At 42.7% G+C, this 144,179-nt stretch overlaps 1 protein-coding gene across 1 annotated transcript; it reads left to right on the forward strand.

The window, feature by feature from the left end:
• The first annotated feature begins 23,164 nt into the window (after nt 1–23,164).
• LOC126266790 (polyglutamylase complex subunit TTLL1-like) lies at nt 23,165–119,711 on the forward strand. Its single transcript, XM_049971333.1, has 8 exons — nt 23,165–23,271; nt 33,713–33,778; nt 53,210–53,388; nt 61,017–61,200; nt 73,970–74,171; nt 90,147–90,377; nt 103,896–104,005; nt 119,594–119,711. Exons 1-8 carry the CDS (start codon nt 23,165–23,167, stop codon nt 119,709–119,711), a joined length of 1,197 nt encoding a protein of 398 aa, XP_049827290.1.
• The last annotated feature ends 24,468 nt before the right edge of the window (nt 119,712–144,179 follow it).

Consider the following 144,179-nt stretch of genomic DNA (forward strand, 5'->3'; position numbering starts at 1 on the left):
GCGCTGGTGGCGGAATGCAACGCCGTACCACAAGAACGCCTCGCCAAACTTCTGCCCAACGAGTGAAAACGTTTCAAAGCATGCCGTGCCGCCCATGGTGAGCACAGACCCTGTCATGAACCAAGTCCCTCCTTTTGTAGCATCCAGAGGACCATCATCAATCGCGATGGCATTAGTGTAATTATTGCTTTTGAATACAGGTGTGATTTGCGTTTCTCTCATTGCGTATTTCCTTCAATTGCTATCTGTACTACAGTGTAGCAGGTCTTTCTAAGTATGTTCCAAGTTTCACTGAGTAACGTGCCTTGGCAGTGCTATGTCCAGCGAAAGTTACTTCCGTCCTTGAGTTTTGCATAAACGTGTACACAAAGAAGAGTTATAGACCAACAAGTTTCCTCAATCCCAAAGAGAAGCTAAACAATGAGACTATACGATTCCATCAGAGGCAAGAATACCGGTCAGTCAAAATTTCCATAGCAGCAGTGGAAATTCGAGTGGGAAAATTGTCTCGGAGCGTTTCTTACCACAAGGAGCCTGCGGCGGATTGTGCAAAGATGTAAACAGCATCATAGCGGAAAAAGAAAAACTAGAAGGCGTACACCTGGTCCTGACAGACGCCTGAGACACGTGCAGTGAACTAGACATTCCGCAGCACACGATTTTGCGTGCAACGGTCCCAGCCTATTGTCTAGCTCGTAAACAAATACAACTACTGGCCACTAAAAATGCTACACGAAGGAGAAACGCAGATGATAAACGGGTATTCGTTGCGCAAATATATTATACTAGAACTGACATGTGATTACATTTTCACGCAGTTAGGGTGCATAGATCCTGAGAAATCAGTACCCAGAGCAACCACCTCTGGTCATAATAACGGCCTTGATACGCCTGGGCATTGAGTCAAATAGAGCTTGGATGGCGTGTACAGGTACAGCTGCCCATGCAGCTTCAACACGATACCACAGTTCATCAAGAGTAGTGCCTGGCGTATTGTGACGAGCCAGTTGCTCGGCCACCATTAACTAGACGTTTTTAATTGGTGAGATATCTGGAGAAAGTGCTGTCCAGGGCAGCAGTTGAACATTTTCTGTGTCCAGAAAGTCCCGTATAGGACCTGCAACATAAATTCGTGAATTATCCTGTTGAAATGTAGGGTTTCGCAGGGATCGAATGAAGGGTAGAGCCACGGGTCGCAACACATCTGAGATGTAACGTCCACTGTTCAAAGTGCCGTCAATGCGAACAAGAGGTGACCGAGACGTGTAACCAATGGCACGCCGGGTCATACGCCAGTATGGCGATGACGAATACACGCTTCCAATGTACGTTCACCGCGATGTCGCCAAACACGGATGCGACCATAATGATGCTGTAAATAGAACCTAGATTCGTTCGAAAAAATGACATTATGCCATTCGTGCACTCATGTTCGTCGTTGAGTACACCATTGCAGGCGCTCCTATCTGTGATGCAGTGTCAAGGGTAACCGCAGCCATGATCTCCGAGCTGATACTCCATGCTACTGCAAACGTCGTCGAAGTGTTCGTGCAGATGGTTGTTGTCTTGCAAACGTCCCCATCTGCTGACTAAGGGATACGTGGCTGCACGATCAGTTACAGCCATGCGTGTAAGATGCCTGTCATCTCGACTGCTAGTAATACGAGGGCGTTGGGATCCAGCATAGCGTTCGGTATTACCTTCCTGAACCCACCGATTCCATAATCTGCTAACAGTCACCGGATCTCGACCAACGCGAGCAGCAATGTCGCGATACGATAAACCGCAATCGCGATAGGTTACAATCCGACCTTCATCAAAGTCGGAAACGTGATGGTACGCATTTCTCCTCCTTACACGAGGCATCACAACAACGTTTCACCAGGCAACGCCGATCAACTGATTTTTGTGTATGAGAAATCGGTTGGAAACGTTTCTCATGTCAACACTTTGTAGGTGTCGCCACTGGTGCCAACCTTGTGTGAATGCTCTGAAAAGCTAATCATTTGCACATCACAGCATCTTCTTCATGTCGGTTAAGTTTCGCGTCTGTAGCACGTCATCTTCGTGGTGTAGCAATTTTAATGGCAAGTGGTGTATTTATCGTGATCAACAGAACTGCACCGAAGCGTTGTTGAGTGACAACGCTCAAGAGACCAGACTTGAAGGCATTCACTGCTTGCGGGAGATCGGTCACGTCCACGCAGAGCATGCGATTTCCACCTCTGACACATCGATAAATTAAACCAGCATGAAAACGAAAACGAGGAAAACACCCAGATATACAGTAATATCTGTGAACTTCTTCATCACAGCCCTTAAAAACTGTGATGAATGTCACCAACCTGGCCAGCCACCAAACTGTTTAGCAACAACATCAAGCCGACGGGTTCCGTTCAACATCAAGATGTAGCAACAAATGTGTCAGTATCTGGGAAGTAGGATGCAGCAGCCGTACAACGAGGCATTGCTCTGCACAGAAACTGCTACCCAGGAACACCTGCCACAACCAACCTCCGGCTTCACTTACCTCCAACAGAAAAAAGAATCATGAATATGGAAACCGAAAGACACGTCCTGAATAACTTATTTGTCATTTTATTTTATATGTTTTGTTCCCTCTTCCACTATTTTTTGTGCCATCACTGTCAAAAATATCTTTTGAATGAACAATGTAAGAAGCGTAAGACAACAGAAAATGTTACTAGAAGGGAAATCGTACACAAAATGTAAGCCCGTGCGGCAGAATATCTTGAGATACAGATCTCCCTTATTTGGCGATCCATCACAAAGATATCTGTCTCCAAAGAGGACGCTACCGCATGTAGCTACCAGCAGGTGCATTACACGCAAACTCAAGGCGTTGCCATTCATCTGAGAAACTTACTGAGAAATACAACGTTAACTACTAAGTAGAGATTGTGCACGCACTTCTACAGTTTCGTGAAACACTGACATCTATCGAGTAAACACCACTGTCCAAAGAAACTCCATCAACATAATAATCGTAATTTCAGCTCCCACCAAGTGATACAGTGTGTGGCTGGTAGGTAATCTGTCAAAACATCAGCGTATGTAAAGTTAAAACTTTTGGTAAGTCAATTATTTCCAAAATTATGGGGAAAACTTAGCTGATTGCATTCACTTAACTCTTTACAGCGCTCAGTACTTTAAGTTCCTTGCAATAGTGCCATTTCGAAAATTTTTCAGCTATCTCTGCATTGTTTCTGCTGTGAGCACTACAACGTATTGACTATAATAACTCTAGATCGATCTTCCACCAGTTTTTCTGGGACGTGAGCAAATACAAATCTTTAAGAGAAGAGAGTACGAGGTCTTATCTCTGTGATTTAAGCTTCGTAAGACTTCATTTCTTCTGCAACGTCGTGAGATAACGTAAACCTATAAGTAAAGCTGGGAACGGATATCGGACGGTGTATAATGCGCTAGAGACTGGAAATAGCTTCCAAGTCCATTATCAGCTGCTTCTACCGATATGGAGAAGTCGTGTTCCATGTAGGGAGTTGTTTCAGATGCCATAAAACGTTAGCATTATGGCCCTGATAGGAGCACAACCTACATCAACGTTAAAAGCTAATGAGTGGGGACAAGGAAAGTTATTACGTAATAATTCGTCGCTCGGTCGGACCTAAATCTCATCCTTTCTTGTTAATTAGTCTTTATAGGTAACGTGAATCTTAAGGCCAGCTTAACGAGAATTACAACAGCCAGACAAATGTCCTCCAGGAACTCTTGTAACACTACTTCTGATACCTTCATTGATCCCGTAATCGTTAAGTCTGGAATGAGAATTCATCATGCCACAATTCTCTGTATCATTTTAGTGATTCATCCTTTTCGGACTGGTAGTTACGACTCCAGCTACGCATTCCCTTGTTTGACGTTTCCTATAATTTAATCACCCCATTACTGCAAGGGCGACGTTCTGCATTCACTTCAGAATGAAACGATGTACATCATTTCTAAATGGAAACACCCTCGCCCATTGTGCGAGGTATTACGTGGGCATGGCTCACGGAGACCAAAATTAAGAAGGCTTGAAAACTGCTGTCTCTGATTAGTTCCATTAGATACGTACAACAGTGGAAATAAAACAAAGAAAAGACATGAGAGTATGACGCAAGTGAAATATATGGTCAATTGAGCGGACAACATGGAATTATTTTTATTCCGCATGCACCACGCTACTCATGTTCGCAGTGGCGAGTGAATATTGACTGCGTGATAAAAATTACGGAAAAATAATGAAACATATTGTGGGCAGCCAGTGAGTCAGATAATCGACGCGAAACACAGTTAATTCCTGAAAATTTGGCTCCATTAATGCTACCAAAATGTTACAGCAAAACACGTAATAACCGAAGACTTTAGTTAACGAAACTTCGTGACCACACGTGTCGTCGTCTCCCCTGTGAGAACAGCAGACAAATTTTTCAGTCCTCTAGTTCTATCGTTCTGACTGGAACAATGAGATTACTTTCCCTTGCATCGTGACCCAGCCAGCAATCGAAGCTGTATTAATTGAAACGATCCGGTTACCATAAATTGCATGGTGGAGCAACCTACTGAAAACAGCATATAATTCCTCCTCACAACACACTTTTACTTCCATTTAAAGCTGCTAACCGATTTCTGAGAATTAAATAAAGTAAAGCAGCAAGCAGCATATCGAAATCGAGACTGACCGAATGCCAGGACTTATTTCCCTGCTAACGCACACGTAATGTTGTCTAAAGTAACTGAAATTTTTTAATATCTAAGGCTTCTTGAGTTTGGGCCTCTGTTGCAGAATATATTAATAGAAAATTCCATAAATGTTTGTAGTGCACTACCTTTTACATCTCGCGTCAAACATTCAGGCATTAATTTTGCCATAATGACGAATGAAACGTAGGATTCTACAGACGGTACTAGCGGTCTGTTCACAGAGATACGGTTCCGAATCCTGCTCGAATAAGCACGTGACACTTTATTCGTGCATCGGCGGTGCAAGCAACACGCTAGATTCTGCGGAACTGCTACTACGACAAGCTATTACACTGTTTATCTTAGACAGTTTCATGAAACACAGGAGCAAATAGCGATAACTCCTACTACCACACAAACTCATGTTATATTTAAACTAATTTGCAATAACATTTCTTAACCGTACTTGTGGATGTGTGAACATTTATACTGATTTTAAAGTAAAACTAACTGTCAACGGCGAATATATTACTGGTTTTTGTATCAAGTTATATATTTTGTATGATTTTTAGACTCTAAAATGTTATGCTAAATACGTTGCAGATAGGTATGAAGGTCCCTATTTACATATTACAAAACAGGTAAAAGAAGTTACCAACTTTAAAATACACTCCTGGAAATGGAAAAAAGAACACATTGACACCGGTGTGTCAGACCCACCATACTTGCTCCGGACACTGCGAGAGGGCTGTACAAGCAATGATCACACGCACGGCACAGCGGACACACCAGGAACCGCGGTGTTGGCCGTCGAATGGCGCTAGCTGCGCAGCATTTGTGCACCTCCGCCGTCAGTGTCAGCCAGTTTGCCGTGGCATACGGAGCTCCATCGCAGTCTTTAACACTGGTAGCATACCGCGACAGCGTGGACGTGAACCGTATGTGCAGTTGACGGACTTTGAGCGAGGGCGTATAGTGGGCATGCGGGAGGCCGGGTGGACGTACCACCGAATTGCTCAACACGTGGGGCGTGAGGTCTCCACAGTACATCGATGTTGTCGCCAGTGGTCGGCGGAAGGTGCACGTGCCCGTCGACCTGAGACCGGACCGCAGCGACGCACGGATGCACGCCAACACCGTAGGATCCTACGCAGTGCCGTTGGGGACCGCACCGCCACTTCCCAGCAAATTAGGTACACTGTTGCTCCTGGGGTATCGGCGAGGACCATTCGCAACCGTCTCCATGAAGCTGGGCTACGGTCCCGCACACCGTTAGGCCGTCTTCCGCTCACGCCCCAACATCGTGCAGCCCGCCTCCAATGGTGTCGCGACAGGCGTGAATGGACGGACGAATGGAGACGTGTCGTCTTCAGCGATGAGAGTCGCTTCTACCTTGGTGCCAATGATGGTCGTATGCGTGTTTGGCGCCGTGCAGGTGAGCGCCACAATCAGGACTGCATACGACCGAGGCACACAGGGCCAACACCCGGCATCATGGTGTGGGGAGCGATCTACTACACTGGCCGTACACCTCTGGTGATCGTCGAGGGGACACTGAATTGTGCACGGTACATCCAAACCGTCATCGAACCCATCGTTCTACCATTCCTAGACCGGCAAGGGAACTTGCTGTTCCAACAGGACAATGCACGTCCGCATATATCCCGTGCCACCCAACGTGCTCTAGATGGTGTAAGTCAACTACCCTCGCCAGCAAGATCTCCGGATCTGTCCCCCATTGAGCATGTTTGGTACTGGATGAAGCGTCGTCTCACGCGGTCTGCACGTCCAGCACGAACGCTGGTCCAACTGAGGCGCCAGGTGGAAATGGCATGGCAAGCCGTTCCACAGGACTACATCCAGCATCTCTACGATCGTCTCCATGGGAGAATAGCAGCCTGCATTGCTGCGAAAGGTGGATATACACTGTACTAGTGCCGACATTGTGCATGCTCTGTTGCCTGTGTGTATGTGCCTGTGGTTCTGTCAGTGTGATCATGTGATGTATTTGACCCCAGGAATGTGTCAATAAAGTTTCACCTTCCTGGGACAATGAATTCACGGTGTTCTTATTTCAATTTCCAGGAGTGTATTCTATTAACATTCGACTCCGACAAGAAAAAATCTTAGTAATTAAATATCTAAAGCATGAAATAAATCATATTGAACTGATTGTAATTTCGATAACGAGAGTACATTAGAATGACATGATCCGTCGTGGAACCAGCGTCAACAGATATCTACAGATTACATACATCCTAGAGAAATTACAGTCCGTGATTAAGAGTTATTTATGCACTTAAGAGCCAAAGAAACTGGTAAATCTGCCTTATATCGTCTAGTGTTTCTCGCGGGACAATAATAAAAATATGTAGTGTGGGCGCGAAGGGCTTTTTAAATGATTGAGATTTGGATGTAACGTTGAATTGGAATTATTTTTGAGTTTATGCTATTAATAACTGGCTGATAATAAAGATTAATATGAGCAAATGTTTTGTTCACGTTAGTAACTGTAATATGTGCCAGTATAGAAATTTGAAAACTGAAAATATATTTCTGTATTTTGCCTCGGTTATTATTATTTTTTTTTTTACAAGCATGAGTTCTTTGTTATAATTTGCAACTGCCCACACACACGAGAGAATTGTTCTTACCTCCGTTAACATATAATTGAAGTCCGAGTGGTGGCTCTCGATCTCGGCGACTATCTGAAAATAAAAATCTTAAAAACTATGTTTTCTTCCGCTGTGTCAGGCGGCTGGGGAAAAAAATATTTGTTATATTATGAGCAGGCGGTATCTTCTCTTCCGCCAAATTCGTGAAATAAAATTGCCACGTAATGGCTTCTGTTGCTGCAGCGGCGGCTGCAACTATTGATCTGAAAATTACTTAGAATACTGATTAAAAAGAAGAAGGGGAAATAACACAGGATCACCTTCTACAAATAAAAGTGAACAATAACTTTAAACAATTATATTATTAAATTATTGTCACAAATGAGCTTACATTCATCAGCAATTAACAACATGTCCAACCTCAACCACATCAGCCAAGAGAGAGTGCAAAAGGATAGTAGAACAATTTAACTCCGTTCTTCTTCACATTAAACTTACGTTGATTGTCTTGTGCATAATTAGTAATCTTTGCACTCTAAAACTGAAAATAACATTTTATATAATAATACAAATGAGGAATTTTTTCCGCCTGTGAGGCTAGTATCGCATTCAGGACAATATTTCTCATCGAGATAAAATCTCTCGTCCATATTGATGGGTTTTAATATTTGCGTTCGAGTTTTTTTGAGTATTTTCACTTAGGACGGCACAGGCTTCCGTGAGCATGCAGAACTGCCGCAACACGGCGTGGCATGGACTAGACTAACGTCTGAAGAAGTGATGGAGGGAACTGACACCATGAATCCTGCAGGGCTGTCCATAAATCCGTAGGAGTAGGAGGGACTGGAGATCTCTTCTGAACAGCATGTTTGAAGGCACCCCAGATACACACAGTAATGTTCATGTCTGGGGAATTTGGTGGCCACAAGAGTGTTCCTGGATTTATTATGTGGCAATTATGGACGTGTGGGGTGTCGCATTGCCCTGAAGGAGTTGCCCAAGTCCGTCGGGATGTACAATGAACATAAATGGATGCAGATGATCAGACTGGATGCTTGCGTACGTGTCACGTGTCATAGTCGTATCTAGACGAATCGGGTGTCCGATATCACTCCAACTGCACACGCTCCACACCATTACAGAGCCTCTACCAGCTTGAACATTATTCTGCTGACATGCAGGCTCCATGGATTCGTGTGGTTGTGTCCACACCCATACACGTCCATCCACTCGATGCAATATGAAACGACCATGCAACATGTTTCCAGTTGGTGTTAACAGGTCCACGCGAGGCGTGAAGCGGTGTGTCGTGCAGTCATCAAGGGTACACCATGATGTTTCATTGAATCGTTCGCAGGTTGACACTTATTGATGGCACAGCATTGACATCTGCAGCAATTTGCGCAAGTGTTGCACTTCTGTCACGTTTTAATTCTCTTCAGTAGTCGTTGGTCCCGTTCTTGCAGGATCTTTTTCCGGCCGCAACTATGTCGAAAATTTTATATTTTACCGTTTTCCTGATATTCAGGGTACACTCGTCAAATGGTCCTACCGGAAAATCCCCACTTCATAGCTTCCTCGGAAACCTCGTGTCCAATCGCTCAGGCGCCGACTATTATACCATGTTCACACTCACTTAAATCATGGTAGCTTGCCATTTAGCAACAGTAACCGATCTAACAACTGCCCCAGACACTTTGTCTTATAAAGGGTGTTACAAAAAGTTACGGCCAAACTTTCAGGAAACATTCCTCACACACAAAGAAAGAAAATATGTTATGTGGTCATGTGTCCGGAAACGCTTAATTTCCATGTTAGAGCTCATTTTAGTTTCGTCAGTATGTACTATACTTATTCGAATCACCGCCAGTTGACCCAATTGAAGGAAGGTAATGTTGACTTCGCTGCTTGTGTTGACATGCGACTCATTGCTCTACAGTACTAGCATCAAGCACATCAGTACGTAGCATCAACAGGTTAGTGTTCATCACGAACGTGGTTTTGCAGTCAGTGCAATGTTTACAAATGCGGAGTTGGCAGATGCCCATTTGATGGATGGATTAGCACGGGGCAATAGCCGTGGCGCGGTACGATTGTATCGAGACAGATTTCCAGAACGAAGGTGTCCCGACAGGCGTCATAGGAAGCAAAGAACATTCCAGCCTATGACTCGCGTCCGGGGAAGACCTAGAACGACGAGGACACCTGCAATAGACGACGATATTCTTAGTGCAGTTGACGATAACCCTAATGTCAGCGCCAGAGAAGTTGCTGCTGTACAAGGTAACGTTGACCACGTCACTATATGGAGAGTGCTACGGGAGAACCAGTTGTTTCCGTACCATGTACAGCGTGTGCAGGCAGTATCAGCAGCTGATTGGCCTCCACGGATACATTTCTGCGAATGGTTCATCCAACAATGTGTGAATCCTCATTTCAGTGCAAATGTTCTCTTTACGGATGAGACTTCATTCCAACGTGATCAAATTGCAAATTTTCACAATAAACATGTGTAAGCTGACGAGAATCCGCACGCAATTGTGCACTCACGTCATAAACACAGATTTTATGTGAACGTTTGGGCAGGCGTTGTTGGTGATGTCTTGATTGGGCCCCCTGTTATTCCACCTACTCTCAATGGAGCACGTTATCATGATTTCATACGGGATAGTCTACCTGTGCTGCTAGAACATGTGCCTTTACATGTACGACACAACATGTGGTTCATGCACGATGGAGCTCCTGCACATTTCAGTCGAAGTGTTCGTACGCTTCTCAACAACTTATTCGGTGGCCGATGGATTGGTAGATGCGGACCAATTCCATGGCCTCCACGCTCTCCTGACCTCAACCCTCTTGACTTTCATTTATGGGGGCATTTGAAAGCTCTTGTCTACGCAACCCAGGTACCAAATGTAGAGACTCTTCGTGCTCGTAAAGTGGACGGCTGTGATACAATACGCTATTCTCCAAGGCTGCATCAGGGATTCCATTCGACGGAGGGTTGATGCATGTATCCTCTCTAACGGAGAACATTTTGAACATTTCCTGTAACAAAGTGTTTGAAGTCACGCTGGTACATTCTGTTGCTGTGTTTCCATTCCATGCTTAATGTGATTTGAAGAGAAGTAATAAAATGAACTCTAACATGGAAAGTAAGCGTTTCCGGACACATGTCCACATAACATGTTTTCTTTCTTTGTGTGTGAAGAATGTTTCCTGAAAGTTTGGCGGTACCTTTTTGTAACACCCTGTATAGGCGTTGCCGACCTCAGTGCCGTCTTCTACCTGTTTACATACCTCTGTATTTGAATACGCATGACTGTACAGTTTTTCTGGCGTTACAGTATGTTATAATAATCCTTATTACAAGAATAACGCGAAGACAAGTCGTGGAGAAATTACCAAAAGCAGTCTCTAAATTGCGGGCGAACGAAAGCTCGAATAGCGCCTTACTGTTCCCGCAGTGTGATGACATCAACTGCTCGAAATGTTCTAGTCGTTCTCAGGCACAGCACTGATGTAATGCAAGGAGAAATATGACTTATTTCTTCCAAAAGTAGTGAATCTTATCATGTCAGACATGAAACAGTGAGTCGCTTTTACTTTAACTGTGTGATTAAGACATAAATGACGCAGAAAGGGCATCTGGATAACGGGCTAGCAGCGGTTCTAACAATGGGATGCGGATGTTCGTTTACTAGCAACGTTCTGAAGTTGTAACATTATCCAGTTTGGCCGCTCAAATTTCAGGTATGTTCGTCCGTCACCATAACATTTTAATGTAGCTATTTTATCGAAGAGTATGAATTACATTGTGTACGTCAGTTTAAGCCCGCTCTGCCGTTATAGACATCGTCAATTTAGTAACGTATAGTCACTTGTAAGGATACGTGTGCGTTCAGTGCACGGTTAATAATTACCCTGCAGAAGTATCATCTCACGTTCGCTTTACTTTTATAGACTAAACATTTCCAGCGTCAATAACGTACACGCCATCGCATTCGTTCAATATAAGTAACGAGTTTTTCAAAGTGTGAAGAGGTTTCTCAGAGTGTGAATTGCCTATTTTGTGAAAACTATTTGTCATTATGCGTAAATTTATCTTAACTACTGTTTTGCTGCAGTTTTTTCACACCGCGCTGTATGTTTGAATCCCTATTTTGACTATGCTGCGGTCAGCTGGAAAATGGGATACTACCAATGACGTCATCGTTCACTCCTAGATATTAATGTCTTTATTTTCGAGCCATACATAATAAATCGGTTTTCTACTGCGACGAGGTGTCATCCTTGCAAACTGAAACAAATGAGAGTGCTTTTAAAACACAATGCCAGCCTTTGTGTGCGCTTTTTGTTGCTTATATTAACTAAAATCATTTGTTCGTTCCAATTCATTCAGTACTTATTTTGCTACTTAATGAGTTTGAGGTATTTTGGAACAATTGTTTTTCAGTCTGGGCAATTTTTACTTTTTGATTTTGGTTTCTAGATATGGATTTATCTGTTCCTATGAATATAGAAGATTTGAAGCAGTGTTGGTCAACTGCAGTACGGAACACAACTTTTACAGTTGCCGCTATTTTTCGCCTTCCCTAGCTCTAGTGTCTTACTTTTCAGTTGACCTATATAGGTCAAATGAAGTGTGGGATACAATTCTTACGTACATCGCTTTTTTTCGCCTTCGCGTAGTTCAACTGAGGTACACGATGCTAATGTTACGTACATCTTCTTTTTAGTCTTCGGTAGCATTCGTATCTTATTCTGCAGTTGACCCATACATGCCAGCTGAAACATGACATACAAATTTTACGTATGTCGGTCTTTTCGCCTTCGCCAGTTGGCTTTCATAGGTCAACTGAAGAATGAGATACTAGTGCAAGCGAAGGCGAAAAAATTCGACATAAATTTAATTTGTATCCCGTACTGCAGTTATAGGTAACATCAGCTGAAGTTCGTGATACCACTCATATATGTCAACTGAAATATTCCATGCTAACGTTACTTCTGTTCTTTTTCTTCTTTCCTTTTTCCACTTATGTCCCATTCTTCAGGTGAGCAATATACGTCTACTGAAAATAGGAAACTAGGACTCAAAGAAGATATTCACTTAAAATTATGTTCGAAATATGAATTTACGTGACATATGTCTACCGTCTGTTTCCTCTGCCATGTTTTTCCTTATTTTTCAACATTATTCTTTGCTGTTAAATCTGTGCAACGCATCGTCTCTGGTAACTTTTGTGGCCATTGGGCAAAGCCTACGCGTCGTATCCCATTCTTCAGCAACCCGCTATGATGGCGTTAAATGATATTCTTTCTAAGATATAATTTCTTGGTTAACATTACTTTGCGATCAAATGTGATTTTCGTCATGTTATAGTGATGTGTGACTTTCAGAAACCTGTTGATCTGAACAGATTAATACTTTTCTGTGATCGACTGTATGATATGAAGCACTTTTCTGACCGAAACAGTAGCCGACCGCGGTGGCTGAGCGGTTCTAGGCGCTTCTGTCCGGAACCGCGCTACTGTTACGGTCGCAGGTTCGAATCCTGCCTCGGGTATGGATAGGCGTGATGTCCTTACGTTAGTTAGGTTAAAATAGTTCTAAGTTCTAGGGGATTGATGGCCCCAGATGTTAAGTCCCATAATGCTCACAGCCATTTGCACCTAAACAGTATCTAATACATTACAACTAAATCGATATTACATTGACTTCATGCTACCGTCTTCAGTACGTTTGGGGGAATGAGTTCCGTGTGTGTATTTTGCAATAACCTTCCAAGTACTCTTTGTTGGTCTCTATCAGTAACAGTTCCTAGTAAAAGACGGTACTTTTCCATAATATTGCAGTAGACAATCGTGGCCTGTCTTCACATTTCACTGCTTTCGACAAATCTCGTTCTCAACGGAAAGAAATCTTCATACGTTAAGTAAGATTGGGAGTATACCAGAGTGCTGCAGCAACATTTATTTTCATATGACCTAATGGATAACGTCAGGTGTTGCATGAGAAGGAGTGCCGCGGGACCATTTATTTTCATATGACCTGGTGGATAAATTCAGGCGTTGCATGAGGATTTTCAAATATAATGCTGTAGAGTAGGAAGAAGTAACGAGTCATGAAAACTGCAGCGAAATGCAGAAAAAATTGAAGACAGTCAACCCGTGGAAAAAGGAATGGCAACTGACACTCGACATAAAAAAAAATCTAAGATGTTGCGTGTAAACAGGAAGGAATACCCATTATTGTATGATTACACGATTGCAGAACAATCACTGGGAGCAATCACATCCGTAAAATGTCTAGCAGTGTGTGTACGGAGTCGGAACGGTGACATACAATAATCGCAGGTAAAGAAGACGCAGGAAGGAGATTCACTGGAAGAATCTTCAGAAAGTGGAGTCCACCCTAAACGAAAGTAGCTTACAAAACCTTCGTTCGACCAATGCTTGAACATCGCTTTGCAGTTTGGCACCCGTGCCAGATATGGTAGGTAAAGGAAATAGAGAAGATCCAAAGAAGAGCAGTGCGTTTCGTTTTATGTTCATTTAACGAACGCGAAGATGCTCAGCCGATTCCAGTGGCAGACAGTGCAAGAGAGGGGTCCTGCATCGCAGTGTGCTAAAATTCCGAGAGGTTACGTTCCTGGAAGAGACAACCAGTATGTAGCTTCCTGTTACGTGTAAGACCGTTAGGGTAAAGTCACAGATATTCGAGCTCACACCGTGGCTTACCAGTGATCGTTCTTCTCGCAAATCATTCATGACTGGGACACGAAAAAGGCGAAGTGACAGGTGTACAAAAGGTAACCTTTGCCTCAAACAGCTGGATCGATTGGGGAGCGGACGATGCCCTTAGTTTCGTGGGCTTTCTATTGTCATGAATCCTGTGTGTGCCTGTATGTGTCTAGCGACAGGCAGGTAGCCGAGAGTATGGATGAAGTTGGTGTACCTGGTTTCAGTCAACGCGATTTATACCTTACGAAGTTTCATTCAATCCTTGCTTATACAAAAATGTAAAGTGTTATGTCTAAAGACATACGTATCTAACTTGTGGTACTTTCATGACCAATCCGCAGTTTAGCCAAAGTGTGATTGAGATTTTGCCTCACACAGATGATAGAATATGGAGGACCTGCATATCTGAAGTTCTTTTTTGTCATATGTGGACAAATTATTTAACTAACGTAAACTCTCCTTAAATACAAGGAAAAACATTAACTTAGTCTTATTTTGCTTTTGTGCATCATACAGCCCTGAATTGGCATATTTTCGTTATCATTAAGCACTTAATTCTCGTTCACCTTTCGCCGAACCGTGCAAAAGGAATGCGCACTAGACATGGCCAAGGGCAGTTTCCGGCATTATCTACTGTTTTCGTTGTTGTAGTACATTGTTTTTGTTGTTATATGACACGAGGTTTCGTTTTCTACAGCGTTTGTAATTATTGCAGGTTCTGTACCACATAGTAAAGCTATTTTGATGACACTTATAATTCTTCAGTTGCAGAGCTTTATGCTGAGTAAAATTCTGTATATTTTTGAAACTAGTTACATAAAGTGTGGACGGTCCCACACCTTGTCGGTCGTGCATCACCTTCTACCATAAAGCGAAACAGAGAGAATTCAGTCGTGGTTGAAATAAAGATGGATTTATTACTTCTTCGTTTACACCGTTTCGCCTGTATTGAAAGACATCTTCACACAGTCTAGGAAAATTACAAAACCCAAAAATTCTAAAGCCACAAACAACGTAAAATATTTTCAACTCCACACCATAAAAATTACAGCCCCTAAAATGTGTTTGGGAGTGCCGACATGGTAGCTAAAGTGTGTACTAGCTCCCATACCATGAAATACAAAAATTATCTCTTGAAAAAAGAGTCAAAAGCATTTAATTACACCCAGAAAATAATGGGAAAAGCGCATGTGTAACGCTAAAATACGGAACAATGCCAATGATCGCAATTTGTACCTAAATCAAGAACGACATCAGGCCGGATAGGCGATTATTAGGAATAGCCATAAAAGAGAAACAGGCAAAAGCCTACCTTGTGACGGTTTACAGTGAAGTGGTAACACACCTCAAGCCGAAAATGATAATGAAAGTGAACTCTCAATGGCAAAATAAATTGTGACATTTAAAAAAAATACAGGTTCTGTCAACAGCATAAAAAATCACCTGAAGAAGGATAAGAACACTGTTAAAATATGTAAACCATGACCTTGTACGTCAGGAGGAAGCAAACACAGACATTATTTGACTTAGCATATGGAGACGACGCGCCTTAAACACAAAACAGTGGTTGTTTACATCTGGTATACGAGCGCAACCTTACGTGCTATCAGACGAAAATTAAGACCTGCAGTGTTGTAGTACCGGAAAGTTCGACCGGTGGTGACGCTAGGATTTCTAACTATGGAAGGCTGTGTGTAAACAATCGGGAAGAACATACGGTGTCAGAACTAATGTACCGATAAATTCATAAATTCTTTTGACGATGCGCGTCACAGCACCAAAAAAAGCCTGAAATTTCGACAGTAACAGTTCCTTGAAAAGTGTCGGAGACTTGAATCAAATATGTTTCGAGATTTCGAATTCCTCAAGTAAATTTAATTTTCGCCCTTCGTTTTCTATGTGCAAGATTATATGATTTTCAAAACTAAGCGACTGATGGCCTGAGGGGTTAAGGTGCTTAGCGAAGGGGAAATATTTTTTAATTTTCTCTTTCTTCGTTAGCAACTTTTTGCTGAATCTACCAGTAAATGACATCGTCGGCTGGCCGATGTATTCGGCCGGATATTCTGGGAATCTAATTTTATGAACCACCAGTTTTGCGTTATACGTGCACATGGCCCATTCTTTCCTGGATGTAATTTTGTTCGTTTAACTCCTCATTTCACGAGGTGATTATTTACCCACAGTTCGGTACGTGTTAATTGTTATATTGGATACTATGGGAGCTAGTACACTCTTTAGCTACCATCCCCCCCCCCCCCCCCCCCCCCGACTCGCCCTAAAAGCAATTTATAACCTGTAACTTTGATGTCGTAGAGTTACATAATTTTTGCTTGGTTTGTTGCTTTAGAATTTTGGATTATGGCCATATATTTGTACCGGGTTTTGTAATTTTCCTATTTTGTCTGAAGGTGCTCTTTCGACACATGCAAAACGCATCGCTAATGAAAAACTAATACGTCCATCTTTATTGCAACCACGACAGAATTCTCTCTATAGCCTTACCGCGGTTGATGCATCAGTGCCACAGAGTTTGAGAATAGAGTGGAATGACTTTTTTTATGCAACGGAATGTCTTTTTACCGTGAAACATATCATATTTACAAATGAGCTGAGTTTTTTTTCATGTCTTGATGGTGTTTCGTGTCTAGAAAACTGAAATTTGTGGTGCCAATACATTCTATTTCCAAAAGTTTTTAACATGTAACATATTCTTGGTAATACTTCTTAATCTGATTTCACTTACTGATTATTCGTATTTAGTAGAGCAATAATGTAAAACGTTATACACAGTACTGAAAGGTTTCTCTCCACCAAAACACTTTTAAATTGGAATAGATTATTTTTCGTAGGTACGTGACCATATTGCACCCTACGATAGTTTTTCACGTTTGGAAAGACCTTAACTATCCAGAGCAATTTTTGTAATTTCAGAAAAAGGCCGCAGCACACGTAAAGTTAATGATGTAATTTCGAAATGGAATAAGAATCTATATTAAACTTCTGATGCAGGGCAGAACAGTGTCGCAAAGTACAACACTCTCCCCTAAGAATTAAATATTGATGGGTATTGATTACCTGGTCTCGACCACTGATCAGTCCGTCACTCCCGACTTAGGCCGCGCTGTGTTAGCCGAGCGGTCTGAGGCGCTGCTGTCGTGGACTGTACGGCTGGTCCCTGCGAAGGTTCCAGTCCTCCCTCGGGCATGGGTGTAGGCGTTTGTTCTTAGGATAATTTAGGTTAAGTAGTGCCTAAGCTTAGGGACTGGTGACCTCAGCAGTTAAGACCCATAAGATTTCACACACATTTAAACAGGTTTTGAACTCCTGACGTATCGTCTCTTTCACATAATATGTTACCTCTTTATCCCTGTACTTGACACCAGTTAACCTGAAAAATGACCTTATACTATGTTATAATCCTTTTTCGTACATATTAATACAAAGCGTGTTCCTGTTTTTTCTTGATCCGCCTTGTGTTATTAGCGCAGTACTTTTCTGAGTAACTTATTTTTCATTCATGTAATACCAAGCTGTCACCACATAGAAGTTTCATCGTCAAAGCTTCGTCAGCTCCTCTTAGTTGAATATGAAGAAAACTATTTGTTCGTTAAGATTACGAAGACTGAAACTTCTAATATCTCTAAAATAATGTGGTGACTGCACAATCTCATGTCTGAGAAACTTCACACGAAATCATGGCAGGTAAAATTCGTAATATATGTACGAGTATTTTAACAGGTGGCCAGAAGAATTACTGTAGGTATGACAGTAAGTGGATAGGCCCTTTTTGAGTACAAAATATAACACAAAGAAATATTTACAGATTTTTTTTTTCTTAAGCAAATTATTTGTTTGCAACTGATACCACTCACATTTATGTACTATTTTATTTGTTTCGTGCTGTTACCTCTCACGTAATTTATTAGTACCCTGCAATGGATTTTGTGCATTTTTTGCTGGTTATCAGGCTTTTTATTGCGGGCATATGAAAAGAAAAGTTAGTTGTAATACTAACATATTTCTTCATGCGTCCGACAAAGACTGCAATGTGCAGTTCCGCAGTTAAGGAACTGCCAGCCTTACATCAGAACCCAACAGCTATCACCATTAGCATTTAAAAGAAGCGACCGCGTCAAGATTCCATTACACTTAGTAAATAAATCATGAAACAGTTAGTTTTAGGACTAACTTTTGTTTTCATATGCGCGCAATAAAACGCCTGATAATGAAGAAAAAAATTCCAAAAATCCATTTCAGGGTATTAATAAATTATATGAGTGGTAACAGTACGAAAAAAATCTTTCTCCCATTTGACGTAGCTAATTTACAATAATTTGTTCGTTACCTTTTTCTATCCTTGACGTTGACCTCCTGAAATACTATGCTGGACTCCTTGAGCAACTGCGTTGTTACCGCTGTTTAATAGCATAAGATGTTCATTTCGATTAACAGAACCGAATACGGACACTAAACTTTGGCAAATCGAACTGGTCACATCAGAACGTCGCAACGTGGGTTGTCAACGTACAGTGAATATCAAAAGACCATTTTATTTGTCTCTTTCCACCACATAGTAACCATTGTCAAAATTCACCAACTGCGACATAGTCGCGTATACAAACAGTGATTCAATATTGTCAATTTTTTTTTATTCCAGTCTTTGATCACAATATCAGTTCTTTAGACGATGACCGGTTTCAGTCCTTGATGACCATCCTCAGATCTAGGACATGATGTAAAAACGATCTGAGTCTGGTCATCACAGACTGAAAGCGGTGATCGTCTGAAGAATTGATATTGTGATCAAAGACTGGAATAAAAAACATTTCATAGTCTAAATTATTTGTATACCATCTGTGTACTTCAGCGAAACTTCAAAGCAGGTCAGCGTTGCCCGGAATTTTCATATAGGCACCCGAGCAAGTGTTGCTGAAGTACTCACATAGTATATACATAATTTTGATAATGATTATACAGGCGCATCTTCCTTGGCAAGAGTTGCCGCATGAAAATAAAAGAACAGTTGCGTACAATATCTGTGCTCTTACCCGTGATAGCTAATTTTATAGTTTTCATTTACGAGTGTCATACGTCGGTAAGAATATGTAGGGATATAGATCAATAGTCTGGAATAGTACTTATCACCACAGATGTTAGTGGAATACAGGTCGATACTAAAATCTGTGTGAATACCATTCTCAAATGGAGACCTCACAGTCTCACAATCAAGCACATTATGAATGTGAGAAATTTCATATGTGGCTGACTGCCATAGCTGTACAAGAAGAACATACTTTCAATATTCATGTTGAAATGTTATCAAATCTACGAGAATTTTTTATGAACACTGAGTTAATTCTTTTTTCTCTTGACGTAGACGACGTTAGAGTGTTTTCGAAATGGCAGTTTGATTGCAGGGCTGTGGAATTTATTCTTACCTACCAGCAATTGTTTGTTTGTTGAACCGATCTCAAAACGTTTCTCTGCTATTTTTACAAAGTGACTGTTGAGGAGATTTGCTGTATGAAAATTCGCGGCAGATTAAAAACTATTGGCCGAACTAGGACACAAACCTGGAACCTGGCCTTCCACGGGAAATGTTATTTTTTCCGACTGAGCTATCTAGGCAGTATTCACTGCCTGCCACCGAGGCTTTATTTCAGGCACTTCCTTCTCCTACATTTCAAATTTGACTGAAACTCTCCTGAATACCTTGGTAGATTAGCAGTCCTGGAAGAAAGGATGGCGCAGAGAAATCATTTATCCACAGCCCATGGGAATGCTCCCAGAAAGAATCTTTCATCTGCATCGGAGCGCGTGCTGTTTTAAACATCTTTGGATGATTAAATGTGTGTGCTGCACTGGGAGACGCACGAGGAACCTCGCAATGCTCTTACCTACTGAGCTATCCTGGCTCTTCCGGCAACCTCAAATCACAGTTTCGCCTCTGTCAATACTTTCTCCCTGCCTTCCAGACTCCATGGCTGAAGCAGCACTTCTGGAAGGAAGGACAGTGCAAAAACATAGCTTCCTCACAGCATAGGACACTGATTTCGGAAACTTCTTTATTCGTATAAGAAGTGCCACAAAAAACAAATATTCAGCATAAAGAATATGAAATATACGTGGGAAAATTAATCAACTGAAAATATATAATGAAAGAAATTAAAATAAAGGCATATGAAACACTACAAAAAACTTAGATAGCGAATTTCAAATATCTACACCTTTATAGATAAAAATGAAACAGTCCAATTGTTTGAAATCGTTAATCTCAGAAAGTTTTTGTCCGATTGCTTTGAAAGTTTGACATAAAGTTGCATTCCAATAAAGTCGTCTTTTTAGGTACCTACTTCAGGTACATGGTGCTCAAAAAAGGGCTCAATACTTACATGTGTGATATTACGCATCGAGACAAGAAAAGTAAGACTAATGAACACCGTTCCGGAAAAGCATACTTTTCGATATAAACACGGGTTTATGCACTGAAGAGTCACAGAAACTGGTACATCTTTCCAATATCGTGTAAGACCCCCGCGAGCACGCGGGAGTGCTGAAACACGACGCGTCATGGACTCGACTAATGTCTGAAGTAGTGCTGAAGGGAACTCACACCATGAATCCTGCAGGGCTGTCCATAAATCCGTGCGAAGAGGAAGGGGTAGAGATCTCCTTTGAACAGCACGTTGCAAGGCATCCCAGATATGCTGAATAATGTTCATGTCTGGAGAGTTTGGTGGCCAGCGGAAGTGTTTAAACTCAGCAGAGCGTTCCTGGAGCCACTCTGTAAGAATTCTGGATGTGTGGGGTGTCGCATTTGCTGCTGGAATTACCCAAGTCCTTCGGAATGCACGATGGACATGAACGGTGGCTGGTGATCAGACAGGATGCTTACGTACGTGCCACCTGTCAGGTGTCCCATATCACTCCAGCTGCACACGCCCCACACCATTACAGAGCCAGCAGCAGTGTGAACAATCGCCTGCTGACATGTAGGGTCCATGGATCAATGAGGTTGGCTCTATACCCGTACACGTCCATCCGCTCCGTACAATTTGAAACGAGACTTGTCCGACCAGGCATCATCTTTCCAGTCATCAACAATAGACTGTCGGTGTTGGCGGGCCCAAGGGAGGCGTAAAGCTTTGTGTCGTGCGTCATCAAGGGTACACGAGTGGACCTTCGGCTCCGAAATCCCATATCGATGAAGTTTCGTTGAACAGTTCGCACGCAGACACTTGGTGATGGGCCAGCACTGAAATCTGCAGCAATTTGCGGAAGGGTTGCACTTGTGTCACGCTGAACGATTCTCTTCAGTCGTCGTTAGTCCTCTTCTTGCAGGATCTTTTTCTGGCCGCAGCAATATCTAACTCACAGTATTCTACCTACCATTAGTTGGTCTGTAATCAGCTATGTAGTTCGAATCGTTTTGTAGGGTACGTTAGTTTTTGTCGTGTTCGTGTGCTTTATTGTACAGTACTATTAAACATGGATACGAATCAAGGTGTTTTACCTTCGTCCATACGCGGACTTACTGATGTGTGTACTGTTATTGCACTGTTTGTACGTGGAAATGATATGGTACATTTAAATTTTCCATCTTCCACCACTAGTTAGCAATGAAAGCCTACTACTCGACATGTGAAATGGCGGATATGTTATTCGCTGTGGTTTAAGAAATGGACCTAGCCTGCGAACCCGTGCCCTCTATGCTGGAAAATATCCACAGCGCCGAGTGGCTTCTCAGCTGTTCGGAAGACTTTTCCAGCGGCTGAGGGACACAAGCACCCTTGTACCCCGTGAGGCTCCACACAGAACGCACGTGCGACGTGGTGGAACGTGTGCTACGTTCGGAGGATGAAACTCCTGGGGACCAGTGTGCGGCGAGCAACAGCAGCAGCAGAAGGCGTGTCGCACTCCCTTATGTGGGGGTACCTCATGAACAATTGCTGTACCCATATCATATTCAGCACGTTCAGGCTCTAAGGCCACATCATGGCAGACGGCGGGTCTGTCAATGGCTGTTGCAGAAGTGTGCCGCAAATCCACTGTTCACATTCGAGATTTTATTTACCAATGAGATAGGTGCTTTGAATTTCCTTAACCAGCATGTATGGGCAGATGTAAATCCCCAAGCAATTCAAGGAAGAGGGCATCAACACCGATTCTCAATCAACATATGGGCAGGTGTACTTGGCGATGGATTAATAGGGCCATAATTGCCACCACAAAGGTTAACTGGGGTGCAGTATCTGGACTCCCTCATTAATGTGTTACCTACCTTGTTGGAGACTGTGCCACAACAGCAACGATTATAAGTGTGATTCATGCATGATGGCGCACCAACACACTTACGTCACAATGTGCGTGAACATCTGACGCAAAAGTTGCAGTACAGGGGTTGTAGGGAGGGGGGGGGGGGGGGTCGGGGAGGAGGCAGCCGCATACCTCGGCCTGCTCATTCCCCAGACTTCAACCCCACCCCCCAAGGATTTTGGTTAGGGGAACACTTGCATCAACAGGTGTACGCCACGCCAATCAACGATGGGCGGACACGACAGGGTCGGGTCTTCAGTGCGTGCCAGCAGGTACAATAACAGTCGGGTGTACTTCCTTCGCCGGAGGGCAGACGGGAGTGTCTTCATGAATCGACGCCACGTTGAACACCTCATGTTCAATTCAAATGGCTCTAAGCTCCACGGGGGACTTAACATCTGAGGTCATCAGTCCCCTAGACTTAGAACTAGTTTACACCTAACTAACCTAAGGACATCACACACATCCATGCCCGAGACAGGATTCGAACCTGCGACCGCAGCAGCAGCGCGGTTCCGGACTGAAGAGCATAGAGCCGCTCGACCACAGCGACCGGCTAACACCTCCTGTAAAGGTGTACTTATCGCAGAATGTATGCATTTACGGACCCATGTTTGTAGTATCTATGTTACCTAGAAAATTGTATTTCCAGATTTTCGTGACTCCACCTTAATTATTTGTCGGTGCTGCGGCCTTTTTTTTCTATCAGAGTATATTCTTGTAAGGGTTTTGTACCTCTGTTCCTTCCACTAAAGCTTTGTTTTGCGTTCACAGGCAACATGAAAGTCCACTACTGCAATGACCTGGAAAAACTTGTGCTGGACGTCAACTTCCAGAAACGCGGCTGGAGAGCGGTTGAACCGGAAGATGACTGGAACTTTTACTGGTAAGATTTGCATCAAGTCCTGTTTGATTCACTTACGTCTGCCAGGCCACTTACTATTTCTAGCAAATTTTTTCTCTCTTTTTCACCTTGTTTTATTGGAAAGGAGCTACACATACACTGCGTCACAAAAAAAGTGAAGCACGTAGAACAGGAACAAATGAAATGAAACTTCATGTGTTGAAAGTCTGTGTCACTTTATATCAGGAATCCAGTCATATTTAGAAAGTGCTTAGCGGTATGAACCCACTTATCACACTTGCCATTATGGCGTTGCACGCTGTCCACCCGTCATCGCTTGCCAGGCTGCATCCACCGATTCGTTTGTGACGCCACTCTATCCTCTTCTGCAGCAACCTTGCTCAGAACTGCTGTAAGGCTTCATTGATATCCTGGATACACGTACTGAGACGATTTGACGTCCGAGCTGGCCCCACACAACTTCTACGGTGTACAGATCTGGGCAGTTTCTGGCCACGGAAGTGCTTCAGCATGGTACAAGGCCTCGCAGCGTCACAGTGTTGTCTTGGGCACCTTGCCACGGTTCCCACTGGTCACCTCGTTGTACGTTCGTGTCCTCCCTCGGGCATGGCTGTGTGTGTTGTCCTTAGAGTACGTTATTTTAAGTCAGATTAAGTATCGTGTAAGCCTAGGGACCGATGACCTGAGCAGTCTGGTCCAACAGGAACTTACGACCAATTTGCAAATTTACATAATACAACCAATCCATAGAGACATGTGCCATGTTTGAAGCAGTATTGTTTTCTTGGAAAATAGCACCAAGATGAGCAGTAGTGCATGAAGACAAAGGATGCCCGTGACATACCACCCAGCCATCACAGTTCCTTCAGTGACTATTACCCGTGTCCCGAAGTCATACCTGACAGGTCCCCACTCCAACACGACAGGAGTAACACCGCTGTTCGTCCCCAAAACACTGGAAGAATGGGACCTCTCACCAGGTCATCGCCGTAGTCGCTGACAATGGTTATTAGGCGTGGTGCACAAACGTGATTCTTCCCTGAGCACAGTGTGACGCCATTTATCAGCAGACCAGTTGTGCTGTCATGGCACAATGCCACACGCAGCAATTGGTGTTGTGATGTAAACTGTAGCCTGCCCATAGGACGGCGAGTCTCTAGTCTCTCTGCTGCGGGTCTCTGACCACCGGCGTGAGATCACCCAGAATGTTGCAGGCAGTCCATTACTTTTTCACCGATAGTAGGCACAGTTAGTAAGAGGTTAGGAAGAGCTTGGTGGACCGGTGCAGCGACCTTGCTTGGCGCAACAGTACAGCGATCTTCTCATGTGGTGATCAAATGTAGTGGACCGGAAACTCCGCAACGGCTATGTATACCCTGACATTCCTATACTGGCCAGCATCAGGCCAATGACGCGTAAAATAGTCCCACTTATGCCGATGTTGCCCGATTCGATTAGCTGGCAAAATAAAGACTCACACCGAGGCCCCTTTCAAACTCCGTCAGCTGCTGTCCCATACGAGTATGAAGCACCTCGATGTCCTTCAGTGTGACTGCTCTACGACTGACGCTTTAATCGTCTCTTATATACCTCACAACACTGACTATGCTGGCTGGTGGAGGTTCTACCTGTCGTAGGGAACTGCAAGTCTAATCATTTCGTACCTGCCGATGGTACGGACGAATATGCATTGACATCCAGTCATGTCTTCTCGGTGCTTCACTTTCTTGTCAGGCAGTGTATTTCTTATAGTTTTCTCTGTCTGCTGTGTAACAAACTGTTCGTGGTCCCGTGCTGGCTGTGGTGGCCGAGCGGTTCTAAGCGCTACAGTCTGGGACCGCGCGACCGCTATGATCGCAGGTTCGAATCCTGCCTCAAGCATGGATGTGTGTGATGTCCTTAGGTTAGTTAGGTTTAAGTAGTTCTAAGTTCTAGGGGACTGGTGACCTCAGATGTTAAGTCCCGTAGGGCTGAGAGCCATTTGATTTTTTTGATCGTGGTCATGCACCTTGCATCGGCCAGTGGGACAAAGAGGATACCAAATGGGAATATTTGGGAAGATATTACCAGTTCCAGCATTTGCCTTGCTGCCAAGGGTAACCTTGCAACGTCTATAGTTTATACCGTGATTAAGCTTTGCATCTGTCACGTTCTAATTTTATGCTTCCTCGTATATATGATGATATAGTTATGATAATAGTGTCATTTTTATACTGTAACTTCTGTGCAATCGTCTTGAAACCTTCCCGTCTAATATTGGATGAACGTTTGCTTGCTGACTGAACGCTGCGTCTCTTAAAATCTTTTAACTGCTGCTCTGTCAAGACTACCTGCTGATTATTACGACGAAACATAAAATGTGTTGTCGCCGTGGCCCTCAGTCGTTACCTGAAATTATTAAGACTGATTCTTACCTTTAATTATTTATACTGGATCGCCATCTGACTGCTACAGCAAACTGTGGAATGAATATACTTACTTCTCTTTAACATAATTATAAGCTGCTGGTGGAGTTTCATAATACTTTGTGACTGGAATTCTTTAAGTTGAAGTTAATTTAGATTTGATAAAAGCTGAAGCTCAGTTTAGACTTTTCTTTTAAGATAACAATAAATTCCGTAAAGCATTTACGTGAATGATTTTGGGATAGAAAATTCTTAATGCATTTAATCTGGTAGAAGTTAACTATATTCTGAGAACGATCTTGACAAACAATTACAAGGGGTATAGTTCTTTACAAAAATTCTTAAAAAGTAGCGTTGCGCTGCATACCTAATTTTCCATCAAAATTACATAACTATATTCTGAGAACGATCTTGACAAACAATTACAAGGGGCATAGTTCTTTACAAAAATTCTTAAAAACTAGCATTGCGCTACATATAGCGAGTGGCTGGCGAGCACACCGCTTCTTTCAAAGTGTTAATTCATACCTCGCTTACAGCGACCTCCTCTCATGTCTCGCTAGCTACGACTGCCTCGTCTCACATCTTACTCGCAACTGCTCGCTTCCAACGCTCAATGCTACAAAAGTGCGGTCTCGCCGCCAACAATGGTTTTTGGTGCAGACAATCCCTGCTACCATTACAGATGTATTACTGCGCGCTGTTTCCCGCTCTTTCTCAAAATGTATCTATGCGCGGTTTCCCGCTCTTTCTCAATAATACACAATGCAATTTAATTAACAAAACAATTTAAATAAGAAACAGTTCAGATAATTACATGCTAAAACAGTTTAAATACGCCTATTACATAATTACAGTCTACATTGCAACATTCTAAAATCCAAGGTGGCAATGCAACTCTTGTGAATGTAAGATGTAATGTTTATTTAAATGAAATCTCTAAATGTGTGATCGACTATGTCCTAGCATCTGTGATTGTAGCTTGGTAGCTGTTGCTTGTTCTCACGAAAACTTATTGATGATGTCCTAGCATCTGTGATTGTAGCTTGGTAGCTGTTGCTTGTTCTCATGAAAACTTACTGATGATTACCACTGTACTAATTTAATACATGAAATTCGTGTACTAAAACTAATTCTCCACAACCTATTATCTGTCTACGCGTAGTTACGGACACAAATTCGGAAACATGTAGAAAATGATCAATAATCACTCTTCCCTAAACATATCTAAGAATGGTTAATTAAGGCCATAAAATTATAACCCTGCCTGCAAAACGTAACATCCGCTTTCTCTGCTCTGCCATAGTGCCTGTAACAAGTCAGTAAACAGCATGTAGATCTCAAACAAATCCATTTTCAGCGCAATGCGCTGCTAAACATATACCTGCTGAATAAATCAAGCTAAGCGCAATGCATGCATAAAGTTTAAGAAACTCATCATGTGACTGAGTAATGTATGTTCTGAAAGGTCATACTCGGTAAGCCGTCAGCCATCAAGCTAAAATATATGTAAGTAAACAAAAAACCTATCTGAATCTAAAGATACATAGGAATGGAAATGAAGTAACATCCTTCGTGACAGAGCGTAGGCGAACCTCAGAAAACACACGGTTAAAGAACTTCAGTTACATTTGAGTGAAAACTTCTTGCCTCTTTTAGGCACTATCGTCAACAATCAGATGGACACAAGTACGATACAGAAAACTTTATCGATGCACTAAAAAGCTTTGACAATACGTTATCTCTACATTACGTACATTTAAAAATAACAAAAGTGATGTTACTATTTCCTAAATACATTCATGGTAATATTAAAATGTCTTCCGAAATAAAATTTTACTAACCACGAATTTCACACCCACGGAATAATTCACTAAATGAATCAGCTATCCTCAACATCGAGCAAGGATTGCTAAAGCCGAACAGCACATTGGACAGCAAAAAGTTTAATATAAAATGATCAATTATCCTTATATACACAGCGTTTTCAATAACTTTATGAAACACTAATGCCATAGAAATAGGTTTAAAGTTGTCTATATTGTCTATTTCTCCTTTTTTATAAAGCGGCTTTGCTACTGAGTGCTTTCATCGTTCAGGAAACTGACCATTCCTAAAGGAAAAATACAAATATGGCTAAATACAGGCCTAACATGTGCAGTGCAGTACTTTAATATTCTGCTAGGCACTTCATCATATCCATGAGAGTCCTCAGTCTTCAGTGGTTTAATTATTGACTCAATCTCCTCTTTGTCTGTATCACAAGGGAGTGTTTGAGATATCGATCTCGGAAAGGCATTTGCGAAGAGAGTTATATGATTCCCTGTAGAAAATAAAATTTTATTTAATTCACCAGCAACACTCAGAAAATGATTGTTAAATACTGTACATATATCTGATTTATCAGTAACAGAAACATATTTACTGCGAACTGACTTTACATCGTCAACCTTGTGCTGCTGACCAAACATTTCCTTCGCAAATGACCATATGGTTTTAAATTTCTCCTGTGAATTAGCTGTTCTATTTGCCTACCACACTGTTTGCCTTCCTAATAACAATTGAAGCACATTACAATAGTTTTTGTAATGGGCTACTGTAGCTTGAGTGTGACTACTTCTAACACTTTGATGTAATTCCCACTTTTTTCTACATGATATCCTTATCCCACTAGTCAGCCACCCGGGCCGCCTTTTACTGCTAGTACGCCGTTTAGTACATTCTAAAGGAAAGCAACTCCCAAAGGGCAGGAGAAATGTGTTAAGGACAGCATTATATTTGTCATCTATGTTATCGGTACTATAAACATCCTGCCACTCTTGTTCCTTGACGAGGTTTAAAAAGCTCTCTGTTGCTGTTGGATTAACTTTCCTACACACTTTGTAATTATATATTACATTAGTTTGAGTACAAAAGCCTTTTAGTGTTAAAATTTGTGCATCATGATCTGAAAGGCCATTCACCCCTTTACTAACATAATGCCCATCTAGTAATGAAGACTGAATAAAAATATTGTCTATGGCTGTGCTGCTGCCCCCTGCACTCTAGTTGGAAAAAGCACAGTTGAATCGGATCGTATGAATTTAGGAAACGTACCAACATTCTTTATCTTGCAACATCATATAGAAAATTTATATTGAATTTCACATCATTCAAATATCTGTTTCGTGCAGTGTCGTGATACTTCTATGGACTCAAATGGGATACTGTTTTTAAGTACATGGCCACTCTCCCATACCGTAAGGAACTTCTTGAAAAACAGCCAGCTAATCTGTATCCTGGTAAAGGAAGCCTCTGAATTGCTAAATTATTTAAATGGTGCCCCGATATACCAATAATATCAGTGTCAACATCTATTAGCAGTTCATTAACTTTATCTCTAATACCTCTTATATTCTAATGAAATATGTTAATTCCTTCTCTACTTTGAAACATGACGTCCTCTTAAAGTAAGCCCTTAGTTTGAGGGACTTCCTTAAAGCAGGTATACCTATCAGCTGACTCAAATCTAAAAAAGTTGCAGCTCTATCATTAACTACTACAGTAATTTTTCCATGAGTGACACCACCACCACCCACTACACGGTCACCTATCACCTTTGCCAGTCTACCCTTCCCATACCTATTGAGGTGCAGGCCATGTCTAGTGAAACCCGCCGGCCGTGGTGGCCGAGCGATTCTAGGCGCTACAGTCTGGAACCGTGCGACCGCTCAGAAGTTAAGTCCCATAGTGCTCAGAGCCATTTGAACCATTTGAACCTAGTGAAACCCGATCTACTGGGATACTCAGCTGGCACCATTGAAGTACGGCCCATGCCGTCTGGCACCAGTGCCTTCTCCAGCCCCATGTTAACGCCCCTAACAACCGCATTAACATGAGGTCGACCATGACGCTCAAGCAGTTGCACGAAATACACGTTAGTGCCACCAGTTCGAGTAGCTATCTGCCTAGTATCGTGTTGGGCGCCCTTTTGTCAGACATGAGGCAGAAATTGGACGTGGTATAGCCTCTATAGGTTAATGAAAGTCCTCAGCAGAAATACTGAGCCATGCTGCCTCTATAGTCGTCAATAATTGCGAAAGCGTTGCCAGCGGAGGAGTTTGTGCACGAAACGACCTCTCGATTAAGTGCCATAAATGTTCGATCGGTTTCACACCGGGCGATGTGGAGGGTCAATCTTTAGCTCAAACTGTCCAGATTTTTCTTCAAACCAATCACGAACAATTTTGGCCTGGTAACATGGCGTATTGTCATTCTTAAAAATACCATGGTTGTTTGGGGGCGTGAAGTACATCAGTGGCTGCCAATGCTCGCCAAGTGGCCGAAGATAATCATTTCCTCAGTGATCGATTCAGTTGGACCAGGGGATGCAGTCCGGTCTATGTAAACACAGCCCACATCAGTATGAAGGCACCAACAGTTTGCGGAGTGCCATATTGTCAACTGAGCTCTACGGCTTCGTGAGGTCTGCGCCACACACAAACCCTACCATCAGCTCTTATCACCTGAAATCCGGAGTCATCTGAGCAGGCCACGAATTTTCTTTCGTCTAGGGTCCAGCCGACACGGTTACGAGTCCAGGAGAGGCTTGCAGGTGATGTCGTGCTGGTAGCAAATGCACCAGCGTCGGTCATCCGCTGCCATAGCCCATGAACGCCCCATTCCGCCGCAGTGTCCTCATGGATATATTCTTCATTCGTCCCACACTGATTTCTTCAGTTATTTCACGCAATGACGCTTGGTTTTGGCGCTGAAAACTCTACACAAACGCCGCTCCTCTTGGTTGGTAAGTGAAGACTAACCAGCCACTGGGTGAAATTTGGTGTTCTTGGGCACACTCTTCACACTGTGCATTTCGGAACTTTGAATCGACTAACGACTACCGAAATTTAGTCCCATGCTTCTAGATTCAACTACCATCCCGTTTAAGGTCTGTTAATTCCCGTCGTGTGGCCATAATCACATCTGACATTTTTTCACATGAATCACCTGAGTACAAATAACAGCTCCGCCAGTGCACTGCCATTTTGTGCCTTGTGTGCGCGATACTTCCGCCATCTGCATATGCGCATATCACTATACCAAGAGATTTGTCACCTCAGTGTGTAGGCCGGCCGGAGTGGCCGTGGGGTTCTAGGCCCTACAGTCTGGAACCGAGCGACCGCTACGATCGCAGGTTCGAATCCTGCCTCGGGCATGGAAGTGTGTGATGTCCTTAGGTTAGTTAGGTTTAATTAGTTCTAATTTCTAGGCAACTGATGACCTCAGAAGTTAAGTCACATAGTGCTCAGAGTCATTTGAACCATCAGTGTGTAGTCACATGTGTAGTGTACCTTGCTGCTAAACGAAGACGCCTTTTGTTCAAGTTATTGTCTTTTGGTATTTTTGAGAGGCTACTTCTCACAGCTGTCTCCTAAAGAAGCTACAAGATACGTGGCAAAGAGAACAAAGGTAGCTAGTACGCGTTAATTTTTTGTACTTTTCATTGTCCTAATCGAGAAATAGAGCCGGTTCTTAGAGCTCAAGGGTATTAATGTGTTGTCGATCCTTTCAGCTAAATGTACCAGTAGTTTGGGAGTGGTGCAGACGAAATAGCTATGCGGCACGTAACCTGTTTTTACTGCTCTTCATCCTCTAGGCAGAGCGGACTGCTCGAACACAATCTGCTGGAGAGTCAGACGTTTCTCAGCCAAATGCCAGCAAGCTGTTAGTGGGGCAAAAGGGAGTTCAATTTGCAATATCTGGACGGGGTTTTCTTGTACTCACAATCAAGGGTATTTTATTTTAGAAAATAGAGAAGAAAGACAGATTGAACAACAGACAAATGGAAGATTACAAAATATTATTTACTTATTTCATTGTTTATACTTGTTTGACAAGTGAGGTAAGGTCGTCATCGGACCGGACGTTTTAAATTTTCAACCAACCGGATGATGGTAACATTTTATGGAAAATAAACAACAATTAGTGTAACATAGACACAGATGGTGAAAATGGCTTTGAGCACTATGGGACTTAACATCTTCGGTCGTCAGTCCCCTAGAACTTAGAACTACTTAAACCTAACCAACCTGAGGCCATCACAAACATCCATGCCCGAGGCAGGGTTCGAACCTGCGGCCGTAGCAGTCCCGTGGTTCCGGATTGCAGCGCCTAGAACTGCACGTCCACTGCGGCCGGCGTAACACAGATAGGAAAACTTTTAAAATAATATTAAAGAAGCTAATGGAGGAAATGATGGTTACTCGTGCCGAAATTTGTGGTTAGTAAGTTACGACAATAACGGTTAGCCATGTTCAAAGATTAAACATGTAGATACCGTTACTTGAAAAGATAAGACATTGATGTGGTTCGGAAAGTGTATTTCAGACAGATTGTTAGAGTCATGATATCGCTTACGCAAAAATTTCTTTGAGGTTTAGAGGAAGTAATGGTACATGCAAAGAGAGAGTTGTTTACGAGATCGTTTGATTGTTGCTGTTTATGCAGTACATTGAATTTTTGTACGCATGTGTTGCTTTGTATCACAAAGGAAAGCGTGGAAGAGGAATAGGACCAACAACATCGATTTAATAAATCTGTACATATCAGCCATTAGCCACCGAATTGTTGATACTTACCAGCAGTCGTTCTGTCCATGTAGCGAATGGAGCAGGAAACGAAGAAAATGATAATCAGTACAGAAAGTGCTCTCCGACACACGGTGTGAATTAGGTTGTGACGTTTACATAAAAATGCACATATTGAGGCAATTGAACTCCGCTCTCATGGTCGTAAATCTGCTCAGAAGGACACGATCATAAGTCTGAGTGTGTAGTCAATTAGAATGATGAGAACAACATGGAAGAGTGGTAGGAGGTTTCCCTACAGTATTTACCTTCATATGTTTTGCGAACGTTGAAGTTCGGTAAGACCATGTGACGAACTGGAGCTGTTGTCGTTGCTTTTCACCCGAACTTTAAGTTGGGTCAACGGTACACGGAATGGTAGTGCAGGGGTTTGACATACTGTCACATATTCCTACAGGGCGGATTCGTGCCAGGGACCGGTACGCCTTCCCTCTCGGGAAGCAGCGCGTTAGACCGCGCGGCTAGCCCGGCGGGCTTGTTTACCACGTACTCGGACGCATAATTCGGCTCTTCTTCACAGTAAATTACGCACTCTTTCAAATACACCTTCCTCCATTCTAAATGCGTAATATGCATTTGTCACACGCTCCTGTAATGTCTGCACATTGTGGGGGCATCAGGCGTACACCAGTGTCTTTGAATGTCTCCATATCCAGAAATCCAATGAGTTCAAATCCAATGAACGTCGAAATTATGCTAGGAGAATTTCTCGACCAATCCATCGCCTACGAAACCTTGCAGTGAGGTACTGTTGCAAGATCCATACAAAGTGTGAAGATCGTCCGTCGTGCACAAAACACAGTCGTTGTCTTTTCGAAGGTCAATTTGTGCAAGGGTGCTGGTAACTCATCGCACAAAATTCGGTGGTGCGTGACGCATGTTAATATCTTTGGTATCGTGTATGCTTCGAATGTCTTGTCATCGACGATTCCTGTCGACACTCTGAAGCTGACGAGATCCTGATGACTCACCTCCACTGCAACTGGAGGATCCGTATCTGCTCACATGTGGGCATTGTAATAATTTAGTTGTCATCACTTGTGAACCTTGCCTCATATTTATACAAAATACAGGCCAAACACTGCGAATCTTCAACTGGGCGGATCTCAAAAGGCACTGAATTTATGCCACATCATTATAGGAAGTTTCGTTGTAGCTTTGTGCAATACTATCTACTGTAAGAATATGAGACACTTTCTCTTAAACTCCTCCACATATGGAAACATGCTAGGTAAGAGTTTTAAATACAGATGTAAGATTCATTTAAACACAAAGAAAAACTACGAATTTGTAGCTTTTCTTATGTGTAACTGTTGTTGCAGTTTAATCCAAGGCATGAAATAACTAATATTGTCAGGATAAGGCAAAAAATTAGTAAGCATCATTTGTTAATATAAAATGAAACTAAACTGAAACTTTTATCTTTAGGGCCAGTACTCAGACGTGCCGCAGCATTTTCGGCGTTGAAAGCGGGATGCGGCTGAACGATTGGCAGTAAGTACACCTCTGTTTTCCACCTACATTCAGTTGCAACTTTTAAGATACAGACGTTCTGTTGCACACTGGTAATATTACATGTTGCGAAATCCGTCAGCATCCGTGGTATTACGTGATAGTAATGTTAGATACTGTGAAGCCCCTTGGCGTAGTAATTGCATTATGTAAGTGTCTAAGACTATAGCTACATTTCTCCCAGTCCGATCCATTCCCACGATCGCACAACGTCGGAAGAAGAACAAACACCCAAATTAAATTGTAAGTCCAGACACAAAAGAATTAAACACTTTAGCTGCCAGTGGGCAGTGATATACTTTAATGCTGCAAGTTAGACAGTTACAGCAGATCGGGAATCGAACCCAGGTCTCCTGCCACCTAGGCAGATGCGCTGACCACTACACCATCCGGACGCAGTGGTAGCTACAACCGAACCTCCTGTCACACGCAAATTCTCTACTTCCGCCACACACTACGGAGGCAGCACCCCTGCTCATTAGCCTCATTAATCGTGGCATTTCGGCGATTCCCGTAAGATTTAGAGCTTAGTGTGCATCTCCAGTGAAGAGATCATTGGGCAACATAGCCTTAGTTACAGAAAAAAATAGTACATCCTTATAGTGTTTTTCATGATTTATTGTTGTAACAGTGGATACTGAGTACATTAAATGATTTCGTTTGCAGATCACGAGCACAAGCGATTCTGAGGTACCGGGTGTCGACCCTTGGTGAATCACCCATATTAAGACGTCCTGTAGCCTCCACGGGCGGCAAGTGCAGGGGCGGCAATGCAGACGCTGTCGCCGGCATAGTCGATCATGCAGGTGGCGAACACTGTCCTGACACACGTTCTGCCACTACTGCTCGACCTGCTGACGTAGTTCTGTAAGCGCTGTTGTTTGACAAGTGGCATGAGCCACTTCTCGACATATCATATCCCACACCTGCTAGGCTGGAGAGAAGTACAGGGATCTAGTTGGCCGGGGAAGTTGCTACACATCTCGCAGAGCACGTCGAGTTTCACGGGGAGTGTGTGGGTGTGCATTATCGTGTTGCAACAACACATAACCTTCCTACTGCAAGAACTACAAAAGAACGGGGCTAACAACGTTCTGTGGATACCTTTTGGAGCCTCCTCCAGAAATATCAAATGTGAGCGAGAGTTGTTTCTTGTCGCATGCGATACCGTATGTCCTGGGGCGGGGGCCAGAGTGTCTACGAAACAGCGCTCACCAGGTCTGCGACGTACGCCCAAATGACCATCACATGCGTGCAGGCACAAACTGTTTTCGTCGCTGAAGATCACGACTCGCCATTCCATCTTCCAAGTGATCCTCTGACGACAAAAGTCGATCCGTGCGCGTCTAGGCCGTGGCCTGAGTGGAAGACCAGCTAGATGAGTGCGTGGCCGCAGACGTACTGCTGATGACCGGCTCAGAACAGTTCGTGTTGAGACGTGAGGGCTCGCAAGCCATGTTATCTGTGCTCCGGTATCTGTACGAGCTGATCTGCCAGTGCTGCCCTTACAACACAAAAATCCAGGTGGCAATCTGTTCTGCGTAAACGCCCAGAACCTCCTCTACGCTGTGAGAATGGTCACGTGACCGTAGATACCAGTATCGTTGCACTGCTGACGCAGCGCATCCAAATTGTGTGGCAGTTCTCCCAAAGGACCAGCCCGCCAATCGGAAGGCCAAACTCATTCACTTGGCTAGAGGAAGCACGATTCCATCTCCGTCGCATGGGTGCCTGCTTGCTTCACACGTTTGCTCCACACTGTGAGCATTTTCAGTTAAAAGGTAGACATGGATGACTCTCTGGTAGCTGTGACATTACGCTATGTTTGCGGACGACGTTGTGAAAACTATCAGCACAGTTACCATCCCCCGGGAGGCTAATGCCGTCTTCAGGTCAGAATCGACGACATATTTCCTGGTGCACCGATCTATTTTTATCAGGCAGTGTATATAGGTGGTGTCTGTTTTTTCGCACATTTCCGAAGAGGGAGACCTATCCAGCAAAGTCCAATGACGCCAGATGTGGGACTGACGAGTTGACGGACAAAACATGTTTGTTTCCAAACCGATATCGGACCGCGACGGCACATACATAGTTATCTGTTAACAGTTTTTTTTTAAATTAATAATACCAATAATACCGTGGGATTGTAATCTAGTTATCCCTTTAAAAATTTTTACTATAAGGTCTCCTCTGCAACGGAAGTGAGTTTCTTACTCTTGTCCTAATGGTAAATATTAAGGGAAGTAACAATTTATTATCATTTCTGGTAATATCTGAGATCTTTAAAAAGTCTTAATGAAAAAACTGGATGTTGTTGTACAGCGAATCACGCGAAACACTGGCCCACAGTAGTAGAAGGCGCATTGTCGCCCGCTAATTACCAACTATTGTTTCGAAGCTGTTGCGTCTACGTTTTGTGTTGTCAGTTGGAAAGCCGTTGCGAATTGTTTACGACCTATGAAGTAAATGTCTCAGTGATATATATCCCCTTCAAGTACGAATCGCAATAATGGAGCCGTACGTGTGTGTCAGTTCATTTAAGGAACTGCGGCACGTATTTGCAAAGAAGTTTCCTGGCGCTTCCATACCAGCGAAGAGCAATACACAGACTTTCGTGACAAAGTTGCGTACTGCAGGGTCAGTTCCAAACGGAAAGAAGAATCGAGCCCCGTCCGTTCATACACTTGTTGTGATCGCAGGTATTCGAGCATGAATGATCCAGAGTGCAAATTAGTCCAACATAATTTGTCGCAGTAAGTGAACTCCTGGCGGAGATCTTGACAACGAGTTTTACACCATATAGGCTACGTCAAACAATTTAGAGTGGAATGTTCGATCCCACTGCTCTATTTCATGCGTGATTAAGCTTGGATCCATCCGACAAGACATGTGAACCCTCAGAACACCAGATGTTGGTCAACAAACAATCCCTATAATGTTAATAAGGAACCTCTTCAGAGTAAAAAAAGAAAAGAAAATAGAGGTGTGATGTGTCGTGTCATCAAATCGGATTGTAGGCTACATATGTTTAGAAACAGCAGTAGCTGGCCGAAATGGCCGTGCGGTTCTAGGCACTACAGTCTGGAGCCGAGCGACCGCTACGGTCGCAGGTTAGAATCCTGCCTCGGGCATAGATGTGTGTGATGTCCTTAGGTTAGTTAGGTTTAATCAGTTCTAAGTTCTAGGCAACTGATGACCTGAGAAGTTAAGTCGCGTAGTGCTCAGAACCATTTGAACCATTTTGAAACAACAGTAAACATTGCTGCGTATATGCGAATCTTTGAGTAATTTGCGCACAGCTGACCCGCATTGCACGTATGTATGCTACCTTTCAACAGAGTGCGGCAACCTGTCACACTTCACGCGAGTAAATATTACGGATTCATGAAAGATTGAGAGAAGATGGGACTGTCAGCAAACGACTGTGGCTACCGTATTCGTCGGACGTAACCACTTGTGACTTTTATATGTGCAGTAGTCTAAAGGGAAAAGTGTACGGAAATAACCTAGTAACGTTAGAAGACTAAAAGGACAATATTCGTAATGAGATTTTGAGAGCTGATGCGATGGAGCTGCTCAGAGTGCATATATCAGAGAGAACGCAAGAGTGCATCGAAGCACAAGGAGGTCATTTTCAGCGCCTGATGTAATATAATGTAAAAGTCAAAATGAATTCAGTGTATTGCATTAGGTCATCTGCTCCTTCTTTCTTATCTAGTTACTACAAGTTTATTTTATCTGTTCGTCGCGGACAATAATATGCGAATAATTGCCGGTCAGTGTGTAATAGGGGCCGTTTTTCCGTATACCACCGACTTTATCCAGAATGCATCACAACGTACAGTAAACACTGACACATAGCAGTATGGCATAACAGAATCAAAACCGTTGCAGTAAACGTGGATCTGTTAACAACATGTTTGCGAGATAACTGCGGATATGCTGTAATGAGCTGTCACTAACTTCAGTACGAAATATTGTCCTAATTACTGTAAACCTATTTCAAATGTAAACTTTTACATTAAGTCCACATCAGGTCGGGTTCAAATTTTACCCGTGGCCTACCTTACTTGGCGTCCATCTCTAATGACTGCGCTCTTGACGGGACGTCAAACTCCTAATTTTCGTTCCTTACCTTACGTAACATTGGGGAATGTAGTACATGTACGGTAGGGCATAACCACATTCTATGCTGATATAAGACATCTAATGCACCAGCATGGTGCAAGACGAATATGTTCAACAAAGCTTGTACAGACTGGCGCAGACTGCTGCCTATTACAGCGTACCATGGGTTGATAGTTTCTTGTTGTATTTGTGCTATAGCACATAACTGAAACTTAATACAGAAAGTTTTCAAAGTTGTTTCCTACTGCACCAATGAGTGCACAGAGTCCTGAACTGAATTCCGTGATGACATTCTGAATAACGTTATTTCGGACTGCATGAATCTCTCTGGAAATTGCAATAACACCATCCAGTAGTGTTGTAGATGCAACACTGAAGCCTCTCTCCTTCACATAACCTCGTCAGAAATTAGAACACGAATTGAGATGTGGACTATAAGGAAGCAATTCCACACCATACACAGTGAATGCCAAGGTGTCCAGGGCAGCGATCTGATCTTTGAACGTCTTATGACAGAAATCACAGGACGGTGTGGACAAGCTCCATACTGCACGAACCAATGCTTCCAGAGCCTTCACCCGCGTCATGTAGCCAGCATCTGTCTATACCCGTCTGTATTTGTCTGCTGTGACAGGTCCGTCAATAACCATGAACCCAGTAATGCACTGTGCACTCATTGCGCACCAAACAGAGACCTTTATTTGGTGAGGTGGAACAGCAGGTTGAACGTATGGATTCTCATTAGCCTAGTGGCATCATTTCTGTTTGTTGACGTGCCTCATCACTAAACCAGATCTGATCCGTGTCGACTGTTCCATTTTCAAATGCCTCAGTCATATCGTTTACAACAGAAATGTCACTGTTCCACATTCCTGTACTTCAGCAGGAAGCACCATTAAATGTTTTGAAGGAGAGGGTTAAATTTCTCTGTAATTATCCTCAGGGGAGATCTTCGTGACATCCTGAGTTGCTGTGTTGCAAGTCTTCTTGAAGTAGTGGGCTCCTCACTAAGTGAAGTTCGCACTCGCTCCAGATTCTCCAGGATTTTCACTGAGGTGCGTCGTCTTGACTGGCCCTTCCTGGAACCTTGTAGGGATCCAGTAACTTCAAAACATTTCCTCATTCTGCTAGAAAACTGGGAAAACATTTGGCAAAATCTGCATTACACGATGCTCAAATTTTATCATTACAATTAATCTCCAGTTTTGTGCTGTAATCACACTGGCAAGTGGTCCTTCCGGATGATACTATTCTTGGACCAAAGTGCTGTTGAACCCGCACCTCACTGTAACGATACGTCCAGAATTTGTGTTAAATATCTTTACGACCAACAACCGTTGTTCCCTTGTTTCTAAACGTGAATTGAGGCAATGCTACAATACGGAGTTTGTTCAAAAAATCCCCGAACATTCGTAATTTTGATCGAAATGCGGTTGTCATCACTGCACACGCCTGTGTTCAATGTGCAATTGCCGGAATTTCGTTGTTGTATGACTGTTAGTTACCGATCACTGCTGAAACGAGTAGAACGTTACGTCACACAATTTGCGAAATTCGAGATGGTAGAGTTAGAGGAGTAACGCATCTGCATTAACTTTTGCGTGAAACTCAAGAAAGCCTTTACAAAGACACATCAAATGATGCAGGAAGCCTCTGCTGTTGAGTGCGTAGTTTGTACTTGTTACGAATGGCTCATATCGTTGAAAATGGCTGTCCGGGACTTAATAACCCTCCTTTAGGACGCTCTACAAATGGTTCAAATGGCTCTAAGCACTATGGGACTTAACATCTGAAGTCATCAGTCCCCTAGACTTAGAACTACTTAAACCTAACTAACCTAATCACATCACACACATCCATGACCGAGGCAGGCTTCGTATATGCGACTGTAGCAGCAGCGCGATTCCGGACTGAAACACCTTGAACCGTTCGGCCACCGCGGCCGGCTGTCCATTCATCTAGAATTCGTGAAGAGTATTTGGATCGTGCAAATGAGAGACCCGGGTCCTGCATACTTTTTTTTTAATTTCCAAATTGAATACGCTGTTGAAAGGACGGAAATTTTCAACGATACACGGGATGTACAAAAAATTCGCAGTCGGCAGTTCGGGCGATTCAGCAAGAGGCATACCAACGGTAGTTCAGGAAGTAGAAATTCCGTTAGGGGTGGTGTATCAGTTGTGGAGGAGAGTGTTTCAAGGGAGACAATGCATAATAAATAAAAGGTACCTTTTGTGGGCAAAGTTACGAACGTTTTTGCACAGATCTCGTACAATAATATCAAAAGGGAATTTGTTACGATATACGATTAAACTACAGTAGACAAACACTTCCTAAGACGTGCTTTGCGCCAACCTGTACTTTGCCCTCCAAGGTCGCCTGACCTCTTACTTCACTTATTTTGCTATGTGGGTTCATCTCAAAAGTGAAGTGTGCACACACTCTCTTTGATATGGCTGTAGAACCGCAGTAGCAGTGACTTGTAGAGTGCTTTCTGCATCTACGAAACGCTCCGGGTGCGGTTTGAAGATTTGCTAATCCACCGCAGAGACGCGTGCCATATTGCCTACAAATGTGAGGACGGCACTTGGATCACGTTATGTGACGGGCACGAGTGCACAGTAAGCTGTGTCCAGTAACGAGCTGTAGTTGAGTTGTACTTCTTGTTTGGTAACCCCTAGGTGAAATTTGTCCCCAATTAGATGCCGGTTTAATCGAAAGCTTGATATGTCAAGGGCATATGGACTAACTAAGACAATTTTCACAGTATCTGCTTGAGCCAACACGTTCTGAATTACGTCGCAGAGGACTCCAATACTCGAACTATTTTGCTTCTACGAGTACCGTCGTATACTCTCACCAGTGTGAGTCTTCGCCACTGATTATTTTTCACTCTGTATACAAATTTTGCACTTGGAGGCTTTGGCACACGTCTCAGCTTGGCGCCCGATGCCTCACACCAGTTCTGCCTACATTAATTTGCACTTCTGAGTTTCCCAAATTAGATATTTGTACGTTTATTGCCATCAAAGAGACATACCACAACCAGCAAAACAAAATAAAAATTAATATTTTTAAACAAAAGAGGGTTAAGATACACGTACGATACCAGAACATACATTTTAAGCGGAGTACATGACAGGAAATAAAATAATTCCGCATATGTTATTTATATTATGGTTAGGAACCAGTACTCACTTTGTGTGATGCGGTACAGGTCACTATGCCCAAACCACAGTCGCATTTGCAGTACTTTCTTCTTGGAGTTCCTTTGCAGTTTTCTGCAGTGTAGCGCCTTCTTTTTTCTGATGGCACCACCATATTTCTCATAACATCTATTGTCACTGAGCGCTCTTCCTTGATATCGGCAGGTCGAGCAGCACTTCTAGGAATTTTTGCGATGGAAGTTAAGAAATATTTAACAGTGTCGCGCCGAAACTGCAGCTGTCACTAATTCGTACCCTCCTTTCTGTAGAGAAATCACGTGTTATGTAGAGACTCATTCAGTAGTCTCTTGTTCCAAGAGTACCTATGTTTCCGCCCCCTTTTTTTTCATCACCAACTTCATCCGACTGCATATTAGCTTCAAGAGGCTCAATAAATGTATCTGTTGCATCTTCTTCTTCCTCCTCCTCAAGAACAGCTAGGATTTCATGCATAGACAGGCTTCTGAGAAAGGAAAAAATCATTATCCTGACTGTTCTTCCTTGTGCGACATATATGTAGCGCACAGTTAAAACTGAATAAGGAGCCGTAACAATGAATTCTATTTTGTGGATAACCTCCATCACAAAATGAAGCACCTTTAACATTATTATCAAGTAAAAGTTTAAAAATTGTGTTATATAGTGCAACAGAAAATAATATTTACTTCTCGTTGCAAGACATAATCTTATTCAGGAAAAGTCTTCAGTAATTGAACCACCAGACACTGACCTCTTTTTGCTTCCTACTGTCAGGATCCTAAATATCAATAACGGAGCGTCCTTAGCTGAGACACATACAACTACAGGCATTCCAAATGTGATGCGTTGTTGCCAACAAGAGAAGACAATGCCACATTGTTACGTGATGGACACCTTATGCTGGAAAGCAGTGGGTTAAAATATGTGGCAAACCATTTCTATAGTTACATGGTGATAGTCCTTGCACTTATCTGAGTAACACCGTAAAGGCTGGCATGTTCATGAAATATCCCTCAGATCTGTCTCGATTACTCTGTGGCACCTCTGCCTCCTTTCTTAGCTTCTTATTAAGGAGAACGCTCGTCTACAGCTGAAACTAGCATAAATACTACCACGAGGCAAATAATATCTACACATCGGACCAGTAGTAATACGGATCCAATTTAGACACTCACGACAGGTGACACAGTCATTCTACATCAGATCGGATCGGATCGGATATGGTCCAATGTAGGTGTTGCATAACGGTTGCCTGAACTCAGCTAAAGTAATGGCGTTAATTTAACTAATAACTCCTTGTTTCCATTCTTTGCGATATGTGTCTGTATTATAAGAATGCCTTTCAGACAAAATATCATTTGTGTTCAATGTGTACAAACTACTGGTGATACATCAACGATCTTGCGATTAAGAAATCGAAGTATCCAAACATATTAATTAAATACAGTAGATTTTCCGGTTGCTGTATAACTTAATTGTAAGGTTTAATAGTAATAAGTTATATGTTCCGGGAAAAAAATCTGTTTCTCTGTCTGGAGGATCGTCTGCACTGAGTTATCCGTGCCAAAAATTTCGCACACTTGAAATAATTCATATTAACTGCCAAATGACTCCGTCAGAAAAACTGCCCATCAGCACAATGATATAAAACATAAAATTCCGTGCGAACAGGCCTTGGAAGGCATAACGGTACCGACCGGCCGCCGTATTATCCTCAGGCCACAGGCGTCACTGGATCCGTATATGGAGGGGCATGTGCTCATCGCATCACTCTCCCGGCCGTGTGACAGTTAACGAGACATGAGCCGCTACTTCTCAATCAAGTAGGACCTCAGAGTTTGCCTCACAAGGGCTGAGTCCATCTCGCTGGCCAACAGCGCTCGGCAGACCGGATGGCCACCCATCCAAGTGCTAGCCCAGCCGGGCAGCGCTTAACTTCGGTCATCTGACGGAAACCGCTGTGGCAAAGCCGTTGGCAAAATTGTAATTATATGTGTACTAAATGTGGTTCAAATCATTCTAGTGGTCTAGATAAGCTTTTACATGTGCCTTTGCCGGTGTAAGCACAAGTTCAAAAATGGCTCTGTGCACTATGGGACTTAACATCTGAGGTCATCAGTCCCCTAGACTTCGAACTACTTAAACCTAACTAAGCTAAGGACATCACACACATCCATGCGTGAGGCAGGATTCGAACCTGAGACGCGCTGCTCCAGACTGAAGCGCCTAGAACCGCTCGGCCACTGCGGCCGCCGTAAGCACATGTCAAATACCGTATATTTCACATACAGTCAACAAGTTTCACACGTATTTGTGCACATCTTTCACAAGTACATAATCTGGTGTGCTGATCTGTGTGTGTGTGTGTGTGTGTGTATGTGTGTGTGTGTGTGTGTGTGTATTTCTATTCCTTCTAATATATACGTAGTGGCTCCGTTTTTTGCTAGATGCAAAATTTTCAAGTTGTTTTCAATGTTTCTAACTGAATGGCTTTCTTCAGCAATATGGGCTGCAAGTGCAGATTTGTTCAAGCTGTCAAGCCTTAAAGCATTAATGTGTTCTTTGTATCTAGCTTCAAAACTTCTACCTGTCTGTCCAATGTAGAATTTTGGGGCATGTATCGCAATTGAGTTTGTATGTTCCTGATTTACCGTAGGAACCCTTGGAGTTATTTACCTAATGGATTATTTTTTGCTGTAATTTATTATTTGTATCAGTTGTGAATAAGTAGTTGCCAATATTTAATTTCCAACCCTCGTATAAAAGCTTTTTACACGGTATTGTTTCTTCAGTGTCGTGGGCTGCTGTACTCATTCGATCGGATCATTTGCTTTACGCAAATGCATAGGTTTACAAATAAATGACATTGACAGGTGCCTTTGTTGTGTTCTTCAGTCCGAAGAATGGTTTGACCCAGCTCTCCACGCTGTGCAGACCTCTTTATCTCTGCATAACTGCCTCAAGCTACAACCCCCATGAACCATGGGCCTTGCCGTTGGTGGGGAGGCTTGCGTGCCTCGGCGATACAGATAGCCGTACCGTAGGTGTAACCACAACGGAGGGGTATCTGTTAAGAGGCCAGAAAAGCGTGTGGTTCCTGAAGAGGGGAGCAGCCATTTCAGTAGTTTCAAGGGCAACAGTCTGGATGATTGACTGATCTGGCCTTGTAACAATAATCAAAACGGTCTTGCTGTGCTTGTACTGCGAACGGCTGAAAGCAAGGGGACACTACGGCCGTAATTTTTCCCGAGGGCATGCACCTTTACTGTATGATTAAATAATGATGGCGTCCTCTTGGGTAAAATATTCCTGAGGTAAAATAGTCCCCCATTGGGATTTCCGGGCGGGGAATACTCAAGAGAATGTCGTTATCAGGAGAAAGAAAACTGGCGTACGACGGATCGGAACGTGGAATGTCAGATCACTTAATGGGGCAGGTAGGCTAGAAAATTTAAAAAGGGAAATGGGTAGGTTAAAGTTAGATATAATGGGAATTAGCGAAAAACGATGGCAGCAGGAACTGGACTTCTGGTCAGGTGACTACAGAGTTATAAACACAAAATCAAATAGGGGTAATGCAGGAGTAGGTTTAATAATGAATAGGAAAATAGGAATGCGGGTAAGCTACTACAAACAGTATAGTGAACGCATTATTGTGACCAAGCTAGATACGAAGCCCACACCTACTACAGTAGTACAAGTTTATATGCCAACTGACTCTGCAAATGACGAAGAAATTGAAGAAATGTATGATGAAACAAAAGAAATTATTCAGATAGTGAAGGGTGACGAAAATTTAATAGTCATGGGTGACTGGAATTCGGTAGTAGGAAAAGGGAGAGGAGGAAACGTAGTTGGTGAATATGGATTGGGGCTAAGAAGTGAAAGAGGAAGCTGCCTGGTAGCATTTTGCACAGAGCAAAACTTAATCATAGCTAACACTTGGTTTAAGAATACTGAAAGAAGGTTGTATACATGGAAGAACCCTGGAGATAAGAAAAGGTATCAGATAGATTATATAATGGTAAGACAGAGATTTAGGAACCAGGTTTTAAATTGTAAGACTTTTCCAGGGGCAGATGTGGACTCTGACCACAATCTATTGGTTATAACCTGTAGATTAAAACTGAAGAAACTGCAAAAAGTTGGGAATTTAAGGAGATGAGAGGTGGATAACCTGAAAGAACCAGAGGTTGTATAGAGTTTCAGGGAGAGCATAAGCGAACAAATGACAGGAATGGGGGAACGAAATACAGTAGAAGAAGAATTGGTTGCTTTGAGGGATGAAGTAGTGAAGGCAGCAGAGCATCAAGTAGGTAAAAAGACGAGGGCTAGCAGAAATCCTTGGGTAACAGAAGAAATATTGAATTTAATTGATGAAAGCAGAAAATATAAAAATGCAGTAAATGAAGCAGGAAATAAGGAATACAAATGTCTGAAAAATGAGATCGACAGGAAGTGCAAAAGTGCAAAAGTGGCTAAGAGGACAAATGTAAGGGTGTGGAGGCTTATCTCAAGAGAGGTACGATAGATACTGCCTACATGAAAATTAAAGACACCTTTGGAGATAAGAGAACCACTTGTATGAATATTAAGAGCTCAGATGGAAACCCAGTTCTAAGCAAAGAAGGGAAAGGAGAAAGGTGGAAGGAGTATATAGAGGATTTATACAAGGACGATGTACTTGAGGACAATATTGTGGAAATGGAAGAGGATGTAGATGAAGATGAAAAGGGAGATACGATACTGCGTGAAGAGTTTGACAGAGCACTGAAAGACCTGAGTCGAAACAAGGCCCCCGGAGTAGACAACATTCTATTGGAACTACTGACGGCCATGGGAGAGCCAGTCCTGACAAAACTCTACCATCTGGTAAGCAAGATGTATGAAACAGGCGAAATACCCTCAGACTTCAAGAAGAATGTAATAATTCCAAGCCCAAAGAAAGCAGGAGTTGACAGATGTGAAAATTACCGAACAATCAGTTTAATAAGCGACAGCTGCAAAATACTAACACGAATTCTTTACAAACGGATGGAAAAACTAGTAGAAGCCGACCTCGGGGAAGATCAGTTTGGATTCCGTAGAAATACTGGTGGGCGTGAGGCAATACTGACCCTACGACTTATCTTAGAAGAAAGAATAAGGAAAGGCAAACCTACGTTTAAAGCATTTGTAGACTTAGAGAAAGCTTTTGACAATGTTGACTGGAATACCCTCTTTCAAATTCTGAAGGTGGCAGGGGTAAAATACAGGGAGCGAAAGGCTATTTACAGTTTGTACAGAAACCAGATGGCAGTTATAAGAGTCGAGGGAGATCAAAGGAAGCAGTGGTTGGGAAGGGAGTAAAACAGGGTTGTAGCCTCTCCCCGGTGTTATTCAATCTGTATATTGAGCAAGCAGTAAAGGAAACAAAAGAAAAATTCGGAGTAGGTATTAAAATCTATGGAGAAGAAATAAAATATTGAGATTCGCCGATGACATTGTCGTTCTGTTAGAGACAGCAAAGGACTTGGAAGAGCAGTTGAACGGAATGGACAGTGTCTTGAAAGGAGGATATAAGATGAACATCAACAAAAGCAAAACGAGGATAATGGAATGAAGTCGGATTAAGTCGGGTGATGCTGAGGGAATTAGATTAGGAAATGAGACACTTAAAGTAGTAAAGGAGCTATTTGGGGAGCTAAATAACTGATGATGGTCGAAGTTGAGAGGATATAAAATGTAGACTGATAATGCCAAGGAAAGCATTTCTGAAGAAGAGAAATTTGTTAACATCGAGTATAGATTAAGTGTCAGGAAGTCGTTACTGAATGTGTTTGTATGGAGTGTAGCCATGTATGGAAGTGAAACATGGACGAAATATAGTTTGGACAAGAAGAGAATAGAAGCTTTCGAAATGTGGTGCTACAGAAGAATGTTGAAGATTAGATGGGTAGATCACATAACTAATGAGGAGGTATTGAATAGAATTGGGGAGAAGAGGAGCTTGTGGCACAAATTGACTAGAAGAAGCGATCGCTTGGTAGGACATGTTCAGAGGCATCAATGGATCACCAATTTAGTATTGGAGGGCGGCGTGGAGGGTAAAAATCGTAGAGGGAGAACAAGAGATGAATACACTAAACAGATTCAGAAGGATGTGGGTTGCAGTAAGTACTGGGAGATGAAGAATCTTGCACAGGATAGGGTAGCATGGAGAGCTGCATCAAACCAGTCTCTGGACTGAAGACCACAACAACAACCATCGCAATTGAGTTTGTATGTTCCTGATTTACCGTAGGAACCCTTGCAGGTATTTGCCTAATGAATAATTTTTTGTTGTAATTTATTATTTGTATCGGTTGTGAATAAATAGTTGCCACTATTTAAGTTCCATCCCTCGTATAAAAGCTTTTTACACAGTATTGTTTCTTCAGTGTCGTGGGCTGATGTACTCATTCGATCGGAACATTTGCTTTACACAAATGCATAGGTTTACAAATAAATGACATTGACAGGAGCCGTTGTTGTGTTCTTCAGTCCGAAGAATGGTTTAACCCAGCTCTCCACGCTGTGCAGACCTCTTTATCTCTGCATGACTGCCTCAAGCTACATCCATTTGAACCTGCTTACAGTACTGAAGCCTTCATCTCATTCTACAATTCTAACCCTCCTTTCCCTCCTCCTACACTACCTTTCATTACCAGAATGTGACAGATCCTTTGTGCTACATAATGTGTTCTATCAACCTATCGCGATGGCTTCTTTTAGTCAGTTTGTGGCATAAATTTCTGCTTTCCTCGATTTGGAATTATAACTCCTGAATTGTTATTCTGTATACCGATCTAATTTTCAGTATTCTTCTGTAGCACCCCCCTCTGTGAATCTTTTATAATCTTCTTTTCAGAACTGCTGATCGCCCACGTTTCACTTCCATACAAAGCTACACCCCTTGAGAAAACCCTTCCTAACACCGGAATTAATACCAGATGTTAACAAATTCATCTTTTCCAGAAATACATTGTTCCTATAGCCAGTTTGCAGTCTGTATCCCCCATACGTCGGCCACCATTAGGTAATTTTCTGTACAAATAACATACCTAACCTCCTACTTTCAGTGTAGTGTTCCTTCACCTACTGGTCTCGGTGTTGACTATATATAATTAGACAACATTCCACTAGCCTTGTTTTACCTTTGTTGTACTTCCTTATCTATCTCTGTTCTGGATACTATCCAATCCATCTGACTGCTCTTCCAATTTCTTAGCGATGTTTGACAGTTACAATGTAATTGGCAAACCTCAAAGTTCTTATTTCTTCTCTCTGGACTTCACTTCCCTTTCACAACTCTCCTTTACTTCCCTCTGTGGTTGCTCTATGTACAGTTCGAATTACATAACGGATAGGCTCCATTCTTGTCTCCCTCGCTTCTGGATTACAGCTTCCCTTTCATGTCCTGCGACAGTAGTAATTAGGGCCTCGGATCCAGGCTGGGCGCTATCTCTGGCACTGCCTTCCAACCAGAATTGTGAATCATCTCCTACGCTTATTTTTCGGGCTTTGGTCCGACACCGAAATTAACCTCTCCTTGTGACCACTATGACTGGGTGATGGCCAAACAGGCCGACCAGGGCGCTCCGAACTGTATCGCTATACTTACTACGTGGGTTAATTGACCTTTAATCCACCCTTTCGTTGGAAGGAACTCCTTCAGATGCGGTCATCTCCGCCAGCCTGACCAGACTCCCCTCCATGATGGTACACGGTTTTCATCATGTGTAAAATGTTATAAACGTGGATGAATGTACGTGTGTGTGTGTTTTGCACATCTCCTCCTAAAGCACTGGATTGATTTCAAACAAATTTAGCACACATACCCCTTACTGTCAGGCCACAATCGATGTGCGGGTAAGAACCGCCTACCTATCATATTTAAAGAGATATGACGTGATAGACAATGGAATATGTGAAAACCTGCCGCATCATACATGATATTTTAAAGTATTACATCTGTGCTACTAACTGCATTCGCAATAACTTTCTCAGGAAGTATAGACGTAAACCGCCAAATGCACTAAGAAAAGTATTCCATGGTATCAAACGTAATTCAGGAGATATATCATAAACACTCAAATACGTGAAGAAAACCACAAAATGCCTGAAGTTTTAATACATTTATGCTTTACTACGAAGACACGACTACAGTCAATCCAAATTAAAGAAATATCTGACACTTTGTAGTACTTTTGACAGCTTTCAACAGCGAAGCGCGAAAGGCTAGGGGTGAAAACAGCAGCCATCTAAAGAACTATGAACGGACGTTGCCATATAGACCTTTACAAAATCAGTTTGTAGACACGTGAAACACCTGCACCCAGCGAACGGAAACTGACTGGGACCAGTTCCTTAATTGAAATACAGTACTTGTTCGTTTGTACGTGATGCATAGTTCTTTGTACGACTGTTTCGTAATCTCGAAGGTGTTTTCATGAATATACGGAAATGAAATTTTCCGATACTTCGCTAGATACTCAATTCAGCTTTTGTTTTCGTTCCCAGTAGATGATAGGCAAAATGAATAAACGGGCAACGCCTCATTTGCTAGCTAGTTATACATATACGGTCCAGTCACATTAATGTGACCAATACTTATGATGGATGTCAGCATACAATAACCACTCACAGAAGACAGATGGCACCACTAGCACTGGAGGGTATATCAAGCGTGTTTGGCGGACACGGGAAACAGCGTAGTCGTTTTCGTAATGAGGAAACAGACATCCAAAAACGGTGTGAACATTGGCTATCATGCCAAGGGTGAAAACATTGCTGAAACGGCTAATGTTGTAAACTGTTCGGGTGCCGCCGTGGTAAAAGTATACTGCATGGCAAAATGGAGCTTTCCAAAACCAACGCCGAGGTGAGTGTGGTGCACCACAGGCCACATACGACACATGTGAACAATGCCCATCCAGATGTGTCCGTGCGAACAAATGTGCAAGTTTCAGCAACAGATCACTCAGGTGTATTAAGGGACCATCAACAGTGTCTCCTCCAACGTTCGTTCAGCGAACGTCACCGTGTACGGGTCTCTGCAACAGGCACCTGATTCGTGCATCCATGCTGGCTGCTGCTCGTCGGCGATGGAGGTTGGAATTTGCACGCCAGTACCGCAACTGTACATTCACTGAGGGGTGACAGGTGGCCCTTTCAGACGAATCACGTTTTCTGATCCATGTAAGAGACGACCGTTGGAAATGCAACAATCGTCGTAAGCGTCCAGGGTGGAGCAGGAAACGTTATTGTGTGGCGAATATGTTCGTGGCATTCACTGGGTGATCTCTTCATTCTGGACGGCACAAAGCATCATCGTCATTGAGCTTCCTTTTTGGGGAACGTGTCAACCCGTACATATAGTTTGTTCTATTCCTGAGCGCGATGGCATTTGCCGCCAGGACAGTGCTTTGTGTCACACGGCTCGGTGTGTGTGGTTGAAAGAGCACGAGGAAAGTCTACGGTACTGCACTGGCCACCGAGCTATCCGGATTTAACACCAATCGAGAATCTGTGGGACCACCTGGATGAGGCTGTTCACGCCATGGATGCTCAACGAGAAAACTAGCAGCTGTCCACGACACACGAGTCATCATGGCCCCACATGCCTGCCGGCACCGCTACCTTGCAGAACCTCATCGACTGCGTTTCCCTGCAGGTGTGGGGTGCAAAATGTAGTTTTTCAGACTTCCGACAAACGGTCACATTAATGTCACTGGACCATCTACACTACTGGCCATTAATATTACTACACCACGAAGATGACGTGCTACAGACGCGAAATTTAACCGACAGGAAGAAGATGCTGTGATATGCATATGATTAACTTTTCAGAGCATCCACACAAGGTTGGCGCCGGTGGCGACACCTACAACGTGCGGACGTGAGGAAAGTTTCCAACCGATTTCTCATACATAAACAGCAGCTGACCGACGTTGCCTGGTAAACGTTGTTCTGATGTCTCGTGTAAGGTGGAGAAATGCGTACTATCACGTTTCCGACTTTGATAAAGATCGCATTGTAGCCTATTGCGATTGCGGTTTGCCGTATTGCGACATTGCTGCTCCCGTTGGTCGATATCCAATCACTGCTAGCAGAATATGGAATCGGTGGATTCAGGGGGGTTATACGGAACGTCGTGCTGGATCCCAACGGCCTCGTATCATTACCAGTCGAGATGACAGGCATCTTATCCGCATGGCTGTAACGGATCGCGCAGCCACGTCTTGATCCCTGTGTCAATAGATGGGGACGTTTTCAAGACGAACCTGGGTGCACGAATGGCAAAACGTAATTTTTTTCCGATGAATCCATGTTATATTGGTCGCATCCGTGTTTGGCGACATTGGAAGCGTTTATTCGTCATCGCCACACTGGCGTATCACCTGGCCTGATGGTATGGGGTGCCATTGGTTACACGTCTCGGTCACCTCTTGTTCGCACTGACGGCACTTTGAACAGTGGACGTTACATCTCATATGTGATACGACCCGTGGCTCTACACTTCATTCGATCCCTGCGAAACCCTACATTTCGGCAGGATAATGGACGACCGCATGTTATAGGTCCTGTACGGGCCTTTCTGGATACAGAAAATGTTCGACTTCTGCCCTGGCCAGCACATTCTGCAGATCTCTCACCAACTGAAAACGTCGGATCAATGGTGGCCGAGCAACTGGCTCATCACAATACGCCAGTCACTACTCTTGATGAACGGTGGTGTCGTGTTGAAGCTGCATGGGTGGCTGTACCTGTACATAGCAGCCAAGCTCAGTTTGACTCAATGCCCAGGCGTATCAAGGCCGTTATTACGGCCAGCGGCGGTTGCTCTTGGTACTGATTTCTTAGGATCAATGCACCCAAAACTGCGTGAAAATGTAATCATATGTCAGTTCTAGTATAAATAATTTGTCCAATGAATACCCTTTTATCATCTGCATATCATCTTGGTGTAGCAATTTTAATAACCAGTAGTGTATTTACGCCTGTGATGCTGGGTAGTAAATGCGACAGTTGAAACTCCGTATCGTTGCGAACGAAATCATGTAAAGAGATATATAGTTAATAAGTGGACATCTGATGGTGGCAGCACGCTGGCGAAACTCGTCGTGCCAAAGCAGTTACTGCCATTAAACATGACTGACTAGGCAAAGTGTGTTGTTTATTATTTATGGCTGTTACGCACCTCAGAGACATCTATGAATAAATGTTAGGCTATTACGTATAGTCTAGCTTTCCAGACAACATTCCCGTAAAATTCTAGGAGTTTTTCTTTTACTGAATGAATCGTCATTAATTGACGAAAGTGGGGACGGGGGTAAGACACCATTAATTGACTGAAGTGGTCGCGGAGTATGGTGTGTGGGGAGCGCGGAGTCTTAGGACACGCTGTATCTGTATACAGGGTGTAACAAAAAGGTACGGCCAAACTTTCAGGAAACATTCCTCACACACAAATAAAGAAAAGATGTTACGTGGACATGCGTCCGGAAACGCTTAATTTCCTTGTTAGAGCTCAATTTAGCTTCGTCAGTATGTACTGTACTTGCTCGATTCACCGCCACCTCAAACCTCTTGACTTTCATTTAAAGGGGCATTTGAAAGCTCTTGTCTACGCAACCCTGGTACCAAATGTAGAGACTCTTCGTGCTCGTATTGTGGACGGCTGTGATACAATACGCCATTCTCTAGGGCTGCATCAGCGCATCAGGGATTCCATGCGACGGAGGGTGGATGTATGTATCCTCGCTAACGGAGGACATTTTGAACATTTCCTGTAACAAAGTGTTTGAAGTCACGCTGGTACGTTCTGTTGCTGTGTGTTTCCATTCCATGATTAACGTGATTTGAAGAGAAGTAATAAAATGAGCTCTAACATGGAACGTAAGCGTTTCTGGACACATGTCCACATAACATATTTTCTTTCTTTGTGTGTGAGGAATGTTTCCTGGAAGTTTGGCCGTACCTTTTTGTAACACCCTGTATGTACACTGAGACCACAGCAGAACCTACCACACCTTCAGTGCCAAGTTTCTTATTTTGTGGTTATGTACCCACTCAGGATGATCAATCACTTCCCGAACCACCCGGAGCTGACGCGGAAGGACCTTCTGGTGCGCAACATCAAGCGCTACTGCAAGGAACTCGAGCGCCAGCAGAACCCGCTGGGGGAGCGGTGCCCGCTCACGCGCCGCTACAAGCACCTAGACTTCGTGCCCGTCACCTTCGTCCTGCCCGCAGGTAAGCCGGCCTCCCTACACACTCCGGCCAGGCTCCTCTGTGTCTGTAAGAAACAAACGCGACAAAGCCGGCCGGTGTGGCTGAGCGGTTCTAGGCGCTTTAGTCTGCGGATGATGCTGTGGTATATCGAGAGGTTGTAACAATGGAAAATTGTACTGAAATGCAGAAGGATCTGCAGCCAATTGACGCATGGTTCAGGGAATGGCAATTTAATCTCAATGTAGACAAGTGTAATGTGCTGCGAATACATAGAAAGAAAGATCTCTTATCATTTAGCTACAATATAGCAGGTCAGCAACTAGAAGCAGTTAATTTCATAAATTATCTGGGAGTACGCATTAGGAGTGATTTAAAAAGGAATGGTAATATAAAGTTGATCGTCGGTAAAGCAGATGCCAGACTGAGTTTCATTGAAAGAATACTAAAGAAATGCAATCCGAAAACAAAGGAAGTAGGTTACAGTAAGCCAGTTCGCCCACTGCTTGAATACTGCTCAGAAGGGTGGGATGCGTAACAGGTAGGTTTGATAGAAGAGATAGAGAAGATCCAACGGAGGGCGGCGAGCTTCGATACAGGATCATTTAGTAATTATGAAAGCGTTTCGGAGATGATAGATAAATTCCAGTGGAAGACTCTGCAGGAGAGACGCTCAGTAGCTCGGTGCGGGCTTTTGTTAAAGTTTCAAGAACATACCTTCACCGAGGAGTCAAGCAATATATTGCTTCCTCATAGCTATATCTCACGAAGAGACCATGAGGATAAAATCAGAGAGATTAGAGCCCACACAGAGGCATACCGCCATCCTTCTTTCCACGAACAATACGAGACTGGAATAGAAGGGAGAACCGATAGAGGTACTCAAGGTACCCTCCGCCACACACCGTCAGGTGGCTTGCGGAGTATGGATGTAGATGTAGATATAGCTGTAGAACCGCGAGACCGCTACGGTCGCATGTTCGAATCCTACCTAGGGCATGGATGTGTGTGATGTCCTTAGGTTAGTCAGGTTTCAGTAGCTCTAAGTTCTAGGGGACTGATGACCTCAGGTGTTAAGTCCCATAGGGCTCAGAGTCATTTGAACCATTTGAACCAAAGGCGACAAGTGGGGCACATTGCAAAGAGTTCACACTTAACGTCGCAGCTGGAGCCAACACAGTTATTAATGCAGAAGCTCTGAATCCCTTTGAACGAAATTAATTTATTCCTGTTTACTCCTGGGAACTCCACCGACAGTTGCAGGACAGTGGTTAAGTCCGCTGTCATACAGAGCAGTCATTTTATTTACGTGGATCTTTCAGTAACTAAAGCAACACATTTTTCTAATGATTTTGTTCATGATTTAAATGCACTTTACTGTTCCCAGATTCTTTGTCCATAAAACTCGTTTTCAACGTAATCTCTATACATTTATATGGCCTTATGAGAGACTGTATGCCATCATGCTGGCGGTGTACTGACTCCATGTCGCTCATGTTCTCTTCCATAAGTGTAGTATTGTATGTTAACCGATGACCTAGAAACGACGCAGAGGCTCCGTCCACGCCGCAGACGCAGTGGTCCAAAACCCCACGACGACTACCGCAGTCCACCCCTCCGCTGCCCCACACCGAACCCAGGGCTACTGTGCGGTTCGGCCCCTGGTGGGCCCCCCAGGGAACGTCTCACACCAGACTAGTGTAACCCCTATGTTTGCGTGGTAGAGTACTGGTGGTGTACGCGTACGTGGAGAACTTGTTTGAGGAGCAATCGCCCGATATAGTGTAACTGAGGCGGAATAAGGGGAACCAGACCCCATTCGCCCATCCAGATTAAAACAGCCTAAAAACCATCCACAAACTGACCGATTCACCGGACCTCGACACAGATCCGCCGGCCGGATTCTTGCCGGGGACCAGGAGCTCCTTTCCGACCGGAAAGCCGTGCGTTAGACCGCACGGCCAACCGGGCGGGCCTTGCATAAGTAACTTCACGATCATTGCTTCAGTGCTTCCCGCCGTGGAGTTCATCCTCCAGTGGACCAAAGAGATGAGAGTTTGAAGGTGCGATATCAGTACAGTAGGGTGAATGAGGAAGAACGGTCCACTGGGCTTCTGTGATGTCTGAGAGCGCCGCTTTGTTTCCGCCTTTCGTAGTTGTGGAGAAGGAAAATTATGTTTTCATTTTTAAACTTTCCTTAATTTTCGTAAGTCTCACAGTAGACGGAGTTGGTCGTTTGGTTCAAATGGTTCAAATGGCTCTGAGCACTATGGGACTCAACATCTTAGGTCATAAGTCCCCTAGAACTTAAAACTACTTAAACCTAACTAACCTATGGACATCACACACACCCATGCCCGAGGCAGGATTCGAACCTGCGACCGTAGCAGCCCCGCGGTTCCGGACTGCAGCGCCAGAACCGCACGGCCACCGCGGCCGGCGGTCATTTGGTATCGAACGAAATACCACGTTTATAGAACCACAAAATTGTAGCTATGACCTTAGAAACTGACGGTACTGTTATGAATTTCTATTTTAAAGGAGATGTTTTGTACCGTCAATCCATAGATATCCATTTTTTAATTAAAAAAAAATCCAGGCTCAAAGTAGCTAGTTGCTGTTTCATCGACTGTCGCACTGTTTCACAATAAGCCGTCACCATCAGCCTTATGACGAGACGGTAATTCGGCACAGATGTTCCTTCTTTCATGTTTATGGTTTCCAGTTAGTCTTCAAGGAACCCATCAGGCACGAGTCTTTGAATACACTACCTCGTAGGCAATGAGTCAGCACTACCAACAGAGAGGTCAGGTTGAGCACAGAGTTGCCCGATTATTATTCGTCGATCACCCCGAATAAGTGTTTCCGCACGCTGTGACACTACAGGCATCACAGCAGTGTGCGACCGGCCTGCCCTTCCGAGTCTAGAGTTACTTATCATCTTCCTGTTGACAACAGATTCTTATCTCACCGATTCACGATTGTTTTATCCACATACCGGTGTCGTAAATATTCAGCAAACACCCCTTCATATTTGCAGTAGTCTGCTTATCCACCAAAAGAAATTCGTTAACTGGTGTTTGCTCTTTAGAAATATCTCATTTGTATGCGTGATTGTAAAAACGGGTTACAGCACATCCATCTACCGGGCGTTACTGTGAACATATGGGAAGACGCAGGAACGTCTAAGGAGGTCGCAAACAAAATCAATATTTTTTTAACCGTAACTGACAGAGAAAAAAGAAGTGTCACTGTACTTAATGAACGCCCTTCGTAGTACTCTAATTCGATGCATCTTTGCAGCAAATTCTCATAGGAAGTAGCAGAAGTTGATAATAGTCCTTTTCTCGATAGTTTGCCAAAATTCAGTTCCCTCTGGGCCATGCTGTTTTATTCTTTGGATGTTCCCTCAACACAAGTGCGGTTGTGTCATAAAGGACTCGCCCAGTTTCTTACGCCCGCCTCATCCGTATACAGACTTCACTTCACTTGTAATGTCCTCATCAGCAATGGGACGTTGAATTCTAATGTCCCTCTTATCTCTTGATATTTACAATCGAGCAGCACCTTACCACAGATGTCAGACTTGCGAATCAGTAACATTATTTCGTTTCGTAGAAAACAAAATTGTTATGCACATCGGATAACGTAAACGGGCAGTCTGTTACGTTTATTTCAGTCAATAATGTCATTAGGTTCACTCCTGTCTCATAGCATGCTGGCTCTTGCTTCTGCTCTGTGTTGATGCCTTGCCGAAGTGCTTGTCGTTATAAGGGGAATCCTGAGTGAGGAAGAAAGATGTTGTACTCTCTTTCAACAGGCGACCATAGATTTTCCTGAATAAATGTACGTATACCATGAATCATCTCGCTCCTGGAGGAGCACATCACTTTTCAAGAACTTCATAGAATCAAATGAGTACGAGACCCGACTTTGTTATAAGAGTAGAAAAGTGATCAATTTTGCCGAACAGTTACCTCTTACGACTGTCGCTAACCTGTAGTGAAACTCATATAGGTATTTATTTTAAACAATAAATCTTGTCTGGTCATTCTCGATCACTTTAAACGCTGCACTCTCACGCAACAATCTGCTGTGCAATTAGGGTTGGCATGTCCTGAAACAGAAAAGCGGTATCCGCGTTGTATTTAGCCGGACATTTTGCCGCAAAAGCCGGGCTATCTATTTTAATTGGAAATAGTAAGTTGGATATTTTCTATCGTCTATTAATGATCAATTACAATCAGTTATTACGAGGTCAATCCTAAGAAACTAAAAAAAAAGGAAATCGTTAAACAGCTTTATAATTTTGCCATTTTGACAGGAACTATATGCTCAGTTTCTTTACTGCTGTACTCCTCCTGAGATAAGCCTATGTAAAAATAAAGAAGTTAGTCATTATGGTAAATAAACAATTATCTGTTTTTCTGAGACGGAAAACCAAAAGTATTTGTTAACTTTGATAATTTCAATTAAATTATTAATAACTAGCAATAATTTCTGATTAAGTAATACTACACTCCTGGAAATGGAAAAAAGAACACATTGACACCGGTGTGTCAGACCCACCATACTTGCTCCGGACACTGCGAGAGGGCTGTACAAGCAATGATCACACGCACGGCACAGCGGACACACCAGGAACCGCGGTGTTGGCCGTCGAATGGCGCTAGCTGCGCAGCATTTGTGCACCGCCGCCGTCAGTGTCAGCCAGTTTGCCGTGGCATACGGAGCTCCATCGCAGTCTTTAACACTGGTAGCATGCCGCGACAGCGTGGACGTGAACCGTATGTGCAGTTGACGGACTTTGAGCGAGGGCGTATAGTGGGCATGCGGGAGGCCGGGTGGACGTACCGCCGAATTGCTCAACACGTGAGGCGTGAGGTCTCCACAGTACATCGATGTTGTCAACAGTGGTCGGCGGAAGGTGCACGTGCCCGTCGACCTGGGACCGGACCGCAGCGACGCACGGATGCACGCCAAGACCGTAGGATCCTACGCAGTGCCGTAGGGGACCGCACCGCCACTTCCCAGCAAATTAGGGACACTGTTGCTCCTGGGGTATCGGCGAAGACCATTCGCAACCGTCTCCATGAAGCTGGGCTACGGTCCCGCACACCGTTAGGCCGTCTTCCGCTCACGCCCCAACATCGTGCAGCCCGCCTCCAGTGGTGTCGCGACAGGCTTGAATGGAGGGACGAATGGGGACGTGTCGTCTTCAGCGATGAGAGTCGCTTCTGCCTTGGTGCCAATGATGGTCGTATGCGTGTTTGGCGCCGTGCAGGTGAGCACCACAATCAGGACTGCATACGACCGAGGCACACTGGACCAACACCCGGCATCATGGTGTGGGGAGCGATCTCCTACACTGGCCGAACACCTCTGGTGATCGTCGAGGGGACACTGAATAGTGCACGGTACATCCAAACCGTCATCGAACCCATCGTTCTACCATTCCTAGACCAGCAAGGGAACTTGCTGTTCCAACAGGACAAGGCAGGTCCGCATGTATCCCGTGCCACCCAACGTGCTCTAGAAGGTGTAAGTCAACTACCCTGGCCAGCAAGATCTCCGGATCTGTCCCCCATTGAGCATGTTTGGGACTGGAAGAAGCGTCGTCTCACGCGGTTTGCACGTCCAATACGAACGCTGGTCCAACTGAGGCGCCAGGTTGAAATGGCATGGCAAGCCGTTCCACAGGACTACATCCAGCATCTCTACGATCCTCTCCATGGGAGAATAGCAGCCTGGATTGCTGCGAAAGCTGGATATACACTGTGCTAGTGCCAACATTGTGCATGCTCTGTTGCCTGTGTCTATGTGCCTGTGGTTCTGTCAGTGTGATCTTGTGATGTATCTGACCCCAGGAATGTGTCAATAAAGTTTCCCCTTCCTGGGACAATGAATTCACGGTGCTCTTATTTCAATTTCCAGGAGTGTATTTTCAATTTGAAAATCCACTACATCATGAAAGTAATTTTTTTAAAAAACATTTCGTGGAACTCCTAAAAGGATAGTTTTCAATTACAAAACAACATCATATTCGTAAATGTTTTGCAGTTCCTTTTTCCACTGGGAGCTTACGAGAGATAATACCCTATTGACGTTGACATTGTGGCCCAGAACAGTAAGGCAATTTTCCATAAAGTAATAATGAAATGATTTAGTACAAAATTATTCATTATGATGCGATCTGAAATAAGGTGTCCTCTTTTCATGAACGAAAAACTTTTTAAAGGTAGAGCTATCTGCTTTGTTCGGTAAATTTCGTGAAATCTTGCTGCTGATCAAAAACTTCCAGCCACCTGACTTTGTTTTCTCTAGAGTTGCAGTAGTAGGTTTATCTATATACAGTTATGGTGTATCTCCTGATTCGTCCTAATACTTACTCCCCGCCTTTATGTTATTAGCTTGCAATGGAACTATTTCTTCTCTAAAAAAACCTAACATTAGCCGACCAGCCAGGGATTGTATACATTTCAACAGACAGGACAGTTAAAAACAGGCACGTCCACATAAAGCCGGAAACCTGGCAACCCCATGTCCACACGTTATTTCAGTCCTCAGAAGGTGATGAGTTATTCAGCGTGTGGCTTCTAGGATCTGCCGTCAGTCGAGACAACGCACCCATCGATTGTGACGGTTGAAAACTATTATTGACCAGCGCACTAACATAACAGAGGGGAGGAGGTCTCTAACATAATTTTCCGAAGGCAGTAGAAAGCGTAGTTACTGAAATGGAAAGCGGTTTATTACGTTCACGTCGAAGCTGAAAAGATAAGTTTGGTCCCAATGCCTGAGGAATGAAACCGTGACGATAGCTGTCCCTCGAATAAATCGTACTCAATATATATCAAATGAATGTAGCTCAGCATTCGTGGTGGTCGAGTCAGAAAAGTTACTCCTGGAACTAGAGTAACGAAGAAATACTTTCTGGCTTTCCGCTCTTGACTGCGCAGTGAACAATAATTCATTTCATCATGCTATTCATTCATGCTCTATCGGATGATTTACAACGAAACTTTGGAAAAAAAAATTATGGTATTCGTCTTTATTGACTTTTCAGGCTTTTGGCCCACGAAATGGTTTCAGTAAGCAGCCTTGAAAGACACTCTGTTTACACAGAGTGATTTGTTACGTCATTTGGTAAGCGATGAATAAAGATCGCAGAAGCCATACATGACAGCAGTCACTGACATTGCTGCAGGTCATGATGATTAAATACTCGCACTATGTTTGCATCAAACATTTCCAAGGTAGATACGTGTGAAATAAATGAACGTGATATTACCAGAAGATAAAACGGCAAGAAGGAAATATCCTCTAGAATATCCTTATAACTAGCGAAAGAACAGTGCTATACGAGGTTCAATAATGAACAATAGCTACCAGGCTTCAAAAAGAACTTCTAAGAGATAGTATTTTCAGAAGCAGCAATCGCAACTATATAATGTAGTTATTTATATTTCTAGGTTTCTTTTGAAGGTATTCACTGACTGTTAGGTAATGGGAATCGCTGCTCCAAAGATAGATTAAGAACATGATTATAAAGGAAAGAATCAGTAATACAGTAAGCACTTTAATTTCCTGTGACAACTTCTTTTTAGTTGACCATAGCCAGCTGATCATTTGATGTTGTTCCATTGACGCAGATTACAACATATTTCTGGAAGAATACCGCACCGGTCCTCACAAGACTTGGATCATGAAACCGTGTGGAAAGTCTCAAGGCGCAGGAATCTTCCTCATCAATCGGCTGTCGAAAGTCACCAAGTGGACCAGAGACACAAAGGCGCTCATGGGACCATGGTCGAGAGAGTCATACGTCATTTCCAGGTACGTGGATATCAGCCCTTTCAAAATACTCCTATCGGGAAACACTTATCTTGTTCTCATTCGGCTGCTAGTATGCAGTAAATGCACACCTATACTAACACTGAGGACATTCGTATTCACATGACAATGGCTGTGTTAATGTATATTTTGAATCAAACACCGACTACTATGTTGTAATGCCATTAGGTAGCCTACTGTCAAATTCCAAGTCAGTATCACTGAGATAGAGACGCAACTTTCTTTTCTTTTATAGCAAATGTAATAGCACTTTACATTTTAGCGATCCATTACACTCGCTGCCGTATTTATATACTATAATATTAACTTTTTTTGCATGTAAGAGTAATTTAGCGCAAATGTTATTGAAGAATTTCTGGCAAAGGTAGGGGCATATATGGACTCTGCAATCGTGACGTCACATTCTCGTGTGAGCAAGTTAAGAGTTCTTCTGTTTTATCTGGGGCAGCAGTAGCGTTCAGATGGAGTGACGTGACGGAAAATGAGCTTGAGAGAAGTAGACCAACCTCTCTTTTATCCCGGTGAATGATACCGCATTTATACAAGTGTGTATGAAATGCCATCTCCATGAGAAATTTTATATACATCCTATTTGAAAGTAACTGAAGGAAATTTGTATTTTAATAATAAGACATATTTTGTTGGATCCTAGATCGCCAAAAATCCCTTTATTTGCATGTATTTCTCGAGCATAGAGATGGAACTAGCCTACTATTCATTTTAACTATAACAGGTAGGTACAGAGTGTTCCAAAATGAGTATACGGATTTTGAGGCTTTGTAGCATTTATTACATTGAACTTACAATTATATAACACATCAAACGAAAGAGCAGCTCAAACACCTTTCTTCGCATACCTGTGCGCAAAGGACTGGGTATGTAGCGACCAAGAGTGACTGAAGAACGCGTTGAACGACTGAGAATCTTTCACGCGCAGCCCAAGAAGTCGGCTTAGAAGGCCAGTCATTAATTAGCAAGACCTGTGACGTCTGTGTGGAGACTTTTAAAGAGACACCAACAGGTACGTCCTTACCGTTTGCAGGTGTTACAAGCTCTACGTCCTACACATACGTTTTATTTGCAAATTTTGCAATGACGATATTCTGTATCGTGTCGTCCTCAGTGATGAATCAACATTTCACCTAAGTGGATGTGTGGACACACTTGATGTGCGTATATCTGGGTCTCAGAAAATCCGCACGAGATGGTACAGTTGCATGCAGACTCGCCCACTTCGTTTTTCTATGCCATATTCCGGAGGAAAGTTTATGAGCCTTTCATTTTCGGTGACGTAACAGTTACTGGTGTTTCTTATCTTGGTGAAATAGAGCTTTGGCTCCTCCCTCGATTAAAAGAACCTGAACCACAAGAATTTATTTGGCAGCAAGATAGACCGTATCCTCCCTGGCGTACCTCAGGATGCACTTGGTTAGACGGACTTTGTATACGACCGCTGAACTGGCCGCAAAAGGGCGTGCGAGAGCGCTAGTTTTGCATGACCTCCACGTCCACGCACGATCTGAAGCGATGCGATTTTAACCTTCTGGAGTTCATAAAAACATGTGTATGTGCCTCCGCTACCCTATAATCTACCTGACTTTGGACACAGCACTGTTGCAATAATTACTCCAATGTTCACGGTTTCGGAAGAACTTGTCCATTGACTCGATGCGTGAAGGAGTGGTGCTCACATTGAACACTTGTAAGAAACACTGTTAGAGTTGCTCTTTCATTTGATGTCTTATCTATAATTATAATCTGAATGTAAGAAATGCTACAAGGCCTTAAAAGTTGTACCTTTATTTTGAAACAACCTGTATTTTCGCCACTACGTAAAACCAATTGTTTGAACGCAAGCACGCGTACTCGCTCTGTTCACCGACTGTAGCACTAACAGTCGCAGTGAAAGTGTTATAAATATGTTTAAAAGTACTTCTTGAGTTGTTAGCAAATTAGCTTAGTGGTTCTCTTCTGTGCTGCAACTACACTGAACGGCAAATAGCAATATTTCTTTTTCATGTCAGTTGCGTTCCCTGAAAAATTGAGGTTTATTAGACGAAATAATGGTTACATTTTCTTCCCCTGATTTAGCTACACTCTTAGCACTACTCGCATCAAAATTTTTTTACGGGTGATGCTTGCAAGCGCTACCAAGATATCTAACATGTAAGCCAGAAAGAGATATGGTTAAAATGGCTCTCAGCACTATGAGACAAGACATCTGAGCTTATCAGTCCCCTAGACTTAGAACTACTTAAAAATAACTAACCTAAGGACATCACACACATCCACGACCGAGGCAGAATTCGAACCTGCGACCGTAGCAGCAACGCGGTTCCAGACTGAAGCGCCTAGAACCGCTCGACCACAGCGGCCGGCCCAGAAAGAGGCCAGTCTTTTATCTGAATCGCCTCGAACATACTTACTGCCCGTAGAGACAGATTGGCAAAACAAGGTAAAGAACAACCGTACAATAAAAATAATTTTTACCTCTTTTACTCTTAAAACTAGTGTTTCTTTGATAGCAAGAAGTCTATAAAACCTGTTAGTGTTCTCTGACACCGAGCACATGTGCATCCTGATCTGGTTTCATAGCATGCTTTTGCGAGCCAGCGCATCACCTGAAAGTATTTAATATCCTACTCAAACCGGTGTAGCTCAATTAAAGTCATACATAATGGAAGAATCTTCTGTTTGAGGCCGCGCGGTGTAGCCCTGTGGTCTTGGCCGTCTGGCCACGGTTCACGCGGCTTCCGCCGCCGGGGGTTCGACTCCTCCCTTGGGCATGGGTGTGTGTGTTGTCCTTATCGTAACTTAGTTTAAGTAGTGTGTAAGCCTAAGGACCGATAACCTCAGCAGTTTGGCCGCATGGAACTTAACACAAATTTCCAAATTTTCTGTTGGAAGCATCAATCTTTACAAGGAAGACATCAGCCATGGTGCTAAGCATCGGTTCAGCTACTATACTGACCAAGTACTTCCGCCATACCATATGTGTGAGCCACTAGTAGCTAGAAGGCCTAGATGAAAACCCTCGTAGCATAACCGTGCTATCACTAGACCGAGTACGTCCGTCTTTTATACATCTAGCAGAAAGTCGTTCTCTCTTTTTTTGTTTTATTTTCTTTTATTTATGGTAACTGGAGCGTTGCAGATCTTGCGCCTGCATTTTCTTCATACTCAGCGACCTCGGTTATGTGATGAACATATTCCACTCTCTGTACACCTATACAGTTCGTGCCTCTACAGCTCCCTATAATATCATGGAAAGTTCTTAACACAGGTCGAGTTCATCATCCCTTTTCTTTTAGCCTCTATTTTTCATACATAACTTTCGTTTGCCAATTATGCGGAGAATGCCTTCATATCTTGCCTTACCAGTCTACTAAGTTTCCAGCATTCTCCTGTAGCACGACATTTTCGTTCGATTGTTTTTTTTTCTGATTTTCTCACAGTCCATGATGCTCTTCCAAGCCAAGCCGTGCTCTAGGCGCAGATTGTCACAAAATTATTCCTCATATTAGTACCTATGCCTTCTATGTACTCTCATACGCGCGATACATTTTAATGCAGAATTCATTTTAGTTATTCGCCGTCATATCGCATTGTTTCCATGTTGTCTCTAATTAAGAATTATCATTTCCTCACTACTTACGAACACGCTTTCTGACTGTCTGTAGATGGATGCAGATGGTTGAATTGTACCGACGTGTGTGCTTTGCAACATTTGGTCTTTCCACAGAATTAATCTCCATGTCAGTTATCCCAAAATCAGCCATACATTTTTCTTTACAGAGTACATAATGTTCATGTTCTTGCTACAGCCGTGGACATCCAAAGCCCTGCCGTAGACTACATATGATAAACATTATTTCATGTTTTCTTGACGCTTCTCTCTTCGGTTTGCAAGTATGGCCTTACGGCGAAATTTGTTCTAATACTCTTTGTCAAAATCGATAATGCTGGGAACATTATAGTGTCTCAGTGGGTATCACTGGCCGAATAACCGAATAATATGCGCCAGTAACCCCAAGGTAGAACGCATGACAAATGAAATGACGCGTTTTGTGCCATGTACAAACGTGGCACATGTGTGACTCGGCGAAAATACAATTGATTCAGCGTTAGTAACGTACCACTATATCTCCTTCGGGCGATGAAGAAGTTTGTTAATATTAATCAACAGAAGTCTAAAAGGTGTTGTTGGGTATATCCTTACTCGTACACCAATGTAAAACGAAAGTGGAGCTTCTAAGGTGTTTAAAAATTTGAATATCGATCCATCTTTACTTTTATTTTTTCCGAGGATACACTACCATTCAGGTAATTGTGGCTGAAACGTCAAAGGCAATAAAGGAACATTGCAGGTTGTATATTTAACAACACTATCTGTTGTAATCTGGAAGAGTAAAGCTGGTAGTTACTAGGAACTATCGAGTCTATAGAACACTATTGGAAGCTTCGACGGTAAACACCTCAGAACTGAAGCTCCACTGATACTGGATCAACAATTTACAATTCCAAACCGCGGTATTCATAAGTAGAAGGATTATTTTTATCAACTGCCGTCGGGAAGTATAGACCAAACAATGCTGAGAGAGTAACATGTAAATGTCATGTGACTAGGGCCTCCCGTCGGGTAGACCGTTCGCCGAGTGGAAGTCTTTCGATTTGACGCCACTTCGGCGACTTGCACTTCGATGAGGACGAAATGATGATAATTAGAACAACACAACACCCGGTCCCTGAGAGGAGAAAATCTCCGACCCAGCCGGGAATGAAACACGGACCCTTAGGATGGACATTCTGTCGCGCTGACGACTCAGCTACCGGGAGGGGGCTTGAGAGAGTACAAAAAAAAAAGTTGGTCCGGCAAAGCATTCTTGTTTTCGAAACATACATCATTCCCGGAAGAAGACTGAAAATTTCCAAAGTATTTTACTTTGGATGAAGCTTTTCCTTTAACGAAGCACATAGTGAAACCTTATCATCTTGCACAGGCAACTGATGGAAAGCGCATTTGTACTTAGGAAGTACCTATGAGAAGAAAGTATGTGGAATGTTCCTTTGATATGTTGGTGTCAAAGATCCGGTTTGTAAATATCAGTAAACTCGCTACTCTTTTGTTTCGTGGCCTTATATCAAGGCATGATCTAGTATATTCTACGTCATGTGTCAGGATAATGTAGACCACTCTGTAGAGAACTCACGTCAGTGCTCTAAATAAACATAAGTCTAACAATATTGCTACAGAGCTGAGAAGAGGACTGTTTAGTTTCTTTCTTAGCCCTTGTGGAAAATTGTTTTGGTAGTTACATAGCGATAGGATCTGAGATCACAGTATATCCACCGAATTAGAAGATCTAACGGTAGACCTTTTTTTTTTTTAATGAGAAAGCACCTAACATATTCCTGTTTAGTTTTACATTTTCCTTCTCTTGCACAACTAAATTATATGATTTTCAATTACTGTACCTGTCAATAATATTTCGCTTGCAATACTTTTCACCAATTTATGTGATTGTTGTTGTTGTTGGATACAGCACTGCTGTGATCATAAACACACAGAAATTTCTCCATACGACCAATAAAATGAGTAAGGTACTTAGGATCGTCTCTCATTTTCCTGGGTAACCAGGCAATCTCCCAAGGAATGCAGACACTTTCATAAACTGTCAACTGGCGTAGTCGTGGCGCGTGGCGGAAGTGGAGCACGCTGCATTCGTCTCGCAGTGGCGTGGTACGCCATACTGCACACTGACTTCGCGTTAGACTCGTAGGTGCTGTTCCGGAAGACAGTGTTCTTTCCACGTGAAGTTGGGGGCTAGACGTATGCCTTGTGCCACGTCACGCGCCAAAATACTTGCTACATCACTCCCTTTTGCCCTCTGCCTTACACAAATTTAACGTTACGGTATGTATTGTGATTTTCAGGTGATATAGCAGCAAATCACTCTAAAGTAACAGAAGTGATATATAGTTAAACCCAGTACGGAAAGTGAAGAAAATGACATTCAAATTTCACTACTTACTAAATGCGAGTCATTTTTGCAGTTAGAACGGAGCTTCAGTGACATTATCAGCTGGCAGTAATATGCTGTGAGATGTTAGCATGAACTCATCGTAAGAACTCATAGTAAGCATTATCATTCAAAATACTCTTTCTATCAATTCTCCAGTGTCTTGGAAGAGCACCTAGCTGATTTAAAGGTAGTCATAGAGAATATTCAGTGATAGGCTGTACGCATTTTCACGCATTTCTACACTCAGCGTGTGTGTATCAAAGAAATGCTCAACAACCTGCTTTGCGTGGTCCACCAAGAAACGCGTCGTGCATCTCTGGCAACCTTACCAAAAATGATCGAGAAGGGCGCTACCCTCGCCAGCATACACTTCGGGTGGCGATCACCTCTCTAAAGTTTGTTTATTCTGAAGGGTTCTTCTGAAATGTATCTTCTAGCATACCTTGTGCAAGTGAAATAGCTTGGGGTAAATCTATCTGGTAAAGGAGTTATACATCACTGCGGTTCGTGTGTAGAATGTCTTTTCAGATGAAGATGCAGCTCTGCGTTCCCTTCGAGGAAGTCCCAAATAAACGGAGAAACCACATACGATACCAGGACAATCTCTTAGAGAAACGAAAGCTGCTGCGATACCCCTTTCATTTTGTGACATGCAGCAAAGCCACAAAATTGTTACATGTCGGATATAGTTCGATCTTCGGGAAGGAATCGGCAGCAGACAGGATACAGCAGCCGTAGAATGATCAGCAGTGTCCGTCTGAGGAACTCTTCGAGATTTCAAAGTACAGGATGGGGCAAGTAGAACTGGGCCGGTACAATTCCAGAAAATGCAGAACTGACCTGATTACATAAGATGCTGAAAGGGACCACAATTCATCTCTTAGCACTCTTGGTCCTTCGTCAGCAAGTTGCTGAAGGCGGATAGAAATTGGACTTTTGAAACTGAAATGCTCTGCTGCTGTTGTTGAAAACTATGAAAGTTGAGGGCTCCCCACACAAAGTAATCGTACACTGACAGATGAGGTGGCCTATGTGGACAGGTAAGACTGTGACCAGACTGAAGTCCGCTAACGGCTCTGTCAAGCGTGAATATTGTCTAAATGTGCTCTTGCTCCTAGGTTCCGCCGGCTATATGGGCAGTTTCTCAATCCTGTAGTAAGTAACTGTAGGTCTTTTCCTCCTACGTTAATGCTGCCACAAAACGTTTCAAAATGTTGCCAATAAAACGCGCCAAAGGCTGCATCTGATGAAAGAAGATGGTGCCAATAATGCGGCGTGCAGACACTGCACTCAAGACCCCAACCTTATGACCATGCAATTGTGTTTCGTGGAAGTTATGCAGATTCCCCGCTGCCCAGAACCTGTGCTTCTCTGAGGTGACGTAACCATTCAAGGGAAAACAGGCTTCATCGCATAAAATTAACAGATCCATGTGCAAGTCATTCATTGTTATCTCAGTGAACAACCAATCTCAGAACTGGAGGCGCTGAGGAGAATCTACTGGTTTTAATGCATGAACAACAGACACTTGGTACGAATGCTTGCGGAGGTCCAGGTGGAGCATTCGTTCGCATGGTCGACATGACACGCAGGTCTCTTGCGACAGGCGTCAGGTTCATTTGGTAGGACTGTGAAGCATTTTCCGGTGAACTGCAGCCACATTTTCTGGGGTGCTGACGTGTTTCATGGTGGTTTCTGACTCGTTCAAGTCATATCCTGTCTGACGCCATTTTCGGACTCATTGTTGCATGGCACTCTTTGCTAGCACTTTGACACCGTTAAACTTCTGATTCAATAACTGATCACACCGTTTCCACGACTTTCTTGTCACGTAACTTTCTACAACAGACTACTGCTGCTCCACTGTGAGTACTGTCGTCCCCATTGCACCGTTCCACTGACGCTGGCACGGCCCGCACTATGCTCTGAGCATGTGTGAATCACATAGCAGGCGTACACGTGGTGTGGTTATATGCATACAGTCACGCCATGTGGTGTGGGTTATATGCATACAGTCACGTCAAGGGGTGTGGTTATATGCATACAGTCACGTCACAGGGTGTGGCTATATGCATACAGTCACGTCATGGGGTGTGGTTATATGCATGCAGTCACGTCACGGGGTGTGGTTATATGCATACAGTCACATCACGGGGTGTGGTTATATGCATACAGTCACGTCACGGGGTGTGGTTATATGCATACAGTCACGTCACGGGGTGTAGTTATATGCATGCAGTCACGTCACGGGGTGTGGTTATATGCATACAGTCACGTCACGGGGTGTGGTTATATGCATACAGTCACGTCACGGGGTGTGGTTATATGCATACCTTCGCGGCCAGTCGTATCCACTCCACCCGGGCCACTTTTATTCCCCACACTCTCTATTAGCTCACAATAGCTACTCGTTACGGTCGGTTGAGATGATGTGAGAAATATGCTAACGACGTAGAAGCCTAAGACAGTTTCCTATCAACTCCTGTATAAATCAACAGTGCTGAAAAATATAAGAAGTACACCAAAAAGTAATCCTGTCAATTCATCAGTTAACGTCGCAAGCAGTGCATCGCCAAATGCAATTACAGTAAGGAACTGAATACCCTACGAAGCTACCAAGATGCTAGATCAAAAGCTACGACTCAAAGGGCTGATTTCCTTTCCAGTGGATCTGGCGTGGCGTTATTTGATCTGAATCTACTTCTGCACTCCGAAAGTCACCTTACGGTGAGTGCCGGAGGGTACTTCTGCTACCAACTGCGTTTCCGGCATGTCCTACTTCATTTTCCTCAAAGGTAAACCTCCATACTAGATCTCGTTTCTTTGATTTTCTCGTTGTGATGATTTCGCGAGACGTATTAGGGAGGAATATGTTGTCCGATTCTTTTCGCGAGCTACTATTTCGGAATTTTAATAGTGAACCTCTCCATGATACACAATGCGTCTCTTGCAGCGCCGGATAAACGATCCCATCACGAACTCCCCCTGCCACTCCTCTCTCTCTCTCTCTTTCTCTCTATCTTTCGTCTTCTTTTAATCTAATCTGATAATGGTCCCTCATAGGTAAATTGTAACATAACATTCGCATGCGCTTGTGGTGGCGGACGCGTTGGCTGTGGTACATGATCTCTGGCAAGTGCTATCAAGCGTAGAATTAATGGTATTTGTCAAGTACTCAGCCGAGTTGTTATTCCCATTTTTCGCACAATTTTTTGACTACCGTACCAGCCGTCTTCTTTCGCTGCTGGAGGTATTCTACGACGCTATCCAGTTACATTATTGTGACCACCTATCAAAAGTCTGAATAACCATCTTCTGCTGAGCGGACCGCAAAGAGACATGCATGAAGAGAGTAAGTGAGGTTCTGGAAGGTAAAGACAGGGATGTAGAGCCATGGCGACTCCAGTGCTGTAGCTGTTGTGTTGGCAGAAGAGCCAAGACCGCGTTACGAGAGTAGGCCGAAATGCACGCGCTTTAGTTCACGCAGGCTGGCGTGAGGAGGGAAGGACTATACTGACGTGAGGTCTGGAACATGACAACGAATTAGAATTCAGAAAGCGGACGTAATTAGTTTGATACTTAACTTTAATCCATTAATGATGAACGTCGCTCTTGACGGTACATGATTCGCAATATGATCTGTTCAGAATACATTCATAGGTACTGAATATGGCGCCTTGCTAGGACGTAGCAAATGACGTAGCTGAAAGCTATGCTAAACTGTCGTGTCTGCAAATGAGAGCGTATGTAGTCAGTGAACCATCGCTAGCAAAGTCGGCTGTACAACTGGGGCGAGTGGAAAGTCCACTGGATCTGACGGAATACCAATTCGATTCTACTCAGAGTACGCGAAAGAACTTGCCCCCCCCCCCCCCCCCCCCTTCTAACAGCCGTGTACCGCAAGACTCTAGAGGAACGGTAGGTTCCACATGTTTGGAAAAGAGGACACGTAGTCCCAGTCTTCAAGAAGGGTCGTCGAGCAGATGCGCAAAACTATAGACCTATATCTCTGACGTCGATCTGTTGTAGAATTTTAGAACATGTTTTTTGATCGAGTATCACGTCGTTTTTGGAAGACCAGAATCTACTCTGTAGGAATCAACATGGATTCCGGAAACAGCGACCGTGTGAGACCCAACTCTCTTTATTTGTTCATGAGACCCAGAAATTATTAGATACAGGCTCCCAGGTAGATGCTATTTTCCTAGACTTCCGGAAGGCGTTCGATACAGTTGCGCACTGACACCTGATAAAGTAAGAGCCTACGAAATATCAGACCGGCTGTGTGGCTGGATTGAAGAGTTTTTAGCAAACAGAACACAGCATGTTGTTATCAATGGAGAGACGTCTACAGACGTTGAAGTAACCTCTGGCGTGCCACAGGGGAGTGTTATTGGACCATTGCTTTTCACAATATATATAAATGACCTAGTAGATAGTGTTGGAAGTTCCATGCGGCTTTTCGCGGATGATGCTGTAGTATACAGAGAAGTTGCAGCATTAGAAAAATGTATCGAAATGCAGGAAGATCTGCAGCGGATAGGCACTTGGTGTAGGGAGTGGCTACTGACCCTTAACATAGACAAATGTAATGTATTGCGAATACATAGAAAGAAGGATCCTTTATTGTATGATTATATGATAGCAGAACAAACACTGGTAGCAGTTACTTCTGTTAAATATCTGGTAGTATGCGTACGGAACGATTTGAAATGGAATGATGATATAAAATTGTTGGTAAGGCGGGTACCAGGCTGAGATTCATTGGGAGAGTCTTTAGAAAATGTAGTCCATCAACAAAGGAGGTGGCTTACAAAACACTCGTTCGACCTATACTTGAGTATAGCTCATCAGTGTGGGATCCGTACCAGATCGGGTTGACGGAGGAGATAGAGAAGATCCAAAGAAGAGCGGCGCGTTTCGTCACAGGGTTATTTGGTAACCGTGATAGCGTTACGGAGATGTTTAGCAATCTCAAGTGGCAGACTCTGCACGAGAGGCGCTCTGCATCGCGGTGTAGCTTGCTCGCCAGCTTTCGAGAGGGTGCGTTTCTGGATGAGGTATCGAATATACTGCTTCCCCCTACTTATACCTCCCGTGGAGATCACGAATGTAAAATTAGAGGGATTCGAGCGCGCACGGAGGCTTTCAGACAGTCGTTCTTCCCGCAAACCATACGCGACTGGAACAGAAAAGGGAGGTAATGACAGTGGCACGTAAAGTGCCCTCCACCACACACCGTTGGGTGGCTTGCGGAGTATGAATGTAAATGTAGTGCTAGGGAGTGTCTCTAGACTAGACCTGCCGTGTGGCGGCGCTCGGTCTGCAATCACTGGTAGTGGCGACACGCGGGTCCGACGTATACTACCGGACCGCGGTCGATTTAGAGGCTACCACCTAGCAAGTGTGGTGTCTGGCGGTGACACCACAGTAGCCATCTGCCCTAGCTTTCTCGGCTGGGGAATCATGGCCCGAACAGCCCGATAGAGGTGGTCCCACGGATTCACGATGTGGTTTAAATCCGAGGAGTTTGGTGGACAGAGGTAAACTTATGGTAAACTTGTCCTGGGCTACTTGAACCAAGTTCTTACACTGCGAGCTTCGAGTCACTTTGCAGATGGCATCGTGCCGAGGAAAAACAAGCTGTAAGGAGGGGTGGATATGGTCGCCAAGGAGAGATGCATACTCGTGTTGATCCATTGCACCTTCCAGAATGATGAGACCATCCAGCGAATGTAACAAAACCGTTGTCCAGATGACAACGCTCCCTCCTCTGGGCTGGACCCTTCAAAGGATTGTTGCAAGGCCACACCCAACAAGGGCCACCTGTCTGATGAAGTGAAACGTGTGATTCATCTGAAAACGCCACCTGTCGCCACTGAGTGTACGTCCGTTTGTGTTACTGGCGTACAAAATTCCAGTCTTCGTCGCCGATGAATAGCGGTCATCGTGGGATCATGAACAAAGTGCCTCCTGCGGAGGCCGATATGTAGCAACATTCGCTGAACAGTCGTTCAAGGAGACACTTTTGGTAGCCCCTTGGTTCATTAGGGAGGTCAGTTGCTCAACAGTTGCACGTCTGTTCACCCCTAACCATCTCCAGAGCCATCGTTCACCCATCTCGCCTACGGCATATGGTGCACGACAGTTGCCTCAGTGCAAGTTTAGGATAGCCTCGATTTGCCATTCGTGTTGAATGGCCAGCATGCAAACAATTTACAGACTTAGCCGTTTCCGAAATGCTTCCACCCTTGGCCTGAAAGCCAATGATCATCATGTTTTGGACGTCAGATATTCACTGCGTTTTCGCATCACAACGACTGCACTGTTTTCCGTTTCCCCCTGGCACGTGTTATATACCTTCCTCTGTTAGTGTTGCCACGTCTGTGAGTGATTATTGCACATTGATGTCAAACATAGGTTGTGGTCAGATTACTGTGACAGGACTGTGCATGTTTACTTACTTCCTGGACTTGGGAGCCGGCCGGAGTGGCCGTGCGGTTCTAGGCGCTAAAGTTTGGAACCGAGCGACCGCTACTACGGTCGCAGGTTCGAATCCTGCCTCGGGCATGGATGTCTGTTCTGTCCTTAGGGTAGTTAGGTTTAAGTAGTTCTAAGTTCTACGGGACTGATGACCAAAAATGTTAAGTCCCATAGTGCTCAGAGCCATTTGAACCATTTGAACTTGGGACTGCTGATTACCTGAAGGAAAATTTTCTACTGTGCAGGTATATCCAGAACCCTCTGCTAATTGGTGGCAAGAAATTCGACTTACGGCTGTATGTACTGGTGACGTCATTTCGTCCTTTGAAGATATATTTGTTCAAGCGCGGCTTCTGCCGCTTCTGCACCGTCAAGTACGACACCAGCATCCAGGAGATGGACAACGTGTTCGTGCACCTGACCAACGTCTCCATTCAGAAGCACGGAGTGAGCACCAGCAGCACCAGTACCTTTTTTCTTAAACGTAGCATTTCTTTTCGCTGACTGTTTTACCAGAGATAGTTAAGACAAGTTAAATCAAGTATAAGTAGATTTAGAAGGCAGGCAATACCTACATACGCTTAGCAAAAAATTATGAATGATTAAGTTCAGAGTTCACCGGAATAGATACCTAATGTTTAGGCAATTGGAGAATTGAAGATCGATTAATTGCTGGGCAGGACACCTATTCTGCCAGGGCAATCACAGCTTCATATTATGTTTAAACAGACCCAGTCACTTTCCCCCACGTCCTCACTATTTATGTCACACTTCCATGTCCAGTATTGCCATGAAATTCAATACAAGACAATGAAGTAATGAATTTTACACCTTTGTACATGGTTTCACTATGCCAATGGAATGGAAATTCCTTTAGATTCATTCATAATCATCATTTAGGGACCGATGACGTAGCTGTTTGCTCCCTCACCTCCCACCGCCTCTTTTAAACCAATCAACCGACCAACCATTATTTACTTTTCCAACAACTTATACTTGGTTCATCAGTTATGACGTAGCCTGGCACATTCAGAGACTTTTCAACTACGAGCATATTTTGGGAATATTGAAACATATTTACGTACAAAACTTAGGAAGAACATGTAAACCACTGATTTCTGTATCCTATCACCAATTCAATTACACTGCTTTCATTGTGGGGAACATACTTCATGTAAAATCCGTAAGTCAAACTCAGGGCAACAGGTGAAAAGTGGTGCCGATATTCAAAGTGACAGTTTTTCTAGTTGTGGAAATATTTCTCGGAGTGGACATACACGACTTCTGACCATTTCAATATTCGACAAAATAGCACGTGTAAACACGGTAAGCCCTCTTTACTCTTTTCGTATTTATATTTCAGTACGTCATGCAGTCTGCCGGAATCACAATAATATTGTATCTTTGAGAAGTATAAGAAAATTATTGTGCTGCAATAGTAAAAGCATTTGTATATGATAAACTGTTAAGTTTAGGAGGAAGAAGAGACTGTTGTCCAACGTCTCATCGACAACGACGTCATTAGAACGGAGCAAAAGCTTGGATTTGCGAAGGATGGGGAAGGAAATCGGTCGTGTCGTATCAAGTGAACCACTCCGGCATTTTCTGAAGCGATTTAGGGAAATCGCGGAAACCGTAAATCAGGACGGCCAGACGTGGGTTAGAATCGTCGTCCTCCATTATGCAAGTCCAGAGTGCTAGCTTTTAAGTGAACTGCGAGCTCTTCGCAGGCTAGGTAACAATTTTTCTGACATAATATATAGAAAAAACACAAGTCCTACAAGAGGCCAATCTATAGGCGGAGTACCAATTAAGGTGGGATACGAGCAAGGTAAGGGTCTAGGAACGTCAGGGAACACAGTACTCACTGCTCCAGCGAGTGACATAGGCGTTGCTATGTTCATTCGTTAACGGTGACCTGTGGAGTTTCCATGACTCATGATTCCGATGACGATCGTGGCGATCATGACAGCAAAGTGCCGGTGGTGTCCTCCATACCAGTCAAATTATCGGCATAGTTCTGACTCACTGTCTTGCAGGGATATTAGAAAGGTAGTATAGCACTTGTTTATTTACTTTAAAATAGTATGTCACGGATAGAGCTAATATAGACGATGCTAAACAAAATTACCAGGAACTTGGCGATAGAAGTTACATAATCGATAGAAACATTTTAATAATTTTACTTTCCATTTATATCCTATCAACTTCAGATGTATATTTGCAATTACTTTGATTATGCTATCGCCTGTCATACAAACACAAATTATTAATGTTCTTTACACCACACGTACCTTGCAAATTATTATACCATTCATCCATGCAGATCTACAGGTGACTGAAGCTGGTGAATCCACATCTCTGCTTCCGCCTCTGTACATTTTCTTTATCTAGACTATCAGCGTTCTTTTTCACATAATTTCTTTTTTTTGTTCATCTTTTTTTATTTTACTGAAACATTTTCTCTCCATATTCCAAACTAAACTGGGGAGATTTCGAGTCGTAGTTGGATTTCCACTATCTTGCACTGTTCATAAAAGTAGAAAAGACAGAAAAAAGGTAAGTGAGCCCTCACAAACTATTGAGGTGTTAACTAAAGAGTGAGCACTCATGTTTCCAATGATTAACTAACTTAAATTTACTTCGAAACAGATATACTGTGACAAATCAGTGAAATATACGTAAGTTGGGTTTGACGAACTTGATGCGGTTCATCGACCCACATGTGTCTGTGTTTCAAGTGGTTTCTAAACTCGTTTTAATTACTGCGTGCTAATTATCTATCTGTCTGTCAAAGCATTAACACGCAAACAGTGCCAGAAAAGCATCTTGTCAAACAATTAATAGAAATTCTAAGCAAATGCGTCTCTAAAGACCAAATAAAATATGGTGATGAAGATTCTATCTAAGCATGTCGCCACGTTGGGAACAGAATTAAAACTTCACTAATTAACACTTGCCAGTTCATGTAAATCGTAAATTATGAATGTCGAAGGTAGAGAATGTACATTTAAGAAGTATAATTGCTTGCTGCTGACTTCATTATCATTTGAACGCTGTGTTACGATTCATTCCTTGTACACAATATAAGATAATAATAGTGCATGATCACCAGCACAAATATGTGTAAGTGAAATGTAGAGATAAGATTTCCAGCAACATTTCGTAGTAATTAGTTTTGTAACTACTCTTTGCATAGACCACGGAACTGGTAAGGGCGATATATTTCCTCGTATTCAATACACATTTCCATTTGAATGTAACCCACCGAGGCTGAGAGTTTTGATTTTAACCTTTTTTGTGCCATTCAGACATAAATTTATATATTTTCATGTACGTACATATCTTGGAAACTACTGTGTAGTGCGTGGCATAGTGTACTTAGCATTGTACCACATCTTATAGTTTCTTCACGTTCCAATCACGCATGGAGAGCGGATGAATAACTGCTTAAATGCCTAAGTGTGTCCTGTAATAAGTCTCATAGTTTCTTCATAACCGCTACTGGAGCTTTACTTAGGGGACTGAAGAACATTTATATATTTAAATTTTATAACTAGAATAATGTGGAATATTTTCTTAAATGTTTACTTAAATTACTGTTTAGTTCTAAACTGGTCTTAAATATGTATTAGTGGTTTCTTCAATGTCACTCTCTGATTTTTCTGTTGTAATTTCTCATCCAAATAACCTGTGATAATCAACACCAATTCCAGTGCCACTTTGTCACAAAAATTTATTCCGATACAACTTTTATGTTCTAATATTTTGAATATTGCTACTGCTACAACTTAGTGGAAAAATACAGCCATTGACTCATATTACGGGACTTACTAATGTTAGTGACATTAACCGCAGTCACTGCTTTAAGCAGCTAAAAGTAGCATCAGCATCCTTGACTGAAATGAATACAATTCTAAAAATTCCAAAAAACGAAAGCTCTTGCGTGGTTGATAGAATTTGAAATAGAATCTTAAAATGTTGTTCAACTTAATATGTAATATCCATAGAGATACATGCAATGCATCACTGGAATAGGTAATTTTTCCAGACAGGCTAAAATACGCAATTATTAAACCACTTCATACGAAATATGACAACTTACTTCTAATTTCCTTAATAACTTTTTTCAAAATACTCGAAAATGTAAGGCACTGAGGAGCAGTCGCGCATTTAAGTGGAAACAGTTTGGGTAGCATAAAATGCTTAGGATTCCAGAAAGGTTTCTCGATTAAGAATGCTATTTGTACATTCACTCATCAAATAGCACAAGCCTTGAATAGTAACATGTTGCCAGTGGGTATTTTTAGTGATATCTCCATGGTAGTTCCATGCGTAGATCGATTCTCTCTTTTAACAACTCGAATTTAATGCAACTGATGGCTTTAGGCACAGCTAGTTCGAATCATACTTGACAAACAGGAAGCAGGAGGTTATACTCAATAATTCAGACAATATCTAAAAGGTAGAAGATTTTAGTGACTGGGAATAAAATCATAAATCACGAAGAGAGTCCCATAGGGTAGAATTGTAGGTACACTGCTATACCTCATATATATGAATGATCTTCCACTTAACACTCAACAAGTAAAATTGGTACTTCATGCAGACGATACTAATGTTATCACAAATCCCATTAGAGAGAAGCAGCACAAGTACTGGTAAATTATATTTTACAGAGATTTACTAAGTTTTGCTGTGAAAAATAGACTCTCTGTAAGTTTTTTTTTAAAAAGAAACTACATACAGTTTGGTACAACAAACAAACCGATACCAACAACAGCATATCAACAGGAGTCAGTAAGAAGGGTAGAATGCTCAAAATTCTTGGATGTAGATACTGATAAAAACTAGAAATGTCTGAAGCATATTACTGAGATACTCAAACTGTTAAGTTCAGCTAATTTAGCTTTTTGTATAATTGGTAATCTTAGAAACTGACTTATCACCCTCTTGATATATTTTTCATATTTCCACTGAATAATTTCATACAGGGAAATTTTCTGGTTTAACTCATCACCTAGATAGTAAGTACTAAAAAAGGCGAACAGTAAGAGTAATACCTGGTGTACATCCACTGACGTCTTGTAGGTAACTCTTCGAGGAGCTAGGCATTGCAACTGCACCACCACAAGGACATATTCGCTACTGAAATTCGTCATAAACAGCGCATCAGGTTTCAGAAAAATATTGATGTACATGCCTTCGACACTGGAGGGAGAAATGACGTTTACTAACTACTACTTTAGCTCCCGCTGCTTCACTTGTGAAGACTGTATAGCCTGCAGAGACTTTTTGTTGTTGTTTTCATTCAGTCGAATGTATTTCTAGCCACAATATGATGCTGAATCCAAAGTTTTTGTTAATCATGCCTTTTGAGTTCTTGTGGAACTGACGAAGAAGTGAAGCACCAATATTCATAAATTTAATTAAAATTTCTTTTTAATGTAACGAAATATTTTCTTAAAATTTTTCTGCCTCCATTGCCCTCCCTTAGGGGCTAAATTTCCAGATACACTGAAAGACGATTTTTGTTTGGAAGTGAAAAGTCAAATGTAAGTTGTCATTTATGTAGCCTTAAAAATGCGTTATTAGTTCTTTAGTAATTATTTATTTTCAAAATAATTCAGCCACTATTTTATCCCCTTACGGCTGAATCTCCAAAATGCAAAAATAACGTATTTCTTTATTTTGTGACTGAGAAACCAAATAATAATTTGCGTAGTTCTAGCTTCAAAATGCCGTTAATAGTGACATGCCTTCCAAAAGCCTTTCATTCCTTATTTCACTGCTTTAGAAGGATGATTTCGGACAATCACTTCTCGAGCGATGCCTATAGTAAAGGATTCACACACTCTCTCCAACCTTCAAGTATTTATCCTTAGCTATTTGGGCTGTGTGATGACGAGTCAGCGTATTAGTCTGATCCTATTTTATTGCATTAGGGGGTGAATTTCCAAAGAACAGTGGCATAAATATGTTTTATTACTAAGAAAGAAGGAAAATGCAAATTTTCATAGATTCACCTTCAAAAATGTTTGCACAATGAAATATTTCGATAAAAACTTTCATCCCCCGTTTCACCTCGATAGTAGTTGAATTTACAAAAACACTGAACCACGTATTTTTTTATTTCTAACTGAAGGCAAATTTAAGTTTTGACAGATTTAGAATTAAAAATGCTTTTGTAATGGAACATTTTCATAAAGAGCCTCATACCGTATTTCATTTTCCAGAAACACTGAAACACGTCTATTTTTATTTGTAATAGAGAAATCCAATATGAGTGTTCACAGACATAGCTTTAAAAATACTTTAGTAGTTCTTTAATAACAAAGTATTTTCAAATAAGGCTTTCACCCACTACGTCGCCGTCAGGGGATTAACTTTCCAAAAATGCTGAAACATGTATTTCTTTATTTCTGATCGAGAAACAAGATATCAATTTTCGTAGGCCTATCTTCAAAGTAGCCTTAATAGTGGCTTTTTAAAAAAACGATTCATCCTCCATTTCAACCCCGCTGGGCCTGGAATTTAGAAAAATCCCTTCATGAACGATGCCTACAGTATAAGATGCACTCCTCCTCCAAATTTCAAGTTTGTGTCATCAGCGGTTTGGGTTGGGAGGTGATAAGTCAATCACTCAGTGAGGACATTGCCTTTTATGTACAGAGGTTTTTAATGCTGTCAGTGGATCAGAGAGGAGTTAAATATGCAGCAATAAAAGCTTTTAGCCATTTGGCCAATAACAGAAAATGACTGGTTAATTTAGAATCATTTCTCCTGCACAACTCTTTCTATTCCATTAACGAATTTCCACTTAAAAATTGACAGCAGTAAAAAAAATATAAGGCTCACTCCAAAAGAAATGCACACATTTTTAAATACATCTTTTATTTTACATTCTTGAAAGTTTAACAGTGTGTAGATACATCCCTTAGGAACAATATTTTAATATATCCACATAATTTCCATCACTCTCAACTGCCTTACGCCATCTTGGTACCAGCGCCTCTATATCCGCACGGTAAAATTCTGGACCAACCTGTTGGAACCACTGTTTGGCAGCATGCACAAGGGAGTCATCATCTTCAAACCTTGTTCCACGAAGAGAGACTTTCCGTTTCCCAAAGAGATGATAGTCACACGCAGCCAGGTCAGCACCGTAAAGCGCGTGTTTCAGGGTTGTCCATCCGAGTTTTGTGATCGCTTCCACGGATTTTTGACTGACATGTGGGCGTGCATTGTCGTGCAACAGCAAAATACCCTGCTATTGCCGATGTGATCAAACACGACTCAGTCGAGCTTGAAGTCACATATGCATCAGAATTTATGGTGGTTCTACTTAGCGTGATGTCCACAAGCAAGAGACCTTCCGAATCGAAAAATACCGTAGCCATAATTTTTCAAGCAGAAGGTGTGGTTCTGAATTTTTTTTTCTTGGGTAAATTTGTGTGATGCCACTTCATTGACTGCCTTTTCGTCTCTGCTGAAAAATGATGGAACCATGTTTCATAAGCTGTCACAATTCTCCAAGAAATTCATCTCAACCATTCTTGTACTGTTCGAAAAGTTTGCTGCATGTCGTTTGTCTTGTTTCTTTGTAAGCCACTGTCAACATCCTGGGAACCCACCTGGTACAAACATTTTTTAACGCCAACACTTTCAGTATTCTCCAAACACTTACTTCCCCTACCCCAACGTAGCGTGACAATTCGTTCACTGTGATGCATCTGTCAGCAGTCACCAATTCGTTAACTCACTGCAGATTGTCTGGAGTGTAGGCAGTACGAGGCCTGCCACTCCGAGGACAATCCTCAATATTGCCGTGCTCGCTTTCATCACGTAATCTGCTTGCCCACCTACTAACTGTACTGCAATCGACAGCAGCATCTCTATACACCTTTTTCAACCTCTGGTGGATGTTTCCCACTGTCTCGTTTTCACAGCACAGGAATTCTATGACACCACGTTGCTTCTGACAAACTTCAAGTGTAGCAGCCATCTTGAAGACACGCTGTGACGCCGCCACTCTCGGGAACAGGTTACACTAAGTTTGAAAACAAGCGGGAAGGGTGTATTAAATCGTCCCCTTAGAAAAATTGTACATGACTGTGCTTAAACTGACACTTCATGTTTTTTAGCGCAACGCAATATGACTTTCAGTAATCCCTACAAGAGAATGGCCCTGACTAAATTAACCTATACGTTTCACAAATCACTTACCTCACAAATATCTTCGTTACTCGAACTACTGCAATACAACGATCACCACTACTGCCAACTAAATAAAAGATTCAAACTACTGGAGGCACTAACTACTGATGGGCATAGTTAGCAAATCAAAGATTTTGATAGAGAACAAACAATGTATCTACCTTAATAGTGTTCAAAAGTAATATTATATATAGCAGTTCATGACATCCAGTCTTACAAATTTCTAAACTCCGCCATTTCTCTCCCCACATCCACCACCGCTGGTGGCTCACCTCCAACTGCGCAACGCTACGTGCTGTTTACATCCAGCTGCCGCTGCCCAGCACTACAATGGCAGACAACAATGCAAACCAGCCACAGACTGCACACAGCACAGCCAGTGATTTTCCTACAGAGCGCTACGTGGCGTTACCAATAAACAGCCTACTTACATAGCCCCCATGGTCCCCACAAAAAAGTTTAGAAATTGTTTTGGGCAGTGGCCAATAATGATTTGATTAAATTTTTCGTAATTACAATAACAAAGATATCAAATGCACACACTTATTGATACAATGTTGGTCAAAAGCTAAAATTTTCTCACCGTCCATAAAGACATTCCTGATCATTCATCACAGTAAAATTGCCATTTTTTTTTGTTCTCAAAGTCTGAGCAGTAAAAGAAAATGCACATGGAAGTAGGAGATTTCCATGCTGTCTTGAAGAAGTAGTGTTGTCGTTCCAACGGACAGACAGTGCTCACTCTTGACATGCAAACAGGTAATGGGCCACAACAGAGCAAACCCACAGCAGAGTCAGTCGAAGTTTTGAAGAATATTGGTAGGTATTGGTGGGCCACCAGAGGTACAGACCCACTGCAGTCCTTGTAGAAATAATGATATTGGTAGGCCACCAGAGGTGCAGACTCACTGCAGACCTTGTAGAGACGGCCAACAGCAACCTCTTGCGACTGTGCAGGTGCACAATCTCCATCGAAGAGTCTTGCAGAGAATATAGCAAGTCCATAAACCACCACTTGTGCACTCACAAAGTTTTTAAATTGTCCTTAGAACCAGCAAAGCTGTTAACCAGTCCCTTGCTGAATTGTCAACACACTTGCAAATGCTAGCAGTCCCCTTTTTTCGCATATTTTGCGTGTACTATTACCAACAAAAACGTGTGCAGTGAAATGAAACTTAATTTTAAGAACTGGTGTCTAATTACTAATTTACAACATAAGAATACAATTACAAAGGTACAAAATACATCATTAAAGAACATAACAATACAGATAACATTTATAGTAGTACAAGCTTTACAAAAGAATAGAAATATATAGATACAACAGTGTTACAAGAATTATGACATAAGTACATACATAAAGATCTGAATAACTTTTAAAACATCAACTTCACACATGAGCATTAAAACAAAACAGAATAAACAATGTGTAAACATCTTTACAAAGTAAATAACATATTATTAGAAAAATTCTACAATGCAACTCTCATCAGAAAACACATAAAGACAGGAAGAACACAAATATCCAAGGGTACACAAACACATAGTGGGATAACACAAGAGGAAATGGCAGGGTTTGTTTTCAGTGTAACATTTGGTACTGCAGTCCAACTCAAAACTTCATTCCATAGATCTTTCGTCTTATCTCAACATTTGTTTCCACCAAAAAAATCCTATCCAAACATGCTTTCTGTATTTATATGTTCACATATTTCACATATTTCCAGTATCTTACCTCATTATTTATTTTCAAGAAAATCCTACCTATACCTGCTTTCTGTACATTTTTCGAATAACCTCTCAGTGCATTTCTTCCAATTCATCGCAACTCTTTCTTTTATATAGGCTACCCCCTCTTAAGCTAACTTAAATCTACTGAGCTCAGATGCTAAACTAAGGGACAACGCAACACAGCAGCACAAAACAATTAACACAAATACCAATGACAAAAAAATGCAAATTGGCAAAAAAGCAGCAATATAGGACTTAGAAAAGTAAATGCAACATTACAACTAATATGAAGCAATGAACAGCAACAAGAAAAATAAATCAGTAGTAAAACTAGCTTGAAGGAGTAATACAAAGTGAAATTCAGTAACACTATGCCTGCCAAACAGCAGCAGCAAATGCAATAACTTATATCTAAACATGACAAAGTTCAAGCAGAAAAAATATTACAGCAAAGACAACAATACAGAAAAGGGAAATGTCTATTCACATATTAACATCTATGTCATTAAAGTGGTGCACCACAAAACTAATTCTACAAAAGATATTACCAAGTAGTTGAAAAGAAAATTAAGTATGCAGTTACTGTTATTAATCCCTTCTTATTGTTCTTTCCTTTCCAAGTGCTCATTTTTTGAAGAACGTGGATCATAAAATGTTTATTTAATAGATCTTTTGCAGAAAGTGTTCACATTAGCAAATCCATTTAATTTTATTTTATAAAACCAATGCTGCAACACAGCTGGAAGCCAGATATCAAATGAAATAAGCAACTATGAAAGGCAAAGCATAAAAATATCATTCAATAGTCAAGTGACATTTCATAAGTTAGTAAAAATTATCTCAACTCTCGTAGAAGGACGCTTGTCATTATCAGCTGTGCAGATGTAAGAATGTATCTTTCCAAGTAATGAGCATGTCGTTTTTGCGATGCTTTCTACAAAGGAATGTCAATAGCGAGGATAACGGCCTCTTTTTTTTTTTACCTAATGGCTTTCTTTTGTCAGGTGGCAGTCGCGCAGCTGGGTGCCCACGACGCATTACGTGTAGGTGGTCACTTAACTGTCTTAACGAAATATTTACGACACCAGTTTCCACTACAGTGGCAGTCTCATATAAAAATATTTTCGCAGGTTGAGAATTTGCGTTACAAATGTGTAGAAAATAAAATCCTATAAATATAACAGTGCCCAAAAAATTTTTGCCAGCATAGTGATACATTCACGCATATACACACATTTCATAACTCTTAAAGTACGATTTTCGGTTTCCAACATCCTTTTTCACAAACCAGAGTCCCTAACCACTACTCATTATTCCTTGCTTTATGACACATATACATATTTGTAGACACTTCTTCAATATTTCATCATAATAAATACATATCATAATAAATATTCCTCAACAGCATAATACACATCGTCGTCGTAACATTATTATAACACCTCAGTCAAATCTCAAAAACATGGTAGCTTTCTGCAATAATTTCAAAACCTAAAAAATATTCTCTGCTCATTTCAATAGTGTCATCTACCTCAAACGTACTTGAAAAATCATGATCTCATACCAAAAACATCAGTCAAAGCTCTCATAGTATCACAATGGTTCTGAAAAAAATATGAAAATTTCACAAACTACAGACAAAATACAATTTCATAAGTGTGAAGTTATCCAACCGTGTAATTACGTAAACATCTGTCACTGATGTAGTAAAATAAATATTTGTCTCTCTCAGTTAAATGATCAGATAGCTGTGTAATTCTGTGTTAGAGAAATATGGTACCGATGTGTAAAGTTCTATAAGCAAATACCATATTAGCTAGGGCTCCTTGTGCTTGCCATACACATGGTACACAAAGTAAGCACGTACCCCCCTGAGGATTAATGTAATTATACCCTCAGATGTTACAGATTACAGCAATGGAATGAAATGTATCACGGAAAACCTTTGTATCATTGTACTTCAAATATCTTTAAAAATAAATGTTTTAAGTACAAAATTAATCACTCAAATACGTGTACTGTAGCGCTAAACTGTGCGTCTTGTTGTAAGATAATCTCTGTGGAAGTGTTGTAGTTATCGTCCTCTGTAAGCAAAGTTCTGCTGAAGTCAATGTACTTCCTTTGTAATAAACGAAGTGAATTGCTTTGGGTATATATATCTTAGTTATTACGCTTATTGCCGTGATGAAGGAAGTGCTGTGCTGTAACGTATTGTTGTGCTACGGAAAAGGCTGTCTCATTGTAGCTATACCACAAAAGTTACTACTGAAACATGTTTTACTTTCTAGAATAATTCAAAAAAACTGTGCAATATAAAACAGATACATCACAAAAGAAACATCGTAAATTGTCACTCATTAGTAGCGTCGTGATAAAATCGTGTAGTTGTCACATAAAGTAACCACTGTGTCATCTGGTATCTCACAGAAAGTACTTTAAATCCAGAATGTATCTCCAAGTAAACCAAAATGTTGCATTAAAATCTCATTAGCAGTACCAGTATATGTCCTATGTATGTAAGCCTGATAGTCGTTACGTGATCGTGCAACTAACAAGCAGGAATGTACAAATTTAACACTGTGTCGTCTGTTCACTGTAACAATGCATTCGTAATTTCTGTTTAAAGATGTTCCCTAGGTTCTAGACTGGATATTTAACTTCAAACATTGTTTCATGTTAACAATTTCTTAAGTCTGACGAAGCACACTAGAAATGTGAAGCGAAAAGTTTTATGGCAAAGACAAAGTTAAAAAGCAGATTATCTTTCAATAAACGGTTTTACCCTTTATAGTACTCAAAGTTTAAACTTGAACGCAATTATCATGTGGTATACGTCGGTAAAGAATACTGGACCTTTTCCCAAGGTTAGCGTCTATGTTATTTTTCTCTGAGCCAGCCGGCGCACGTGGCTGCCTGCGGTGCGAGTCATTGTATGTCTCTTTGTTGGCTTGCGTCGTTATTGGGATTAGGAGACCTAACTTCTACAAATTCACCTTGACGAGAAGGCCCTGCCCTGTTTGAAGCTCGCCAGTTCTGGTGCATTTCAGGTCTGTCGTTACGATCATATCGTCTATCGTCATGTCGGTAATTTCTGTAATTAATTTCTTGTCGGTCAAGTGGTGGTGACTTTCTTTCTGAATTGTAACTGCGCCCTGGACCATTAAGTCTAAAGTTATTCTGTCTCCCCTGATAATATTTATTTTTGTTCCCATATTGTCTGTTTCTATGGTAGTCTCTGTGATAGTCATTACCGCGGAGAGGTGATCTTTCCCTGTAATTATTACTACTCTGCCAACGGTTGTTATACGGGTGGTGTCTGTTATGGTCACGATTTGAGTTGTGAGAATAGCCTTGTCGTGTCCAGTTATTATTTCTTTCATTGCGAAATTGCGACGGATGTGACCTGTAATTGTTGTGTTCCTGTTTCCGCTTTCCGCGATTGTCACTATCAATTTCCAATTCTTGTAAGAGTCCCTGAAAAGCCTCAATGTCGCCTTTGCAACGCCCTGCCAAAATAATAATTCTTAAATGTTCAGACAATTTCATTAAGCAAATGCGGATGAATTCTGAAGACATGTATGCGTTTGAAAGATATTGATTCTTATGCAACATGTCTTCAAAATATTTGGCAAGACTGGAAAATTCAGATTGTTCAAAGTGTTTTATCATGATGATGCTATGTTTTACTCGGTCTTGTGTAGCTTGAGACCAATATGCTGAGAGGAAGGCATGATAAAATTCTCCTTCACTATGGCAGTCGTGAATGAGCAATCGCATTCTTACAGCTGGTTCATTCTCTAAGTAGCCACACATAAATTCTAATCTGTGCTCTAATGACCAGTTGAGGGGAAACAATGAGAGAATTGATGAAGCCACGCTTGTAGATGAATGTCGTTCCCAGAATTCTTAAATGTTTTGAATTTACGTGTAGTAATGAACAGCTTATAGTCCAAATCATCATGTCGCCGAGTCGCATGTCGGTCATTGTTACGTCGTTTCGGCGGTTCCATCTCAAAATTCGGTGCACCTTGCCAATTTATTTCATAATTTCCGAAATTTTGTGGCTTTTCCATATTTCTAAGTTCCTCTTCCCGTATTGGAGCGCGAATATCCTCTGAAATATGTAATTTTTGTATTACTTGTGCCAACTGATCTTGTACTTCGGGGATTTCTCTTTGGTGTTGCGTATTAATTTGATTCTGATTTTGTTTGAACTTCCTAATTTGTTCGAACTCTTCTGTGTCATTAAAGACTACCGGTTTTGTGTCATTCAGATTATCATGTACCTTCGTAGATAAATTATTTAGCTGATCCGAAAGTTCAACTACTTTCTCTGATACTGAACTAATTTCCTCCATGTGTCTTTCTGAACCAATTTTCAGAGTATCTACAGTGTCCTTTAAGTTTTCTTGAGTTTTTGCAAGTTGCGTAACCGAATCGGTAGATGCAACTAAGTCAATTTTAGCTTGCAAGGTCTCATGATTTTCATGAACAATAGTTTGCAGTTCTTTTATGGCTGCTTTGTGATTCTGTAATGAATTTTCATGCCGCGAAAAAATAGGTTGGAAATGCTCACAAATTTGTGTTTTTAGGTCATTACAGACTTTTTGACATTTCGAATCTATTTTATGTAATTCAGTGGTTAAATCTTCACGTGTTTGTTCAGTCGTATGTTCCACTGAGTCTAACTTTTGAAGCTTTTGTTCCATTACGTCTAACTTTTGCTGTGTTTGTCTCTGATTTTGTTCCATTGTGTCTAACTTTTGAAGCTTTTGTTGTGTTTGTCCCTGATTTTGTCCATTGTGTCTAACTTTTGAAGATTTTGTTCCATTGTGTCTAACTTTTGAAGCTTTTGTCCCATTTGTTGCACTAATTGTAATAACAATGCATTGGTGTCTGAAGCATGTTCCTCAATGCTATTCGGCAATGCATTTGAACCGGCAATATTCGCAGTTTGAAAAACAGAAAATGTGTCTTGACTTATTTGAGGAAACAGTGAGGACGCAAAACCTGAATCTACAGTATTTGCAAGACTGTGCTCTGTCATTCCCGATTTCTGAGGCGAGCTGTTGCCAACCGATCTATCGATAATGCTTCCCTGTTCACTACCTGTTTCACTGTCTACACCATTATTTGATGCACGCTCCATTTCCCTATGCATAGTTACCAAATTACTACTTTGATTGTCTGTTAATTCATTACACAGTGAAGCTGGTGAGCTACACTCATCGTCACTATTATTTCTCAGTTTACTTTGGAGCCTAGTGTTACGTTTTTCGCACGCCGTTATTATCACAATATTTCACACGATAACACAGAAAACTACAATTTGAAGAGCAAAAATAAGAGAACACATTAACATAGCACTGAAAATAATATCTAGTTCATTGCAAGCGCAGCTGCGAAATACTCGTGCAAAACTACATGCGTGCCACAACTGTTTTACTCTACCACAATGAAAGACTGCAACTACAAACGACATTCTCTCTATGATTATGCACTAGCAATAAACAAAAGCTACACTAATTACACAAACTACAAGAAAAAAATGAGAAGATTCCAGTGAGGTATCCTGGCAGGGTCGCTATATGAAAACGTCCCCTTACAAAAATTATACATGACTGTGCTTAAACAGACACTTAATACTTTTTAGCGCAACGCAATATGACTTTCAGTAATCCCTACAAGAGAATGGCTCTGACTAAATTAACCTATATGTTTCACAAATCACTTACCTCACAAATATCTTCGTTATTCGAACTACTGCAATACAGCAATCACCACTACTGCCAGCTAAATAAAGATTCAAACTACTGAAGGTACTAACTACTGATAGGCATAGTTAACAAATGAAGGATTTTGTTACAGAACAAACAATGTTTTTACCTTAATAGTGTTCAAAAGTCATAATATATATAGCAGTTCATGACATCCAGTCTTACAAATTTCAAAACTCCGCCATTTCTCTCCCCACATACACCACTGCTGGCGGCTCACCTCCAACTGCGCAACGCTACGCGCTGTTCACATCCAGCTGCCGCTGCCCAACACTACAATGGCAGACAATAATGCAAACCAGCCACAGACTGCACACAGCACAGCCAGTGATTTTACTACAGAGTGCTACGTGGCGTTACCAATAAAAAAACCTAAACAGCCTACTTACAGTATCTACACACTGTAAAACTTTCAAACATGCAAAATGAGAACTCTATTTTTATAAAAATATTGTGCATTTCTTTCGGAGTGTCCCTTGTACTTGTTTTAAGTGTAGTTGCGTGGGTTGGCATAAAATGGTAACCTGCTCATTGATGTTAACGCTAATCAGGTATACATGTCCTGTAAAATGACTCGTTCCAAATCATTTCCGTAAAGGAATTGTTAACATTATGGAGCATGAAACTAGCTAACTAAGTTCGTGAATTAGAAGTTACCAAACGGCGTCAACCAGCCCCGGTGTGCGCTTGCCCGCAGACGGAGTACAAGGAGGGCCACGGCGGCAAGTGGGGGGTGGAGAACCTGCGCCTCTACCTGGAGGGCACCCGCGGCGCCGCCGTCACCCAGAAGCTCTTCGACGACATCTCGTGGCTGATCGTGCACTCGCTCAAGGCGGCAGTGCCCGTCATGGTCAACGACCGCCACTGCTTCGAGTGCTACGGCTACGACATTATCATTGACAAAAACCTCAAGCCGTGGCTCATAGAGGTGAACCGGCCATCCATCTTTGCCCTCGTCTTCTGATATAACCATTAAGGTTCTCTACTTATACCTGAAGCCTGTTCGTGCGATGCTATGTTCTTTGAATATGGTGAATATACAGAGCTCAGATCGCAAGATAGTACTGACTGAAGAAGTGATTTCAGCAAGTTGGAAGTCTTATACAAAGGGACTATATAAGGGAAATGAATTTGAGGACAGTGTTATAGAAATGGAAGAGGAGGTAGATGAGGATGAGATGGTAGATATGATTCTGCGAGCATTGCATGACAGATGGCTGAAAGATCAAAGCTGATACAAGGCTGATGGAGTAGACTACAGTCCCCCGGGTTAGTGTGGTACATGGAAAAGGTAGCCAAGGCAGAAATATTCCATCTGGTGTGCAAGACTTTTGAGTGAGGAAAAATTGACACACACGTCAAGGAGAAACATAATAATTACAAAGATAGTTGGTACTGAGACATGTGAGTGCTACTGAACCATCAGCTTAAGTAGTCATACTGGCAAAATACTGACACATATTATTTACATACTGATGGAAATATTGGGGGAAGCCAACCTTTGGAATGATCAGATTGGGATCGCGAGAAGTGTACAAACACACGGATCAGGTGACCCTACGACTTATCTTAAAATAAACCTCAATAACGTATGGTCATGACATTTTTATACTTACAGAGAAAAATTTCAGTGTTGTCTGGAAGACACTCTTTTCAGTTATGGACGTGGCATGAATAAAGTAGAGTGGAAGCTTGTCTACAACATGTAGGAAAGCTTTTCAGCAGTTCTTAAGTCAAAGGACAAGCAGTAGTTGAGAATATACTGAGACAAGATTGCTCGGTATCCCCCACGTCATCCAGTATGCGTATTAGGGAACTACTGAAGGAAACCGAGGAGAAATTGGAAAGGGCATCAAAGTTCAGGGAGAAGATATTAAATAACGAGGGATTGCTGATGACATTGTAATTCTGTCACATCTGCATCTATGCCTATTAACCACCATTCTCTTCTCACTTAAATGCTTGACATCGAACCACTATCAGCTTCTTTCTCTGCCATCCTACTCTCGAATAACACGTGGCAGAAATGAAACTTAAATCTTTCTGACCGAACTTCAATTCGTTAAGATGATTGTTTATCCATATGTACGTGGGAGTCAGCGAAATACACCCGGTCCATCACATGTTACACTTCCAGCTTTCAACGAACATCTCTGCAACACAAACGTTCTCACTGCTATGTAGAGGCTCCTATTCCCCCAGGACAAAGAATGTCTTATGAATGAATGGAGCATTCTGATTGGCTCTTAGTGAATTAACCTGCCAAATACTAAAACTGCCATAGTAGAAGCACTGTCCGCCTTTTTTCTGCACATGAGATGTTCAACAGCCAAAATCTATTTGGTACAGATCGCCATATTGCACTGACAACTAAACCCAGAAAAGTGGCCTACAGATTCTCAGATACGGAAAAACTCTTACTCAGTTACTCTGCTCTTCCACTGAAGACAGGACATTGAATATTAGAGAGTGAAACCGATCTTCTGACCAGCAATATATCACCATGTACCATGTCAATGTAGCAAACATACAGTTCGTATCCTGTGCCATACAACAGCGCCCCTTTTACATCATTGGTAAAGCTAGCCGCCACCAGAAACTCGTACATGTACCACAAAGACAGTCAGGATAAACACATGCACCGTAGGCATACTCCTCGCTGCACTAGATATTTCCTCCTAGGTCAGGCGGTCCTACACTCCAAATGCGTGACCGGAGCACCCTCAGCAGACCGAAGTCACTCTCTGAACTGTTCTACGAATTCGGGTTCGGCTGCCCTCTGCACAAAAGCATTACTGCTTTCGGCCCCAACCTGCTTGTTTCTTTGCTTTCCTACACACATCTCCAGACTCTGGGATTACAAGAACATATGTAATTTCGCATCGTTTGCCAGAATATCATACAATTTTCTCGATATCAAGCACTTATCAATATCGCTTGCATAGCAGTATCACTCATGCAACATAATTTTGAAGATGTAGACTGGAAATGATTTCTCTAGAGACCCAAAACTTAACGAGGTGGAGCGTGCTGTAAACCACTGAGTAACAAGAAACTTATCCAGTCTGCTGAGACCTTTACGTGAAAACTCGAAAACATTAGAGGAAACTGATATTTCCATTCACGAATACTACTGTCAGTGATGTAACAGATTCCAAATCATAGCTGTATTTTACAAAGTCAACTAAAGTGTTTCTGATGTATAGAGAACCAGCAAACGTCTCTTCTACCCGTCTTCCACCTGCTAGATGCACAAACCACAGTCGCCGTTCTCTCAACTAAATTAAGGTGTGAAATAAGCAACTACACATCCATATTGAATCTTTTTAAATTTCCACACGATTACGAAAGCTGTCCAACACATACTAAATATTAGTTCGATATTTCGCTGTCTAGAGGACAGGTCTCTCCATTCAGACAGCTCCTATCATTAGCCAGAAACGTGAATCATACCATCCACATGCCATCGGCGCTGTGTGTCACACACACACAGTCAGAAAATCATTCTAGGTAACTGGTCACATATATATTTAATCCCAGTACTTACAATTAAATATTACAATCATGGTCTCAGTTGAACGACATTCAACAGTGAGTGGACTATCGGAAATACACCCTGCTGACAGGTGGGGCTCTGGAAACTGAAATATCTGTACCATTTATATGACTTGACATACTTTTCCCTTTGCTATCACAGTATCCTACCGCAAATCCATACCCTCCTTACGACTGAACATAGACATTTAATTTGCAAAAATGGGAACGAAAACACATACTTTATAAGCCTGATGCTCAAGGCGAACTTATGACGCAACCCCTACTACTAAGTATAATACTTCGCCAATAACTTATTGCTGGCGATACGAAACAATACTGACCGAAAGTCAGTCTGGTTCTGCAGATGCACGCAAGTATTCATGTTAAAAGCTATACTGGCTTTATACAGCGAGGTATGGCATTACCTGTGAATGAATTGGGTTTCTCCAGCCAAACACTGCAACGCTGAATATAGACAGTGATCATAGGAGTGCATTTTATCAGACCAGCAATGCAATTACACATGCCCCACAATGCAACCTCGTGATAAAATCGCTGAATTTTGAAAGTGATTCAGCTAAGGAACGTGGTATGAAACTACTATTGGCAGATCTCTCATATAGCCCCTAGATATTTCTCCAGTATTTGTAATGCATTCTGTCTCGATACCATGTCGGAGGTTCCACGATATATCCACTGGATTATTTGTGATATTTGATTGAGAAGGCTCACAAGCAATAGATGGCATGGTGATTGAGGTCATACCAAATGTACACAGGCTTCTCAGGTCTCTAGTGTTTCGCTATCAGCTAGAAATGATGCCTATGATTAGGAATCAAGACTTTCCATTCAACCACATACATGTGTTGGATCCGATGGAGAACTCCTTCCGCGATTACAGCCAGTCTGCTAAAGTAAAATGGTTTTTAGGTAGTCCCTACACATTTTGCAACTGCTGCCATTTCTGATGTTTAGTGCATGAGATCATTCCAGTCTAAACTGGAACTGAGTGTAAGCCAGAAAGCCAACACTTTTTGCAACATGCATTGAAATAGAGTGACCTGAGTTGGTGTGACAGGACCGTGATTTGACCATTCAGTGGAAACGGGAAAAGTTGTCATAATTCTGCAAACAGCGTATGACATGTAAGGTCAGCGCTAAATGAAACCTCCCCGTGCAGCACTAGATAGTATAGAAGCCAGTATGGGAACTGGGAGAAGGACGAGGAATTTGCTACTGCATTGTGGTGCTTCCACAAACTAGATACAGATACTATAGTACAAAGCACATCCATGTCCCTCAGGGCTCATTCACGTCTATCAGTCCAACATGCTACCTTCTACAGCACTTTACAATATCCGAGAGGTCCACATGGCTCTTATTTTACATAGCCATGTGACATCGGTATAATATTGAGAACGTTTAGATGGTGAGTCGCCATGTATCCACCTCACAGAAATGCATCAGCCACACTAGATAGGTAAGCACGTGTTTACGGCTAGATGCAGCTCGCATGTCCCGTTAGGATCGCTGGGGGAAAGCAGTCGATGTTATTCTGGAACGGATTGCTATAGCGTGGCCAGTGACGCCACGATCCATAGGTAGAGGGGTATCGCGCCAGCAATGGTAGAAACGCATGCCTGGATTCGTCTCGCATATGGTACTGGCATGGGCGTGTCACCTGGCATGGGCGTGCCACGTGGCATGTGCACGTAGGACTTCTGTAGGAGACCAGTTTGCCGATACATTGTGGTTGACTATAGTACGAAACCGTTTTTATACGTGCAATTAGTGTTTGTATAGTGCATTATATCCAGCTGTTTAAGCGTTGTGAGCAAGTTGGCAGAGATTTATATATGCATTATTTTAGTGATTTACTAACTGTTTTCGTATCTATCACATTATTTTGTGAACAAGTCTGTTGGCAGTGAAATGCATGATTTCGACAGTTGACGACTAGCAAGCATGATTGCTGCCTTTTACATACACTATTTTGACGATTTACGAGTTGTTTGTGTCTCTGCACATCAGTGTACTGCATTATTTAGATGATTTACAAGTAGTTGGCAGGTCTGTAGACTATTTACTACGACCTCAAGCATACCAGGGCGAGTGTTTTGTATCGTTTAGTAAATAAAATAGGTGAAATCTGTCCCTAAATAAATTGTATGCATTATTCCGAGCGTTTATAACTAGTGAGCATGTGTGCACATCTTTGAACTTCATTATTTATGTGATTTACGAGAAGTTTCCAGTTTTGTATGCTGTTAAATGCATTATTTCGTCAGTTTACAATTAGCAAGCATGTTTACAGTTCATTATACATGCGTTAATTTGACACTTTACGAAATGTTTGCGTGTCTGTACATCAGTTTACTGCATTATTTCGCTGATTTACGAGTAGTTTGCAGATCTGTATGCTGTGAATTGCGACCCCCAAGCATATCAGTGTGGGTGTCTTGTATCAGTGTAATAAATAAACTATGTGATGTTGTGGTCTTCAGCCCAGAGACTGGTTTGATGCAGCTCTCCATGCTACTCTATCCTGTGCAAGCTTCTTCATCTCCCAGTACCTACTGCAACCCACATCCTTCTGAATCTGCTTAGTGTATTCATCTCTTGGTTTCCCTCTACGATTTTTGCCCTCCACACTGACCTCCAATGCTAAATTGGTGATCCCTTGATGCCTCAGAACATCTCCTACCAACAGATCCCTTCTTCTCGTCAAGTTCTGCCACAGAAACCTCCCCTATTCTATTCAACACCTCCTCCTTAGTAATGTGATCTACCCGCCTAATCTTCGGCACTCTTCTGTAGCACCACATTTCGAAAGCTTCTATTCTCTTCCTGTCCAAGCTATTTATCGTCCATGTTTCACTTCCATACATGGCTACACTCCATACAAACACTTTCAGAAACGACTTCCTGACACTTAAATCTATACTCGATGTTAACAAATTTCTCTTCTTCAGAAACGCTTTCCTTGCCATTGCCAGTCTACATTTTATATCATCTCTACTTCGACCATCATCAGTTATTTTGCTCCCCAAATAGCAAAACTCGTTTACTACTTTAAGTGTCTGATTTCCTAATGTAATTCCCTTAGCATCACCCGACTTAATTCGACTACATTCCATTATCCTCGTTTTGGTTTTGTTGATGTTCATGTTATATCCTCCTTTCAAGACACTGTCCATTCCATTCAACTGCTCTTCCAAGTCCTTTGCTGTCTCTGACAGAATTACAATGTCATCGGCGAACCTCAAAGTTTTTATTTCTTCTCCATAGATTTTAATACCTACTCCCAATTTTTCTTTTGTTTCCTTTACCGCTTGCTCAATATACAGATTGAATAACATCGGGGAGAGGCTACAACCCTGTCTCACTCCCTTCCCAACCACTGCTTCCCTTTCATGTTCCTCGACTCTTATAACTGCCATCTGGTTTCTGTATAAATTATAAATAGCCTTTCGCTCCCTGTATCTTACCCCTGCCACCTTCAGAATTTGAAAGAGAGTTTTCCAGTCAACATTGTCAAAAGCTTTCTTTAAGTCTACAAATGCTAGGAACGTAGGTTTGCCTTTCCTTAATCTTTCCTCTAAGATAAGTCGTAAGGTCAGTATTGCCTCACGTGTTCCAGTATTTCTACGGAATCCAAACTGATCTTCCCCGAGGTCGGCAGCTACTAGTTTTTCCATTCGTCTGTAAAGAATTCGTGTTAGTGTTTTGCAGCTGTGACTTATTAAACTTATAGTTCGGTAATTTTCACATCTGTCGACACCTGCTCTCTTTGGGATTGGAATTATTATATTGTTCTTGAAGTCTGAGGGTATTACGCCTGTCTCATACATCTTGCTCACCAGATGGTAGAGTTTTGTCAGGACTGGCTCTCCCAAATATCCGGCCCTAAAAAAATTATTCCAAAATAAATAAAGTACACTCCTCCGTCTCTCCAGCAGTCCAGCACTGGCTCAGTCATTTTCACTCCATTTTCCCCCCAGACCGCCATAGCACGAAAGCACACTCTGGTGACAGTATTGTGTACTAGGTCAGTCGGACTCACGATGGACTCACTGAATGGAGCTACTGCCTAAAATTGTTTAATTAGAGACTGAAAATAAAGTCTTATGTCCAACCTATCATCCAGCCTAGCACAGGCTGAGTCTTTTTCCCACCATTTTCTCCCCAGGACCACTATCTAGGATTACGTCATGGAAGGGACAACAGCACCTTCTGTTGGCAGTACTGTGTACTAGGCCAGTGGGACTCTGGACCTCATGGTGGACACACTGGATGGAGCTACTGTCTTAAATTGTTTAAATAAAGCCAGAAAGTAAAGACATATGTCCAACCTATCCACCAGCTCAGCACAGGCTGAGTCCTATTCCTGCCATTCCCCCCCCCCCCCCCCCCCCCCTGGACCGGCATCATGATTCACGTCACAGTAGGACCGATGGTGCCCTCTGATGGCACTACTGTGTACTACGTCAGTTGGACTACGGACCTCATGGTGAACACACTGGATGGAGGTACTGCCTCTAATTGCTTAAGTAAAGACTGCCTGCAAATTAAAGTCTTACAGCCATCCTATCCAACACAATCTGAGTCTTTTTCCCGCCAATTCCTAGCAAAAGGAGGCGGTTGGATACTTAGCTTAGTGGAGACAGCCCAAGTGCCCTTTTGTCCCGCCATTTTCTTAGGCTAGTGGAGGTAGCTGCGGTGTGTTTGCTTGTCTTCCTGGAATTTGAACTACCCGCCATTTTCTGTGGGGGTCGGAGAGGGTTAGAGGGGTAGTGGTTAGTGGAGGTAGTGCAATTGATCTATTTTCTCTCCAAAATTTGAACTTCCCACTATGACGTTATTGCAACGTTGCCACATCTATTGTCGCCCTCTAGGATCTGCGATCTTGAATAATTTTGGCAACATAGGGGAGTGGGGTGGTATGAAGTTTGTTTTACTACTAATGTAGGCAGTCTCTCTGAGGGGATTTGCTGCATCTTTAAACAGATCCACCATCAAAACGCAGTCTTTAGTTCGCCATCGCCACAGCTTTTCTGTTGGATGGTGTCTGTTCGAATCATTCGTAACTGCCATCCCTAGGTAGAATTGAGGCTGTTTTATAGGAAGGGGTCAAGCGAATTTTTACCTATTTTTAAATAGATATATTTTGCGTTGATTTTTGTTGAGTTTTGATGTTACGGCATTCAAGCTCCCTACAACGACCTTTAGGTCAATTATCACTGTATGCTTCAGGGAGCTCGCTATTTGCTCAGCGTTACTTGTTTTTGAGAGATCATGCGTGTTATTGCAGCCATATGCACTTCTAGCTGGCTCCTGAACCAACTGCTCAACACAATTTTCGAAGGATACATTTAGTGCTATTTCGGATGCAATTTAACGCTTACCACCGATTTTAAACATGTATTTTCGCCAATAAGGGGAGGTCTGATTGAAGTCACAACCAAATATATTTGTATAATAACCTTTTCGAAATGAGACGAACAAATTCCTTGATCCTTTCAGCAAATGTATTGTGTGAATAGAGGCTCAGTAAAAGGAACCAGTTATTAATTTATTACCGTTGTTAAGTGTAACCTCTTCTCATACTAGCTGACAGCAATTATCCACTTCAACGTCGCTACAAGATAAAGTACTTCTAACAGCAACAAACGCGTGTCCACCAACTGAATGCAATCTATCATTTCTGAACACCGTTAGGTCTTTAGTATAAGGCACTTCTGAACTTATTCCGGCTCCGGCCAGATTTCAGTATCTATAACGATCTGACCTTCGGAGCTTTCTATTAGCGTTTGGAATTCTGTTTCTTTCAACACAGACACGAAAATTTACAGCTACAATACCAGTGATTCCTGGAGATATCCTCGTCCTGTGTCTGACATGCACCCTTTAAGACCGAAGATCTGTTTCTACTTTTCCTAGAAACTCTAACCAAAAAAACCGCCCAGTCCATTCCACTCAGCCCCCGCTACCAGTATCCCAACCACTGCTTCCTTCATGTAATGGACCACTGAACTTCTCAGTGGATCCCGAAACTTCGCCATCTTAACATCTTATAACGCAAGCGTAAGAACCTGCACCCTGCATGATTGCAGAACCTTCTAAGACTCTGGTTAGACCATCTCTCTGCCAAAATGTCCATAGTCGGTCGTCTCTCTTCATCTTGCAAGCCTGGCCTCTTTACACTTCGTATATCCATTGGAAACCAAAAAGATTTTTTCCTGTTCCAAAGCGACGCACGTCGTTACTATCTACAGGTGCAACTACCTGCAGTTGTCTACACGCTTCTCTTTAAGGCAACCGAAAGGATACGTTTCACGCCCGCGCTGACTCCATCCAGTACATACACTAATTGCACAATGGATTTCTTCCCCTCATCGGCAGCCATACCCCTAATAGCTTCAGGCACGCAGACGTCAAATGACTTGAGACATCAGTTAAACGTAATAGATAATGTCTTGAAAAGAGGGTTTAAAATTACATAAACTAAAGTTAAACAAGGGTAATGACATAAACGGAAGTCAAACAAGGGTAATAGATTGTAGTCGAATTAAATCAGGAAATGCTGAAAGAATTACATTAGGAATTGAGATAGTAACATTGTTCGTCTAGTTTTGCTATTTCGGGATGAAAATGAATGTGGATGATTCATTCACGAGAAAGAGATTCACAAATTTAGCAAATCAATAACACGTTGGTCATTAGCAAGCAGTTATTCGGCTTGGTATTGGTTGATAGAGTTGTTGGATGTCCTCCTGAGAGATATCGTGCCAAATTCTGTCCTATTGACGCTTTAGATCGTCGAAATCCCGGTGTCGTAGAAGGGCACTGTTCACTAGTCTGGGAATTTTTACATTTTCCCGTACCTTCTGAATCTGCTTAGTGTATTCATCTCTTGGTCTCCCTCTATGATTTTTACTCTTCACGCTGCCCTCCAATACTAAATTGGTGATCCCTTGATGCCTCAGAATATGCCCTAGCAATCGATCCCTTCTTCTAGTCAAGGTGTGCCATAAATATCCCTTCTTCCTAATTCTATTCAATACCTCATCATTAGTTATGTAATCCACCCATATAATCTTCAGTATTCTTCTGTAGCACCACATTTCTAAGCCTCCTATTCTCTTCTTGTCCAAATTATTCACATTTCACTTCCATGCATGGCTACAAAAAAAAAAAATGGTTCAAATGGCTCTGACCACTATGGGACTCAACACCTGAGGTCATCAGTCCCCTAGAACTTAGAACTATGTAAACCTAATTAACCCTAGGACATCACACACATCCATGCCCGAGGCAGGATTCGAATCGGCGACAGTAGCGATACCGCGGTTCCAGATTGAAGCGCCTAGAACCGCTCGGCCACACTGGCCGGCTACATGGCTACACTCCATACAAATATGTTCAGAAACGACTTCCTGACACTTAAATGTATACTCGATGTTAACAAATTTCTCTTCTTCAGGAACGCTTTCCTTGTCTTTGCCGGTTTACATTTTATATCCTTCGACTATCATCAGTTATTTTGCTCCCCAAATAGCAAAACTCATATACTACTTTAAGTATCTCATTTCATAAGCTAATACTCTCAGCATAACCCGATTTAATTTACCTAGATTCCATTATCTTCGTTTGGCTTTTGTTGATGTTCATCTTGTATCCTCCTATCAAAATACTGTCCATTCCGTTAAGCTGGTCTTGCAGGTCCTTTGCTGTCTCTGACACAGCTATAATGTCATCGGCGAATCTCAAAGTTTTTATTTCTTCTCCATGGATTTTAATTACTACTCCGAATTTACATTTCCTTTACCGCTTGCTCAACATAAAGCCTGAATAACATCGTGGATAGACTACAACCACATCTCACTCCCTTCCCAACCACTGCTTCCCTTTCATGCCCCTCGACTCTTATAACTGCCATCTGGTTTCTGTACAAACTGTAAATTCGACCCCTACCACCTTCAGAATTTGAAAAAGTGTATTCCAGTAAACATTGTCAAAAGCTTTCTGTAAGTCTGCAAATGCTAGAAACGTAGGTTTGCTAGGTTTGCTTTTCCTTAATCTATAGTCTAAGATAAGTTGTAGGCTCAGTATTGCCTCACGTGTTCCAACATTTCTACGGAATCCAAACTGATCTTCCCCAAGGTCAGTTTCTACCAGTTTTTCTATTCGTCTGTAAAGAAATCGTGTTAGTATTTTGCAGCCGTGACTTATTAAACTGAGAGTTCTATAATTTTCACATCTGTCACCACCTGCTTTCTTTGGGATCGAAATTATTATTTTTTTTTTTTGAAGTCTGAGGGTATTTGGCCTGTGTCATACAACTTGCTCACCAGATGGTAGAGTTTTATCAGGGCTGGTTCTCCCAAGGCTATCAGTAGTCCTAATAGAATGTTGTATACTCCTGGGGCCTTATTTCGGTTTAGGTCTTTCAGTCCCCTGTCAAACTTTTCACACAGTATCATACCTCCCATTTGATCTTCATCTATATCCTATTCCATTTCCATAATACTGTCCTCAAGTAAACCACCCTTGTACAGACCCTCTATATACTCCTTTCACCTTTCAGCTTTCTCTTCTTTGCTTAAAACTGGGTCTGAGCTTTTGATATTCATACAAGTAATTCTCTTTTCTCGAAAAGTCTTTTTAATTTTCCTGTAGGCAGTATCTATCTTACAATTAGTGAGATGTGCCTCTACATCCTTACAATTGTCCTCTAGCCATCCCTGCTTAGCCATTTTGCACTTCCTGTCGATCTCATTTTTGAGACGTTTGTATTCCTTTTTGCCTGCTTCATTTACTGCAGTTTTATATTTTCTCCGTTCACCAATAATATCAATATATCTGCTGTTACCCAAGGATTTCTACTATCCCTCGTCATTTTACCTACCTGATCCTCTGATGCCTTCACAATTTCATCCCTCAATGCTACCCATTCTTCTTCTACTTTATTTCTTTCCCCCATTCCTGTCAGTCGTTCCCTAATGCTCTCCCTGAAACTCTCTACAGCCTCTGGTTCTGTCAGATAATCCAGATCCCATCTCCTTAAATTCCCACCTTCTTGCTGTTTCTTCAGTTTTGATCTACAGTTCATAGCCAATAGATTGTGGTCAGAGTCCACATCTGAGCCTGGAAATGTCTTGCAATTTCTAATTCTTTGTCTTACCATTATACAATCTAGCTGAAACGTTTGAGTATATCCAGGCTTCTTCCATATATGCAACCTTATTTTATGATCCTTGAACCAAGTGTTAGCTATGATTAAGTTATGCTCTGTGCAAAATTCTACCAGGTGGTTTCCTCTTTCATTTCTTACCCCCATTCCATAAACACCTACTGCGTTTCCTTCTCTTCCTTTTCCCACTCTCTAATTCCAGTCACCCATGACTATTAAATTATCGTCTCCCTTCACTATCTGAAAAATTTCTTTTATCTCATTATACATTTCTTCAATTTCTTCGTCATCTGCTGAGCTAGTTGGCATATAAACTGGTACTACTGTGGTAGGCGTGCTCTTTGTGTCTGTCTTGGCCACAATAAGGCGTTCACTATGCTGTTTGTAGTAGCTTATCCGCACTCCTATTTTTTTATTCACTATTATACCTGCTCCTGCATTACACCTATTTGATTTTGTATTTTTAACCCTGTATTAACCTGACCTAAAGTCTTGATCGTCCTGTCACCGATCTTCACTAATTCCCTTTATATATAACTTTAATCTATCCACTTCCCTTTTTAAATTTTCTAACATACGTGCCCGATTAAGGGATCTGACATTCTACTCTCCAATCCGTAGAACGCTAGTTTTCTTTCTCCTGTTAACGATGTTCTCCTGAGTAGACCCGATCCGAATGGGGGACTATTTTACCTCTGGAATATTTTACCCTTCGACATTATTTTGCTAAAATGTAGGTCCAGGATGGCATGCCATGAAGGCCAACAAAACGGGGCTTAGAATATCGTTGACATCTCTCCTATTACTCCAACTAGCTTCTTCGAGCCTAGCTACACGTCCTCTCTCAAATGCTGACATCTGCGTGTATCGTTCACAAGCCTGTCTGTGAAGCATAGTTGCTGTCCAACTTAGTACATGGAATGATATATTCAAAGACCTTACGCGCTGGTATCGACATGTCCCCTGTTTGCTATCCTTGCCAGCTACCTAGTGAATAGCAATGCTTCGCCATACATTCATCGGCCGCCAAAGTTAACAGTTTTGCATTTTTTGTCGATGTCTGTATGAATATCAATTTGTGACCAATTTGCATAACTTTCGTTGTGCACCAGTTTTTTCTTTCTTTTTTGTCTAAGAAAGTGTGTTGTGCACATGAGAAATTTGTGAAACTCCAATACAAAATAAAATGTTAGGATATCTTTCTGAAGGTAATTTCTTAGTTTGTAGCATGATAGTGGAGTGAAATAAGGAGGATAAACTGTTCAGATGAGAAGGACATATAAGATTTTGAAATCCAGTATTACAGAAGAACTCTGAAGACTCAACGGATAGGTCGGATAACTGTTGAAAAGGCACCCAGTCGACTAGGAGAGTAAAGTAATTTAGGGCACAACTGACAAAGAGAACGAGTCGTTTGACCGGATACGTCATGAGGTATAAGGAAATCGTTAATTTGGTACTGAAGAAAACTGTGGAGGGAAGAGGGAGGCTAGCACTCGACTGTTGTTAGCAGATTCCAATCGCTGTAATTTCTGGTAAGTATGTAGAGTTGAATAGGCTTGCACAGAATGGAGTATCGTGGAAAGCTGCATCTAACCAGTCTTACGACTGAAGACAACAACAACAGCTTGATGATGCAGCAAGTGTCACGCCGTGCAGTCTTCCTTGCCTTACACATACAGCAGTCGTAAGTTTGTTGTGTTTTTTCTGTTACAGATTAACGCTTCGCCTTCTATGACATCAACAACTATTAAAGACCGCATCCTTAAAACGAAGTTGATAGACAACATTTTGAACGTCGTTCTGCCTCCTGACGGCTTCCCGAGGTAAGTACTTGATTCCAACAGTCAAAAATAATTAACTGCGTGTTTTACTTTCGGACAGTTGACTAACACTATTGTACTCTCTGAGACTGCAGATGTGTGTGCAAGTTGCGTTTGTGTGTGTGTGTGTGTGTGTGTGTGTGTGTGTGTGTGTGCGTGCGCGTGCGCGTGTGTGTGTATGCGCGTCCACTGTTGACAAAGGCCTTAATGGCCGAAAGCTTTAATTGTGTGAATCGTTTTATTGTGCCTATCGCGACTCAGCATCTCCGGTATATGGTAACAACTTTCCTTCGCATGGTATTGTTACATTCCATCCTGGATTTTCCATTGTTTGACTGTTGTACTCTTTTGCGACTGATTTCCGCGAGTTACGAGCCAGTACAGACAAATTCGGAAAACGGAGGAACGTATAGCCGACCCATTCGTTTTCGGAATTATACCTTACAGCGTTAACCATGTATTCTGCGTAGATCTTCTCGCTAAATCGCCAGAGTTTGCAGCATCTCTTTTGCTTCCTACTTCTCCTGTCATCCTGAAACCCGACGACGTTTTTTTACGATTTGGTAAATCATTGCAACAATGCACTTATGATAATTTTCTGCCTATTTGTTCCACTGCCTCAGTACTTTAACTCTCCTTGTCACATTACAGTGTCCAACTATTACCACAAAAAAGTCTTCTTTCCACAAAATACCACTCCTTTCAACCGTAATAATCTTTCATGCTCATCGTGGCACTTGAATCTCCTCTGTTCAACTGATAATTCCACATGTCACAGTCCATTCGTTCCGACGAAGAAAAACAGTTTCCCCGCAGAATACAGCTTACCTCTCCACTATTGAACTGAGATGTTACTTGTATCCATATTTACACATCGGCATCCGCTCCGTGTAGGGTTAGATCCACTTCTTCTTGTCTATGAGTCTTATTCTTGAAGCTGAAATTCCTTTTCACAAATTGTAGCTTGAAATGCAACATATTGCGTATAGAATTATATGAAAGTTTTCAGCAAAGCAGCTGAGATAATACTGAACTGTCTAGACTTTGAAACGTAGTACTGGTATCTACAACTATTGTTGAGGAAAATTAATGCCTTAGGATGATATCCCTTTGCAGACAGAAAGATGCCGTGGCCGCCAGGGATGACACCGAACATGAAGAAATGCCGGTGCTCGGTAATAATTTTCACGTTGTCTTCAGCTATCGTGGTGCCTTGGATTACTACCACGGGGTTATTAAGCCTCAAAGCATAATATTGTCCACAATGGGTGCGCGTCTGTTGCACGCTACGTGTCTCGAACAGCCGTTCGCTGGATGACGGTGTATACAGACACCACAGTCGACCAAGTGCAACAAGTAACGTGACTCTTCCATCACGTTTTCATTGACGTTACTTCATTTTTCGGTCAATTTTCTTCTGACTAGTTTGAGGCGTTTTTCTCTCCTGTGCCATCCTTTATATTTCACAATAGCAATTGCAGCCCACGATCTCAATTATATGCTGGATGTACACTACTGGCCATTAAAATTGCTACACAAAGAAGAAATGCTGATGATAAATAAGTATTCATTGGAGAAATATATTATACTTGAACTGACAAGTGATTATTACATTTTCACGCAATTTGGGTGCATAGCCCTGAGAAATCAGTACCCAGAACAACCACCTCTGGCGCTAATAGCGGCCTTGAAACTCCTAGGCATTGAGTGAAACAGAGCTTGGATGGAGTGTACGGGTAGCTTCAACACAATACCACAGTGCATGAAGAGTAGTGACGGGCGTACTGTGACGAGCCAGTTGCTCGGCTACCATTGACTACACGTTTTCAATTCATGAGAGATCTGGAGAATGTGCTGGCAAGGGCAACAGTCGAACATTTTCTGTATCCAGAAAGGCCCGTACAGGACCTGTAACATTAGTCGTGCATTATCCTGCTGAAATGTAGGGTTTCGCAGGTATCGAATGAAGGGTAGAGCCACGGGTCGTAACACATCTGAAATGTCACGTCCACTGTTCAAAGTGCCGTCAATGCGAACAAGAGGTGACAGAGACGTGTAACCAATGGCACTCCATACCATCACGCCGGGTGATACGACAGTATGGCGATGACGAATACACTCTTCCAATTTGCGTTTACCGCGATGTCGCCAAACACGGATGCGACAATTTTTGCCATTCGTGCACTCAGGTTCGTCGTTGAGTACACCATCGCAGGCGCTCCTGTCTGTGATGCAGCGTCTAGGGTAGCCGCAGCCATGGTCTCCGAACTGTCAATCCATGCTTCTGCAGAAGTCGTCGAACTGTTCATGCAAATGGTTGTTGTCTTGCAAACGGCCCCATCTGCTGACTCAAGGATCGAGGCGTGGCTGCGCTATCCGTTACAGCCATGAGGATAAGATGCCTGTCATCTCGACTGCTAGTGATACGAGGCCGTTGGGATCCAGCACGGCGTTCCGTTTTACCCTGCTGAACCCTCAGATTCCATATTCTGCTAACAGTCATTGGATCTCGACCAACGCGAGCAGCAATGTCTCGATACGATAAACCGCAATCGTGGTAGGCTACAATCCGACCTCTATCAAAGTCGGGAACGTGATGGTACGCATTTCTCCTCCTTAGACGAGGCATTACAACAACGTTTCACCAGGAAACGCAAGGCAACTGCTGTTTGTGTATTTGAAATCGGTTGGAAACTTTCCTTATGTCAGCACGTTGTAGGTGTCGCCACCGGTCCCAACCTTGTGGAATGCTCTGAAAAGCTAATCATTTGCATATCACAGCATCTTCTTCCTGTCAGTTAAATTTAGCATCTGTAGCACGTCATCTTCGTGGTGTGGCAAGTTTAATGGCCAGTAGTGTATTGAAACCTTCCTCTACAGTATCTATCCTCTGCAGCTCCCTCTAGAGCCTATCCTCCTGTCCCTTCTTCTTGTCATAGTTTTCCATATAATCCTTTCCTCCTGGGTTCTGCGGAGAATCATTCCTTACCTTACCAGTCCACCTATGTTCAGCATTGGTCTGTAGCACCACATCGCAAATGTTCCGATTCACTTGCGCTATGATTTTCGCACAGCCCGTGTTTCACTGTCACACAACGCTGTGTGCCAAACATACATTCTCAGAAATTTATTCATCAGATTAAGAACTATGTTTGACACCAGTAGACATCTCTTGGCCAGCAACGCTCTTTTTGCGAGGGTAGGTCCGCATTTTATGTCCTCCTTCCTCCGTCCCTAGCGGGTTGTTTTTGCTACCTATGGTATCGGCATCTATCTGATCGACCGCTTTTTCAAACACACGTGCGGCCAGTTATGTCGTCGCTGTGTATCCTACAGCCGCCACCGCGGCACGAAAGCATTTCCGCGAACTATTACGCCGATGCCGGTAAGATACAAGCATCCCCCCTCCGGAGCTCCATTCATGGACTGAGTTCATTTGGTATTTTTACCAACTGAATAACACTTGCAGACTTTCAAAGTTGTCAGGACGTAACATCATATGAATAAACACTGTATTGCCGAGAGAAAGGTTTATAAATCTTTTATATCTTTAGGTGTTTCAGCATTCATTGTTACTGTAAGTAACTGATGCTGCAAATGCAGCAACGAAGTTAAGTATTGTTTTCACTATTTGACATTAGGTGTAGAATAAACTGGCTTAAATTCAAAGAAATAGTATCAGAGCAATTGAGAGATTTATACCAAATAAATTTTTGAACATACACTCCTGGAAATGGAAAAAAGAACACATTGATACCGGTGTGTCAGACCCACCATACTTGCTCCGGACACTGCGAGAAGGCTGTACAAGCAATGATCACACGCACGGCACAGCGGACACACCAGGAAACGCGGTGTTGGCCGTCGAATGGCGCTAGCTGCGCAACATTTGTGCACCGCCGCCGTCAGTGTCAGCCAGTTTGCCATGGCATACGGAGCTCCATCGCAGTCTTTAACACTGGTAGCATGCCGCGACAGCGTGGACGTGAACCGTATATGCAGTTGACGGACTTTGAGCGAGGGCGTATAGTGGGCATGCTAGAGGCCGGATGGACGTACCGCCGAATTGCTCAACACGTGGGGCGTGAGGTCTCCACAGTACATCGATGTTGTCGCCAGTGGTCGGCGGAAGGTGCACGTGCCCGTCGACCTGGGACCGGACCGCAGCGACGCACGGATGCACGCCAAGACCGTAGGATCCTACGCAGTGCCGTAGGGGACTACACCGCCACTTCCCAGCAAATTAGGGACACTGTTGCTCCTGGGGTATCGGCAAGGACCATTCGCAACCGTCTCCATGAAGCTGGGCTACGGTCCCGCACACCGTTAGGCCGTCTTCCGCTCACGCCCCAACATCGTGCAGCCCGCCTCCAGTGGTGTCGCGACAGGCGTGAATGGAGGGACGAATGGAGACGTGTCGTCTTCAGCGATGAGAGTCGCTTCTGCCTTAGTGCCAATGATGGTCGTATGCGTGTTTGGCGCCGTGCAGGTGAGCGCCACAATCAGGACTGCATACGACCGAGGCACACAGGGCCAACACCCGGCATCATTGTGTGGGGAGCGATCTCCTACACTGGCCGTACACCTCTGGTGATCGTCGAGGGGACACTGAATAGTACACGGTACATCCAAACCGTCATCGAACCCATCGTTCTACCATTCCTAGACCGGCAAGGGAACTTGCTGTTCCAACAGGACAATGCACGTCCGCATGTATCCCGTGCCACCCAACGTGCTCTAGAAGGTGTAAGTCAACTACCCTGGCCAGCAAGATCTCCTGATCTGTCCCCCATTGAGCATGTTTGGGACTGGATGAAGCGTCGTCTCACGCGGTCTGCACGTCCAGCACGAACGCTGGTCCAACTGAGGCGCCAGGTGGAAATGGCATGGCAAGCCGTTCCACAGGACTACATCCAGCATCTCTACGATCGTCTCCATGGGAGAATAGCAGCCTGCATTGCTGCGAAAGGTGGATATACACTGTACTAGTGTCGACATTGTGCATGCTCTGTTGCCTGTGTCTATGTGCCTGTGGTTCTGTCAGTGTGATCATGTGATGTACTGACCCCAGGAATGTGTCAATAAAGTTTCTCCTTCCTGGGACATTGAATTCACGGTGTTCTTATTTCAATTTCCAGGAGTGTATATTGTTTTGGAACTTCATGAATTACCTCGAAGAAAACGGTCTACTGATACACTGCCAGCATGGGTTTAGATAACATCGTTCCTGTGGAACACAACTAGCTCTTCATTCACATCAAGTGTTGAGTGCTATTGACAGGGATTTCTGAACCGATTCCGCATTTCTAGACTTCCGGAAGGCTTTTGACACGGTTCCACACCAGGGGCTCCTAGTGAAATTGCGTGCTTGTGAAATATCGTCTCAGTTATGTCACTGGATTTGTTATTCCCTGTCAGAGAGATCACAGTTCGTAGTAACTGACGGAAAGTCATCGATTAAAACAGAATTGATTTTAGGAGTTCTCCAAGGTAGTGTTATAGGCCCTTTGCTGTTCCTTATCTATGTAAATGATTTGAGAGACAATCTGAGAAGCTCGGTTGTTTGCAGATGACGCTAGGTTTATCAACTAATAAAGTCACCAGAAGATCAAAACAAACTGCAAAACGATTTAGAAAAGATATCTGAATGGTGCGAAAACTGTCAGTTCACCTTAAATAACGAGAAGTGTGAGGTCATCCACGTCAGTGCTAAAAGGAACTCATTAAACCTCGGTTACACGATAAATCAGTCTAATCTAAATGTTGTTAATTCAACTAAATACCTAGGTATTACAATTACGAACAACTCAAATTGGAAGGAACACATAGAAAATGTTGTGGGGGAAGGCTAACTAAAGACTGCATTTTATTGAGAGGATACTTAGAAAATGTGACGGACCTGCTGAGAACACTGCCTACACTACGCTTGTCCGACCTCTTTTAGAATACTGCTGCGCGGTATTGGATCCTTACCAGATAGGGCTGACGGAGTACATCGAAACATTCAAAGAAAGGCAGCACGTTTTGTATTATCGCGAAATATGGGAGAGAGTGTCAGAGAAATGAGACAGGACGTGGACTGGACATCATTAAAAGAAAGCCGTTTTTCGTTGCGACGGATTCTTCTAACGAAATTGCAACCACCAACTTCCTCCCACGAATGTGAAAATATTTTGTTGACACCGACCTATGTAGGGAGGAACGATCACCACAATTTTTTTCCGCGCGCTATACGAGTTAGAAAGATGTGAAGATGTGAAGGTGGTTCGATGAATCCTGTGCCAGACACTTAAATGTGATATGCAGAGTATCCAAGTAGATGTAGACGTTGATTCAAATCCTCTGTTCATAAACATCTTCCGACTCCTGTATCCACCAAAGACCCACACAGCGTGTGAGTAGGACACAACACTACCTATCTATCAGAATCCTTCACTTCACCTATTTCATTAACCCCTATTATGATGTTAACTTTCTAGTTGTAGTCTTTTCTGCTGCTTCTCATTAATTTCTGTTTTTCTTTTATTTACTCTCAATCCATAATCTCTACTCATTAGATTTTTATCCCTTTCAACATATCCTGTAAGTGCACTTCACTTTCATTGAAGATAGCAGTGTCATCAACGAATTTTACGACTGATATCCTTTCACCATGAATTTTAATCTCACTTTTTATCCTTGCTTTTACTTCCGTCATTGCTTCTTAGATATGCCAATTGAACAGTAGAGGCGAAAGACTACATCCCCGTCTTACAAACTTTTTAATCCGAGAACTTCGTTCTGAAGCAGGTACAGTGGAAGCTGTTACTGATTTGTTTGACTGATGGGACTGCTAAGTGCTGCACCACCTACTGCACTCCCCTGACTTAAGTCCTCGTGAGTTCAACTCGATTTCTAAACTGAAGAAAACACTTCACGGCATTCGCTTCAGAACTGCTACAAATTTGTCGGGCAATAGACCGCGCCGCTCGAACTGTGACACAACTGGCACTGCTAAGAGTATCCTACGTCTTCCACATCGATGGCAACGGGTTATACACAATGCTTGTGACTACTTTGAAGGGCAGTAAAACTTTGAAACACGTATCTATTTTTTACGTACTGTAAATAAATAGTTTCCACTATTAAAGTTCCAACACTCGTTTATTAGCTATCTTTACCACAGCTTACCCACTTTTCTCTCGGAATTTCGAACACCTTGCCTAATTTGACACTGTCGGACGCTGTTTCCCCGTCGACAAGGGCTATCCATTGTAACACGGTCCTACCTCGCAGGTCCTGTGCCCAGTGCGATGTCGCTGGGTCAATGTTCTTGTTGTTGTTGTTGTGGTCTTCAGTCCTAAGACTGGTTTGATGCAGCTCTCCATGTTACTCTATCCTGTGCAAGCTTCTTCATCTCCCAGTACTTACTGCAACCTACATCCTTCTGAATCTGCTTAGTGTATTCACTTCTTGGTCTCCCTCTACGATTTTTACCCTCCACGCTTCCCTCCAATGCTAAATTTGTGATCTCTTGATGCCTCAAAACATGTCATGGGTAAATATGGGAACACGATGGGGTGTCTGCCTTAGGGCCCCATTTCCAACGATGTGCGCTGAACGGGGGCTCCGAAATGATTATGCTTGCACACGCACTGTACTTTGTCGTCAATTCTGTCACAACCGCCACCGATACTAATTTACGCAGTAGGAAAGCCTCCAGCCTCTCCGCCTCCTGTGGTGAGGCGTGTGGCGTCCAACACAATCTCGAATACTCGTTGTTTCATTCTCCTCCAAAGTCTTTCCCTAGGTGCCCGCGACAGTAAGAAGTAAACAGTCAACCAGTTTCTTCATTGGCGAGATGCCCGGTCCGAGGCGCCGTGTCATAACAATCTGTCCTGCTGTTCTGAGACATAATTTTTGGTCAGTGAATAATGGTGAAAGCAGGAGAAAAAGAAAACTTGCGTATTCCACAGATACACATATCTCTGGACATTGTGGCTGTGGTTAGAGAGAGGAGACTGATATTGGACAGGGACGTTGTGCATCGAGAAGGCTAAATTACTAGGCAGGTGGTGCAAGAAGACATCAGAGGCAACACTCCAGGGAGAAGACCACGGCTGAGGTGGACTGACGGGATCAGAGAGGTTATGTGTAAGATGAGACTAGATGGAGAGGACGTCATGGAACGAGGAAGATAGGGGAGGCCGAAAACTGGCTGCTATTTGTGTGGCCATCCTAGTAGTAAATCACTACAAGAATGATTACCCATTCATCTCTGCTCCGCATATACAGGGTGGTCCATTGATAGTGACTGGGCCAAATATCTCACGAAATAAGCATCAAACGAAGAAACTACAAAGAACGAAACTTGTCTACCTTGAAGGGGGAAACCAGATGGCCCTATGGTTGGCCTGCTAGATGGAACTGCCGTAGGTCAAACGGATATCAACTGCTGTTTTTAGAACAGGAACTCCCATTTTTTGTTACATATTCGTGTAGTACGTAGAGAAATATGAATGTTTTAGATGGACCACTTTTTTCGCTTTGTGATAGATGACGCTATAAAAGTCACAGACGTAAAAGTACGTGGTATCACGTAACATTCCTCCAGTGCGGACGGTATTTGATTCGAGATACATTACCTATGTTAAAATGGATCGTTTATCAATTGCGGAAAAGGTCAATATCGTGTTGATGTATGGCTATTGTGATCAGAATGCCCAACTGGCGTGTGCTATATATGATGCTCGGTATCCTGGACGACATCATCCAAGTGTCCTGACCGTTCGCCAGATAGTTACGTCAACCACGACGTGCAACAAATGATGATGCCCAAGTAGGTGTTTTAGCTGCAGTCGCGGCTAATCCGCACATCAGTAGCAGACAAATTCCGCGAGAATCGGGAATGTCAAATACGTAGGTGTTGAGAATGCTACATCAACATCGATTGCACCAGTGCCATACTTCCATGCACCTGGAATTGTATGGCGACGACTCTGAACGTCGTGTACATTTCTGCCACTGGGAAAGAGAGTAATTACGGGACGATGACAGACTTTTTGCACGCGTTCTATTTAGCGACGAAGCGTTATTCACGAACAGCGGTAACGTAAACCGGCATAATACGCACTATTGGGCAAAGAAAAATCCACGATTGCTGCGACAAGTGGCACATCAGCGACCTTCGCGGGTTAATGTATGGTGCGGCATTATGGGGGGAAGGGTAATTGGCCCCCATTTTATCGTTGCGAGTCTAAATGGTGCAATCTATGCTGATTTCCTACGTAATGTTCTACCGATGTTACTACAAGAGGTTTCACTACATGACAGAATGGCGATGTACTTCCAACATGATGGATGTCCGTCACATAGTTCGCGTGCGGTTAAAGAGGTATTGAATAGCATATTTCATGATAGGTTGTAAGTAGGCTGTTTAGGTTCTATTATTGGTAACGCCACGTAGCGCACTGTATGAAAATCACTACCTGTGCTGTGTGCAGTCTGTGGCTGGGTGGCATTGTTGTAATATTCGCTATTGTAGTGTTGGGCTGTTGGCTGTTAACAGCGCGTAACGTTGCGTAGTTGGAGGTGAGCCGCCAGCAGTGGTGGATGTGGGGAGAGAGATGGCGTAGTTTTGAAATTTGTAAGACTGGATGTCATGAACTGCTGTATACATTATGACTTTTGAACACTATTGAGATCCAGTATATAATAATAACGTGATATACTTCCAAAAAAATGAAGGAGCACAAAAAGACATTTCCCTTCACAGGAAATGCATACATAATTTTATTTTCAAGTTCTTGGTAATTTATTTCATAGAATAATTTTTTTTGGTGCACCACTTTAAATATATAGACATTAAGATGTGAATATACATTTCTCTTATCTACATTGTTGTCTTTAGTGTACTATTTTTTCTGCTTGTGGGTTTGTCATGTTTAGGTATAAGTTATTACATTTATTGTTGCTTCCTTTGCTTACTTGCATTTTTTTGTCATTGCTGTTTGTATTAATTGTTTTGTGCTGCCGCATTGCCTCCTCCCTTCGTTAAGCATCTGAGCTGAGTAGATTTAAGGTAGCTTAAGAGGGGGTAGACTATATAAGAGAATGAGTTGCGATGAATTGGAAGGAATGCATTGAGAAGCTATAAGAGAATGATTTGGCCAAAAAAGTATTTTGAAAGAGGATAGGAACAAAAAAAAGTAGGTTTTAGGGACAACAGGTTTAGGTAGTATTTTCTGGGAAATAAATGATGAGGTAAGATATTGGAAAATAAATGATGAGGTAAGAAATATGTGAACATATAAATACAAAAAGCATGCTTGGGTAGGATTTTTTTGGTGGAAACAAATGTTGAAATAAGATGTAAGATCTCTGGAATGAAGTTTTGGGTTGGACAGCAGTACCAAATGTTACCCTGAAAACAAACCGAGTACTTTCGTTTTGTGTTATCCCACTATGTGTTTGTATACCCTTGTGTATTTGTTTTCTCCCTGTCTCTGTGTACTGTTTCATAGAATTTTTTCTCTTCTAATAATAAGCTACATTCACTATGATGAGGAATACTGTTATCCTCAAATAAAATTTGCATTAATAACATGTTATTTACTTCGTAAAGATGTTTCCACATTATTTATTCTGTTTTGTTCTAATGCTCATGTGTGAAGTTGATGTTTCCAAAGTTATTCTGATCTTTTATGTATGTACTTATGTCATAATTTTTGTAACACTGATGTATTTGTTATTTCAATTCTTTTGTAAAGCCCCTATTACTACAAATGTTATCTGTATTGTTATGTTCTTTAATGATGTATTTTGTACCTTTGTTATTGTATTCTTATGTTATAAAAGTGTAATTGACACCAGTTCATCAAATTGAGTAACTTGTAAATTACATTTCATTGCACACGTTTCTGTTGGTCATAGTATATGGGTAATATGTGAGAAGTAGGGACTGATAGTGTTTGCACGTGTGTTAATAATTCAGCAAGGGACTGGATAACAGCATTGCTGGTTCTAAGGACATTTGAAACAAATTCTTTGTGAGTGGACAAGTGGTGGTATATGGGCTTGCTATATTCTCTGCAAGACTCTTCGATGGTGATTGTGCACCTGCACAGTTGCAACAGATGGCTGCTGGCCGTCTCTACAAGGAGTACAGTGGGTCTGCACCTTTGAGGACCCACCAATACCATTATTTCTACAAGGACTGCAGTGGGTCTGCACCTGTGGTGGCCCGTAATCTCTACCAGGACTACAGTGGGTACCTATCGATATTCTTCAAAACTTCGACTGACTCTGCTGTGGGTTTGCTCTGTTGTGGCCCATTACCTGTCTGCATATCAAGAGTCAGCACTGTATGTCCGTTGGAAGGACAACACTACTTCTTCAAGACTGCATGGAAATCCACTACTTCTGTGTGCATTTTCTTTTACTACTCAGACTTTGAGAAAAACATTGCAGTTTTACTTTGATGAATGATCAGGACTGTCTTTATGGACTGTGAGAAAATTTTAGCTTTTCACCAACATTGTATCGATAAGTGTGTGCATTTCATTTCTTTGTTATTGTAATTATGAAAAAAAATTTCAAATCTGTATTGGCCACTGCCCAAAACAATTTGTAAATTTGTTTGTGGGGAGCATGGGGGCTATGTAAGTAGGCTGTTTAGGTTCTTTTATTGGTAACGCCACGTAGCGCACTGTATGAAAATCACTACCTGTGCTGTGTGCAGTCTGTGGCTGGGTGGCATTGTTGTAATATTTGCTACTGTAGTGTTGGGCTGTTGGCTGTTAACAGCGCGTAGCGTTGCGCAGTTGGAGGTGAGCCGCCAGCAGTGGTGGACGTGGGGAGAGAGGTGGCGGAATTTTGAAATTTGTAAGACTGGATGTCATGAACTACTCTATATATTTTGACTATTAAGGTAAATACATTGTTTGTTCTCTATTAAAATCTTTCATTCGCTAACTATGCCTATCAGTAGTTAGTGCCTTCCGTAGTTTGAATCTTTTATTTAGCTGGCAGTAGTGGCCCTCGCTGTATTGCAGTAGCTTGTGTAACGAAGATTTTTGTGAGGTAAGTGATTTGTGAAACGTATAGGTTAATGTTAGTTAGGGCCATTCTCTTGTAGGGATTACTGAAAGCCAGATAGCGTTGCGCCAAAAAATATTATGTGTCAGTTTAAGCACATTCGTGTATAATTTTTCTAAGGGGACGTTTAAAGGTGAATTGGTCGTCGAAGCACCATACCATGGCCCACACGTTCACTGTATGTGACGTCCCGGGATTTCTTTCTCTGGGAAAAGTTGAAGGATATTTGCTATCGTGATATACCGACAACTCCTGATATCATGCGTCAGCGCATTGTCAATGTATGTGCGAACATTACCGAAGGCGAACTACTCGCTGTTGAGAGGAATGTCGTTACACTATTGACAAATGCATTGAGGTTCACGGACATCATTTTGAGCATTTGTTGCATTAATGTGGTATTTACAGGTAATCACGCTGTAACAGCATGCCTTCTCAAAAAATGGCTCTGGGCACTATGGGACATAACTTCTGAGGTCATCAGCCCCCTAGAACTTAGAACTACTTAAAGCTGACTAACATGAGGACATCACACACATCTATGCACGAGGCAGGATTCGAACCTGCGACCGTAGTGTGCGTCCTCAAAAATAATAAGTTCACAATGGTACAAGGATCACTTTGGAACAACGGAAATAAAATGTTCAAACGCACCTACGTTCATTTTATTCCTTTTTTGTTATTTTATACCTGCACATACATCTGGTAGGCTGGCAGCATCATTCTTCGGCCTTAGAGGAGACAATGATAAAAGACAGAGAGAACACTCAGAAATGACAGAATGGTGGGTAAAAACCAGTAGACATAAAATACAAAACATGGATCCGTTCACACTCAACGAGAAATCAACACCTAAGTTCAATATTTTAATTTAAAAAACCTACCTGATTCCAACTGTTTTTCTAAAATTGTGAGCCATATGTTTGCGACTATTACAGCGTCATCTGTCACAAAGCGGAAAAAGTAGTCCAACTAAAACATTCATATTTCTTTACGTACTACACGAATATGTAATAAAAAATGGGGGTTCCTATTTAAAAAAACTCAGTTGATATTCGTTTGAACTATGTCAGCGCCATCTAGCGGGCCAACCATAACGTCATCTGGTTTCCCCCCCTCAAGCTCAAGAAGTTTATTTCTTTGTGTTTTTTTCGTTTGACGCTTATTTCGTGAGATATTTGCCCGGTCACGATCAATGGACCACTCTGTATACTGTCCTTACCGCGTCACTTTCGGTAGGTGGTGGTCATAAGGCTTCGGCTCATCAGGTAAGGCACGTACGCCATAGAACTTTTAGGGTGTGCTGATGAAAAGTGTGGCCACGTAACGATGTATTTTACCGAGAGAGCTGTGTCGTCTACGATCATGTCACCTCTCGCCACCTTCGTGAAGCTCCTCCCTCTTTCCTCTCCACCCTGGCCAGGCTCTACAATGTAGTCCTGTCCACCCGCTACTGTGTAAAACCTCCCGTACCCTAATGTTCCTTAAACCCGGCAAACCGCCATCCGTTGTCTGCTCCTACTGTCCCATCAGCCTTACGCTGTCTTCAGCAAGGTCCTGCAATCCATCCTCACCCGCCTCCTTCCCGTTACACAGTGTGGCTTTCGGCCGTCCTTCTCTTCCAATGACCTTCTCCTTCACCTCACCCATCTCCTCTCCGAACAGCTTAATTCCCGTAGTTCCGCGCCGGACGCGATGGTCTCGCGGTTCTAGGCGCTCAGTCCGGAATCGCACGACTGCTACGGTCGCAGGTTCGAGTCCTGTCTCGGGCGTGGATGTGTGTGATGTCCTTAGGTTAGTTAGGTTTAAGTAGTTCTAGGACTGATGACCACAGATGTTAAGTGCCATAGTGCTCAGAGCCATTTTTGAGCCGTAGTTCCGCTATCTTCTTCCTTCTTGACCTTGAACGAGCCTATGACCGCGTGTGGCATTCCGGTCTCCTCTTCAAGGTCCAAACCATCGCCCCTCCTATTAACTACGTCTGATCGGCTCCTTTCTTTCCCAAAGTCCTTCCTAAGTCACCATCCACAACACGGATTCCTACACCTTTTTCCCCTCCGCCATTGAGCCCCATGGCTCCGTCCTCTCCCCCCTTCTGTACCTGTTATATACGGCAGACATGCCGCCGCCTTCACCCCGATTCACCTTTTCCAGTACGCCGATGACACTGAATTACTTGCCCCTTCCCCCACCCTGCAGCGCTCCGAACCCCTCCTCCAATGCCATCTTGGCCGGTTCACTGCTTGGTGCAACCAGTGGTTGCTTAAGGTCAATCCTACCAAAACGCAGGCCATTACTGTAGGGAAAAGCACCCCTTCTTTCCGCCTCCTCGATTTCTACATCACCATTTATGCCGTCCTATCGCCCTCACCTCTACCTTTAAGTACCTTGGCGTCACCCTCGACCGTCGCCTCTCCTGGACCCCCCACCTTGTGACGATCCAAGCCAAGGCACCCTCCCACCTCTGTCTCCCCAAACTCCTTTCCGGCCAAACTTCGGGTCTGGACCCCACCACCACCCTCCATACCTATAAATCCGTCATTCGCCCTATCCTTTGCTACGCCCACCCTGCCTGGATCTCTGCTCCCCCTACCTTTTACAAATCCCTTAAGATCCTAGAACGCCATGCTCATTGCCTCGCCTATCACATCTGTCTCCCCTCCCCCACGTGGATCCTATACGACCTCGTTCCCTTCCCCTACTTCCTCCTTTTCCTCGAACGGATACGGATCCTCTACACCTCACATAAACTCGATCCTCCTCACTCGCTGGTTTCTCCCATCTTCTCCTGCCACCATCCGCTGCCACGCCTGTACTTCCGTGTCACACCTGCTCTCCATACCTCCACTCTCCACACCCTCTCTCAAGGTGGCTTCCGCCAGCTCCCACTCCCTGATGATGCCCTCCTCCCCTCCATCTATCCCTCCTACCAACTTTGATCCTCCCTCCCTCCTCCTGTGTCTTGTTCCTATGGGCACCGTCTCTCCCTTCTCTCCCTCCTCCCTCTCTCCCCACTCCTCCCCCGGGCTTCCCCGCCCCTATTCCTCCGCTCCTACTCCCGTCTCCTCTGCCAATGGCATCTTTGCTCCCCCCTCTCCCCCCCCCCCCCCGTCACCCTTGTTCCCCTCTCGGCAGATCCCTGGACTCGTACACGCTACGTGGACATTCGCGCGCCGGAGATCATCGCCATCAGTTTCTCGTGTAAGTGCTGTCGAGTTTGTGTTAGTGTTCACCGTTACACTCCAACGTTCATCTGTGCCGTCGAATCATCAGTGTTTGTGCCCCGTGCCAACGTGTTTCAGTGCAATTTTCGTCGAGTGTGAACGGCTCCGCGTTTTGTATTTCTGTGTCTACCGTTTTTTGCCCGTCAATCTATCTATTAAGTATCTTCTTCTTGTCTTTTCTCATTGCCAACTCGATGGCTGAAGAGCAGCGTAAGATGCTGCTGTCAGCCTACCTATTTATATATAAAAATTACAATAAAGGAAAATAAAACTGTCGTGTGTCGCGATGCAGCGCCCGCTGGAACAAGGTGCCGAGCGCCAAGGCACTGGGGGAGTTCGAGCTGCTGCTGGACGAGGAGCTGGCGGCGGTGCACGAGCGCGCCTACTGCTCTCCCAGGGCGGGGCGCTGACCTGGCGGAGGCGCCGAGCCACCGCAGCCAACCACCCTCTGCCTCGCACTGCCACCACACGTCGGCTGAATCGCATCAGGCGTCTACCTGTCCCAGTCTGAACAAAATCTTCTGAAAATCAAGAGTCAAATGCAGTATTGGAATCGTTATGTGTTGTTAAATACTGACAATGGCACTGTTTCCGTACCGCCATTCTAAATGTCAAGTCGTTAAAACACAAACGTCTCATACACGCTGAATGTAGTTAGCAAAATGATCATGTTACAATAAAAAATTTTGTCATCTTCTCCTTTTAGAAATTGTTTCCATTGCACTTGTAAATTTGAAAGCCTGCTGTATTGTTCAGAAATTATTCTAAATGATCAATTAAAATACACTACTGGCCAAAAAAATTGCTACACAATGAAAATTACGTGCTACAGACGCTTCCCCCGACAGGAAGAAGATGCTGCGATATACAAATGATTAGCTTTTCAGAGCATTCACACAAAGTTGGCGCTGGTGGCGTCACCCACAATACGTGCTGACATGAGCCAAGTTTCCAACCGATTTCTCATACACAAACAGCAGTTGACCGGCGTTGCCTGGTGAAGCGTGATGGTATGGGGTGTCATTGGTTACACGTCTTCGCATTGTCGGCTCTCTGAACAGTGGACGTTACATTTCAGGTGTGTTACGGTCCGTGGCTCTACCCTTCATTCGATCCCTGCTAAACCCTACATATCGGCAGTATAATGCACGACCGCATGTTGCAGGTCCTGTACGGGGCTTTCTGGATACAGGAAATGTTCGACTGCTGCCCTGGCCAGCACATTCTACAGATCTCTCACCAACTGAAAACGTCTGGTCCATGGTGGCCGAGCAACTGGCTCGTCACAATAAGCCAGTCACTATTCTTAATAAATTTATTTATTTATCGTGTCAGAAGCAAACTAAGAAAAACAATATTAGATACATTACTACATACATTACGGTTTATAAATTAAACTAGTCAAGAATGAAATAAATGGTTAGACACAAATTGTGTTGTCAAACATAAGGTAATTTTAATCTATACAGTGGAAGCTCAAAAATTCGCAACGTCCAGTGCACTTTGTGTAGCGTCCTCCATGGTGCACACAGTTGGAGGTAGTGTGCATTGTAGTAGATGTGTTGATGTATGCATGGCAGCTCCGCAGTCACACTGGAGAGAGTCCACATGTAAGCCCCACCTCTCCAGATTACTCTTGGATCTTGTGACAGAAGAACGCAGGCGGTTGAGTGATTTCCATGTGGACCATTTCTCTGTGTGGCCTGGGGGAAGAACTTCTTCTGGCATCAGCCACTCCTCCAGATGCTGGCATCCGACCTGCCATCTCTTCTCCCGGTGTTGATGTGGAGTGCTAGCGAGTGGTTCTGTGCTGTGAAAGAAGCTCTTTCTACACACAAGTATTTGCTGTGCCGGTTGGTGGCCATGTAGTGGGTGGGCTCCGGATGTTAATGCCTTCTTCATTTCACTCCGTGCTCCTGTATCTCTTCGGATATCCGGGGCGTGGGGGGGGGGCTATGCCGGATAAGCAGTACAGTTTTTCCAAAGGTGTGGCTCTTAGACAACCCATAGTGATACGACATGTCTAATTCTGAGCAACATCAACTTTGTTTGTATGTGTAGATCTGCACCATACTGGGCAAGCGGACTCAGCTGCAGAGTAGCAGAGGGCTAATGCGGATGTGTGATCTGTGTCTGGCTGTGCTCATCATGTTGTTCCAGTCAGCTTCCTAACCACATTGTTCCTGGCAGCCACTTTTTGCTTTTTTTTTAAGCAGTGTTCCTTATATGTAAGAGCACGGTCCTGAGTGACTCTGAGGTATTTTGGAGTCTTGCAGTGTTCTAAAGAGGTTCCTTCCCAATTTACCTGCAAGGTTCTACTAGCCTAGCACAGGTCTGGGTCTTAGAAGGATTTGGTTTCAATTGATTGTACCTGTAATAGGCAGTTAATTCTTTCAGAGCATCAGTTAGCTTCCGCTCCACTCTCTCAAAGCAGTGATCTTGGGCTGTGATTGCTCGGTCATCTGCATATATGAAGCTTTGTGTTCCTTCTGGTAACGGCTGGTCGTTAGTGTATATATTGAAGACGGTGGGTGCCAGTACACTGCCCTGTGGCAACCCATTTATCTGCTGCCTCCATCTGCTTCTTTGTCCTTGATATTCCACAAAATATCTTCGGTTCTGCAGAAGATTTCTAATTAGACAGGTTAGTTTCTAATCCTTGGTGAGGTTGTATAGCTTCAGCAACAAGAGTCTGTGATTGACAGTGCCGTAGGCGGCTGAAAGATCTATAAACACCGCTCCTGTTATCTGCGCCTTCAGAGGCCGTCCTCTATGTGCTGGGTCATATTCAACATCTGTGCTGTGCAGCTCTTCCCTCGTCTGAATCCTGCCTGTTGAGGGATCAGTAATGGATCTATCATATCTGTAATTCTTTGGAGGATCAACCTTTCCAATTCCTTATACAGGTGGCATAGGAGGGAGATTGACCTATAGCTTTTGGGGTCATCCCGGTCTTTCCCTGGTTTATGTATAGCTATAATTTTTGCTTTCCGCCAAGATTTTGGTATCTTGCCGCTCTTGACACAATTATTCATTAGCTCGAGTCACCAGCACTTTGTGCCTGGACAATATTTCTTGATCTGTTCACTTCTTATGTCATCTACCCCTGCTGCTTTTCCGACTTGGCACTTATTTAGAGCTGAGTCGAGCTCATTCAAACTGAATGGTCGAGACAGAATGTTTCCCTCTTGTTCAAGCTCCCTTTCCAGGGTTCGTCTCCCGATTTTACTGGTATGGTCAGGTTTACCATTTTTCAAAAGCTGGTGTGCGATCTGGTCTGCCTTCACATTTGTATGCGTTTTGGGTTGGGAGGGATCATTGTTAAGGTGTCGTAACAATCTCCAGGCCTTTTGACTACTTCTACTCATCTCACATTCTGTCATCAGTTTAATCCACTGTCTCTCTTCGCCTCAGAGATTGAGGAGAGAGTATTTTGCGCAGCCAGATAAGTTTCCTCGCTATAGTCGATAGTATCCGTCCTGAAGAGCAGCTGTTTCAGGTGTCACACCTTGCAGATACATTGTCATACACCCCCTTGGAATTGATGCCCGGGAGCAATGTTTGACAGTTTGAACAAAGCTGTCATAATCTTCAGAAATAGGTCGCACAGACTTAGACTCCTTGTCCAACATCTTAGCAAATTTTTTCCAATCAGCTTTCTTTAAATTGTATCTCCGTTTGAAATTCACCTATGGCCTTAATGTTGGAAGAACTTGACACAGTAGTGGCCTGTGTTGCGTGTTTGGTATTGGCGAGCACACTGATTTGGAGCAACGCTGTGTGATGTCTTCACTCACAAAGAGGAGGTCAGGGTTAAATCCACGTTGCCACCTGCCACTGTTGAAGAAAGGGGGTAGCTTGCTGTCATGTATAAGAGACAACTGGCAGGATTCAGCCCAGGAGAGGACTGCCTCCCCATTTTCGTCATCTTCAGAGTATCCCCACAAATGACTACGGTTGTTAAAGTCACCGATTACTACAGACGTCTTGCTGCTATGGAAGTTCCTGGGTGGTGTGAAGGAAAATGCAGCCGAAGGGGGCTTATACGCAGAGGTAACCACGCAGTTACTCATCTCCACTGAGATGACATCGATGTTATTTTCTACTGTGCAGCGAGCACTGATTATCTGACGCCATGGTCTTACGAATATAGCACTTCCATACTGAGAGTGCGGTGTTTCTGCAGCTAGTTTCATGCCCAGTATTTTTGGTCGCCTCTGTCGTTCATCTCTATGCGTCTCTTTTGCATTTTTTGTTACGGCATAGGTTGGATAACAGATGTTCTTTGGCTGAAGACATGCCTTCAATATTTATAGATATGATAGTTAAAGTTGGCTCTGATAAGGACTGTTTATTTACTCGCATGTTTGCTTCTAGTGTGAGAGAATCAGCCGTCTAGGTATACCTAGACGCCCAGGGGACGCCCGGATGTGTAAGGCTTAGTTGTCAGGACACACCCTTCGTGGAGGCTTCTCTCATGTCCCCCTCTTAATAAACTGCATACAGGCGAGAAATGCTAGAGGCAAAACATCACTAGAATATGGAATACAGATTCAATACCGTGTTACGTGTAGTAGCTACGTAGAGATGAAAGGAATTAGCACAGGATAGTCGGTAGACTGCTAACTGTTGAAAAAAACTGCATAAATCTCAAATTAATGTAGGGATACGCTTGAAGTACCGTATTTTGCGAAGATTCACAATTGAGAAGTCATGGAGTCTGCAAAAACTTTAATGCTAGATTAAGAATCAGTAAAATTAAATGAAATAAATATATCAAGACAATAACTGTTGATTGATATCCGTATCTGGTTAAATTATTCACTGTTATCTACGCCTACACCAAAAAGACAAATGAGTTAAATGCTATTGCTCTCAAATGAAAAGTGTGATCAGACCCTTTTTTACGTAAGATGTAGATTTCCTCATTTAGAATTCTGTCATCACTTTATATCTTATGCTTCTAGTTAGGATTCATTGTAGATAACAAGAGCGTGTTTCGAGAATTCAATCTTGTCATTTTCAAATGTTAAGGATATGGTATTGTTGGATGAAGAGAGTTCGAGATTACACTTTTTATATTCTATTGATAACGTACTAAGCATTTTAGAGACTGGATAAACTTACTTGTTCCACACATAACTTCCGTTACGTCTTTAGTGTACTAACAATAAAAACTGAAAGACGAAATGTTCTCTCTCCTTGTAAATAAACCCACACCAAGTTTGACCCCGACGCATTTATACACGAGCTAGTCTCCGAATATTTAATTGTTAAGATTTCACGATGGGTGGTTGTGTGGATTATTTTCAATGTCACTTACTGTTACAATATTCAGTGGAAGAGCAACTAAGGTAATAATCATTTTGATTAAACAGTATTAGGAAACGAAAGGAATGCTGACATAAACAAACAGGTAAATGAATTTGACGTTTCCGTAGCCTGTAATGGCTATCGTTATAAAGTTTCAAGATGTGAGTTGAATTAAGACATTCCAGTGGGAGCAGCACCTTGCTAACTGAAGCACCTATTCGCTTTCCTTATGATCACGAGGAGTATTATGTATAAAGATCTTTCTGAATGTAAGTTAATCTCAGTAATCATTAAGCCGGCTGCAGTGGTCGAGCGGTTCTAGGCGTTTCAGTCTGGAACCGCGCCACTGCTACGGTCGCAGGTTCGAATCCTGCCTCGGGCTTGGATGTGTGTGATGTCCTTAGGTTAGTTAGGTTTAAATAGTTTAAAGTTCTAGGGGACTGATGACGTAAGATGTTAAGTCCCATATTGCTCAGAGCCATTTGAACCAGAAATCCTTGCTTGAATTTCAACTTCTTGAGAAGACAAAACTAACTTTTAAAGATTTTACTCGCTGAATGTTACCTATCAGAAATGCAATGGACATACAAAGTTATAGGAAAAGTGCATATTGTTTTTAAAGACGCTTTGTATTAGAAAGAGGTCACAATTTTGCTTCGTCGGGTACAAATTGTTCTCTCTATTATTTCTTTCCTTCTTTTCAGAATTAGCATTAATTCCATAATAACAGGTGTGAAACTGTTCTGAATGTTGCTTACTTATAAACTTTATACATCACTTTGAAAAGCTATTGGAGAAAAGCAAAAATTAAGACAAGCAAACGTGTCATTAGGTACCTGAAGTGCTCCTTACAATCATGAAGAGATCCTATCAAAACATCCTCTACGTCACCAAGATGATTCAGAATGAAATGAACACACACACCGTCCCGAAAACATCTGCTAGGGTGCGAGTTTTCCAGTTCCCTTCTGATGTATTCAAATGTGGGAATGCTTTTATCTGTAATTAAAAGGTAAGCAGAAAGCTGTGTACCACTCGCATACACGTAACACGGTGTGAAAACATTGGTTATAAAAGGATATTAACTGACAGGAAGAAGAAAAGACTGCATCGCATTGCCAATGAGAGTCGTTTTCAAATGCGGCAGCAACAGTTGCTCTCACTGAATACAGACTCAGCCAGTTACCGACAGAAATTTGAGAAGAGAGCGGCATGCAGTGATCATGTGGAGTCACTTACGTAGCAGATGGCCGCTGATAATGTAGCACATTTGGTTTGCACATCTGAAACGGGCCGAACAACACAGAAGCCTGACAGCAACTAACTGGAGACGTATAATGTGGTGTCACGAGTCTCAACTGCAGCTCTTTCCAAACGATACAAAGGATCAAGTGCACCGACGACCCAGTGAGCCGTTTGAACAACAACACCTTCGCCTCTGGTGGCTACACCGGTTATTAATAATGTACCAGCATTTCATAATTGCGATGGCTAATTTCGCGCTTGCATTCACCTGTGATCGTATCATTTTAAGAAGTTAAAGATGTTATCTAGACATTTCATTGGCCTACCATAATTATTTTTGGTGTTGCAATCCTTTTTTCTGTCAGTGGATTAGAGAGAGCAAGGAACATGGCGTGCATACAGGATGCAAGACGTAAGAAAAAGAGTGAAGGGCACGAGATGTTTCATGTCTCAGTTATTATAAAAAATGAGAAAAGATATTACTTAAATGGTGCTTGCGCTGAATCACCCATCCTGTCGCAGCAACTCAGCAACGATGTCTGCAGCAGGGGAAATAAAGGCAATCTGCAAACCAACAGGCATCACAATAGCCTAACCGTGTACCCAATATCGACGGTCCGCTGCAGATCAAATTATAAGTTCTTTTCCCACTTACTTGAAACATCCATAAAGAAAAACATTAAGCTGTAGCAGATTCAATCTAGAAGGTAAGGATACACGCAGCAAAATTCACCAGTCCCTATTGGAGAAAGGTTTTATCATAAAAAAATTTTTTACAGTTCAATAAAGTCATAGAGTTTTTTTATATGTTCGTTGTGCAGTCTGACACTCCTTGACATCTTTGCCAGAATAAATTAAAATTCTCCTAATTTTTTTAAGTAATTAATTAATGTCTCTGGAGAATCAATCTTGTCCTCATTTAACGAAATATACCACTTTAAAACCGATCTTCTTGACCACAATCGCCGATAAAGTTTTAAAACAGAATTTTAATACGCTTCACAGTATCGATTATTTTCAAAATGTCAATACGTGTCTACTTCTCATTAATAAAACTTTAAACTAGTTAATTATAGAAGATCGTCCACACTCCTGATAAAATGCTGCCAGTATCTTTTCAAGAAGTCTGAATTTTAATAAAATTTGCAAATTTCACACATAAGCAGTATTTACGATGTATGTCGTAACAACAGTTTCAACTGACTGTTTTACCTTCCAACTCGAAGTTCCAGTTGACATCTGCCGTCGACTGCGATGCAATAGTAGTGGTTAGCATTCGTCGTCCCCCGCGCCTGGAGTCGCCACTGGATCATCTCGCTGCTATGCTCGACCTGAAAGAAAAGAAACAAAATCTTTTTAAATAACAAGTCCCCACTTAACATACTACAAATAAATAAATATGTATATTAACATTTCTTAGCTGACGTCGCTCACGCGATAAAGAAACGCGATGTTTCCTGATTAGACTTTTGAAACACCACATGCTATACGTTATTAGTAGCACAGGGTAGAATTCCATCTCTGTTTTTGGAAAGAGATGCTAATTTGTTATGAAACATGTGCGTCTGCTTGAAGGACTGTAAGGCCCAGTGGTCGAATCCCCATTCCCTACTAGAGAAAGAATAACATGAAGTTACTCCTATTCCGCTAGTGCGGGATCAACTTAAGGCGACTGCTCGGCAGTTCTGTGAGAAGTTTCTGCAGTCGTATAATAGCTCAATTTCTAGTGTGGCCGAGCGATTGTAGACGCTTCAGACCGGAACCGCGCGACTGCTGCGGTTGCAGGTTCGAATTATGCCTCGGGCATGGATGTGTCTGATGTTAGGGTAGTTAGGTTTAGGTAGTTCTAAAATATAGGGAACTGATGACCTCAGATGTTAAGTCCCATAGTGCTCAGAGCCATTCTACCCATTTATTTCTAATGTAAGACACCAGAGACACAGTCGTGGAACCACTGGGTGGCCTGACACGCTACCAGAGTAAACTGTTTACGTAACAGAACAGCAGGAAAAGTACACCAAAACAGCACTAACAGACGTGAAAAAGTACAAAAATGCTAGGAAAATAAAAAACCAAAAAGTTAATAAGTGCTGGAACACCGCATCTCGCTTATCTTGCAAAAACAACGAGGCATAAGGGCGTGCCTCTATAGGGAAAGAGCGATCACCAACTCAATTGCATTATAGCGAATACGAACCAAGCGTTTTGTTTAAACGTTCTCGGGAAGCAAGTATTGCTCTTTATTCTACAGGATGAGCCAGAAATACGCAAACTTTACATTAAAAAAATAATGTGGTGGGGAACTGAGTTTTTTGCCAGTGAAAATGTTTTGCGCTCGAAATGGAGAGACGCATAGCAAGTGATATCCAAGCAATTTCCCCCACTTTTGATGTCAGTATCGAGTTGACTGTGTGCGGATGAATATACATTTTTGCGAGGCTGGGCTTGTGTTCATTCTTGAAAGTTACGTCACCAACTCTGATATTTCCTAAAATGTCAGGGAGACATTAGCTTAGCTTAACCTGAAACGAGGATGTCTAAAAAATCTACGATTTCATGCATAGGCACTCATTTCAGATAAACTGGTAGTGGGAATGAATGAGAAGCAACCGGTCGGTCTTCAGTGTTAAATGATGCCACACGGAAAAATGTCGCGCGATTCCAGACTGAAGCGTCTAGAACCGCTCGGTCACACCGGCCGGCTCACGAGTAGAGTTGATGCGAAAAGTGTCAGCAAACTGTAAGACTTACGGGAGTGCTTGCAGCGCCATGAAGAAGCTGAAAATTACGTCCGTATCTCATTCACGTTGTGCATTACCTTCGAGAACCTGATACAGGAAAAGGGCTACGTTGTTGTCAATGGTTTTATTCGCAACAGCGTGATTGGTGTTGGGTTCTGGTGTCTACTCTGTTTAAGCTTTGTTTCATCTATGTGGCTATGTAAAAAGCCAAAACGACAGATACTGGAGTTCAGAAAGCCGACATGTTTTCGATGACACCCAGTGATATTCAGAGAAGATTCGAGACTGGTGGTTTTGGTGCCCGCAGGATAACTGTAGGCCCTTTTCTCTGTCGGAACGACAACATCTGGACGTTAGCAGTACCTCACCATGCACTCGCAGCATTGTTACATGTCGGTGGTAGACAGTGCTTGCTTATTTTCATTATTCTCAGTATAGTTTACCGTAAAATATCGATACTGCTCTTCATATATATTACACTGAGATAATTAATATCTTTTTGAAACAGAATAGCAGTTCGTGAAAGGTACGCATGTCACTTACTGTCTGGAAAGTATCGCTGTTGGGGTAAAAACCACCTACCTATCAACGGGGTAGCTGTGAGATGAATAAGAAGTGTAGGCCACAACGTACAATTTCGTAGAGTTTTTTCTTTCAACATTTCAGAACGAAAGCACTTAGCTGCGTGGAACAGAGTTAACATATTTTCGCAGTAGAAGTTGATTAACGCCGTGGTGTTGTGGTTGTAACACTAAGCTGTTGTGTAGAGGGTCCTGAATTCGAATCACGCCTGGACTACAAAATTTTAATTTCTATATTCTGTTTGAGTGCATTTTAGAAATATCCACAAATGTCAAGAATCACTGTACTGGAATGTTCTGTAGCTGTATATATACTGTATGTGTTCCGGCAGGAACAGTCCGCTCGGCGCTCTTGTATGTGTAAGTGCTGAATATACCTTCGTTAAGAGAAGTTAGTGTTCGTCATTCATCTAATTACACCTTCTTCTACGTGACAATATAATTTCAAACCCGTACGAAACTTTTTCTCCCTTACACTCATCACATAATGTTGAAAAAAAAAAAAGTTTTCGCATACTACATTTTCGTTGTTCATTTTCGGATCGGGCATGATGTTTTAATTTTTTTTCTTGAATAGTAAATGGATTCACCAGACATTTTTTCGGTGTCCACATATACCACTGATTGTTCCTGCTAAGATATGTCATTGTACGACACATCGTTTTGGATATACGAGTGACTGTAACGTCATCAACAATAAGATGTGTGAAAAACTGACTCATCATGTACAATGGAGAGACAAAAGTCATGGGATTGTGATATTCAAATATACAAATGGTGGTCACGTGGTCACATCGCTTACACGAGATATAAAAAGGCAGTGCATTGGAGGCGCTGTCATCTGTGCTCAGATGGTTCATGCGGAAATCTTTCCGACGTCATTATGGCCGTACGGCGGGAATTAGGACTTCGAACGCAGAATGGTGGCTAGAGTTAATTCTATCGAACATCCCATTTCGGAAATGGTTAGGTAATTGAGTATTCCGAGAACCACAGTGTTAAGAGTGTGCCGAGAATAGAAAATTTCAGGCATTGCCTGTCACCCTGGACAGCACAGTGGCCAACAGACTTCAACTAACGACCAACAGCAGCGGCGTTTGCGTAGAAAAAAGTGGTTCATATGGCTCTGAGCACTATGGGACTTAACTTCTGAGGTCATCAGTCCCCTAGAACTCAAAACTACTTAAACCTAACTAACCTATGAACATCACACACATCCATGCCTGAGGCAGAATTCGAACCTGCGACCGTAGCGGCCGCGCGGTTCCAGACTGTAGCACCTAGAACCGCTCGGCCACCACGGCTGGATGTTTGCGTGGACTTGTCAGTGCTAACAGGGAAGCAACGTTGTGTGAAATGACCGCAGAAAGCAATGGGAGATGTACGACGAACGTATCCGTTAGGACAGTACAGCAGAATTTGGAGTTAATGAACTGTGGCACCAGACGACCGACATGAGTGCCTTTGCTAATAGCACGACATCACCTCTCCTGGGCTCGTAACCAAATCAACTGGACTATAGACGACAGGAAACCCGTGGCCTGTTCAGATGGGTCCCGATTTCAGCAGGCAAGAACTCCTGGTAGGGTTCGAGTGTGGCGCACACTCTTCGAAATCATTGACCCAGGTTGTAAACGAGCCACTGTGCAATATGGCGGTGGCTCCACAATGGTGTGGGCTGTGTTTACATGGAACGGACTGTGTCCTGTGGTTCACGTGAACCGCGGCATGCCGCTCACCCGGGGTTCTGAGCGCTACAGTCTGGAACCGCGCGACCGTGTGTGATGTTCTTAGGTTACTTAGGTTTAAGTAGTTCTAAGTTATAGGGTACTGATGACCTCAGATGTTGAGTCTCATAGTGCTCAGAGCCATTTGAACTATTTTTGAACCACTCACCCGGCATGAATACCATCGAACATTAATGGCACATAATGGAGAGATCAGTTCGTCCTGCACCGGCAACATTTTCAGAACAGAGTGCCAAGGAAGTGTTGGGTCCGTGCCACACCGAGTTGCTGCACTACACCGGGCAAAAGGAGATCTGTCAGTATGTTAGTAGGTGATGCATGACCTCCTTCACCTCCCTTGCATGAGGACAATAGATTTTGTTATTGCTAACCGCTGGACAGAATTTTGTAAGGAGACAGCCAGAACCCAGAGGATGAACATAGGCTACCTTAGAGAGTGTGTAGTACAAGATGCTTACTGTTTTGAAGAAAATTACGCGATTTGGGAAAAACTACACTACTGGCCATTAAAATTGCTACAACAAGGAGAAGTGTAGATCATAAACGGGTATTCATTGGACAAATATATTATACTAGAACTGACATGTGATTACATTTTCAAACAATTTGGGAGCATAGATCCTGAGAAATCAGTACCCAGAACAACCACCGCTGGCCGTAATAACGGCCTTGATACGCCTGGGCATTGAGTCAAACACAGCTTGGACGACGTGTACAGGTACAGCTGCCCATGCGGCTTCAACACGATACCACAGTTTATCAACAGTGGCGACTGGCGTATTGTAACGAGACAGTTGCTCGGCCACCATTGACCAGAAGTTTTGGATTGGTGAGAGACCTGGAGAATGTACTGGCCAGGGCAGCATTCGAACATTTTCTGTATCCAGAAAGTCCCGTACAGGACGTGCAACCTGCGGTCGTGCATTATCCTGCTGAAATGTCGGGTTTCGCACGAATCGAATGAAGGGTAGAGCCAAGGGTCGTAACACATCTCAAATGTAACGTCCACTGTTCAAAGTGCCGTCAATGCGAACAAGAGGTGACCGAGACGTGTAACCAATGATGCCGGGTGATACGCAAGTATGGCGATGACAAATACACGCTTCCAATGTGCGTTCACCGCGATGTCACCAAACACGGATGCGACCATCATGATGTTGTAAACAGAACCTGGATTCATCCGAAACAATGACGTTTTGCCATTCGTGCCCCCAGGCTCTTCGATGAGTACACCATCGCAGACGCTCCAGTCTGTGATGCAGCGTCAAGGGTAACCGCAGCCGTGGTCTCCGAGCTGATAGGCCATGCTGCTGCAAACGTCGTCGAACTGTTCGTGCAGATGGTTGTTGTCTTGCAAACGTCCCCATCTCTGGACTTAGGGATCGAGGCGTGGGTGCACGATCCGTTACAGCCATACGGATAAGATGCCTGTCATCTCGACTGCTAGTGATACGAGGCCGTTGGGATCCAGCTTGGCGTTCCGTATTACCCTCCTGAACCCACCGATTCCATATTCTGCTGACAGTCATTGGAAATCGACCAACGCGAGCAGCAATGTCGCGATACGATAAACCTCAATCGCGATAGGCTACAATCCGACCTTTATCAAAGTAGGAAACATGATGGTACGCGTTTCTCCTCCTTACACGAGGCATCACAACAACGTTTCGCCAGGCAACGTTGGTCAACTGCTGTTTGTGCATGAGAAATCAGTTGGAAGCTTTCCTCATGTCAGCACGTTGTAGGTGTCGCCACCGGAGCCAACCTTGTTTGAATGCTCTGAAATGCTAATACTTTTCCTCTCGGTTAAATTTAGCGTGTGTAGCACTTCATCTTCGTGGTGTAGCAATTTTAATGGCCAATAGTGTATTTACTCGCTGACTTTCGAGCTTTACTATTTTTGCGAAAATGCGGTTCTTCGCAAATGTGTGCTTCATAACACGATTCAAAGTAAGGAATATCATTTTTGTACAATTCAAAATGTGTTTAATCCATACTTCTACGCTATTTGTTGCGTAATGTACACATTGTATGATGCCCACTGTCCTGTATTTGAGAACGAGAGCATTTAGTGAGTTGCAACGAACTTTATACATAAATTCACACCTTTACGATAGCTTTTCTCTTTTACAAACTCCACAAAATGATGAGAAAAATATCGCTTACTAGATTTTGGGTGCTCATGCAATAAAACGGTCGCACGTCAACAGACATCACACGAACGCCGGGTAACACCACCACTAGCCTTCACAATGGCCTCAAATCTGTGACGATTGGAGTCATCAGGTTTCTTCGGGTATGCATGGCGTACACCATGCACACCCGAAGTCACTCACAGATTATGACGTCATATACGTAGCAAGCTGCGAGAATGTTGACTGGTAATTTCATTCGCTGTCCAAATACTCAGACGTATTTTCCATTGTAATAAGCTTAGCTGATTTAGCGGACGAGAGGCGATAGGGCACCTCAGCTTTCGTCAGACCAGGACATATGCGAACAGCCGTATGAACGCGACTGACGTCATACAAAAACACTAGAATTTCCGCAACATGATCATGAAGATGTACAGGGCGATGTTAAGCAATCCTAAATTCAAATAATTTAAAAATCTTTGTTAATGTACTTGCAAAATGCGTATTCACAACATACATTTTCTCATAATAGATGCCAAAAATGTCCTCCATGTCCTCAACACATACCTCGACATGTTTCTTCATGTTAGCTGCTATTTTTTGGGTGCTCGCCACGCTGTAGCGTGATATTTCCTCTTCAGTGTCGTGTTTAGTTGGTCGATTGTGTGAGAGTTGTTATCAGAGACGTTACCCTTCACATTTCACCAAAGAAAAAAGTCTGGTGGGTGGGGGGAGGGGGGAGAGAGAGCGAGGACACGTAAAATGAAGTGTACCCTACATATCTCAGGTAACACTATCCTGGAGATATTCGCCGTGCACTATTTCATCATCAGATCTCCATAATTATCTCTAGTTCGAATCTTCCTAAGAGTAAGACGTAGATGGAGATATGTATCTTGCAACGTATTTCTGGTAAATACATTAAGTTATTTATTATCAAAGCACTTATTTCAGCAGCAGCAGCATTCCTACATGCATGAAAAAATATTTGTAAATTTTTTTCAGTTATTAGTAACGTGCGGTAGAGCGCTAGTTGGAATTAGTAATGTTGACTGCCATTTGCTAGGCGGAAGACTCTTTTCCAACTTGATCTAACATTACATGTCATAAAGCAAAAGGGAGATGGCTTACAATTAATTTTTTTTAATAAACGGACTGAAGCCAAGTTAATTTCATTCATTTTCCAAAGAGTCTTGTTGATATCAAGACAGATATTTGTGGTTGCCGCTTCACGGCTATCTTTTGTTCAAGCAACGAGATATTCACAGTTAAGAAAGCGCTCAGATTTGAAGTAATAGTAACTGTGTTTCTCTACACGGACCTACGAAAGTATAAATCAATACTCATATGAAAAGATGTTCCATTACAGCCCTGAGATATTTCTAAAAGTGAAACATGAAAGGCTTCATACCGAGCTGTTTCTAATTTATTTTGCGTCCATATGAACATTCGAAAGCGATTTATTGATCCGGTACTTCATTAGAGAAAGCGTTAACTATATCAAATATAATAATACTCAGCTGTGATAAGAAGTTGTAGTGAATATATCGTATGTAGCTTCATATGGCCTTACGGTGTTTTATTAACAGCTCAACTACACACACACACACACACACACACAAACACACACATATAAAAAAATCGTTAACACGGTCCAGTGGTTTTGGAAGAGATGTAGAATGTATGTAAATACATTCATTCATTTTTATAACACATGTGAATTTCTTTATTTTTTTCTTCTTGATCAACTTTAGATAAAATATTGTCTATACGGTACCACTAGCGCCGCTGAAGTTATCAGTTTGAAACCCACAAAAAATCCATCCAGACAGAAAGACAAGAAATTTTAGTAAAATTTTATATCTTGATATCTTTCTTTCCGTGCTCCGATATTAATGAACTAAAGTCTCTCTAAGGTACCGCAAACTGTACTCAAGTTAACAGCAAAAACCCCAAGAAAACTGGTGTGGCATTTTTGAAGATTAGCTGTGTCAGGACAGAGAGACACGCCATTCTGAAGATTTATTATTAGTACCACAGAAGTTATACCTTGTGATCTTAACACATGTCCTGTCACCCTGTCCCTACTTACCGCAGCTTTCCATATATTCCTTGACACGCCAGTTCTGCGGAGACTTCCTAGTTTCTCATCTTAGTGATGTAACGAATTTTCAGTATTCCTCCGTAACACCATATAACAAATTTTTCGATTCTCGTGTTTTATGGTTTAACTGCAATCCATTGACCTCTATATAACTCTGTGACCTGAAAGATAGTCTCAGATATTTTGTTATTCTGATTAAGGCCGGTAGCGTCATCTTTGCCTATGCTTTCTGCTCATTGTATAGTCCTTGCTCCAAACGTCATCTGTCACTTCCTGGTTGCCAGTTACAATAGTACGTATCTCACTAATCTCATTTCTATTAATACTCATTACTTTCATGTTTCCCTGGTTTTTTCCCAGTCGATATTGTGTCGTAAGTAGTGTGTTCAATCCGTTGCACACGTCCCGTAATTCTCCTTCACTTTCACTGAGTACAGCAATCTTATCAGTGAATCTTACCTGTGATATTCTTTTGCGGTGAATTGCAATTGCTTTGATTTCTGTCATTATTTCTTCGGTATATAGACTGAACAGTACGGGAGAAACTCTACATCTCTCACACCATTTTAATACCAGCTCTTCCTTTTTGGTTTTTACATTTTAAAAATGACATTTTTTCATCAGACTGTGTATAAAAGCTTTTTTTTAATGTTTTACGGTACCGGTCTCGGTCATTGTCCGGTCTAAAGTATGTCTGAAAACGTAACAACATATCATAGCAAAGTGTAGCTAAGCACAATCACCTAACCACACTGAACATATCATTACACAAACATAATACTTACTTCAACTAATATAGATGGCTATATCATTGCCATTAATTTAAAAATCGCGAGCGATGGATAACTGTACAAAGCACAGTCGTCACAAGTTCTCATCTAAAATATAAAGGTACGGTACATGACATAGAAGTCTTACGAGAATAAAATTACAACCGCATTTTTAAAATATCATATCCAGCCAAAGCGCAAAGAAAACAAACCTTACAGTATTTCCTACGAAGCAGACTGTATACATTCACTCATTAAATTGTAACATGTGCAGTTTGCGTGGAAAGGTTGGACCTGTAGATCAGAGAATAAAAATAAAAATACAAGTGTCTTACAAGTATCGATACGATTTCAAAAATATCTAAGTCTACTATACTAGTTAGTAAAAAACCTACTACATAAACAAATCGGTGTTGCACATAATCACTGTTGCAAAATCTCTGGAACATACGTAGAGACATATTTCACTGACTGAACGAAAACTTTTAAGTCGCTTATATTCAGTATAATATGGTTAAACATTACAATAGAATGTTGATTCTCAAATACAATATCTAAATACATAAAGTAGAAAAAAATGTGGAAATATGTCCACATCTTTAACGTAAAACTAAGTGTCCACAACTACAGCATGTGACAGACATGGAGACAACGACGACAGCAATCAATTGTGGGTGAAACAAACTTGTTAGGTGTCATAAACAACCGTGTCCACACAGAGAATAATTCAGATGAAACAGTAATAACAGATGAACACAGATAACATTAAGATGGCAGTCTGTATACGCTGTTGTACATTAAATGCATCTTTTGCTGCACAGCATGTGTCTATGGGCTTATGTTTAACTGTAGACGATTATTGAGGCCTAGGGGCCCAAGCTGCAGAAAATGGTTTATAAACATTGTTTATTACCTGTCTTCCCCTATAATAATGGCTCTGAGCACTATGGGACAACATCTGAGGTCATCAGTCCCCTAGAACTTAGAACTACTTAAATCTAACCAACATAAGGCCATCACTCACGTCCATGCCCGAGGCAGGATTCGAATCTGAGACCGTAGCGGTTGCGCGGTTCCAGACTGAAGCGCCTAGAACCGCTCGGCGACTCCGGCCGGCTCTTCCTCTGCAACTCACAACAATTTTTCTGAGAATTTCGAACATCTTGTACGATCCTACCCTGTCGAAGAGTATCACTGAAAGCAATATTAATAACAACTGCTTTGTGACGAAATCATTGGCCATTACCGTATCCTTATGCTTCCTTACAAGCCTTCACAATTTCCCTTTAATGTTCATTAATAGTATCTTATAAATTTCTGTACTTCATCACCGTAAATGCACTTTCCCAAGGTTTCGCTAGTGACCCCTGATAGTAAAGTGATCCACTTTGTCGACATTCGGTGAGTGGCTATCCCCAGAGCGTTGTTGGAAGTTGTTACGGCGGAGAGCGCTCCCGGACGTCATATTAGGCAGACAGCAGGCCTACGGGAGCGCAGCGGCGCCGTGTGCTGATGCTAATCCCGTTCCCTGCTCGCCGGACCGAACGCTTTTTGTTGACGGTGCCAGCGACATCTGAAAAATCCACTTGTGCCCTCGCTCCCACCCCCGCCGCCTCCAACCCTCCAACCACCCCGGCTACACCTCACCACGCTGGCTGTGCCCACCGACGTTTCTCTTTCTCTGCTGTCGCCAGCATGCGACCGACACACTCTGGATTGTGGGTGGTTGAGGCGGGGAGGAGGGGGGGGGGCGTTAGGCCTCCCTCGGAGGGACGGAAAGTAACTTTGTCCGGGCGGCCGTTTCATACATATTTAATTCTCCTACCGAGGGAGGCCGACGGTCGCATGTGACGTACCCACACGGCTATAAATAGAAGAGGGATGGCGGCTTTCGTAGTTCGATCCATTACCATAACACCGCTCGGCCGTTTTGACGAACTTTTTCTCCACTCGACGCTGTTCATCAATTACGTGTCCGCCTCATTTACTTTCTGCTACTGTATCCTACTTTCTTTCTTTGTTCTTACTATCTTCCCTCGATAATGTCTTGTTTTCTTTCTACAGATACGCTGTACTCCATGCTAATACGTAACTCAGACTGGATTTTGCATCTGATGTTCGGCGCCAACTATACGAGTGCAACAACACGAGTTGTAGTGGTACAGATTTTGCGGTCTTCCTCTAAAGAACTGATGTAAATGAAGTACGATAGACGGTATACTCCATATTAATGTTAATGAGCTGTCATAGTAACAGTTACTTGAAGTGAAACTAAAATCTGTTTTGTTTCACATGGGTCGCAGAGATAGGAGCAGCTATGATGATCTTTCTTCGTGAAGTACGAGAAAATCAGATTGCCAGGTTCAATTTTCACGGGGTGTAAAATTAAGAAAAAAAATGGAAAACTGAAATTGTACTGAATGTTCTGAATGTTGTATTTTCTTCTTGTCCAGACTACAATCAAGTCAAAATATAAGTACTTGCTTAAAGGCTGTAATGCGTGCCATTGGTCTGCACTCTTTATTACTGAATAAATCAAGTTGAAATGGTGGTTTTTGAGATAAATACAAATAACTGAGTTATACATACTTTCTGAAGTATTTACGAATAAATCTACTTTCATTTCTGTCTTGATGGATGTTCAGTCAACTGCTTACGTACGTGGAAAGAAGTATTTAAAATGAAATCATGGACAGAAGCGTTTAGTGACGTCTTTCTTTTGAAACATGTCACCGATGTATATTTGTAGAAAGTTAGCTGGATTTGTAAGAGGCAGGGAGACCTTTAATTTGAGTTCGAATGAAATTATTTTACTCCGATAGAAATAAAAATTACCACTTTGTACATTACGGCAGAAAATATTTGATTTCATGTTCGAATCCCAGAGCACCAGAGATCCAGTACAAATGGCTCTGAGCACTATGGGACTTAACTACTGTGGTCATCAGTCCCCTAGAACTTAGAACTACTTGAACCTAACTAACCTAAGGACATCACACACATCCATGCCCGAGGCAGGATTCGAACCTGCGACCGTAGCAGTCGCGCGGATCCGGACTGCGCGCCTAGAACCGCTAGACCACCGCGGCCGGCAGAGATACAGTGAACTCAGCGGAGCACATGGATGTATACCTCCATGCCGGGGCACTATGTAAGATCTTATCGTTAATTATGTAAGGAACGCAGACAACAACAACTAAATTAGACAATTTCTCGTCCTATCCTTTCTAAAAAGAGACGAACCTGCGAACTATTTAGAAGTAGTAGTGACCAGGTAGCAATAGTTCATATACACTATATACACTGTCTTTTTTAATGCCACGGTTTTTGCTATGTGTAGCACATTGCATACCACTAATAGTTATCCTATGAACTATTATCATTGATTACCCACGCACTGCAGGCAACCTGTGGCATCCGCACATTGTAATTATTCTGTGAGTAATAAAATTTAGTGAGAAACTCTATAAAGATGAACTTGTATTTTCGTGCAGAAGTAGTAAATTTATTACTAATGATAAGAGAACATAAAAGAAAAAAATAGCAAAGTCAGGATTGGTATAAGAAGAATTATGACAACAGCGCCCTGCTCTGCTACAGCGGAGTGCTTGATTCTGACACAGTGAGTTGTCTCACCGATGCACATTGGCTCTCGTATTGCAAATGGAGGTTTAACTGCTGTGTGTTGTCCGAAACTGTGATTTACATTTACTTCGATTTTCGTTCACCCGTCATTGCTTCGCAGAGCTGTCTTTCTCTGTTCACTGGTGATTTGATCATAACTGGTTTGTAAGAGATCGCTTGAACACTCTGCATTATGTCTAAATACTTCACAGTTTTAGTTACCGCAGCTACTCACGCCAACACGTTGTAGAGATTTGGCGCTCACCCAGCGGGTCATGGCTCGAATACGGGTGCCCGAAAAAATTTTCACCACCGGAACTTGGACCGCAGCACCTGTAGAGGAGATGGTGCCTATTTTCTGATGATCTGACTATGCGTCAGAGTCGTTAGATAAAGTTAAAGTCTCTACACTGATTATGGCGTGACAACGAAATTCTTTTAATGACGATCCCTGTGCTCCACTCTCAAGCTGGTTTCCGTGAAAGTTGTGGAGGTTAGCAGACACAAGGCTGGCACTGGATTCCACTCCCTGCACTCGTTCATGGTGTGAAATGAAGTGGCTGACTGGTTGAAACATCGAAATCACATTCGGTAGGATCAGTATTTCAATATCTGTCTGGTACTTACCGTTGTTTCTTAAAGATTATCTTTATTCTTTCTTCTAGATGTCCATGATGAAATTCTTGCCGTATTGTTATGCTATCTGACCCTATGCTAACTCTCTAACGATCTTGACGTCCATGAAACGTTAAATTCTAGCCTTTCTCCCCTTCCTTGATGAAGAACGAAACTACAGTTTTACGACATGCGTGTGCTCTTCGGAGCTACCTATACTGAAGAGTAACACTTTGGCCATAACGCTATACATTCTCCATGTTACATGCCAGTGTGCTATAACAAATAATACTTTTCCAATTAGTAAACCTTCTTCATAGGGTATTAGCCAATACTATAAATAATCTCGTTTCCTAAGATCACTTTAGGATGATCCATATTTTCTTAATGTAGTTAAAACGTATCCTTAATTTAAATTACCCTTCAAACAGAGTACGAATCAAGCAATCTCTCTTTTGAACGTCCTGCCTGTAACCGCTAATGTTACACAAAAGTATCTGTGCTTTTTAACCTCCCTTCTATTTAAAAAAAGACTTACTTACCTCTCACTGATCTAAACATGCTGACACGAATTAAAGTCTTCTTCCTGTCTGGTGTTCTTATCAATTTCTACATTTGTATTGCGCTAGCCACTAGTAAATGTTGCGCCTAAATAACTTATAAATTTGGGATCAAGTGGTCCATAAGATACTCGACTGACATTAGGCTTCATTAATTTTAAGTGGAGTTACTTAAGTATTGTAAATTGTATCTCACGAAGTGTCTCCCAAGCATACACTGTTGAGCCTTTCGGTAACAATATAATGCTGCGTAACGAAACCAGTAGCGAACAGTCCAGCATTCTTTAAAATGTGCTGTATCTCTCGTGTCACTCAAATTTGATAAGGATTCCAATCTAGTGACCGATACTAAAAAATGGATCAATCAAGGGAGAAAAGACTTTGTAGTTCGTTTCCTGAGTATTCTTCAAATGCAACTCAGAGAGCCATTCACTTGCCCTACAAAGTGATATATATGATGTGTTTATGTACGGGAAGTTTCCTCAGTTTGAGTAGATCATGTATATCTCTCAAATTAGTGATGGCATCGTGCGATGAAGATCGTAATTAGAGGACAAGCCTGTGCCTGATGTTGGAAGGCCTCATTTCAATAGAGCACCACTGTATTGTGTTGCTGCAAGCTGGAAAGCATTGTTCTCGTTTCTGAACGTTTTGTTCGTTGTTAGAAAGCTGTGAATGTATTTTAAAATGTGAATAAGTGATTAAATAATTATGTACGCGTTAAATCTACACTTCTTTAGGGTCGCAGTACAAATTAGTCTCATTGGCTCGGAAGTGCAAAACGCAGTAATGGAACATGCTTTGTTGTCACATGCAATTGCCCCAATTTGGGAAAGTCTGGGATAGTAGTAGGGCAACAGCGGTGCCACACCACGCTGGACTGTTGCCGAATTTATTCGAGACGGATGATCCAAGATGGCGGCCATAGATGTGGCAACATCACACTGACATCATGATGGGAAGTTAAAATTTTGGCTGGAAAATAGGTCTACTGGGCTACCTCCACTAAACTAAACACTTCCCCTCACGCCCTCCCCTTACCCTACCATTTGCAAATTGGCAGGAAAAGGACTTAGTCTGTCTTGGGGTGCCACATAGGACAGACATAAAAATGCATTGTTTATTTAAACAATTTGAATTGTCATAAACAGTAGCTCCACCCAGTGTGTTCACCATGAGGTCCAGAGTGTTCACAGCACCACCACCAGAGGGAGCTGTGGTCCCTCATCCTCTTCCCTCCTGTGCCATAACTCTAAGGGCGGTCTGGGAAAAAATGGCGCGAAAGGGACTCAGTCTTTGTCTATCTGTATGGAAGGGGGGGATAGACATAAATTAGTCACTGTGTTCAATGGATGAGATGTCTGTCTGGAGAAGGAGTACGCATCTGAAGACTGTGTCAATGGCAATGATGTTTGATGAAGACAAATAGACGTCATTAAATAATGAATTTGCAGAGGGATGGGGCTAAGTTATGCTTTGCATTTCATAATGATAAATGCATGTACTGTGACTTTACATCCTTCAGAAAAAGTCCACTCAATCTTCCAAAGCACGAAAGATGTTTACTCCAGTGCACCCACTCCAGTGGAAGAAAGGCCATGCTCTGGGATCAATGACCCAAGAGTCCCTTCGCCATCTTACAACACAGCAATGTCGTAGTCACAGTTGCTGCTGTGTATTTCCTATCACATAATAAACACCCACGGCCTTCCTTCTCTTTCACATATGTGTCTCCAGACTACATACAGGTCGTACAATATAAAGATCTGTGCCCCTCAGGGTTTGTCACCCAAACATTCCCTCCATCATCGTTATTTTTACCATCCAACAGAGAATAAAAAAACTACAAACTATAATATCTCTACTAACATCATCCAGTAGAGAACTCAGAAGATTATACTGTGGCCTTATATATACTTCTAGAAATTGAAATAAGAACACCGTGAATTCATTGTCCTAGGAAGGGGAAACTTTATTGACACATTCCTGGGGTCAGATACATCACATGATCACACTGACAGAACCACAGGCACATAGACACAGGCAACAGAGCATGCACAATGTCGGCACTAGTACAGTGTATATCCACCTTTCGCAGCAATGCAGGCTGCTATTCTCCCATGGAGACGATCGTAGAGATGCTGGATGTAGTCCTGTGGAACGGCTTGCCATGCAACTTCCACAAGGCGCCTCAGTTGGACCAGCGTTCGTGCTGGACGTGCAGACCGCGTGAGACGACGCTTCATCCAGTCCCAAACATGCTCAATGGGGGACAGATCCGGAGATCTTGCTGGCCAGGGTAGTTGACTTACACCTTCTAGAGCACGTTGGGTGGCACGGGATACATGCGGACGTGCATTGTCCTGTTGGAACAGCAAGTTCCCTTGCCGGTCTAGGAATGGTAGAACGATGGGTTCGATGACGGTTTGGATGTACCGTGCACTATTCTGTGTCCCCTCGACGATCACCAGAGGTGTACGGCCAGTGTAGGAGATCACTCCCCAAACCATGATGCCGGGTGTTGTCCCTATGTGCCTCGGTCGTATGCAGTCCTGGTTGTGGCGCTCACCTTCACGGCGCCAAACACGCATACGACCATCATTGGCACCAAGAGAGAAGCGACTCTCATCGCTGAAGACGACACGTCTCCATTCGTCCCTCCATACACGCCTGTCGCGACAGCACTGGAGGCGGGCTGCACGATGTTGGGGCTGAAGACGGCCTAACGGTGTGCGGGACCGTAGCCCAGCTTCATGGAGACGGTTGCGAATGGTCCTCGCCGATACCCCAGGAGCAACAGTGTCCCTAATTCGCTGGGAAGTGGCGGTGCGGTCCCCTACGGCACTGCGTAGGATCCTACGATCTTGGCGTGCATCCGTGCGTCGCTGCGGTCCGGTCCCAGGTCGACGTGCACGTCCACATTCCGCCTACCACTGGCGACAACATCGATGTACTGTGGAGACCTCACGCACCACGTGTTGAGCAATTCGGCGGTACGTCCACCCGGCCTCCCGCATGCCCACTATACGCCCTCGCTCAAAGTCCGTCAACTGCACATACGGTTCACGTCCACGCTGTCGCGGCATGCTACCAGTGTTAAAGACTGCGATGGAGCTCCGTATGCCACGGCAAACTGGCTGACACTGACGGCGGCAGTGCACAAATGCTGGGCAGCTAGCGCCATTCGACGGCCAACACCGCGGTTCCTGGTGTGTCCGCTGTGCCGTGCGTGTGATCATTGCTTGTACAGCCCTCTCGCAGTGTCCAGAGCAAGTATGGTGGGTCTGACACACTGGTGTCAATGTGTTCTTTTTTCCATTTCCAGGAGTGTATATATATGGAAAACAAAAACTATCTGCATCGTTACATGGAGAATATGCACTGACCATCATTAAATACACAATTATTGATCCACTTACTCGCGTGCTCCGGCCAGTGTAAA

The sequence above is a fragment of the Schistocerca gregaria genome, chromosome 4, assembly GCF_023897955.1.
Source record: "Schistocerca gregaria isolate iqSchGreg1 chromosome 4, iqSchGreg1.2, whole genome shotgun sequence".
NCBI classification, from domain to species: Eukaryota; Metazoa; Arthropoda; class Insecta; order Orthoptera; family Acrididae; genus Schistocerca; species Schistocerca gregaria.

Coding starts and splice junctions, on each gene's coding strand:
- LOC126266790 (XM_049971333.1), top strand. CDS start 23,165: ATGAAAGTCCACTACTGCAATGACCTGGAAAAACTTGTGCTGGACGTC. Junction 33,779..53,209: donor ATGCGGCTGAACGATTGGCA/GTAAGTACACCT, acceptor GTACCCACTCAG/GATGATCAATCACTTCCCGA. Junction 104,006..119,593: donor CCTCCTGACGGCTTCCCGAG/GTAAGTACTTGA, acceptor GTCGCGATGCAG/CGCCCGCTGGAACAAGGTGC.